This window comes from Theropithecus gelada, chromosome 13 (genome assembly GCF_003255815.1).
Source record: "Theropithecus gelada isolate Dixy chromosome 13, Tgel_1.0, whole genome shotgun sequence".
NCBI lineage: Eukaryota > Metazoa > Chordata > Mammalia > Primates > Cercopithecidae > Theropithecus > Theropithecus gelada.
Window position 1 is genome coordinate 56,113,787 of NC_037681.1, and position 144,179 is coordinate 56,257,965.

Consider the following 144,179-nt stretch of genomic DNA (forward strand, 5'->3'; position numbering starts at 1 on the left):
TTTGTGGTGGAATAGAACTCTTTTGTGTATAGGTACCACATTTTCTTTATTCATTCATCTGTTGATGGACACTTAGGTTGCTATGGAATCTTGGCTATCGTGAATAGCACTGCAATAAACATGAGAATGCAGATAGCTCTTTGATACCCTGATTTCCTTTCTTTCGGGCATATACCCAGCGGTGCGATTGCTGGATCATAAGGTTGGTATCTCTATTTTTAGATTTTTCAGGAACCTCCATACTGTTCTCCATAGTATCTGTACCAAATCACATTCCCATTAACAGTGTACCAGGGCCGGGCGCGGTGGCTCAAGCCTGTAATCCCAGCACTTTGGGAGGCCGAGACGGGCGGATCACGAGGTCAGGAGATCGAGACCATCCTGGCTGACACGGTGAAACCCCGTCTCTACTAAAAAAATACAAAAAACTAGCCGGGCGAGGTGGCAGGCGCCTGTAGTCCCAGCTACTCGGGAGGCTGAGGCAGGAGAATGGCGTGAACCCGGGAGGCGGAGCTTGCAGTGAGCTGAGATCCGGCCACTGCACTCCAGCCTGGGCGACAGAGCGAGACTCTGTCTGAAAAAAAAAAAAAAACAGTGTACCAGGGTTCGCTTTTCTCCACATCCTCACCACCATTTGTTACTGCTGGTCTTTTGGATAAAAGCCATTGTAACTGGGGTGAAATGACATCTCATTGTAATTTTGATTTGCATTTCTTGGATGATCAATGATGTTGAGCACCTTTTCATGTGCCTGTTTGCCGCTTGTATGTCTTCTTTGAGAAATGTCTATTCAGAACTGTAGCCCATTTTTTAATCAAATAGTTAGAATTTTTCCCATTGAGCTGTTTGAGCTCCTGATATACTCAGGTTATTAATCCGTCAGATGGATAGTTTGCATATATTTTCTCCCATTATGTGGGCTGTCTCTTCACTTTCTTGTTTCCTTTGCTGTGCAGAAACTGTTTAAACTGATGTGATCTCATTTGTCTATTTTTGCTTTGGTTGCCTATGCTTGTGGGTATTACTTCAGAAATCTTTGCCCAGACCAACATCTTAGACAGTTTCCCCAAAGTTTTCCTTTAGTAGTTTCATAGCTTCAGGTATTAGGTGTAAGTCTTTAATCCATTTTGATTTGATTTTTGCATATGGTGAGAGATAGGAGTCTAGTCTCATTCTTCTGAATATCAATACCCAGTTTTCCCAGCGCCAATTATTGAAGAGACTGTTCTTTCCCCAATATATGTTCTTGGCACTGTTGCCAAAACTACACTCACTATAGGTGTATGGAATTGTTTCTGGATTCTCTATTCTCTTCTATTTGTCTATGTGTCTGTTTCCATTTCAGTACCATGCTGTTTGGGTAACTATAGCTCAGTGTATAATTTGAATTCAAGTAATGCGATACCTCCAGTTTTGTTCTTTTTGCACAGGATGGCTTTGGCTATTGTGAGTCTTTTATAATTCCATAGAAATTTTAGGATTGTTTCTTCTATTTCTGTGAATGTCATTGGTATTTGGTAGGGATTGCATTAAATCTGTAGATAGCTTTGAGAAGTATGGACATTTTACCAATATTGATTCTTCCAATCCATAAACATGGATTATCTTTCCATTTTTCGGTGTCCCTTTCAATTTCTTTAATCAGTGTTTTATAGTTTTTATTGTAGGATCTTTCACTTCTTTGGTTAAGATAATTCCTAGGTATTTTATTTTATTTGTAGCTACTCAAAGTGACACTACCTTTTTAATTTTTTCAGAATGTTCACTGTCGGCATATAGAAATGCTACTAATTTTTGTGTGTGGACTTTTATACCTTTCAAGTTTACTGTATTTGTTTATCAGTTCTAATAGTTTTTTTGTGGATTCTTTAGGTTTTTCCAAATAGAAGATCTTTTCATCAGCAAACAAGGATAATTTGACTTCTACCTTTCCACTGTGGATGCCCTTTATTTCTTTATCTTTTCCAATAGCTTTAGAGAGGACTTCGTGGAATAACAGGGTGACAGTAGGTATACTAGTCCTCTTCCAGATTTTAGAGTAAATGTTTCAGTTTTCTCCCATTCAATATAATAGTAGCTGTGGGTCTGTCATATATTCCTTTTATTATGCTAAGGTGTGCTCCTTCTGTACCTAGTTTTTTGGGGGTTTTATCATGAAGGGATGTTGAATTTTATCAAGTGCTTTTCAGTATTAATTATAATGATCATATGACTTTTGTCCTTTATTCTTTTAGCATGATGTATTACATTGATTGATTCACATGTGTTGAATCATGCTTGTATCCCTGAGATAAATTCCACTTAGTCACTATCAATGATCTTTTTAATGTATTGTTGAGTACAGTCAGGTAATAGTTTGTTGAGAATTTTTGTATAAATATTCATCAGAGTTATTGGTCTATGTTTTTTTTTTTTTTTTTAATGCGTCTTTATCTGGTTTTGGTATCAGGGTAATACTGGACCCATATAATGAGTTTGTAAGTATTTTTTGCAATAGCTTGAGTATGATTTGTGTTTGTCCTTCTTTAAGTGTTTGTTAGAATTCAGCAATAAAGCTATTGAGTGCTAGACTTTTCTTAACTGACAGCCTTTTCAATATGGCTTCTATCTCATTACTTGTTATTGGTCTGTTAAGATTTTGGCTTTCTTCCTGGTTCAATCTTGGTAGGTTTTATGTGTCTAGGAATTTATGTATTTTCTCTAGATTTTCCAATTTATTGACCTATAGTTGCTCACAGTAATCTTTCATGAGCCTTTGAATTTCTGTGGTATCAATTGTAATGTCTCTTTTCATCTCTGACTTTATTTGGGTCTTTTCTCTTTTTTCCTTCATTACTCTGATGAAAGATTTGTCAATTTTGTTTGTTTTTTTAAAAAAAAAAACTTTTTGTTTCACATTTTTGTATTGTTTTCTTCATTTCAAATCTGTTTATTTCTGCTTAGACCTTTATTATTTATTTTCTTCTACTAATTTTAGGTCCAGCTTGCTCTTGCTTTTCTAGTTCTAGTTCTGATGTATCCTTGGGTTATTTATTTGAAGTTTTGTGTGTGTGTGTGTGTGCGTGTTTTTAAAATGTAGGCATTTATGGCTATAAATTTCCCTGTTGGGACTGCTATTCCTGTATCCCATAGGTTTTGGTATGTCGTGTTTTCATTATTATTTGTTTCAAAGAACTTTTCAGTTTCTTTCTTAATTTCTTTATTGACCCACTGGTCATACCAGAGCGTATTATTTAATTTCCATGTGTTTATATAGCTTCCAACATTCCTCTTCTTATTGATTTCTAGTTTTATTCCATTGTGGTCAGAGAAGATACTTGCTATTATTTCAATTATTTTTAATGTTTTAAGACTCGTTTTGTGATCTAACATAACCTATCCTTGAGACAGGTGCTGAAACATAGAATGTGTATTCTGCATCTTTTGGATGAAATGTTGTGTAAGTATCTGTCAGGTGCTTTTGTTTCATAGTGCGGGTTCAGTCTTATGTTTCTTTGTTGATTTCATATCTGGGGGATCTGTCCAATGCTCAAAGTAGACTGTTGAAGTCTCCAGCCATTGTTTTATTAAAGTCTGTCTTCCTCTTTAGTATTAGTAAATATTATTAAATAAATAATATTTGCTTTATATATCTGGGTGCTCCAGTGTTGGGTGAATATATATTTACAATCATTGTATCCTCTTGCTGAATTGTCCCTTTTGTCATTATTTCATGACCTTCTTTGCCCTTTCTTTCAGTTTTTGTCTTGAAATCTATTTTGTGTGATATAAGTCTAGCTATTCTCATTCTTTTTTGATTTCTGTTGGCAAGGAATATCTTTTTCCATTGCTTGGTTTTCATTCTATGTGTATCTTTATAGGTGAAGTGTGTTTTTTCAAGTTTATTTGAAACCCCAGCCCACAGTGGTGAGGCTTGTTGAGAAACTCAAGTTCTAACCACTGGGATGATAGATTCCCCTCTAGCTAAGTCTGGTCTAAATGCTCCCTCCATGTTCAGGCACTGGCTGAGCCCAGCAAAGCTTTGCTGTCAGCTGTGACAAGGCAGCACTGAGTTCAATATAAAGTCCCCTAGTCACTTTGCTCTCCCTTCCCCATGTGCACATTCTTTCTCTGCACCGCATGGCTGCTGTCAGGAGATGGGGGAAGAGTGGCATCAGTGATTCAAGACTGTGTCTGCACTCTTCAAAGCCTCTTTCCCTGATATGAAGTTAAAACCAGGTACTATTATTGCTCATCTGATTTTTGGTTCTTGTGATGGTGCTTTTCTGTCTGGAGTAAGTTGTTAAAATTTGATGTTTTTGTTATGAAGTAGGGTGGGGATATGAATGCTGTAGGCTTCTATTCTGCCATCTTGCACTGCCCCTCCAGCTTTACTTCTTTCTTTACAATTTATACCTATAATTGTTTTCTATTTTCTATTTGAATATTTCCAACACAATGTTGAGTAATAGTTCCTATACAATATTAAGAAAAGTGGAATAATGGACGTCTTAATTGCATTTCCAATTTTATCATTAAAGCCTCGAATGTGTCCCCATTAAGTAAGAAACTGCCCTTAGGACCACAATTCATATATTTTATAATGTTACTGAATTATCTATTCATTTTTACTGTTAGCATACATAGGTCTCAAAATGTGTATTATTTATCTACACCTAAAGAGATTATCTTAAATTTTTTTCTTATACTATTAATATGACACATTATCTTGATGGTTTTCCTGATACTGAACTATCCTTGTATTACAAGAATTAACCCCACTAACTCATTATGTATTATGTTTAATGTGTCATGGGATTCTGTTTGTTAATATTTTGCATATTTATTATTTTATCAATATCCATAATAAATGAAATTTATCTGCAGTCTTTTTTTATAGTGTGATTTTTGTCAGGTTTTGAAATTAAAGTTTCATTAACATCATAGTAAGAAATAAGATGTTTTTCTTCTTTTCCTATTTTTGGTATTTTAAAATTAGTATTGGTTGTATTTGTTGGCAGAAATCCCTTTTGAAACTTCCTAGAAATGATACATTTAAGAGATAATACTTTAAATTCTATATCTTCTAAGGCAAATGTCTTTCTAAATTTTTTATCTCTACTAGTGTCACTTAGGTAGTATTTTTTTTCCAGAAAATTGCTTGCTTCTTTTAGCTTTTCAAAATAGTTTACTTACAGAGAATTGTGACAGTCATATATTTTGAAATAATATTTAGATTTGTGCCATAACTTTTCTTTTGATTATATTATTATGATGTTTTCTGCTTTATTAATTCAATATTTGATATAGTTTGAGTATTTGTCCCTGCCCAAATCTCATGCTGAGTTTGAATCCCCGATCTTGGAAGTGGGGCCTCATGCAAAGTGTTTGGATTATGGGAGCAGATCCCTCATGAATGGCTTAAGCCATTCATGAACCCCTTGGTGATAAGTGACTTCTCACTCTGAGTTCACACAAGATCTGATTACTTAAAAGTGTGTGACATCTCCCCTTCCCACTATCTCACTCTTGCCTCTGCTTTTGCCATGGAAGTCTACTGTTTCCCTTTGCCTTTTGCCATGATTGAATGCTTCCTGAGGTCTCACCAGAAGCTGAGCAGATGCCAGCACCTTGCTTCCCATAAAGCCTGCAGAACCATGAGCCAATTAAACCTTTTTTCTTAATAAATTATCCAGTCTCAGGCATTTCTTTGTAGCAATGCAAGAATGGCCTAATACAAAACCTATATCTGATTGAAAAAGTTAATAAACTAGAAAACATTCTAACCACATAATTATGAGAAAAGACATGGCAAAAATCTAAAGACTATTTCAAAATGTATAACTATATTACACAATCCTATGCAAAACTTATTTGTTCTACTGAGCTTTTTGGTGTGCTTGTTTTTATATAAATACTGTTTGTACATTCCATTTTTCCTTGTTTTGTTTTGTAATCTTTTGTTATTTTGCTTTTTAGATTCAGTGCTTAGGCATTTATTTTTATCATTTTATATTTTTATTTAACATTTTTAATGTTATAATTGATTTATTCCCTAATTGATTTATTTATGTTATATGGTTTATCATACATTCCTTTTTGTCATTATTTTCTAAAACATTTAAAAATTTTTTTGCCAAATTTTCTTTTAATCCAAAAGTTGGTTGAAAATAATTATCTAACTTTAGAGAATTAAAAGTGACTTTTAAATTACTTTAAAACTAACTAATAATTTTGTTCTACTGTGCTTAGAGATGTTGCTTATATTACTTTTCTATTTTGCATTTTATGAAGCCTCTCTTGATGCTTAAGACATAGTCAACTTTTATGACTATTATCTACTTAATAAGCAGAGGAGGTATGCTAAATATTATGTTTATCTACTTGACTTTCATGTGTTAAATGTACTGCTACTATCAGTGAGCCATTTTCTCTCATTACATCTCTCTAACTCCTTAAGGAAGTTTTTCCATTTTATAGAATGCATAAATAGTAGTAACTATTGTACCTTTATTGTGGTTTTTAGTCAATTACATGTATTAAGTGTACTTCTACTATTAGAGTGCCATTTTCTCTTTCTCATCACATCTCTGTAACTAAGAAAGTTTCTCCTTTTTTACAGGATGCATAAATACTAGTAACTATTACACCTTTATTGTGTTTTTTAGTCAATTACATCTATTAAGTGTACTTCTACTATTAGTGTATGATTTCTCTTTCTCGTCACATCTCTGTAACTACTTGAAGAAAGGTTTTCCTTTTTTACAGGATGCATAATACTAGTAACCATTATACCTTTTTTGTGTTTTTAGTCAATTACAATATAAAGTTCTGTTTCTTTTTTTTAATTTTTTGTTCTGAATTCCACAATGTCTAATATCAAATTTGTGATGATTGGTTTTTTTTAATTGAATTTGCTTGGTATATCTTTGTCTATCTTTTTACCTTTAATATTTCCAAACCTCCTCATTTTAGCATAATTTTTCTAAACCCAAGTGATTTATTATGTACCTTGCAAAATCTATAGTTTTGTATTTAAATTTGTCAATCAACTTAAAGTTTGGCTTTCCCTTTTAATAGGTGAGTTAAATTTATTTATATATACATTGATATGATTGATATATTTAGCTCAGTTCTGGTATATCTGTTTGATATGCATATATACAGATTTTTTTTCTATAAATGTATTACTTTATTTGACCTCTTATTATTTTGGCACATCTTTTGTTATTTAAATGGGCTATTTAATAATTTTAGAAATATATTTTTTAAATATTGTATTTTTGTTCTAATGATTACCTTTGTATACTCTTATTATAATATCATTAGTCACCTCTTTTTGTTCATCCTATCTCTTGGCTCCCTGCATTAAGCAACATTAAAATTAGGTAAAAATCTCTATTTTCCCTTTCCCTTCCTTCTCATTTAAGACCAAATCAATGAGTAAGCTGATTCTACTTGCCATATAATCTCCCATTTTCTCCTCATTTAAAAAAGCATATTTTGTATGTATGTTATCTGAGCATATATTTTTGTGTATCTCAAATTATTGTATTTGATATTATACAAATACAATATGTGTTTGTATAATACATGAATATGTGTATTCATATTATACAATATATATTCTACAGTATATATGTTACATATCATTACAAACTATCTTCCTATATTCATTATTTTATTTTATTTCTAAGAAAAAGTGTATATTGACAGTTTAACAGCTGTCCTTATGCTTATACTTCTCCAGTCTGGCGGGTGTCTAATGTTTATTTGTTAGAAGTAGATTCCTTAGTATGGGCTTATGAGAAAAATATTCCCTAATTTATTTCATATTTATTGCACGTCTTGCACCTCTTTATATTTAAAAGTCATTTTTTTGTGGCTATCTCAATATCTTACTCTGTTGTCTTCTGGCAAAATGGTTGCTTTTAAAAAAATCTGATGTGAATCTGATTGTCCCTTTCTTTACAAATGATTTGGTCCATTTTGTCTATATATTTTTAAAAGTCACAATTTTCCTGGTGTTGGCTGTTCTGAATACACCCATTCAGTGAGACTTTTCAAAAAGTAAGTTCAAGTCTTCTTTATATAAGTTTATTTATCAAATTATAATATTTAATATTTTTATGTGTTACCAGGGTTTTGATTTTCTATTTAGGGATATATTTCACATATGTTGGATTAGATAGATAGATATGGATATAGATGGATATAGATGAAAATACAGACATAGATATATAGATAAATTATCTTTCCCTCTTTCTGTAAAATGCTTTTATCTAATTCTTTTTGATTAAGTAAAAAGAAATTTATTCTTTTTCATCTTCTATTTATCTTGTGATATTATATTTGTTCTAGTGTTTTTCTTAGCTTAGTCTTTATTTCAAAGCAAATTATCTTTGATTTTAATTCTATCCCGGGTTCTATCAGCTCTCTTCACAAGTCTTTTTATGTCCCATCGTGTCATTTTAGAATTTGTTTAACTATGAATTATGCCCTTTTTTCATTATATCCATCATTACCTTAAATTTCATATCATTTTTGAATAACTGTATTAACATTTTCTTCTGCTTGGAGGCATGTTGTTCTTTCGCACTTTCACTGTCTATAAAACCAGTTTTATTCTCATTATTATTGTTTTAAATAATAATTTTTTTGTAAAACTTAACCATAATCTTACGTTGCTTGATTTCAGCTGAAATGTTTTGTCCTCTTACAGGAGAGGGAGGTTTAAGATAGATTTTATATCTCTTTATATCTCTTCTGATTGCTCTCCTGATACTATCATTAAGCAATCAACAATTACGCCTTTAAATTCTGAGACTTCCTTATCTTTCTTCTATACACCCTCTTTTATTTGGCTATCTTTCTGCACATGAAATCTCTGTCCTATTCAATTTAGATTCTACTCTTTGCAGTTCCTCCCCAATCTGTGACATTATCCTGGTAGTAAGGTTACATCTTTTATTTCCAAAATTAATTGGAACCATCCTACCTGGCTTTGTCCAACCTTTTCCTCCTCTCTTTATTCCCACCTGTAAATTGGGGCCTGCAACAACTGCAGAGTTCGCTAGTCTCATATTGATTCACTCACACTTTCTACATTGAGAGAGAACCCCTCAGTTTGGGGAAGAGTATTTCTTGTGATTTTGTGTTAGATTGTCTGTCTCTCAAGGTCATCAAAGTTTACTTTGCTTTTCTTACTTCCTGATATATAATTATTTATACAATTGCATTTTATTGCTATTGGTGGTTTGGGACTGTCCAATATTATTTTGGAGTTTACTTTGTCACTTAATTTTGTCATGAATGGTATCAATGCAATTACATTTTTTGATTACTGTTGATTCTGTTTTTTTCTGTTATAAACTAAAGTGCTATATTTTGGAGGATGAGGAAAGAAATCAGGTAAATTTAAAAACTTCACTACTTCTGACACATTCTTGCTATGAAGTTCTTCTACTTAAATTTAAATTAAAAGCATTAGACCATACACACACAGAAAATTAGAATATTTCTTGTTCTAACAATTTAAAGCAAATTTTACTATGTTTCACATTTCAGTGGGCTCTAAAAAACAGAATACTAGGAAATGGCAAGCATGTGAAGCTGAGAAATATGTGTTGAAATTGGCCAACAAAAATAGCTAATAACCATATATATAGATGCTCAGCATTATTAGTCAGCAGGGAAATGTAAGTTAAAACAGTGAAGGTGCTGGGCACGGTGGCTCATGCCTGTAATCTCACCATTTTGGGAGGTCGAAGCGGGCAGATACCTGAGGTCAGGAATTTGAGGCCAGCCTGCCAAACATGGTGAAACCCGTCTCTACTAGAAATACAAAAATTAGCTAGGCTTAGTGGTGGGTACCTATAATCCCAGCTACTTGGGAGACTGAGGCAGGAGAATTGCTTGAATCCGGGAGGTGGAGGTTGCAGTGAGCTGAGACTGCGCCATTGCACTCCAGCCTGGGCAACAAGAGCAAAACTCCATCAAACAGACACACACACACACACACACACACACACACACACACAACAAATTCAAATTTCAGTCAAAGGCACAAATTTTCCCTCCAAAAAGCTCTGAAACAAGCTATTCTTGCACCATGCTAAATTCAAAATTTCCATTTAACTAAATAACCTTAAATGTACATGCTAATTGGAATAATTGTTTCACTTCCAATCCATTAAATGCCATTAAATCTATTTCCCTCATCCTAAATATAGAGACCCAAATACACTGATGTCTTTCTTTAAGTGAAAATGTTTCTCTTCATTCACTTTCTATAGTGAAGTAAATACAATCAGAAAACAAATTTTTCTTAACTGTTCAGCTTCACACTTACTATTATTAAAAAAATAAAGTCTCTCAAGAATTCAAATGTATTAGCTTGTTTTTGAATTTTCATTCTACTTTTCTCCAAAAATTTTCTTATGCTGTCCGCACTAGCCTCTTAGTGACAGTAGCTACTGAACGCTGGATGATAAGACTTGCAAGGGCAAAAGAGGAACGTGGCCTAACAAGCCAAAATGTGTACTTTTGAGATGTAAACTCTTTTCAGGGAACATGATCAATTCATATTTTTTTATCATTAAATTTAGGTTTTACCATTAAAATTTAGGTTGAAAGCATCATGGCCGTAAAAAAATATAGCTCCTACTGGCTCTCAGAATAGGCCTTTTTTTAAAAAAAAAAATTAAAGGCACAGGTACTAAGGAGCATTTACTGTAAGTATATTTAAGTCTTGGCCATCTATTTCTAAGGATTGCATTTGTTCTAACATATCATTATAACATGTTTAATGCTAAGGTTGATAATATTCCCAACTCAATTGCAGTTTTCCAATACAGTTCTTATTTTTCGTTATGGAAAATACTTCCATTTTATTTCAACAATCCAGAAAACCTTTATTCACTAATTAACTTTTTTTCTTTTGCTTAAACATTTTATGCTTTATCCTGTTAGCATTGTCACAAATGAACTATTGTCCAACATACCTAAATTAGACATTTTACATATTTGGCTACATCTCTTTCCCATTCCCTTTCTTGAATCCTTTGCCAAAACCTTTGCATCATTTCATGATTTTGAACACACTGTCTTCTTCCTTTTCCCCTGCAGACTGTGCTTTGCAAGAGACATTTTATTTCTTCTCCAGAGCTTCTCTGCAAATAACTGTTCTTTTCAATTCCCAAGTTTGTACTGATTGGAGAATCAAAATTTTTGCTCTCCTTAGTCCAACATGTTTCTGAATGTAAGTGTCACCAGCCTCCTCACAAAAGCTCCCTACCTTAATATGTGAGCCTGATTTGTTGGCAGGTCTCTTTCGACCTTCATGATTGCTCAAGGTAATAAAATAATTAATTTGTCAATAGCTTTCTATTTTCCAATTGCCTTATGTAAAAATAAAAAATCTTTTCAAGCACATTACTTATACAACCAAAATGATATTATTTTTTAAAATTTATTATCACCTACTTCATCATGTTTGATTCACATTTGAACTTGCAGAATATTTTGGAAAATGACATGAAGTCTTTCAGAAGTACAGAGCATCAGGCTATCACTGAAACAAAAGGATTAATTCATCATTGGGATATTAAAGCTATTTAAATATCCATGGTAAGCAATGTATTTTAGAATGACAGACGGACAATAAATAGTTTAGTATTAACCTCCTTAAATTATCCAAATGTCTTTCTGAGAATCTTGCTTAATTATTGAGTTCCAATATCACTCCATCATTTCATAAAACAAATAATCATTGCAGGATTTGGGGCTCAGTATTTTACTGTGAAAGAATTTGTGAGTTTTCTTTCAATATTGCATTTCTCTTTTCGTCATTGTTCTATATCTACTTTTATTCTTCTTCTGCCTCCCTATATGATTGCACATCAAACAATTTAGCAGCGCTAAGGATTCTATCACACAGTTTTCTTTCTCACTGATTACTAAAGACATTGAATAGATTAGGTTTCACACGAATCCTTCTGATATCATCCTAAACACTTCCACTGGTCCCCACAGTTCAGTCAGCATGCAGTGCAGATGAGCCTAACTCCGTTCTGTTTGTTAATGAAAACAAAACACGGCAGTCAACTGAGAGCAGAGGGAGGTAGAAAGTTTTCTGTAAGGAGGGGAATAGAGGCAAGCAAATAATCTGAAGATAGAAATATGCTGTGCTGGAATATGATTGCTTCTGATGCATTTGCCAAACTACAGCTCCCAAATGCCATGACCTACTCAACATACTGACACAGAAAACTTTATTGCTGAGATTCTTTTTTCTTACACCTATTCTAAAATATTTTGAGTCTTGAAAATATTTACCTGATAGATTTTGTTGTTGTTATTGAGATCAGTGATCAGCTGACTCTAGGAATACACTAATTTTTAAAATTCTGTTCATTTTTATTCTTTGATCCAAATAATTGGTTGACTACATTAAATGATTATTGTGTTTTGTTATTTTCCACTGATGGATAATTGAGTTGAATTGATTTGAACCATTTTTCTTCTCATCCTCTCTCCTATAGATGCCACATGATTGCCCCCTTCTATTTCTTTCCCAGTGGATGGACAGTCGGCTTTTCCCTTTGAAGTCCATTTAACTTTGTTTTTGTTTGGGACCAGCCTAAGACAGAGATGACTGGCTCTAAATTTTTTTATTGTTGTTTGAAGCAAAATCTTCAAAAAGAATCAGGGCTGCCAATTCTTCAGTGCTATGACAGGTTTAGGCATATTAACCGTTCCAACATCACAACAACTTGTTGCATGTATATGCGTGTTCAACAGCCAGTTGGGAATGAAATTACCGTTTGTGCATATTCGTGTTACCTAACATGGTTAATGTCAGGATCTGACCTTTTGCTAGACCATTTGCCTGTCAGGTTGCAGAATTACTGACTATATTTGAAGAATGTGAACAGAATAAGATGCCAGCCTTTATTCCTAGGCAGTCGATCTAACAAGGGGATTAGCAACATACTTTTCCTGAGGGTATGACTGAACAGTATTATGCAGTAATGTCCCAGGAATTACAAAAGCAAAAATAGAATGAGATTATAAATGAGAAAGGTTAGAAAGTGAGAGATGCAAAAGAAAACTGCCACTGTTGGCAAATGATTATATTACACAATAATTGCATCAGATGTTCCTTAGTTCCTTACTCTAACTACAGATACATTCTCATTGCTGTTGAACATAGGCTATTTAAGCCTATTCTATATTACCGGAACTTAGAGGTGGGTTATTTTGTCACAAAATGTAGACCTATCAACTGATTTTATCAGAAAACTTCTATGAGTTTTAAAAGAATGTTGTTATAAAATAAGCTATTTGCTGCCCCGCATCTCTATCATGAACTAAGACAGTGTAAAGGTGAAAGAACAAAGAATTTTAAATCAGAAAACAATATGCCAATTACTAACTATGAGCAATTTTTTTTTCTTTTTTTGAGATGGAGTCTCAGTCTGTCACCCACGCTGGAGTGCAGTGGTGGGATCTCAGTTCGCTGCAACCTCTTCTGCCCAGGTTCAAGTGAGTTTCCTGCCTCAGCCTCCTGAGTAGCTGGGATTACAGGTGCCTGCCACCGTGCCTGGCTAATCTTTGTAGTTTTAGTGGAGATGTGGTTTCACCATCTTGGCCAGGATTGTCTTGAATTCCTGACCTCATGATTTACCCACCTCAGCCTCCCAAAGTGCTGGGATTACAGGCATGAGTCAATGCGCCTGGCCAACTGTTAGCAATTTAATTAACCTCTCTAAGCCTCAGTTTACTCAGTTATGCATCTGTAAACTAGAAATGATATTAATGCCTTTCATAGTTATTTGCAACACACAATTAACAATTATTATTTATAATAATATTATTGATATTGTTATGCCTAACAGAAAAAAATTCTAGAGCAAAATAAATGAAAAAAAATTTTGTCCATATTCTTTTTTTAATCTTCTATGTATTTTCTATTTCACAGACTTTCACTCTATTTTCTGTTATTTCCTTCATTTCATTTGTATTTAATTTGCTGGTTTTTTCCTGGATTTATATTCTTAAAGTAAGTATATTCTTAAAGTAAGAATCCAAATCTATAAACTTACCTCTATGCATTGCCATAGCTATATTTCACAATTTTGATATGTTGTTTTTATTTTGTTTTAGTAAAACTATTTTCTAATTTTACTTGTAATTCCTAATTTATCCTGTTTTATACTTGCCAGTACATTTTTACGTCCAAATATTTTGAGATTTTCGGCATATTATATTTTAACAATTTGGAAATTAATTCTATTGAGGGCTATTAATAATAATAAAACATACTCTATACTTGTATTTTCTTTAAAGTTATTAAGATGACTTCTGTGGCTCAGATTATGAACTATTATGATGAAAGTTCATGTGTATTTGGAAAGAATGGGTAATCTTCTGTGGCTCGGTAAGATATTCTATGAATTTCAGTAGGTCAAGTAGTTTCATAGCATTGTTCAGGATTTTCACACTTCTATTGATTTTCTGTGTACTTATTATTTCAATTACTAAGAAGCAAGTGTAAAAATATCTAGATAAAGGAATGGTTTTATGTAACACTTCTTTCTGCTGTATTGGTTTTTGCTTTATTGATTTAGGAGCTTGGCTCTAATGTATGTCCACATTTTGGATTTTTGTTTCTTTAATGAATTAAACCAATTACTGTGAAGTCTGGTCTATTTAATAAGTCAACCTTAATTCTAGTAAGTAAACTTAGGTAGATCCAATAAAAATTCTGAGGATGTGACCAGGATCACCTCTCATGTGATACATTGTATTCTAATTTTTCTTAGCCTCTCTGTCCTTATGAGACTGCCAAAATCTCTGTTCAGATTCTCAATCTCTCAGGAACTGCTTATACTTTAAAATTAACAATTGCTATGGGGGAAAAAAAGTGGAAAAAATTTAAGCCCCTATCTAGTGGCTTTCTCCTTTTACAGATCTTTGCCATGGGAATCTCTTTGCCCTTGTACTTCTCTCATGTCTTTAAATAGATATTTTGACATATCTAATGATTTTTATTACATAATTAACCATTACCAGAATTGATACTCATGTTTTATTTCATCTGTTACAAAATTTTCAAATTTGACAAAATACTACTGTTATCTATTTTGCATGTGAAACAAGAGTTATATAATATTATTTCTACATTCTCTAGACTTATAAAATTTGGTCTTAATTGCCTAGACATTCCTGTGAACCGATGATAGATTACATGATATGATTAGAAGAGAAATGTAAATTCCAACGGCTCAGCCATTTTCAATATTCTAAAAGATACGAATCTAGTTTTCATCTACATTTTAAAAACGCAATTGAAGGCCGGGCGTGGTGACTCACGCCTGTAATCCCAGCACTGTGGGAGGCCAAGGCGGGTGGATCACGAGGTCAGGAGATGGAGACCATCCTGTCTAACACAGTGAAACCCTGTCTCTACTAAAAATACGAAAATTAGCCGGGGGCGGTGGCGGGCGCCTATAGTCCCAGCTACTAGGGAGGCTGAAGCAGGAGAATGGCGTGAACCCGGGAGGTGGAGCATGCAGTGAGCAGAGATCCACTGCACTCCAGCCTGGACGACAAAGCGAGACTCTGTCTCAAATAAATAAATAAATAAATAAATGCGATCGAAGTAAGATACAGTGAGAAAATTTGTTTCTGTGTTTGTGCGTGTGCCTGAATACTTGTGTATTTAGATAAGATATGGAACTCTTTTTGCTTCACACTTAATGCACTACATGTGAGTGAAGTGTTTAGTTAATCTCAGATTTAATCAACGTTAAATGCAAAGTGTTCCTGGTTTAAAAATTTGTGATAATGCATGATAAATTCTCTAGTTCTTTGGACCATTACTTCATAGTAAGTTTGATGTAGAGCATCTTCTCCATTTGCATGTACTCAAATCAATACATGTTTAATTTTAATTAAAAAGAGATATATAGAGTCATAGTTTTCAGACGACATGCATATTATAATACCTGCCTAATGCAAGATGAGGTATGTTCTCCACCAAAAAATAAAGATTATTCTTTTTTTGAAAAAAGGCACTAAACCATTTTATTGTGGTAAAATTGAACATCAATCAATTTTCCTCCACTTTTAAGTTATTAAATAAATAAAATGCTCTGCATTGATCAGAATAAACAATTTATGTTTATGCTTCCTTATTTTATATAGTATATATAATAATAGTATGTCCCAATAGCAATTATTTGTTTTAATACAAATACATGGAAATATTTAATAAATAGATACAAAGTATCATCTATCTTATTAAATAGGTTTACTTTTTTCTGGGACATTACAAACAAAATATCTGTATCTATTTAAAGTATACCATTTTGTAAATGCTGACATGTGTATATACCCTGATACCATCATCACAAGCAATAGGATGGACACACTTATCTCCACCAATACACTTTTCATACCCGTTTGTAGTTATTACACCCTGCTCCTCAGTACACAATTAGTTTTCAGGCAACAATTGATTTATTTCTATCACTATATATTTGAAGTATCTAGACCCTAAACTAAAAGAATTAAACAGCACATACTCTGTTATTGTCTGGCTTATTTCATTCAGCATATTCATTCAGAGTCTTAATATAATTGTGTAGGTAGATGGCATATATCTTTTAATTAATAATATTCCATTGTATGTATATACCATGATGTGTTTGCCCATCTATTGATGAACATTTGGAAGGTTTTCAATTCATTCTTACTAAAAATATAATAGGTGTTGTAGCCTTTTATTTCTTTTCACAAATACAAAAGAGTAGGGTATCTGGTACTTTGGAAATATGCATATAACATTTTTAAGAAACAGCCAAATTGTTTTCCAAAGTAGATAAATCATTTTGCATTCCCAACATGTTAGAATGAAAGTTTTAGGTGTTCCACATCCTTGACAGCACTTGTATTTTCAATAGCTTTTTATCCTATAGGTGTATGGTGTTACCTCCTCTTGGTTTTTATTTGCATTTCCCTAATTGTTCAGGATGCTGGACAACTTTTCATATGACTTCTCTTACATTCTTTGGTGAAGTGTCTGCTATTTGCCTATTTTTAATTGAGTTTAATTTTTAATTGAGTTGGGTGTTCACTATGTATTATGAATAAGAACCTTCTGCCTGATATGTGAATTGCAAAAATTTAATACTAGTTCATGAGTTATCTTTTCATTTTTTTTCTTTTCTTTTCTTTTTGATACTGAGTCTCACTCTGTCACCCAGGCTGGAGTCCAGTGGCACAATGTCAGCTCACTGCAAACTTTGCCTCCCAGGTTCAAGGGATTCTCCTGCCTCAGCTTCCCAAGTAGCTGGGATTACAGATGCCTGCCACCATACCCAGCTAATTTTTGAATTTTTAGTAGAGACGGGGTTTCACCATGTTGGCCAGGCTGGTCTCGAACTCCTGACGTCACGTGATCCACCTACCTCAGCCTTCCAAAATGGTAGGATTACACGCACGAGCCATCATATCCAGCCTTCATTTACTTAATAGTGTCTTTCATAGAGTGCTTTTAAAATTTAAAAAAGTCCAATTTATCCCTTTTTTATAGATCATGTTTTTGGCATCATATAAAATAACCCATTGACTAACACAAGGTCATGAAGACTACTTTCTCCTACATTTGCTCCTAAAAGTTTATGTGTTACATTTAACATTTCAATATATTATCCATTTTGAATTCATTTTTATATAAAGTATGAGCTTTAAGTGAGGGTTTATTTAATTTAATTTTGTTTGCATATCAATATACAATTGTACAGCATCATTTGTTGAAAAGACTGTCCTTTCTTCATTGAATTGCCCTCGCACCTCTGTCAAAAATCAGTTGCCTACATTTCTATAGGTATATTTCTGGAGTCCCTACTCTACTCCATTGATCTGTATATCTATCATTCTCCCAATAGCACACTGTATTGATTATAACTTTACATTATAATTTTATTACAATAACTTTATGTTGTTATAATTGGGTTATGATTTCTCAAATGTTATGCTTCTTTTTAAAATTGTTTGGATACTCATGTCATTAAAAATATTTTATCGGTACTAAAAATTAGTCATTATTGAATTTATCAGTGTATTCAGAATTACCAACAATGGGCAAACAAATTAACTTTAAGCTAAAAAACTGAGCTACAATTATGCTTAAGTTCTAATGTAGCAACAATTGAGTAAACCATCCTGCCTTCCAAGCAACTGTTAGTTGAAAGTAACAGTGGAAGAACTCAGCAAAAAGTCAGCTAGAAAATGTGAAATACAAAAGAAAAAAATTGTAGAATAGAAATTGAAAAGTAGCTCCTGGAGCAATATAAGGTATAAAGTTTAAAGGCCAAAGTGTTATCATTAAAATAATCCTTATTTTTAGGTTGCCTTCATTGAACTATATTTGTACACAATAATCTATAACCATTTTAATTGCATGGTTTGATGAGTTTTGACACGAAGAATATTATGAAATTACTGCCACCATCAAGCTATAAGATCTTCTTTACCTCCAGAAGGCTACCCTGTGACTCTTCAGACAATCCACATCACCAACCCTGAATCTTTGCATCCAGTAATTTGCTATCTATCACTACAGATTGAACTTGCCTATTCTAGAGTATCATATGAATGCTATTACATGACTTGCACTCTTCTGTGTCTGACTTCTTTAGCACAGCATAAAGTTCCATAGGTTCATTCACATCATCGAATGCATCAGTAGCTCATTCCTATTTAATTCTGATTTGTATGGATAAACACCTGATTATTCATGCACTTAATGACAGATATTTTCTACTACATCTATTGGATTTCTATCCACTTATATTTGAGTCTTCTGAGTTCTTTATATATTCTGGATACAAATCCTTTGTGAGGTATAAGAATATTTTCTTCCAGCTTCTGGCTTGCTTTTTCATTTACTTAGTAATGTCTTTTCCTCATGATTTTTGTGTCATATCCAAAACTGTACAAACTGGCTACATTTATCCTATGTTTTCTCCTAAGTGTATTTAGTTTAGCTTTCATGTTGAGGTTTAATGTTTATTTCAAGTTAATTCTTGTATGATGTAAGGTAAAGACTGAAGTTTTTTCCTGCATGATTATAGAATTGCTCCAGCACCGTTTGAAAAAAAAAAAAAAGATGTTTATTCCCTCATTAAATTGTCCTGTTATTTGGTCAAATATCAGTTTGCCTTTCATAGATAATATCTGGCTTCCTTATTCTTTTTCATTTATCTAAATGCATATTCTTTTACTAATATTATACTATTGTAATTTCTCTTGTTTTATAGTGTATCTTGAAATTAGGTACCGCTGGGCCAGTGACTTATTTTTGTAAATAATATTCTTTTGTTGAAAATAGGCTTCCCCTTTTGTTTATTTTTTTTCTATGGCTGCTTTCCAGATAAAACAGAAGAACTGAATAGTTACAGCAAAGACTCACTATGGCTCTCAAAGTTTAAAGTACATACTATCTGACATTTATGAAAAGTTTGCTAGCCCCTGCTCTATTAAATGCTGAGTTTTAAATAGATTTTCAGTAAGTTATATTTACTCAATAATATTGCTGTTGAATTTTGTAGTTAATTCAATTAAGAAAAAAGATAAAATTTAAATTAATTAAAATAAAAAATGTATTTTCCTAGCTAATATAGAATATATTAATAAGGGCAGAGGAAAATTAAAATCAACCAAAAAATATCACAATTTTCAAATGAACATATGAAAAAGTCAAATAAATGGTAACAAAAATAATTGTTGTAGCACGCACTATATATTAACAAACCAAATCATTGTATTGCCCAATGCACTGAGATTTTGGTAAAACTGGTATAATAACTGATAGCTTGTGGCAACCCAAATTGATTCAACTTTCTTGAATGCAATTTTTAAAAACATTTAAGGTGCATAATATTGATCAAGTCATTTGATTCAGTAGTCTCACTGTTAGAAATGTGTTTCTAAAAATTCCACATCTATGACACTACTGCCACATTGTTTATAAAAGTTAAAGGTTAATGACAAACTGAATGTCCAGAGATAGAGGAATATTTATTCAATAGGATGGTATAATTCCATAATAGTGAGCATTGTCAGTACTGTGAGCATTGTCAGTAATAGTGAGCATTGTCAGTACTGTAAATAGGTTTCTATTTACAGTGTAATATAATTATTTAGAAATTTTTTAAAAAGCTTTCTTGACTGTATTTTAAAACCACAGTTCAATCTACAACGGACCTCAAATCCTCAGCAGTCTTTGAAATTAGTCTTGGCTCTCACTTTAGTGCAAAATTGCAATGGTTCCAAATACTTGCAATACTTTGACAGCAATTTTTTTCCAACTTTCCTGTCTTCCACCTTTAGAATCAGCTGCACCAGCACCCTCCCAGAGGAAGCTGTCTTTCTTCTGAATCTTCAAAGCCAAAATCTTCACACATTAGGTCCTCTTTGCAGACATCACGCCATTACCACTCTAACCTTTTGCTTTATTTCTATGTCTTACATTATATATTACATGTGTTAAAGAAAATAAAGCCCATTTAGCAACATATGTTGCATGTTTTTCTCATGAGTTCAGATATTTTTACTTAGAAGATTGGTATTTTGATTAAAAATGATATTATCTCCTTTACCTCACAGGACTTACTACAATGATGGTAAATGAATAAAAAGGCATAAGTTCAGAAAAATACGAAAAATAAAAAAGGGCCACCTCAGGCAAGAAATTTAATTTTTCCTCCAAAGTTTAAGACATAGATGAATAAATATTGATCAGAAAAATGTATAGAAAAACAACTACTCAGAACACCACAAAGAAGACAGCAACCAAGGCATTTTCAGGTCTCTCTCGTCGTACCTTGGAAAGATTTGGAACTTGGAAATACACACGCTAGGAATGCAGGAAGGAAAGATGATGCTAAAAACAGGAGAATTTATTGACGATCTTTAGTGGAACTTTTATTTTTCCTCCATCATGAGAAAAAACAAAGCTACAGTTTAGTGTTTACACTGAAGGTTAAAAGAGAAAAAAGTATTCTTTTTACAAACAAAGAGACTACTTCCTGGCAAAGAATTAGGACAGATAATGTAGGCATTGGTACCCAAGATGCTTGGGAAGCATTCAAGCAACCTCATACCTCAGGATATTGACCAGTCAAAAGAAATTCATGTACATACTTCTCAGGGTTGTTCATTTATTGACATATCCCTAAGGATGAAAAAAAATATACAAATTAATCTGATTAAATCCTAAGTATGAAGGAGCAGGTGCAAAATTAAAAACAAAAAGAAAACACTTAGATAATAAATGAAAAAAGAGGAAAATAGATAAACAATAATTTGTATGAAAATACTTTTAAAATATTAATACATTTTTATAGATGAAGTATTTAATGCAGTCATAAAATAACAACATAGAGATACAGAAAAAGAGAAAGCAGGAAAGAGTTCTATGTAACTAAAGTTATAGTACAAAAATAATATTCTTAGGAATTGTCCAATGATCAAGTTAAAGAAAAATATTTCAGAATACAGAACAAAAATAAGAAAAAAAATTCAAGAAAATGTAATTCAGTGGGTACAGTGATTGATCTTTGAAATTCCAGAAAGAATGTAGATAAATAATTAATATTCTCAAAATCATAACAATAATAGGAAAAAGTGACTCAAAGCTAAAGTTAAACAGGATTCTTCTCATTAAAAGGACCCAACAGTAACTATCAAATGAAATGACCTTCAGTCAGCTCACTTAACAACCTCAATGTGAAATTTCTAAATCCAAATAAATACAAAGACCTAAAATCTACAGAATGGCAGGAAAATTCCCACCTATCAAAAAAAAAAACTACAAAAAGCAATCAGACTGGCAGCATATATCTCAGTAACAATATTGTTTACGGGAAGGCAATAAAGAAATACTTTCAAAGGTTCATCGAAAATTTCCTTGAGTTCTATATTCACCCTTGCAATCAATTAAAGGTAAATGTAGTTATTTTAAATATCAGAAATCAGAAGATTTAACTTCCAACACATCTTCTCTTGGGAAATCATTTGATGTATTGGAATAAAACAAAGATGACTATAGAGACTTATAATTCAGAAAATAGGTGAACAGAAAGTCACAAGTTTGCAGAAGACAGGAAACATTTAATTTAGAGAGACAAGGCATATGATATGGTTTGGCTCTGAGTCCTCACCTAAATTTTAACTCAAATCGTAATCCCCACGTGTGGAGGGAGGGACCTGTAATCCCCACGTGTCGAGGCAGGGAAGTGATTGGATCATGGGAGTGATGGATCATGGGAGTCGTTTCCCTCATGCTGTTCTTGCCAGAGTGAGTGAGTTCTCACAGATCTGTTGTGTTTATAAGGGGCTCTCCCCACTTCGCTCTTACTTCACTATCTCTTTCCTCCTGCCTTGTGAAGAAGGTTCCTGCTCCCTCTTCTGCCATGATTGTAAGTTTCCTGAGGGCTCCCCAGCTGTGCCGAACTGCGGGTCAATTAGACCTCTTTTGACTCACAGTCTTGGGTATTTCTTTATAGCAGTATGAGAATGAACTAATACAGCAGAGAATTTCGAAGAAAATTCTCCAAAAAAAATTAAAATAAAATAAATAAGAGGGCAATAGATGGGATGATAAAATATCTTGTAAATTAAAGTATATGATTAATAGTTTGTAAAAATTTAGATTATGATGAAGATATATAAAAGTAAGAATAATTTTAAAAAATAAGAAAGACTTCCAGAAAGCTCAAAAAAATAGTTAAAGGTTGGGCAAGAAAATCATACTCTTAAGTATAGAGCAAATGGGCCAAATAGTAACAGTGACTATCAAGGAGAAGAATGGAATGGGATCCAAGCAAAGCTGTAGTAGATTAAAAACTGGAAGCTCTCAGGGATATGGAGGAGAAGATATGTTTCTTTTAAGAAGAATAAAGGGTGGATCAGAAAGTCTTAGAAAAATTTAACATAAAACTAATAATATACATGAAAAGCAAGGCATAATATGGCTGGAAGTAGCATAATAAAGTGCAAGAAAAAAGATTGATATTAATATTTTTCTCGGAATGGCACAAAAGCTTACTGTGGAAAAAGAAAAGAAAATATAATAACAGAAAGCTACTTGAGATTTTCAGTAAATAATAGTTACACTATCATCACTATGTAAATGCATTTTACTGGAGTGTTTCGGGGCAGAGGAAGAATTAATCTAGAGCTAAAGATTTGATGCCTAAATTATAGTTATGGCATAGCAAGTAAATACAATCAACCTTGACAATGTAAAAGTTGAAGTACAAATGACACCAACTGGGAGCTGAGGGTGGGAGGAAAGCTGGGGAACCAAATTGGAAAGGATATGAGAGTATAAACAACAAAATTCTCATTTATAGCAAGGAGTATATAGATGACTTTATAAGTTCATAAATCAAGAAGAAGCAAAGTAAGCATATGATTTAAAATATAGATGTAAAGCAAAAAGTGTTTTTCATTATATGGCCTGTTCCATTTGATTTTTGAACTATGTTTGTGTGTGTATATATCTATATGTATGTATATATAGTCATATATAATTATACACATATAAATTTGATAAAAATTTTTAAAAACTCAAGTACTATGTTATATAATCTAAAATAGTTTGGTGCTTTCTTGTGTTTGATTTTCACATGTTTTGACCACAAGTTATTCCTAGCTGATAGCAATTGTAAGACATCATCAACTGTAAAATGCATCTGAATTTCAGAGATATTTAAATTTGAAAATAAATATAAGTGCTTTAGAATCAGTGCAATTGGATAGATCAAATTTAGTTCAGATAGATGTCCCTACTTACAAGAAAATGTAACAGAAACAACTGCAAGGTTTAACAACCAATAGTGAAAAACAATGGTTCATTTCAGAGAATGGCAGGTCAGCATGTTATCAGAGCTGCAATGGGTGATAGCTCATCAATATATGACCTTAACTCTGGACAGTAATACACAAATATTGTTGATGAAAAAAGCCTCATTCTGTAAAGTGTTGCTGTAAGAAATCTATACATATTGTATGGTTAGTTTACAATTAGGCAATAAAACAAAGGAGCTTAATTATCCATTTACATAAGAGAAAAATTAGTCCCCTATGAGAGCTCCAAATAAAATTATCTGAGATTGACCACTGCATGCCATAAATTTCCAATGAGTAAACTGATTTTGCTATCCTAAATTAAGGTCATAAATATTTGCAAAAGGAAAAATATAAGACATGACAACTCTTCTGCTCATTGCAGTTATTCTCTGATTGACAAAATTTGCCTCAGTAAATCAATTGCAAGATGATCCATGGAGAGCTTATGAAGATGCAATCATTCATTCATTTCTGACAGAAGACCTCAGTAGCCATATGTGTCCAGATGAGAGAAAAAAGTAAGTTCTGAGATGTTTAGGGGAGCATTATTCCAGCACTGAATGTTTTAAAGCATGGTTAGACTATTCTACTGAGTATTTAAAATGTTTTCAAGTGTCTTAATGGTACTTCAGAAACAGCCCAGCCTTGTTCTTCATATCAACAATGGATTACTACATAGACTAGTTCAGCAGTGAGTAGCTGGATTGTTGAAGTTACGTGGTTTTGTAACAGAGGAGAGTTGATTGTTTCTCAGTTTGAGTCATGAATAAAATTAGAAGTTCCATGTACAATAAATTTTTTAAGTCTGCAAAAGTGCATAAAACACATTTGAAATATTTAAGCACTGAGAAAGAGAGAGAGAGAGCAAAAAGGTGGAGTAGGAACCTCCAGTTATTTCCCTGAAGAAACATATATTTGAACAACTATTCACACCAAAAATATTTTCACAAGAGCTATGAAAAGCAGGTAAAAGATCACAGAACCTGACTGTAGTACAATAATAAGAAAAGATACATTGAAGAGGGTAAGAAGGACAGTTTTACATTACCCATGTCACCATTTCCCCTACCATAGGCAATATACACAGAGAGGCATTCCATGTATTTGGGAAAAAGGGAGGAAAGTAAGCACAGGATTTTGCCATGGACTGCAACACTGGGTCTGTCAAAGTAAAACTTGGCACCATATTCCAGGCTGGCACTCACAGAATGAGTCTCAGGTTCTACCCTGGTACCAGGCAAGACCACACAGCCCCAGCCTTCAGGCTTGCATGGCAGAATTGATCTCTAGCCTGCATACTGGCAGGCCTACTTTGGTAGCCTGAGGCTCTGGAAAGCCTTCAGTGTTTATCTTTATTATGTTGAAATTCATTGAGCCTTCTTAAAACAACAATTTTGAAGACTCTGGACAGCTCTCAGTGTCAGGGAACCCAGAATCCTGGCACATTTCAGTACCACACCAGCCAGACCAGTCACAGTGTGTCCCAGATCATTAGCATGCCCCAAGGCCCCAATGCCTGCATCTTCCATGGACTTCTGGCTCAACCCAGTGACATGCCTGCTGCAGAAATTTCACAAAGCCAGTGTGTGAAGACTAAAATAGTACCTAATTCAAATGTGCAAAAATCAATGCTCCATCACAAAAATCAGGGAAACAAGTCATCACCAAAGTGATGTGTCAGTGACTGACACTACAGAAATGGAAATCTATAAACTGCCTGACAATTTAATATAATTGTTTTGAGAAAGGTAAATGAATTTCAAGATAATACAAAGAAATAAATCAACAAAACAAGCAAAACAGCAAGAGACCAGAATGACAAATTTAATAAAAAGATTGAAATAATTTTAAAAGGTAGACAGAAATCATAGAGCTAAAGAGTACAATGAATAAATACAATAAAAAGAATCAATAGCAGAACTGATCAGGAGAAAAAAGGATCTGTGAATTTAAAGACAGATTATTTAAAAATATTCAGCCAAAGAAAAAAAGAAGAAAAAAGTGAAAAAGAACGAAGAAAGCTTATGGGATTTATGAGACAGCAAAAGAGCAAATTTTTGAGTCATAGAAATTTGAGGAGAAAAGAAAAATAAAGGAATAGAAATCTTATTTAAGAAAGAATAGCAGTTCCAGAGACTTGGAGTGGAATAACAATTAAACAAAAATAAAGAAAAATAAATAGTAGTAGAAAACATTCTAAACCCAGAAAAGATGTAAATACCTAGGTATAAGAAGGTCAGATTCCTCAAACAGATTCGATCTAAACAAAACTGCCCTAAGACACTTTAATCAAAATGTCATAAATGTAAGCCAAAGAGAAGATGCTGAAAACAGCAAGAGAAAAGGAACATATATTTTATAAGGGAGTTCCTATACAATAGTAGCAGACATCTCAGAAGAAACCTCACAGGCCAGTAGAAAGAGGGATAATATACATAAAGTGTTAAAGGGAGATTAACTGTGAAACAAGAAAACTGTAACCTGAAAAGCTGTCCTTCAGAAATAAAGAAGTAATAAAGACTTTCCTATACAAACAAAAACTAAGGAAATTTATCACCACTAGATCTGTCTTACAAAAAAATGCTAAAGGGAGGTCTTCAGATTGAAAGAAAAAGATGCTAATGAGCAACACAAAAACATCTGAAAGCCTAAAACTCACTGGTAAATGTAAGTACATGGTTAAATTCATAATACTCTAATACTATTAGGGTGGTAAGTATATCACTTATATCTTTATTATGAAGATTGAAAGACAAAATTAATAAAAATTAAAATACCTACAATAATTTTAAGGGATATGCAATATAAAAAGATTTAAATTGTTACATCAAAAATTCAACATTTGGGATGGGTAGCAGAGTAAAAATGTATAGTTTGTGTGTGTGCGTGCGTGTATGTGTGTGTGATCACTATCAACCTGTTTTTAGCTTAAAACAATCTGATGTAACTATAAATTATTTTTGTTTGCTTCATGATAACCCCAAAGCAACAATCTATAGTAGATCACCAAAACAAAAACCCACAAAGCAAGGTATCAAAACATAAAATTCAAGAAAATCACTTCACCACAAAGGAAGACAGAAAGGAAGAGTGAAAGAACAAAATAAATAATCTTTGAAACAACTGAAAATCACTTAACAAAGTGGCAGTAGGAAGGTTTACTTATTAGTAATTACCTTGAATTTAAATAAATTAACTTTTCCAATCGTAAGACATAGAGTGGCTGAATGTAGTAATACATCTCATTCAATTTCTATTAGATTTACCATTAGGTTTTAGATACATCTTGATGTGATTTGTAAATTGAATATTATAAAGTTTCATTGTCTGTTTTTGCTGGAACACAAAAATACAATTAACTCTTGCATTTTGATATACATCCAGTAACTCACTTCTTAATTCTTATTTATAGATTCTTTTGGATTTTATACATATAAAAACATAGTATATTTGAATAATGATGATTTTACTTCTTTTCCAGTTCTTATTACTTTTAATTCTTTTTGCCATCTTTGCTGCCTACAAACAAGCATCCTTGTCTTACTCCTAATCAAAGAGAGAAAACTTGCAACATTTCACCATTTAATTTTATTTTCATTGTAGTACTTTGCAAAATTCCTTTATCAAATTGAATAATTTCCTTCCAATTTTGACTTTACTAAAATATTTTTCTTTTTAAACTTTGATTTGTCAAATCCCATTTCTGTACCTATTTAATCATATATTCCTTTTTCTTCCTTCTGTTAATGTATGATACTACATGTATTGATTTTAGCATGTTAAACCAAACTTGAATTCCTAGAATGAATCTACTTTGGTTGTATTGTCTTTTTAAATCTATCACTGGACTAGGTGTCTCATATTTGAAGATGTTTTCATCTATGTTCTATGAGTTACATTGGACTACAAATTTTCCCTAATACCCTTACTAAACATGTCAAGATAATATTCAGCTCATAAAACAAATTCAAATAGTTGTCTAATTTATTTATTTTTTAGAGATAAGGTCTCACTCTGTTGTTTAGGTTGGATCACTATGGATAGAAGCTATGATCCCACTAGGGCACTCTAGCTCTGAACTCCTGGACTCAAATGATCCTCCTGCCTAAGACTCCTGAGTAGCTAGAACTACAGGTGTGCACCACCAAGCCTGGTTAATTTATATTTGTTTATTGTAAAGACAGGGCCTAGCTATGTTACCCAGGCTGGTCTAGAACTCCTGGGCTCAAGCAATCCTCCCTCCTTCGCCTTCCAAAGTGTTAGGATTGCAGGAGTGAGCCACCTCCCCTGGCCAGATTTCTTATTATTTGGAATTTACATATAATTAGCTATTTTAACTTTGTTAGGATTCAGCAATAAGTCATCTGCATCTGTACTTTGCGGAAAGTTTTTAACTAGAGATTTAATTTACTTAAAGTTTAAGAGATTACAGTTTTAAAAGAGTTGAGAAGACTACACAGAATTTTAATTTCTTCTCAAATTAGCAATAATTATTATTTTGTAGAAATCTATACGTGTCATCTATAGTGCTAATGTATTGACACAGAAATGTTACAAAAAATATGGTTATATAACCTCATAGTCTTTCTCCAACATCGTTTTTGTAATAATATTATTAATATCAGCAAGGCTTTCAGGATGTTCACTTTTTTTTTCACCTTAATAAATCTACTTTAATTCCAAAAGAAATTAATCCAGATTGGACAGTAATATACAACACAGACTTTTATGTTTCTTTTATAAATATCTAACCTAATTGTCCTTATTTTTATGTGTGTTATAAATAATAATTTTATCTTAGATTTCAGAGTCTTAACAGGATTAAAACATTTTCTTGCAACTACTACTTTATGCGTATGAAGGGTCTGAACTTGTACTGTCCTCCTTTCTTAATAATTACAGTATCCTCTCAAGAAGAATATTTTCATAAGTTATTAATGACATGATTCCATTTTTTAAAATATGGTTTTGGCAAACATGAACATAGAAAATTCTGTTATTCTCTATTGATTCCCATTATATGAGAAAAAAGGATAATGCACAATTCTACAGAAAAAGTAGGTTTATGGGCAGTTCTGATAGCATTTTACATGGTAAAGTATCAAAAGGTCTAATAAGCATCCCCCTTGCTCAGGGGTAAAAGTTATTTCAAAGTATTTCTCTTCTGAATTACTCAGTAATTTCAAGTGGTTTTCAAATTGAGAAGCAGATTATTGGCATCAAGTTCATCAGATTTACATCTGTCGTGAACAGCAACATTATAGAAATCAAGAACATCTCTAACCCTGCACAGCTGGTGACACCTGGAATTAGGGACTACAATGGCCCGTCATCAGCTAAATATGCCAAGAGACTGAACTTCAGATTACCATCTTCCGGGGAGCTGTCCTCTCAATTAACGGGAAGAAACGAACCAAAACCTCTTTATCAGGTTTGAAACGACTCTCTGGAGATCTTCAGGTGATACATGTTTGGCTTTGTAAGGGTAGGGCATGCCAGAGTATTCCTTTTCATCTCTTCTGCTACCTCAGCTACCACTGGCTCTTTCTCTTTCCTGGATCGAGACCAAAACTGCTATCATTTTGACTTCTTGAGATGAACTCCTAAATCATTTATTTTCAGCTATCCTTTTATTAATCATTTAAGACCAAATATCTGTCTAAGCATAACTTTAGGTGGGACCCATATCCTTTGATATGCAGTATTGTATTACTATTTAACCCAAATATTTTCTGGTTTACATTGTGATTTTTTTCTTTGAACCATGAATGTTTTAGAAATGCATAATCTGCAAACTTTTGAAGAGTTTCTAATTAACTTATTGATATTGTCTAATTTAAATTTTTTGTGTTCAGACAACGTGTTCTGTATGATTTCAACCGTTTGAAATGTTTTGTAAGATGTACTTTAAAGCTATTTATATGCCCAATTATGGTAAATATTTCCTATATACCTAATTCAATCTCTAGTTTTTGAGATTCAAAATGTTCATCATACAGGTTCTGAGATTCAACATTTCATATGTGTCAATTAGATTGATTTTGTTAATAATATTGCTTAGCTTTCTATAATTTGGTGATTTTTTTATCCGCATATTTTATCAGTTACTAAGAGAGTAGTATTAAAACATCCCATTATGTTTATGGAATTTTCTATTGCTAATTTGGATTCTGTTAAAATTTGACTTTTGTATTTTGAGGTTAGGTTATAAAGTACGTGCAAATTTAGAATTGTTATGTTTCTCCTGAAAAATAAGTTTATTGTCATTATAAAACATGACAGTTTTATCTCTAACTTTTTGCCCTAAAGTTTACATTGTTTGATATTAAAGCTATGTTCTTCTGGTTAGTGTTTATGTAATAAACTTGTTTCATCTATTCCCTTGAATCTTTTGGTATTATCTTCACAGGCAAGTCGCTGAACTTAAATATATTATTGTTATCTAAACTCCTCCAAAATTTTATGCTGTCGTTGTTATACATTTACAGCATATGTAAAAACACTCTTAAAAACATTAATATTATTGTTTTACATCACCTGTTTTCTCTTAGATATACCACCATATTTACTCTTTCCCTTGCATTTTACTTTTGTCAGGAGAATACCCTTGATATTTCCTGTGGTATAGGCCTTCTGGCAAAAAGTTTTGAGTTCTTGTTTATATGAAATGTCTTTACCCTTATTTCCATCTTCATTTTGAAAATTATATTGCTGTTTTTGGTTTTTGTTGTTTCTGTTGAGAAGTTAGCTTGAGTATAATTTATCTTTCTTTGAAAGTAATTGTTTACCCCTGACTCTTTTAAGATTTTTCTTTCTCATTGGTTTTCATACACAGAACAGAAGATAATGCTCTCCGTATCTGCTAGAGGTTTGTAGTGCTTCATGAATTTGTAGCAGTGATATTGATTATATTGACAACACTTCAGGTATTGTCAATTCATTATACCAACAATACTTCAGGTATTATCTATTTAAACGTCACTCTTGTCTAGTCTCCCTTTTATCTTTCTAGGGTATCAATTGCATGAGTGGTGCAAATTCTCACTGGATCTTCTATGTCTCTTATTCCTTCTTATTTATTTACTTTTTTTTGTTGTTTTTGGTTTTGTTTTGCTTTTTGTAGTACAGGGTGGTCATTTCAGTCCCAGAGAATCTACTCAGTATTCACTACATTATACACACGTTGCCAGAAGCTTTGAAGAGTGGAAAAAAAGCAAAAATCATTACATCGGCCCTTAAGAACTTTTCAATCTCTTGGGAAAAACAAAAATCAAAACAAACAAAAATCGTGGGCTTTCTGAGAAAAGGAGGAATCTATGTTTAAGTGACATTCTGAGTGAGAAAACATTCCAAATTGTATTAAATGATATAATTTGTGTTTCTCTCATCCATCTCGTATTAACCTGCACAGAGATGGAGAATTTAGCCAATCTAGTACTCATTGTGATGTCTATTGACAACCAATCTTGAGGCATTTCTCAAAAAAGTTAGTACTTTAACATTAAAGTGTAATCCAAATCAAAATAGTAAGTAATTTTCGAAGCATTTTTTAATGTCAAAAGGCAGTCTTTTATTGCATTTAGCGAGACTGTTGCTTTTAAAATTGTGTGTTTTCTAATTGAATAAGGTACAATATTTAACTCCATCCTGGCTGGATTCGAATACATTTTAGTAAAATTTTTTGTATAAAGCCTTTTACTTAAAACTTTACCATTTAATGACTCACCTTTACAGAGCACATTACTCTGTTTCATTCCCAATTACAACATTTGGGTAAAGTATAATGCTCTCAATTTTGTGTGACAAACTCCACTCACCTCCTCTTTGGTAGAAGAATATTAGGAACTGAATGCTATCTGAATATTGATCTCAGATCACTCTTTAATATTCAACCTTTTTCATTAATTGTCTTCATCATCCAATCTTGGTTCTACCTTGTTATCAAGGCTATCTCTGCATCAAGAAGAAATTTGTTACCAGCCAAAAACGAGGAGGTTTTAATTCATTGCTTTCTCGCTCTAAACACCTCAGGCATTGCAAAAAATAAAAATAAAAAATAAAAAAAGCTACTGTGGTTCCCAGCCATGCCTTTAGACTTTGCTATAACCGTGTAATCCTTTATGTTCTCTGGGGTGAGAGTGGTGAGCAGAGAATTTATCTTCCTGCACTCTTTCTGCCAGTTAAGTTCCAATGGCAAAAATACTAACACAATGGCAAGAACAAAGAAGAAAAAAATTAATATTGAAACAATATCCTCTCCTTCATTATCATATTTCTGTCACATTTTAACTTTTTGATTAAATTTATAATTATACTTAGTGAGTAGCAAATTTTCTGTATACACTATTACTACAGCTATAACAAGTATTTTAGGCACTTTTATTTTTCAAGGGATAGTGCAAAATATATCTCAGTCAATTTTTTTCATATTCACATTCTTTCCTAATTACTTCCCCTAACCCTAAACTTCTTAAAAACTGTTTTACATTCACCAATATATGTGTATGTCTGATAGGATTTCTCTTCCATGTACAGTTTCTATGACTCAACAAAACAATATGCTAAATTTGAACATGTACCATTTGGAGTCATAGGGGCTTAGGTTTGACTTCCAGCTTTGACATGTGCTTGGTTGGTAGCCCGGAGCTAGTCAGTTTATCCCTGTGGCTTCTATTCTTTCACTTATTAAAAGGGAAAATAGGAGCTTCCTCACAGTGTTGTCCTGGGGACTGGAATTAACATATTTATAATTATTTTTGTAAGACGATAATCAATAATTTTGCCATCAGTAATTATAGAATAATAAGTATTGTTTTGATACGTAGTATCTTTCTTTTGGTTCATACTATACATAAACATACCTTGTTACAGAAAAGAGATTTGTTTTCCTTTTCATCATAAAATGAATAAGAACCAAAATGGAGAACAATTCTTAGGAATTGTTTTACTATAGAAGTACATTCACTATCTCTGATAATTTTTAAAATTAGAATTTGAAAGCAGAATAATAGATAGAAAAATAAGGCCCTAATTATTTTTAATGGAAGGTTCTAGAAGTCAGAAGCATTAGAATTGTCTTCTCCAATCCTACTCCATTTACCACAGATTCGTGGAGCTTTAAATTATAGTTAGAGATCACTTTCATTTTGCTACAATTTTTATATTAGTCTTTTTTTTCCCCCCAAGAAAGATTGTCAGGATAGTATTAGGAAGTAGAAGAAGGTTTTAGTTCAAGAGGAGGCATATTCAAATTATGGGTAAAGTGAAATCTACAATTACTATTTTTGTGATATCCAAAACTGAGGAGTATGTGATATCAAATACTCCTCCAAATCCAAATCCATTATGTTTTGGATATTATGTGATATCCAAAACAACCTCAAGGAGTATGTTTCTAAGAGATGGATCAGTGACAAAATTCAATATAATATCAAGTGTTGAGAAGCAGGAAAATAACTAGCCTATACCCCAAACTTTTAAGCCAAGCCTGGAAAAGCAAGAAAAAGAAAAAGAGAAGAAAATAATACAGAAAGGAAAGAAATTTAAGTAAGCATATTTTTAATTTTCCTGTTTGTTCTAGCCAGAATTTTTCATTGGGGGTATGTCTACCTTTCTGACTGAAAGTAAAATTGACAGAATAGTAAATACAAAGTAAGCCCCTCATTACTTTTAAGAAAAGGTTCTAGAAGGTGTGAGAATTAGGAGTTTTTCTTCCAAACATAATTTTTTTTTTTAACCACAGATTCATATAGCTCAAGATCTCAGAGTACACTTTCCCTTTTGTTATAATAGAACAGGGCTCAGTAACTGCCTTTTATCCACATGATCATTAGCCATGAAATAATATATTCTTACTTTCTAAAGAAGCTAATTCTTAGAGTGATTCAATAACTCTTCAAGAGGTGGCAGAATTTCAATGGCATTCAACTTAACGATTCTTCCTTATCTTTTAAGGTCTTTGGATCTTACCTTATAGGCAACACAGTTCCGAGCCCACTGAGGATCAAACACTTTAAGGTACTTACTCATCTTTTATCCAACTTTTCTACCCCTGCATACATTTGTACCCCACCCCACAGATATGTGCTATTCCAGACTCACAGTATTGTAGTTTTACAATATTATTATACCTTCAATGTGTTTTAAAAGAATGGGTGAATTATAGCATTCTCACACTGCTATAAAGATACTACTCAAGACTTGGTAATTCCCAAAAGAAAGAGGTTTAATAAACTCACACTTCCACATAGCTGGGGAGGCCTCAGGAAACTTACACTTACGGTGGAAGGCAAAGGAGAATCAAGGACCTTCTTCAGGTGGCAGCAGGAAAGAGAAGAGTGTATGTAGGAGGAAATGTCAAATACTAATAAAACTATCAGATCTCCTGAGAACACCCTCGTTATCATGAGAACAACATGGGGGAACCCCCATCCCATGATCCAGTCACCTCCCACCAGGTCTCTTCCTCAACACCTGGAGATTGCAATTCAAGCTGACATTTGGGTGGAGACACGAAGCCAAACCATATCAATGGGTAACATTTATTGAGGTCTTACTCTTTCGCAGTAACTGTGCTAAGAATGTTTTAAGCATTGTTTTACATAAACTCACCAGCAACCTGAAGGGACTGGCAATATTTTAAGATCAGGGATAATCTCTCCAGTGTGACTACCTGTTAAGCAGTTATGAATAGAGCTGCTAGAAAGGATGGAAGTTGCAGCATGATTAGAAGTAAGTTTGCTTAGGGACTCAAGACAAAGATGGATATGTAATGCATGCAGAAAAAGAAGGCTCCAAGTGAAAACAGAGAGTGCTGGCAGAGTGTAGACAGTTATGCATCTTTTTCCAATGCAATATTACACATAGGAAGTAAAAGCCTACAAAATAATAAGAATTTTAAAACCTCAGTCAAAAGAGACTTTTGAAGTTACTTTGTCCAGTATTCCACTTAATATAAAAGCCACCTCTGGGAAAAGGTATAAAGGTAGGTTAATTAGTAGAGTAGAATGATAAAGCTTTAGGTATTAAACTATGGCCCACAACTGCTACTAAAAGCAAATACAACATAAAGAGAGATTGTGAGAGACAGCCAGTGAAGACATTTGCATAACTAAAAGACTATTCAAGGAGGAGCTGTGTCCTTGGTGGTGAGACTCAAGACATGGTCCTTCTGATGATCAGATAATATAAAGTAAACATGGAAGTGAATGGATGCCAGCAGTGTCAGAAGAGGTACCTAAATCAGGGTGTAACTGAAGGACACGCTCTCAGAAGAGATGCTATAGAAATTAGTTGAAAGGCCGGGCGCGGTGGCTCAAGCCTGTAATCCCAGCACTTTGGGAGGGCGAGACGGGCGGATCACGAGGTCAGGAGATCGAGACCATCCTGGCTGACACGGTGAAACCCCGTCTCTACTAAAAAATACAAAAAAACTAGCCGGGCGAGGTGGCGGGCGCCTGTAGTCCCAGCTACTCGGGAGGCTGAGGCAGGAGAATGGCATGAACCCGGGAGGCGGAGCTTGCAGTGAGCCAAGATCACGCCACTGCACTCCAGCCTGGGCAGCAGAGCGAGACTCTGTCTCAAAAAAAAAAAAAAAAAGAAATTAGTTGAAATATAGAAGGGCATTACAAGCTAAAAGAAGTAAGGGCAAAAAAAAAAAAGAGGCAGAAAAAAATGTGAGTATTGTATGGCCAGCACCTTGATAAATGACTAGCCCTTACTCAAAAATTATACAGTGAAGGCACCTCATGATAAGTCTAGCATATTAAATATAAAAACTTGTGTTTTGTCCTGAAGGCAAAGTGGAAATGTGGAAAATTGATTGTAGGGATATTCATTTTAAACCAGAACTAGTTTGAAGTCATTTCAGAAATTCCTATGAGAAATGTTAAAAGTTGGAAACCAGACAGTGGTGGTGAAATACAGAGGATTATTTCATTTGTTAAACTAATAGAGCTGGTGATGTAAGAAGAGTGACATTTCTGTCTTAAACAGCCATGAAAACAGTGGTATTTTTCATGACTCTCAGGTTCTAATTCATTGGTATTAAAAAAAAAAAAAAAAACAAGCACTTAGCAAGGGCTCTGCGTGGAGGGATTCCATAATAGACATGTTAATTTAGCGCAACCTCAAGGAAAGAGATGTCTGAAAGTCAAGTGAATAAACAGCATGGGATTTCCAAAAAGAGAGTTGGGACAAGTTCAGGTTACAATGAAACATTTAGAAGATTGAGCTAGTTACATACACACACACACACACACACACACACACACACACACACACACACAAAATCATACCTTAAACAGTAACAAAATGTGTTTGAGACTGTTTTTAATTCTCATATGGAAAAGATATTCAATGGTAAATCCCATCTTCATTTTCTTTGAGAGAGAAAAGCCATGCCCTGGTTTCCTACATACGGTAGTTGTCCATTTATATCAAGCTATGCTTTTATGCTTTCACTGTAAAGCTATCTTTAGATATATGTAAGGACTTTTATAGGATTTTATTATTCATGTAATATATCCATAATTAAAATTTATAGATAGAAATGAATACATATTCGTTTCTTGCTCCAGAGATCTAAAACTACAGTTTGTTGTGTTTATTGCTGCTTCTGGCAGACTCACAGAAGATGTATATTTATATATGAAACTCATAATAATAGTTGCACTTATTACTGCCATTGGAAACACATTAGGTATAAAATCAGCAAAAAAAAAAAAAAAATGCTGAGCTTTCAGGTTTTTGCAGCAATAAGATGCTTATAGCCAAATTGAAAAGGCTTAACTAAAGAGTTGTGCCTTGCACTGTGAGTTGAAATTCAATAACCTGAGGTTTTTATTGAACCATGAGAAAACAGAGTATCCAAACTTTCATAAAACATGCTTTTTTTGTAAGTCACATATGTTTTTAATCTAGAAACTGTAGCTACTGAATTGTACAATGTGAATTTAATCAGTTGCATATTATTACAAATTAAAAACAATCAATAAATCAAATATAGAGATCAAAGTGAAATCTTCAGCTTGTAACAGCTAATATGTATTTAAATGCTCAGCTTGAAGGTCTTTAAAATTGAAATAGAGACAAAGAGAATATAAGACTTTATTGGGTTTGGCATGAAACCTATACTTTCAACACCAAAAACCAAATATTCATGACATCAGAAAAGTGTTCCAGGTTACAGACAACCTAAGAATCTAAGAGAAAGAAGAGATTAAGAATTTCTAGTTATGATCTGTATGCTATAAACAGATTGAGCTAGGGGGACAGATTATATTTTCATCTCTTTATCCCAGTGCCTGGTACAAAGAGTGCATCACTTAATCAAGAGTGGTTTATAAATACCTGTGGTAGAATAAAGAACATGAAAGAAATACAGAACATTTTAGTTGTCCAGAATACTAACCCAGCAAAATATTGGCAATGATAATGATAATGATAAAATGAAAAATTCCATGTATCTGTTCAACATGTCATCAATACTATAAATGAAGAATCCTCTTCTGCCATAAAAATTCCAGGAAGAGTCATTCTCTATTATGGGATGCTTCCCATCTCTTCTCAAATATATACAATGGAAAGTGATGGGATCTTTTAACATCTGTCCATCTTCATCAAGTTAGAGTCAACTGAGTAAAACAACTAGGCAGACATTATCTCCTTAATTTATTCTTCATTTCTATGATTTCCAAAACTACGTGATTACTATAAAAATGACTTTTCCATAAGGCATGCCAATCTATCAACTATATTGAAATAGCTGTACTCTGTAGCTAAAATTTCTAAGTCCTACGAGGTAATGTTTTCACTTCTCAAAAATCTTCTCAAATTATGAACTTAATGAATGCTGTTTTAGAAAACTGAAAAGACTTTCTTACCTATAAAAGGGGCAGACCAAAAATGCCTGACTTGCCCTCTACAATTTTGAACGTATATTATTTACCTACTAGGAAAACAGAATCCCACTTTATTAATAATATTAGTTAGGAACATATATTTAGGATAACAAATACTATCTCATTCTTTCTTCTGTATTACTAATAACACCTCTCAGGAATCATAATTCTGAGCAGCACAATGTGGTTAAAATAGAAATATGTAAAAGATGGTATGAATTTCAGAATGTAAAGGTCACAATGGGAATTGATGGATTCTGGCAGAGGCATTAGTGTACCCTTAGGTTTGTTTCATTATTTCTTGTACAGATTAAATATCAGACTACATTAGATTAACTAGAACAACCTCTGCTCTTCATAGTAAAATGCCCAGGCTTCAGAATGAAAAATATACCCTCAGGCTAGAAGATAAATCCAACATTTAAGTGTGTAAGTTCAATTTGCATAGAAGCAGACCATTTTGATATGCACCAAGGTAAAGAGTCTTAGGGGTCCAAAATGCACTAGGAAAAGCAAAACATAAGTAATAACTAGAAAAAGAAAATGAACATTGCTAAAGAAATATCAGGAATAACTCCCAATTCTAAGAGTATTATGGTCTACACCTGAAGATGAAACAATAGAAGAATTACTTCCTTATTGTAAGCATAGGGTCATTTGTCAAAGACACAAAAACTGGAAAACTAGGAAATAGTCTAACAATAAGAATCCAGATTAAAATGCTAATAGAGTTACATAATATTATATAAAAAGTATATGAATATATGTTCAAAATCTGATGAAATTACAAAAATAAATTTAAGTACCAAGAGGGGCCAAAACGGCCAATTAGAAGCAGCTGCAGTCCATGGCTCTCACAAAACAGCAAGTGAATTCTATACCTTCAACTGAGGTATCCAGATTCTGACATTGGGACTGACTTAGCACCTGGCTTGACCCATGGAGAGCAAGAAAAGGCAGGGTGGGGCCAGGAGAGGCATGGAGCCAGGGAAGCCCCCACTCCCAACCAGGGGAGGTGGTGAGTGATTGTGTGACCCTTCCCAGGAAACCATGCTTTTCCTATAGATCTTTGCAACCCACAGATCAGGGGATGAGCCCACATCACCAGAGCTTTGGGTCCAAATCACAGAGCTGTGTAGAGTATCAGCAGAGTGGCCACTTGTGTGGGCATGCAGGGAAATCCAGGAGTTTTGCATGCTCCAACCAAGGAATTCTGGCAAAGCGGGAGAGCCCATGGATTCTTCTAGGAAGGAGCTTGAATCGAGGGAGTCAAGTAGCGTCATTCTGCAGGCTCCAGTCCCACAGCACCTCACAAATTAAGACCCACTGGCTTGGAATTCCAGCTGGCCAGGAGCAGAGGGTTGGAGACAGCCTGAGATGGACCGAATTCCAGTGGGAGGGGCAGCTGCCACATTTGCAGTTCAAGTTGGCAGTTCTAGCCTGCTGGCACCAAGGACCAGAGGTATTCCCCTCAAGGCAGCCCAGCTGCTATGCCTGATTGTGGTCAGTCTGCTTCTTTAAGTGGGACCCCAGTACATCCCTCCTCACTGAGTAGGGCCTCCCTAAAGGAATTTCAGCAACTCCAGCCAGAGTTATACAAACAAGACTCTCATCTCTCCCTGGGATGGAGTCCCCAGGGCCAGAGGCAGCTGCTGTCTCCGTGATTCAGCCAACTTAGTATTTCCAGGCTGCTGGCTCTAGAGAGGCTGGGCAGTCAGTGCAGTGCACCTGCTCTGCCAAGGGACAGCCAGACTGCTTCTTTAAGTGAGTCCCTGATCACATTCCTCCTGACTTAGTGGAACCTCCCAACAGGGGTCTCCAGACACCTCGTACAGAAGCATTCAGCTGGCATCAGGTCAGTGCCCTCCTGGGACAGGTCTCCCAGAGGAAAGAGCAGGCTGCCATCTTTGCTTTTTGCAGCCTTCCCCGGTGATACCTCTAGGCATGGGAGGGGCTGAGGTGACTGCATTCTGGAGTGGATGCCCAACTAACTGCAGCAGCCCTATTGAAAGAGTGACCTGACTGTTAAAACAAACCAACAGAAAGCAACAACAACATTAACAAAAAAGACCCCACAAAAACCTTATTCAAAGGTCAGTAACCTCAAAGATTGAAGGTAGATAAGCCCATGAAGGTGAGAAAGAATCAAAGCAAAAACACTGAAAACTCAAAAAGCCAGGTGCCTCTTCTCCTCCAAATGACCTCAACATCTCTCCAGCAAGGGCACAGAACTGGGCTGAGGCTAAGATGACTGAATTGACCAAAGTAGGCTTCAGAAGGTGGGTAATAACAAACTTCACTGAGCTAAAAAAGCATGTTCTAACCCAATGCAAAGAAGCTAAGAATCATGATAGAGGAACTGACAACCAAAATAGCCAGTTTACAGAGGAACATAATTGACCTGATGGAACTGAAAAACACAACATAAGAACTTCACAAGACAATCACAAGTATCAGTAGCAGAATAGACCAAGCAAAGGAAAGAATCTCAGAGCCTACAGATCATCTTTCTGAAATAGACAGGCTGACAAGTATAGAGAAAGAAAGGATGAAGAGGAACAAACAAAACCTCCAAGAAATATGGGAGTATGTAAAAGACTGAACCTATGACTAATTGAGGTACATGAAAAAGATGTGGAGAATGGAAACAAATTGGAAAACATGCTTCAGGATATCATCCAATGGAACTTCACCAATCTAGCAAGACAGGCTAACCTTTGAATTCAGGAAATCCAGAGAACCACAATAAGATCCTCCACTAGAAGATCGGCCCTAAGACACTTAATCATCAGATTCTCCAAGGTCGAAATGAAAGAAAAAATGTTAAGGGCAGCCAGAGAGAAAGGCCAAGTCACCTACAAAGGGAAACCCATCAGACTAACAGCAGACTTCTCAGTGGAATCCCTGCAAACTAGAAGAGATTGGGGTCCAATATTCAACATACTTAAAGAAAAGAATTTCCAACCCAAAATTTCACATCCAGCCAAACTAAGCTTCATAAGCAAAGGAAAAATAAATATGCTTTTTAGACAAGCAAATGCTGAGAAAAAATGTCAGCACCAGGCCTGCCTTGCAAGAGCTCCTGAAGGAAGCACTAAATGTAGAAAGGAACTACAAAAGCACACTGAAGTACACAGAACAGTGACACTCTGAAGTGACCACATAAAGAAGTCTGCAAAATAATGAACTAGCACTATGATGACAGGATCAAATTCACACTTGACGATAGTAACCTTAAGTGTAAATGAGCTAAATGCCCAAATTAAAAGACACAGAATGGCAAGCTAGATAAACAGTCAAGACCCACTGGTATGCTGTCTTTCAGAGACCCCTCTCATGTGCAAAGACACACATAGGCTCAAGATAAATGGATCAAGGAAAATTTACCAAGCAAATGGAAAACAGAGAAAAAGCAATTCTAGTTTTTGACAAAACAGACTTTAAACCACAAAAGATGTTTAAAAAGACAAAGAAGGGCACTACCTAATGTTAAAGGATTCAATTCAACAAGAAGAGCTACTATCCTAAATATATATATGCACCTAATACAGGATCACCCAGATTTGTAAAGCAAGTTCTTAAAGACCATCAAAGAGACTTAAACTCCCACACAATAATACTGGGAGATTTTAACACCCCACTGACATTATTAGACAGATTATTGAGAGAGAAAATTAACGAAGATATTCAGGACCTGAAATCAGCTCTGAATCAAGCAGAATTGTTAGATATCTACAGAATTCTCCACCCAAAAACCAGAGAATATACATTCTTCTCATTGCCACATGGCACTTACTCTAAAATTCATCACATAATTGGAAGTAAATCACTCCTCATCAAATGTAAAAGAACTGAATTTATTAAAAAACAAAAACAGTCTCTCAGACCACGGCATAACCAAATTAGAACTCAAAATTAAGAAACTCACTCAAAACCACACAACTACATGGAAATTGAACAACCTGCTCCTGAGTAACTCCTGGGTAAATAATGAAATGAAGTCAGAAATTAAGAAGTTATTTGAAACTAATGAGAACAAAGGGACAATATATCAGAATCTTTGGGATGCAGCTAAAGCAGGGTTAAGAGGGAAATTTATAGCACTAAATGCCCACATCAAAAAGCTGGAAAGATCTCAAATCAACACCCTAACATCACAACTCAAAGAAGTAGAGAACCAAGAGCAAGCAAACTCCAAAGCTAGCAGAAGAGAAGAAGTAACCAAGATCAGAGCAGAACTGAAGGAGATAGAGACACAAAAAAGCCTTCAAAAAAATCGATACATCCAAGAGCTGGTTTTTTGAAAACATCAATAAAATAGACCATTAGTTAGACTAATAAAGAAGAAAAGAGAAAAGAACCAAATAGACACAATCAGAAATGATCTGTGGGATATAACCCCTTATACCACAGAAATAATAACAACTATCAGACAATACTGTAAACACCTCTATGCATACAAGCTAGAAAATCTATAAGAAAGGAATAAATTCCTGGACACATACACCCTCCCAAGACTAAACAAGGAGAAAACTGAATCGCTAAATAGACCAATAACAAGTTCTGAAATTGAGGCAGCAGTAAATAGCCTAACAACCAAAACAAGTCCAGGACCAGATGGATTTACAACTGAATTCTACCAGAGGTACAAAGAAGCACTGGTACCATTTTTATTGAAATGATTCCAAACAATTGTAAAGGAGGGACTGCTCCCTAACTCATTTTATGAGCCCAGCATCATGCTGATACGAAAACCTAGCAGAGATGCAACAATAAAATAAAACTTCAGGCCAATATCCCTGACGACCATCAATGCAAAAATCCTCAATGAAATACTGGCCAACTGAATCCAGCGGCACATCCAAAAGCTTATCCACCATGATCAAGTTAGTTTCATCCTCGGGCTGCAAGGTTCAACATACGCGAATCAATAAATGTAACCCATCACATAAACAAAAGCAATGACAAAAAACACATGATTATTTCAATAGATGCAGAAATGGCCTTCAATAAAATTCAACATCCTTTTATGTTAAAAACTCTCAATAAACTAGGGATTGAAGGAATATACCCCAAAATAGGAAGAGCCATATATGACAAACCAACAGCCAATATCACACTGAATGGGCAAAAGCTGGAAGCATTCCCCTTGAAAACCAACACAAGACAAGGATGTCCTCTCTCACCACTCCTATTCAACAGAACATTGGAAGTTCTGGCCAGGGAAATCAGGCAAGAGAAAGAAATAAAGCATATTTAAATAGGAAGAGAGGAAGTCAAACTGTCTCTGTTTGCAGATGACATGATCCTATATCTAGAAAACCCATTGTTTCAGCCAAAAAGCTTCTTAAGCTAATAAGCAACTTCAGCAGAATCTCAGGATACAAGATCAATGTGCCAAAATCTCTAGCATTTCTATACACCAGCAACAGGAAAGCTGAGGGCCAAATTATGAATGAACTCCCATTCACAGTTGTTACAAAGAAAACAAAATACCTAGGAATACAGCTAACAAGGGAAGTGAAGGAAATCTTCAAGGAGAGCTACAAACCACTGTTTAAAAAAATCAGAGAGGACACAAACAAATGGAAAAACACTCCATGCTCATGAATAGAAAGAATCAATATCGTGAAAATGGCCATACTGCCCAAAGTAATTTATAGATTCAATGCTATCTCCATTAAACTACCATTGACATTCTTTACAGAATTAGAAAAATCTATTTTAAAATTGGTATGGAACCAAAAAAGAGCTCATATAGCCAAGACAACCCTAAGCAAAAAGAACAAAGCTGGAGGCATCATACTCCCCAACTCAAACTATACTACAAGGCTACAATATCCAAAACAGCAAGGTACTGCTACAAAATAAACACACAGACCAGAAACATGGGACAGAATAGAGAACTCAGATGCACATCTACAGTCATCTGATCTTCGACAGAAAATTGAAACTGGACCCCTTTCTTACACCATATACAAAAATTAACTCAAGATAGATTAAAGACTTAAATATAAAACCCAAAACTATAAAAACTCTAGAAAGAAATCTAGGCAATACCATTCAGGATATAGGCACAGGCAAAGATTTCATGACAAAAACACCAAAAGCAATTGCAACAAAAGCAAAAATTGACAAATGGGATCTAATCAAAGAGCTTCTGCACGGCAAAAGAAACTATCAACAGAGTGAACAGACAACCTACAGAATGAGAGAAAATGTTTGCAATCTATCCATCTGCAAGAGGTCTAATATCCAGAGTCTACAAGAAACTTATACAAATTTACAAGAAAATAAAACAAACACCCCCATTAAAAAGTGGGCAAAGGACATGAACAGACACTCCTCAAAAGAAGACACTAATGTGGCTAACAAACATGTGTAAAAAAATCTCAACATCACTGATCATTAGAGAAATGAAAATCAAAACCACAATAAGATACCATCTCCCGCCAGTCTGAATGGCGATTATTAAAAAGTCAGCACTAGGTGCTGAGAAGGTTGTGGAGAAAAAGGAAGGCTTTTACACTGTTGGTGAGAGTGTAAATTAGTTCAACCATTGTGGAATACAGTGTGGTGACTTCTCAAAGACCTAGAGGCAGAAATACCATTTGACTCAGCAATTTCATTATTGGGTATATACCAAAAGGAATATAAATTCTTCTCTTATTACATGCACATATATGTTCACTGCAGCACTATTCAAATAGCAAAGACATGGAATCAACCCAAATGCTCATCAATGTTAGACTAGATAAAGAAAATGTGGTACATATACACCATGGAATACTATGCAGCCATAAAAAGGAATAAAATCATGTCTTTTGCAGGGACATTGATGGAGCTGGTAGCTGTTATTCTCAGAAAACTAATGCAGGAACAGAAAACCAAACACTGCATGTTCTCACTTATAAGTGGGAGCTGAACCACATGGACACATGGAAGGAAGAACACAAACACTGGGATAAGGTAGGAGGGGAGCCGGGGGAGAGAGAGCATCAGGAAGAATAGCTAATGGACTCTGGGCTTAATACCTGGGTGATGGGTTGATCTGTCCAGCAATCCACCATGGCACATGTTTACCTATGTAACAAACCTGCACATCCTGCATATGTACCCCCAAACTTAAAATGAAAGTTAAAGAAAAAAAAATTAAAATACTCACATAAGCCTAAGAGATATAAATATACCACTCACTGTAATTTATACATTAAGTAGACAAATTAATTAGTAATATATACAGTTGACCCTCGAACAACATGAGAGTTAGGGGCACTGGCCCCTTATGCAGTTGAAAATACACATACAACAAAAATCTAAGATCTGTAGAATCCTTGAAAAAACAACAGTTGACTTTCAGAATGGTAGCATGAGGAGCTCCAAAAACCCATTCCCCAGTAAAATAACCACAACTGGCAAAAATTATTTCCTTTGAAAAACCCTGCTTGAAGTTTCTGGAATTGTCCTGAAGGCTTAGAGCAAATGAAGAAACATTTATTAGAGCAAACCTACTAAATTTCAGTAAGAACAGTGAGAATCTGTGGCACTTATGCCATAACTTGTTCCCTCCCTTCCCCTTTATCAGCTGAGTATAACAGGAGCTTTATTTCAAATGAGTGTAGCCAAAAGACAGGGTCCTCTTTTTGATCACTTAGCTAAGAAGGCAGAGGTTTCACATAAGAAAGTCTAGGAAAAAATATCAGAAGCTATCACTCCCACACAGTGACATATTTGTAAAGTATGGGTGTTACTTGCTCTTTCCCTTCTAAAGCAGTGGTTCAGAGATGTTTTGTGGTAGGGAGGGCAGTTCACATGAATAGAGAACACTGAAGCTCTCCTAAAAGAAAATGACTTTATTTGAAACAGAGTATCAGGAAGTTCAAACCTAAATTAATAAAAAAGAAAAAGACATTTTGATGGTAAGCAATTGAGAGGAGGCTTGGTATCTCTATGACAGCAACAAGCTAAACTATAGGCCAATTAGTTACCCAGAGACAATGAGGGAAAATGACAGCTAAATAGAACTCTTCTGGAAGAAATAAACTTCAAAAACAGGTCTCAATAATGACCCTTGTAAATAAGCCAAGATATACTGAATCAGACTGTAAAATAAGTGAGGACCAAGGACATTTTCAAACACAATCAAGCAATCAACAAGAAGTTAATAGAGCCTAATAGCTGAGTGTGATACTAATAAACAATCTAATTTCTAGAGAAATCAGAGAAAGGCACAAAGAGAGCCCTGCTAAAATCACCATCATTGCAGGTTGACTGCACACGAATGGTCAAAGCTCAGCATGCTAAAAAGTGATATCAAAGACTTCAAACTGCAGCAGACTTGACTAAATTAGTTCAGCCAAGTCGCTAAACACATAAACAGGCAAACAACCAAATGAGTCCCTAAAGGACAGAGAGAATATTGTACAGAATTACTACAATACATCATCTAATACGCGAGTTGACAGGAAAAAACAGACAAAGAAACAGGAAAGTGTGACCAATATAAAAGATAAGCAGGTAATGAAAACTGGCTGTAAGAAAGTCCTGATGTCAAATTTAAGAAGGATGTCAAAGCAGCTGTTACAATATATACAACGAACTAAAGGAAACTTTGCTTGTAAAGTAAAACTATGATGATACTGCCTCGTCAAATATACAAATATATATAAACCAAGAATGTTATATCCAGCAAAGTTATCTCTCAGAAGTGAAGGCGAAATAAAGACTTTTCCAGATAAATAAAAATGGAGCGAATCAAATGGTAGCTGAGTCACTTAACAAGAAATGCTAAAGGAAGTATTTTAGGCTCAAAGCAAGTAGCCTCAGATAATTTTAAAATAAGACAAAAACAAAGAACACCAGAAAAGATAATTACGTAATTATGAGTGACGGTATAAATACATATTTCCTCATTATTCTTTTTTAAGTAAAAATCAGTTGTATAAAACAACATGTATGTAATTGTATTTGGGAGCCTATAATATATACGCTTGTATTGTGCTTAACAATATCAGCACAAAGGAGAAGGACGATAGCCAGAAGACACATCATACCAAAACTTCTGTGACTTCCTGCTGGCAAGGATGAGGGAGAAAAAAAAAATGGGATAAGAAAATGATAAAATATGGTATTTTAGGAGGGCTGGGGGGGATTTTAAGGGATTAGAAAGTGTTTATATTTTATTTGTGTACATTTCAGGGCTACAAGTATAGTATTGTTACAGTGATATACTGCATGGTAGTGAAGCCTGGGCTTATAGAGCAGCCATCACTCAAATAGTATACATTGTTCCCATTCATCCCTTACCTCATTCCCACTGTCCCACCTTTCCTAGTCTCCAATGTCTATTAGTCCACCAGAAATAGTAAATAAGTAGTTTAAGATAAAGAACTACATAATAATATACTTGCTTTGCTTTTTTCTCTTAGGTACTTTAATAGATATAACCTTATATTTAGTTATAAATATAACAATGTATTCCCAGCTTTACAATGTATATAGGTGCAATACATATAACAATAATAGCACAAAAAGAGAAGAAGGAAATAAAACTATACAAATCTAATATTCTTATGTCTCACTGATATACAGTTAGTATTAATCTGAAATAGATCTTGATTAACTAAGATGTATATGGTAAGCACAAAAAGAACCACTAAGGAAATAACTCAAAAAATCTAATGAAAAAAATCACTAATGGATTTAAAATATCATGGTAGAAAATATTCATTAAATACAAAATAAAGCAGAGGAGAAATAGAATAAAAAAATACATTAGATGTATACAAAACCAAACATAAAGTGGAAAATATAGGTTTAACTATATAAATAATTATATCAATAATAATAATAATAATCCCAGCTAATGCCATACTTAATGGACAAAGATCGAATGCATTCCTCTAAAGATCAGAAACAACAAAAGGATGTTCACTCTCTCACTTCTATTTAACATTGTGCCAGAGGTACTACCCATAGCAATTAGGCAAGAAAATTAAATAAAATTCATTCAGATTGAAAAAGAAATAAAATTCTATTTATTCGCAGATGTCATCATCTTGCATTTAAAAAATTATAAAGATCCAACTAAACAAATATAAGAACTAATAAATAAGTCCAGTGAGGTTGCAAGATACAAGATCAATACATAAAAAATAAATTGCGTTTTCATATGTTTGCCGCAAACAATCCAAAATTGAAATAAAGTAAGCCCATTCGTAATTAGCATCAAAAAGAAGAAAAACATAGATATGAATTTACCAAAGTCCATGCAAAAATGTTGCTCTTAAAACTACAAAGGATTGTAGCAAGAAAGTAAAGAAAAACTACATTAATTGAGAGAAATCCTATATTCATGGATGAAATGTTATAAAAATTGTAACATTCCCCCAAATGGATCTACATAGTCAATGAAATCCCTATCAAAATTTCAGCTAAATTCAGTGCAGAAATTGACAATCTTATCCTAATACTCATATAGAAAGTCAAGTGATAGAGCACAGCCACACACATACAAAAAAAGATGAGCAAAAGTAGAGGACTCACACTTAAAGATTTCAAAACTTACTACAAAACTACAGTAATAAAAAAATGTGTACTGGCATAAGGATAAATGTGTGTGTGTGTGTGTGTGTGTGTGTGTGTATTTTAACTAAAAAGGATTAAAATCCCCAAAGTAAACTTTTGCATGTATGGTGAATCAATTTCTGAAAATGGGGCCAAGACAATTGAAAGAAAAAAAGCATAGTCTTTTCAACAAATGGTACTGGGGCATTTGCATAGCCACATGAAAAAGGAAAAAGTTAGACCCATTTCTCACACCAGACACAAAATCTACAAAAATTGGATCACAGACCTAAATATAATAACTAAAATTATAAATGTCCTAGAAGAATAAAAGTATATGTATATAAATATATCTTTATGATTTTTGGTTACATAAAGGTTTTTTAAATACAACACCAAAAGCATAATCAACAAAAGAAAATAGACAAAATTTGGGTTTAAGATTCAATGTGCTTCAAATGATAGTCATTTACAAAGTGAAAAAGCACCACGGAAAGAAAAATATGTATAAATAATATATTTGATAAAGGAAGGACTTGTATTCAGAATGTATGAAAATTATTACAACTCAATAATAAAAAAAAATTTTTTGAAAAATGTGCAAAAAATGTGAATAGACATTCCTCCAAAGAAGACATACAAATGGTCAAATGCACATGACAAGGTGCTCAATATCATTAGACATCAGGGAAATGGAAATTAAAATCATAATCTTATAGTAAATCAAAACCATAATCTTCCCACCCAATAAAATGGCTAGAAAATAAAAAGTGTTAGCGGACAGTAAAAACTGTTGAAAAATTAAAACTCTAGTATAATCCTGTATATAATTAGTATAAACTAAAATCCTGTATATAATTAGTATAAACTAAAATAGTGCAGCCACTTTGGAAAGCAGTCTGTTAATTCCTCAAATGTTATACATGGAGTTATCATATAACCCAACAACTTCACTCCTGCTATATCTCAAGATAAATGAAAATATATTTTCACACAAAAATGTGTGCACAAAAGTTTGTAGCAGCACTGTTTACAATACCAAAAAGTGAAAACAAACCAAATGTCCATGAACTGATAAATGAATGATGTAATATTCATATAATAAAATATATTTTTTAATGTTTTGGTGAGTACATAGTAGGTGTATATATTCATGGGGTCAAGCGATGTCTTGATACAGGCATGCAACATGAAAGAAACACATCATAGAGAATGGGGTATCCATCCTTTCAACCATTTATCCTATGAGTTACAAACAATCTGATTACATTAGCTATTTTGAAATATACAGTTAATTTACTATTGATTATAGTCACCCTGTTGTGCTATCAAATAGAAGGTCTTATTCATTCTTTCTAATTTTTTGTACCCATTTACCATTCCCACTTTCCCACTATCCCCGCAACACCTTTCCCATCCTCTGGTGACCATCCTTCTACTCTCTATGACCATGAGTTCAATTGTTCTGATTTTTAGATTCCACAAATAAGGGAGAATATGCAATATTTGTCTTTCTGTGCCTAGATTCATTCACTTAACATAAGAATCTCTAATTCCATCTGTGTTGTTGCAAATGACTGGATCTCATACTCTTTTATGACTGAATAGTACTCCATTGTGTATGTGTACCAATTTTCTTTATCCATTTATCTGTTGATGGACATTCAGGTTCCTTCCAAATCTTAACCATTGTAAACAGTGCTGCAACAAACACAGAAACGCAGATATCTCTTTGACATACTGATTTCCTTTTTGGGGGTTATATACCGAGCAACAAGATTGCTGAATTGTATGGTAGCTCTGTTTTTAGTTTTTTGAGAAATCTCCTAACTGTTCTCCATAGTGATTGTATTAATTTGCATTCCTGGCAGGGTGCAGTGACTCACGCCAAATCTCAATACTTTGTAAGGTCAAGGCGGGCAAATCACTTGAGCCCAGGAGTTCAAGGCTAGTCTGAGCAACATGGTGAGCACCCATTCCTACAAAAAATAAAAAATAAAGTGTAGTTTACATTCCTACCAACAGTGTACAAGGGTTCACTTTTCTTCACATCCTCATCAGCATTTGCCATTGTCTGTGTTTTGGGTATCAGCCATTTTAACTGGGGTGAGATGATATGTCATTGTAGTTTTGATTTGCATTTCTGTGATGATCAGTAATATTAAGTACTTTTTCCTATGCCTGTTTGCCATTTGTATGTATTCTTTTACGAAATGTCTGTTCAAATCTCTCGCCCATCTTTTGATCAGATTATTAGATTTTTTTCCCTATAGAATTGTTTGAGCTCTTTATGTATTTTGGTTAATTCCTTGTCAGAAGGGTAGTTTTCAAATATTTTCTCCCATTCTGTGGATTGTCTCTTCACTTTGTTGGTTGTATCCTTTGTTGTGCAGAAACTTTTTAACTTATGTGATCTCATTTGTCCATTTTTGTTTTGGTTGCCTGTGCTTATGAGGTATTGCTCAAGAAATTTTTGCCCAGACCAATAACCTGGTTTTTTTTCCCAGTGTTTTCTTGTGATAGTTTCATGGTTTGATGAAGTTTCATTAAATTTAAATCCATTTTGACTTTATTTTTGTATATGGAGAGAGATAGGAGTATAGTTTCATTATTTTGCACATGGATATCCAGTTTTCCTAGCACCATTTATTGGAGAGCCTGTCTTTTCCCCAGTGTAGATTCTTGGCACCTTTGTCAAAAGTGAGTTTATTGTAGGTGGGTGGATTTATTTCTGGGTTCTCTATCTGTTCCATTGGTCTATGTGTCTGTTTTAATGCCAGTACCAGCTGGGCACGGTGGATCATGCCTGTAATCCCAGCACTTTGGGAGGCTGAGGTGGGCAGATCATCTGAGGTCAGCAGTTCAAGACCAGTCTGGTCAACATGGTGAAACCCCCATCTCTAATAAAAATACAAAAATTAGCCAGGCATGGTGACGTGTGCCTATAGTCTTAGCTACTAGGGAGGCTGAGACAGGATGATTTCTTGAACCCAGAGGTTGCAATAAACTGAGATGGCACCACTGCACTCCAGCCTGGGCAACAGAGTGAGACCCTGACTCAAATAATAATAATAATGCCAATACCATTCTGTTTTAGTTACTGTAGCTGTGTAGTATAATTTGAAGTCAGGTAACGTGATTCCTCCAGTTTTGTTCTTTCTGCTTAGGATAACTTTGGGTATTCTGAGTCTTTTGCAGTTCCATATAAATTGTAGGGCTGTTTTTTTTTTTTTTTCTATTTCTGTGAAAAATGTTATTGGTATTTTGATAGGGATTGCATTGAGTGTGTAGATTGCTTTGGGTAGTACAGACATTTTAACACTATTGATTCTTCCAATCCATGAACATGAAGTAGCTTTTCATTTTTTGATTTCTTCTTCAATTTCTTTTATTAGCGTTCTATAGTTTTCGTTATACAAGTCTTTCACGTCTTTGGTTAATTATAGGAATTTAATTTTATTTATGGCAATCGTAAATGAGATTACTTTTTTATTTCTTTTTCACATTGTTCACTGCTGGCATATAGAGATGCTACTGATTTTTATGTGTTGATTTTGTATCCTGAAACTTTACTAAATCTGTTTATTAGTTCTAATAGTGTTCTTGTGGAACCTTTGGATTTTTCCAAATATAAGATTATATCATCAGCAAACAAGAATAATTTGACTTATTTTCCAATTTGAATGTTCTTTATATCTTTCTCGTATCTGATTGCTCTAGCTAGGACTTCCAATACTATGTTGAATAAGAGTGGTAACAGTTGGCATCCTTGTCATGTTCCAGATCTTAGAAGAAACACTTTCAATTTTTTTCCTTATTCAATATGATATTAGCTGTGGGTCTGTCATACATGGCTTTTATTATATTCAGATATGTTCCTTCTATCCTGTTTTTTGAGAATTTTTAGCATAATGTGACATTGAATTTTATCAAATTCTTTTTTAGCATCAATTTAAATAATCATGTTTTTTATTCTTTATTCTGAGGATATGATGTAACACATTGATTTGTGTATGTTGAACCATCCTTATATCCAGTGATAAATACCACTTGGTCCTGATGAATGATCTTTCTAATGTATTGCTAAACTCAATTTACTAATATTTCACTGAGGATTTTGGTGTAAATATTCATCAGAGATATTGGCCTGTAGTTTTCCTTCTTTTTTTTTTTTTTTTATGTATCTCCATCTGGTTTTGATATCACAGTAATACTGGCCTCATAGAATGAGTCTGGAATTATATTCTCTTCTTCTATTTTTTGGAATAGTTTGATCTGAAATGGTATTAGTTCTTTAAATGTTTGGCAGAATTCAGCAGTGAAGCCATCAGGTACCGGGATTTTCTTTACTGGAAGACTTTTTATTAGGGCTTCAATCTCATTACTTGTTATTTATCTGTTCCGGCTTTAGAATTCTTCATGGCTCAATCTTGGTAGGTTGTATGTGTCTAAGAATTTATCAAGAAATTTGTCCATTTCTTCTAGATTTTCCAATATATTGGCATACAGCTACTCATTAGTAGCCACTAATGATCCTTTGAATTTCTGCAGTATCGGTTGTAATATCTCCTATTTCATTCATGATTGTCTTTTTTTTTAATCTTCTCTCTTTTTTTCTTGGTTACTCTGTCTAAACATTTGTCAATTTTGTTTAATTTTCAAAAAATCAATGTTTAGTTTCATTGATCTTTTGTGTTATTTTGATTTCATTAATTTCTGCTCTGATCTTTATTATTTTTTTCTTCTACTAATTTTGGGTTTAGTTTGCTCTTGCTTTTCTAGATGCATCATTAGATTGTTTATTTGAAGATTTTCCTCTGTTCAGATATATGTGCTTTCAGCTATAAACTTTCCTCTTAGTACCGCTTTTGCTGTAACCCATAGGTTTCTGTATGTTGTGTTTCCATTATCATTTCTTTCAAAACATTTGTCAATTTCCTTCTTAATTGCTTCATTGACCCACTAGTCTTTCAGGAACATATTGTTTAATTTCCACGTATTTACATAGTTTTTTAAATTCCTTAATTCCTTAATTAAATTATTAATTTTCAGTTTTATTCCATTGTTGTCAGAGAAGATGCTCAATATTATTTCAATATTTTTGAATGTTTTAAGGCTTGCTTTGTGACCTTCCATATGGTATATCTTTGAGAATGATCCATTTGCTAAGGAAAAGAATGGGTATTCTGCAGTTCTTGGATGAAATGTTCTGCAAATGTCTATTAGATCCCTTTCGTCTATAGTGCAGTTTAAGTCTGATGTTTCTTTGTTGATTTCCTGCCTGGGAAGATCTATCCAATCCTGGAAGTTGGGAGCTGAAGTCTCCAGCTTTTACTGTATTGTTACTATGTCTCTCTTCAGCTCTAATACTTTTCTATTATATATCTGTGTGCTTTAGTGTTGGGTGCATATATATTTAAAATCATTATATTCTCGATATTAGCCCTTTGTCAGATGAGTAGATTGCAAAAATTTTCTCCCATTCTGTAGGTTGCCTGTTCACTCTGATGGTAGTTTCTTTTGCTGTGCAGAAGCTCTTTAGTTTAATTAGATCCCATTTGTCAATTTTAGCTTTTGCTGCCGTTGCTTTTGGTGTTTTAGACATGAAGTCTTTGCCCATGCCTATGTCCTGAATGGTACTACCTAGGTTTTCCTCTAGGATTTTTATGGTATTAGGTCTAACATTTAAGTCTCTAATCCATCTTGAATTAATTTTCGTATAAGGAGTAAGGAAAGGATCCAGTTTCAGCTTTCTACTTATGGCTAGCCAATTTTCCCAGCACCATTTATTAAATAGGGAATCCTTTCCCCATTTCTTGTTTTTCTCAGGTTTGTCAAAGATCAGATGGCTGTAGATGTGTGGTATTATTTCTGAGGACTCTGTTCTGTTCCATTGGTCTATATCTCTGTTTTGGTACCAGTACCATGCTGTTTTGGTTACTGTAGCCTTGTAGTATAGTTTGAAGTCAGGTAGCGTGATGCCTCCAGCTTTCAGTGACAGATTGGATTAAGAAAATGTGGCACATATACACCATGGAATACTATGCAGCCATAAAAAAGGATGAGTTTGCGTCCTTTGTAGGGACATGGATGCAGCTGGAAACCATCATTCTTAGCAAACTATCACAAGAACAGAAAACCAAACACCGCATGTTCTCACTCATAGGTGGGAACTGAACAATGAGATCACTTGGACTCAGGAAGGGGAACATCACACACCGGGGCCTATCATGGGGAGGGGGGAGGGGGGAGGGATTGCATTGGGAGTTATACCTGATGTAAATGACGAGTTGATGGGTGCAGCAGACCAACATGGCACAAGTATACATATGTAACAAACCTGCACGTTATGCACATGTACCCTACAACTTAAAGTATAATAATAAATAAATTTTTAAAAAATAAATTAAAAAATAAATAAATAAAATATTTAAAAAAAAATCATTATATTCTCTTGCTGAATGCACCCCTTTATGGTCATATAGTGACCATCTTTGTCTTTTCTTACAGTTTTTGTCTTGAAAACTAGGCATTTAATTTTATGTGTGGCAATGTTATATAAGTATAATGACGCCTTCTCTTTTTTGTTTTCCATTGGCATGGAATATCTTTTGCCATCCCTTTATTTTCAACCTATATGTGTCTTTATAGGTGAAGTATGTTTCTTCTAGGCAACAGACCAATTGGTCTTGTTTTCTTTATCGATTAAGCCAGTCTATGTCTTTTAATTGGAGAGTTTATGCCATTTGCATTCAATGTTATTACTGGTAAGTAAGAACTTACTCCTGCCATTTTGTTATTCGTTTTCGGGTTGTTTTGTGGTCTTCTCTTCCTTCTTTCATTCCTGTCCTCTAGTCAAGATGATTTTCTCTGGTGGCATGATTTAGTTTCTTGATTTTTATTCTTTGTTTATCCATTGTATGTTTTTCGGTTTGAGGTTACCATGAAGCTTGCAAATAATATCTTAAAACCCATTATTTTAACCTAACAATTTAACAGTATTTTGATAAACAAACAAACAAGCAAGCAAATTATAATAATAATAAAACCTCACCTTAACTTCATCTCCTCACTTTTTAAATTTTTGTTGTTTCTATTTATATCTTATTGTATGGCCTATAGCTTGAAAAGTTGTTGTAGTTATTATTTTTGATTGATTCATCATTTAGTCTTTCTACTTAGGATAAGTTTACATACCACAGTTACAGTGTTATAATGTTCTGCTTTACTGTGTACCTACTATTACCAGTAAGTTTTTTACCCTCAGGTAGTTATTTATTGCTCATTTATGTCCTTTTCTTTTTAGTTGAAGTACTCTCTTTACCATTTCTTGTAGGATGACTCTGGCATTAATGAAGTCCATCAGCTTTTGTTTGTCTGGGAAAATCTTTAATTTGCCTTCGTGTTTGAAGGCTATTTTTACCAGATAAACTATTTTAGGGTAAAAGTTTCCCCCCACTCCCCATCTCTTTAAATATGTCTTGCCATTTTTTCCCGGTCTATAAGGTTTCCACTGAAAAGTCTGCTGCCAGATGTATTGGAGCTCCATTGGATGTTGTTTGTTTCTTTCTCTTGCTGCTTTTAGGAACTTTTCCTTATCCTTGACCTTTGGGAGTTTGACCATTAAATGCCTTGAGGTAATCTTCTTTGTGTTAAATCTGCTTGGTGTTCTATAACCTTCTTATATTCGAATATTGATATCTTTTTCTGGGTTTAGGAAGTTTTCCATTATCATCCCATTGAATAAACTTTCTACATCTATCCCTATCGCTACCTCCTCTTTAACACCAATAACTCTTAGATTTAGTCTTCTGAGGCTATTTTCTAGGTCCTGTAGGTGTATTTCGTTGTTTTCTATTCTTTTCATTTGTTTATTTTGTCTCCTCTGTGTATTTTTAAAGAACCTGTCTTTAAGGTCACTAATTCTTTCTTCTGCTTGATTTATTCTGCTTTTAAAGGACTCTGTTGTATTCTTCAGTATGCTAATTGCATTTTTCACCTTGAGAATTTCTGCTTTTTAATTATTTCTATGTATCAGTTAGATATATCTGATAGAATTCTGAATTCCTTCTCTGTGTTATCTTAAATTTCTTTGATTTTCCTCAACACAGCTATTTTGAATTCTCTGTCTGCAAGGTCACATAAATCTTTTTCTCCAGATTTATAGTGCTTTATTTAGTTCATTTGGAGTAGTCATGTTTCCCTGGATTGTGCTGATGCTAGTAGATGGACTTCGATGTCTCGGCATTGAAGAGTTAGGTATTCATTGTAGTCTTCACAGTTTGGGCTTATTTGTAGCGGTTCTTCCTAGGATGGCTTTCCAGTTACTTAAAAAGGCTTGGGTGTTGTAATCTAAGCTATATCTGCTTGGTGCACCCCCAAGCCCAGTAATGTTGTGATTCTTGCAGTCTCATGGAGGTACTGCTTTGATGGTTTTGGACATGATCAGCGAGAATTCTCTGGGTTACCAGGCAGAGACTCTCGTTCTTTCCCTTACTTTCTTCTAAACATACAGAGTCTCGGTCTCTGTTCCAAGCCATCTAAAGCTGAGGGTGGAGTAACATAGGCACCCCTGTGGTCACCACCACTATGACTGTGCTGGGTGAGACCTGAAGCCAGCACAGCACTGGGTCTTACCCAAGACCGGCTGTAACCACTCCCTGGCTACTGTCTATGTTCACCCAAAACCTTGGGGGTCTACAAATTAGAAGGTGGCAAAGCAACTGGTCTTTGTCCTTCTTTTTAGGGTGGTGAGGTTCCACAGGCCCTGGGTGGGTCTAGAAGTTGTCCGAGAGTGAGAGAGTACAGTCAAAAATGTTAGAAGTATACCTGGTATTCTATTGTATTGTGGCTGAGCTGACCCTCAAACCATAAAAAAGAAGTCCTCACTCTTCTCTTCCCTTTCCAAAGGCAGAGGAGCCTCTCCTCATAGCCACCACCACACCTGGCCACAAGGAGTACTGCCATACTACACCATGAATGTTCCTTTTAGGTCCAATGTCTCTTAAGGCAACTTGTGGTAAATGCTGCCTGGCCAGGGACTCACCTTTCCGGCTATGGGCTCCCATCTAGCCCGTAACAGGTCCAGAAATGTCATCCAAGAATCAAGTTCTGGAATCAGGGACCCCAAGAACCTGCTTGGTGCTCTATGCCCCTGTAACTGTGTTGGTACCTAAGGTACAAGACAAAGTCCCCTTTACTTTTTCCTCTGCTCTTCTCGAGCAGAATGTGTTTTACCCTATAACCACCACAGCTGGTAATGTGCTGAGTCTCCCCTGAAGCCAACAAGTCTCAGAGACTCACTAAGGCCCTCAAGTTTGTACCTTGGTATCATTGCTGGCTATTCAGTGCCCAAGGGCTCTACGGTTAGCAGGTGATAAATGGTAACAGGACTCACTTCTTTCCTTCAAGGCAGCAGTCTCCCTACTGGCCCAGGATGTGTCTAGAAATTTGGCCTGGGAGCTAGGGCCTGGAACATGGGCCTCTTGACTGTGACTGGGGCCCTATCCTGCTGTGGCTGAGCTGCTATCCAAGATGCAAGACAAAGTCCTTCCCCACTCATCCTTCTCCTCTCCTTAAGTGAAAGGAAGGGGTCCTTTTTGGAGTCATAAGCTGTGCAGCATGGGGTTAGGAGAGAGGTGATGCCAGCACTCCCTTGGTTACTCCAACTGGTGTCTCAGTAGGTTGCATGCACCCCTAGTCCACTGTCTTTTGGCCTAGTTCAGCCCTAGGGCTTGACTTGAACTTGCAGTCCTGATGGTCTAGACTGCCTTTCAAGTTTGCTTAGAGACCAAGAGCACATTATCCCTAGGTGGTGAGGTTTGGGGTCACTCAAGTTCAAGTTCAGACCGCTAGGATTGGTGATTCCTCTCTCACTAGGGCTCATTTATAAATGCTCCCTTGTGGGAAGGCATCAGCTGAGTTGGTCCCATTTTCTTTCTGTTCTAACAGGACAGCACTGAATTTACTTCCTCACAACTGCTGTATTCTACCTCCCCCAGTGCCCAGAGATGCTCTCTGCATCATGCTGCTGCCAGGGGTTGGGGAGGGCTGGTGTCGAGGATTCAGGAATATTTTTTCTATCCTTTCAGTGCCTCTTTCAGTGATATGAGGTTAAAACCAGGTACTGTGAGTGCTCACCTGAATTCTGGTTCTTATGAAGGTGGTTTTTTCTGTGTAGATTGTTGTTAACGTAGTGTCCTTACAGGCAGGACGATCAGTGGAGCTTTCTATTTTGCCATCTTGCTCTCCCTTTCTCCATGAAATAATTGATAATAAAAAACACTGATACTGGCATACCTTGCTTTCTTTTGTTTCACTTGGTTGCACTTTACAGATATCATATATATATATATATTTTTTCAAATTACGGGTTTGTGGCAACCCTGCTTTGTACAAGTCTATCTACTGGTACAGTTGTTTCCAACAACATGTGCTCACTTCATGTCTCTGTTTTACACTTTGGTAATTCTCACAATATTTCATACGTTTTCTTTATTATTGTATCTATTATAGTTATCTTGATCAGTGATCTTTGATATTAGTGTTGTAATTGTTTCTTTACCAATTACATGTAATCGATAAAGAGTATTTGTATTTTGAATGTTCAACCAATTGGCCATTCTTCCATCTCTTCCCCTTACCTTGGGCTTCCCTATTCCCTTAGACATAAGAATATTGAAATTAAGCAAATTAATGACTTTGTATTCTTCTACATGCTTACGTGAAGAGTTATATGTGTCTCACTTTAAATTAAAAGCTAGAAATGATTATGCTTAGTGAAGAAGGCATGTCCAAAGATGAGTCAGGCCAAAAGCTAAGCCTCTTGTGCCAGATAGCCAAATAAAGAGGATAAAAAATTGACAAAATGAAGGAATTTTTTTAATGGCATTAAAAGATAACTGTCTTAAAGTACAAAGAGTAGCTATATACTGTTTTTAACATATAAAAAATAAAAGATTTAACATGATAGCACAGAGGACGAAGGAAGAAAATGGAAATATAATGTAGGTCATTCAACTACACATAAACCAATATGACAATATTTCACAACAGACTGATTACATTTATATAGATAAATGATAGATAGATAGATAGATAGATAGATAGATAGAAAGAGAAATGGAACAACTAGAAAAGAGCTAGCAAAGTAGTAACATTTAATTACATTAATAATTATATTTAGTGTGAATGTTCTAAATAGGCCAATTGTGAAATAGTGATTATCTGAAAGAATACAAAAGTAAGATGCCACTACATGTTTTTTCCAAGATACTCAGCTTAATATCAAATAGATTAAAAGTAAAAGAATGGAGAAAGATATGACATGCGAACAGTGAACAAAAGAAGGTTGAGGTAAGAATATTAATGTTAGATAATGTAAAGTAGACTTTATAATAAGGCATATTATCAGGGCTAATTAAGGATATTACAAGGTTGTAAAAGTGAATTCTGTAAGAAGACATAACAATTCTTGATGTGTATACTCAATACATCTTAAAAATAATTGAGGGAGGAAATGACAGAACTAAAAGGAGAAACAAGTAAATCTGTAGTTCAACACTCCACTCTAAGTAATTGATAGAACAAGTAGACAGAAGATCAGTATGAATATAGAAAATCTCAGTAACCCTATCAACCAATAAACCTACTTTAACGTTATAGAACACACTCCCCAACAACAGAAGAATATACATATTTTCAAATGTGCACGTAACATACACTAAGGCCATATTTTGCGCCAGTAAACAAGCCTTAACAAATTTCAAAGAATACAAATCCTATAAGGCATTCTCTGTCTATAATGATAATAAACTAGAAATTAATAACAGCTTGGATACCCCAAATATTTATAAATTAAATTATACATTTGTAAATAACTCATGGCTCAAAGAAGAAGTCAAAATAAATTAAAATATTTTGAGCTTAATAAAAATTTAAATACAACATATCAAAATGTGTAAGATATGGTTAAAATAGTACTTAGATGGAAATTTATAACTGTAAGTATTTATATTAGAGAAGACAAGTCTTAAATCAACAACCTAAGCTTCTCCCTTTAAAAAAAAGCATACAAGGAAAAGAGAAGCAAATACATGATTTTATAGCATATAATTAACAGTTTATATTTCACAGATTGCAGAATTCAAGGTCAATATCCAAAAGTTGATAATATACCTATATATCATGATAAAAAATAGGAATTTAATTTTTAAAACAAATTTATAATAGCACTTAAAAATGAAATAGATATATAGCTAATGAAAAGAGCATCTATACAATGAACACTACACATCATTAATGAAAGAAATCAATTTAGATTTAAATAAAGGAAGAGTTATACTGTCTTTAAAGATTAAAAGACAATATTTTTGAGGTCCTAGTTCTCCATAATTGAGTCTATAGATTTAACACCAATCTTAATCAAAAAGCTAGGAATCTGTTTTTTACATATCAACAAACGGGTTCTAAAATTTCTGTGTATAGGTAAACCAATTAGAATATATTTTAATATAAAATATTATTATATTTATAATGGATTTCAAATTAGATAACCTAATCATTTATTGTATATATTTAAAGACAGTAGAGTTCAGCTGACCCTGAATGTTGAGCTATATATGTAAGTGTACTTGTATACGTTTTTGTATTCATCAATGTATAATTTTACCAAGCTCTAATTCTTGAAAACACTAATTTTCCCAAGGGCAGAAATTTCAGCTATGAATTTCAAATGTGAGATTTGATGTAATACAAAAGGTCAGATGCCACAAAATCAGCATTTTTTTACATTCAAAATTTCAAACACAATTTTCTAGGCTCAGTAAAACACAAAATTGGAGAGGCAGACTGTGTCTCAAACTTCTGCTTGAGATTTATTGTTGTTATTGTTTATTTATATATTTATTCATTTTAATGACATACAGTGGGCCTCAATGCAGGTTACACATCTGCAGGCTCAATCAACCAAGAATTGAAAATGTTAGAAGAAGAAAGAAGAGGAAGAGGAGGAGAGGGAGGAGGAGGAGGTGGTGGCAGCGGCAGCAGCAGTGGCAAAAGAAAGAGGTAACAACTCAATAAAAAATAACACGAATACAAAGTATAGCAACTCTTATATTGTATTAGATATTATAAGTAACCTATAAATGATTTAAAGTAAAGTATAAATGATTTAAAGACATTGTGCATAGGTTGGATGCAACTTCTGTGCCATTTTGTGTAACAGACTCAAGCATCAACAGATTTTGGTATGGTGGGTTGGGGATTGCGGGTTGGATTCTGGAACCAGTCTGCCATGGATAACTGAGAAGAGACTGTATTGGGTTGTGTCCTAGGAAATGCCTGGAATATTCTTTCTTCATCATATTCCTGGAGTTCCTCTGAGTTCTTAAAGAATTGCCTTAACTGGAAGTCTTTTTTGAACTATATTTGTAGTTCAACTGGGATTACTCAATCAGCAAGCTCAAAACAACAAAGGTAGCTTAAAAGGGAGTTTACTATGTTAGACAATACTAATTTCAAAGGTAGATGGTCATTCCAAAATTGGTTCAGGGCTCAAGAGTCTTAAAACTCTGAATTTGTTTCTCTTGTCCCTTGGTTTTTCTTTTAGGATCATATAGATAGCTATAGTAATTCCGCTAACAACTGCAATCCAATCAGATGAAGTGGAATAACATAATTCTGTAATTCTTTATGCCCATCTCATTCTTTTGTCAAGAAGGCAAGTCTTTCTCAGAAACTTCCTTTCAGGTTTCAGTCATAACAGAGTATTTGCCCACTTGCAAAATATAAGGAAAGTGGAATTATTATAGTTATTTACACTAATAATAATTTATTTTGGGGTTTTCTACAGGTCAGTATTCCCTGCAAAGTGACCCATGCCCAAACAAAATTTGGGTTCTGAAAAAAGTAAAAAGAAAAATATAAGGTGGTAGACAACTAGCAGTGATTATCACTTATAAATATCAATTATAATCTTTGATTTTTATATCTTTTCTTTCTTCTTGTCAGTTTGTACACTCTTTAAATCAGGCACCATTTCTTACTGTTTAGGGGCCTGTAATGCCTAGTAAAATGCTTGCCATATAGAAGGTATTCAATACGTATTTATTGACTATTAAATAGATGAATGTGGCTATATTGAAAGTGTGTACATTGTACTTATGTGCAAATCAAAGTAATTTTTATTGTTAAATGAACTTAAGAATCTTTCTTATAAATGTTCATACCAGCTGATATCAAAAAAGAAAAATTATTAAATTTGCAAATTAAAAGTAACAATGTCTTTTGAATAATCATTTTCTTCAGGGATTTTTTTCCACATTCTCCAATCTAACGTGACATCTAGAGGAAATGGGGAAACTCCTGGATACACATCTGGGTTCTTTCTAGTCTCTGTTGTAGGAAGGCTGGTCTTGGCTTATTCTTGGCACCAGCACTTCTCTATTGAGGTAAAATGGATACTTCCACATTCTTTTGGATGATGTGCTATTGACCATTGCCAAAGTCTGTGGCCCTTGCCCTAGATCAGAAAAGATCCTTAGCTCAGTGGTGCCTCATTTTTACCCCAAGTGTCCTCTAATCATCTGGGCCTCTTATCATCCATGCCATCCTATGAGGGAGGCAGAAGCTAGAAACTGCTTCTCCATACCATGCAGCTCTATAAAGTCACTCTGGGTCATCAACTTCTCTCAGCCATTGGTCAGCTACCATATGGGTAACACTGTACTATCACATCATACTGAATGTGAAACTTAGCTAATACATACATATTTTTCCACTTTACATCTCGAGTATCAAGGAATACACACACAACTACACACACACACATACATACACATCACTACCACCGTCAACAACAGCAATACCGATAACAACAACCTAAGATATTCCTGAAGTTTCACAATGGGAGAAAGGAAGGGTACTTGAATAAGTCACCCACGTGCTTGCCTTGGTCAACTCACTCCCTTTTCTGACTGCAAGTTTTTTTCTTTTTTGTTTTTTTATCTGTGATGGAAACTTTTTTTCATTATAATCTAAGTTCTGTACCTATGGCTTATAATAAAACATTATGTTCCATTCCCCAAAATTTGCTCTTAATATTTAAAGGAGATTTTTGAAATTTAGAAGTTTCTCTTAACTTTCAAAAAGCACAGTTTTCTAGGATATATTCCTCCTTTTCCTTTTTGTTTTTTTTCTTTTGAAACAAGAGTCTCACTCTGTCTCCCAGGCCGGAGTGCAGTGGCGCGATTTCAGCTCACTGCAAGCTTTGCCTCCCAGGTTCACACCATTCTCCTGCCCCAGCCTCCTGAGTAGCTGGGACTACAGGCACCCACCACCACGCCCAGCTAATTTTTTGTATTTTTAGTAGAGAATTTTTGTATTTTTGTATTTTTTTTTTTTTTGTATTTTGTATTTTTGTATTTTTAGTAACACAATGAACAGGTTTCATCATGTTAACCAGGATGGTCTCGATCTCCTGACCTTATGAGCTGCCCACCTTGGCCTCCCAAAGTGCTGGGATTATAGGCGTGAGCCACCACGCCCAGCCATATTCCTCCTTTTCTGAAAACATTGAAACTCATTGATTCAGTTAATAAAGAAGAGTAGGGAATCATAATTTTTAAAATAAATGAAAAAATGTATGCTTTAATCTTTTCAAATTTATTGAACTCTCTGCAGAATACATGAATGAAAATTTTACTATATGGTGTGGGGTTAAAAGCTTGAAAAAGATAAAAACACCACCCACAAAGCCATTATAATCCAATAATATAAATAAATATAATATATAATCCAATAAAGGTCAGTTTATAAAGAGTGTTTGGGGAGTTTAGAAAAAGATATTAGTGCCATATTTTTGTTACCTGTTATTGGTACACTGCTCATGAGCTACTGAATCAAGCACCTTGTTCATATTTTGACCATTCAGAGGATAGAGAACATTTTCATAAAGAAAGTAAAATTTGAAGTGGACCCCAAAGTAAAGATGGAGAAAAGTCAATACTTTCTGGTATGGAGGAAAATATAAATAAAAACATCATTGTGGACTTACACATGCATATTTGGGACCAAAAACAAGATAGATGGATTTGATGGAATCATTAGAGCATAAATAGGACAATGTGAAATAACAACAGGATAAGAAGTTGAGGATAAATACAAGAAACTGTTTACAACAGATTTTATAGCCTGGACTTTACAAGCAATAGTAAAGAAATAAAATTTTCTAACAATGTGGTAATTTTCTCAGAGCTGATCCTTAAACATGTTACTCTGATGTTGCAATGAACAATGACTTGGATAAACTTTGAGACTAAAAAGCACTTAGAAGGCAGATTCTGAGTCTAAATTAGAAAAATGCAATGGCATTGGAAGAAAATATTGATATAGGCTGTCGTTGACATAAAATTACCCAGATTTTACCAACCAGAGATGGTAGTGTGGAGTAGGGGACAGATGAGAATGGAGTTAAGGGTGACTCCAATATGTCCAGCCCAAGTAGCTAGAAGTATGATAGAATTTACCTATGAACACAAGTTAAGAAGTTAGATACTTTAGTGGGATCAAAAGTTTACTCTCATATTCATTCATGAATCCAAGAAGGAGATTATAATTTAGAACATACATAAATTCTAATGAAAATATTGTGCAAGAAACAAGAGTGTAAGACAGAATGTGTTCAGCGTTAATGGCAGAGGTCTAAGGAAATTAAGTTAATTCAAATTGTGTCAAATTGTTTTTCCATTTGTTACAAGATTCATAGAGTGGAAAATATAGAAAAGTTATTGGTGATTGAAGTGTCTTTAAGATTTAAGAAAGGAAAGGAAATAGAAATAAGCTCCCAACAACTTTGCCTGCATAATTTTTAGGATTTTTCTCTGGATGCTTCCCTGGAGCTCAGCCCTTTAGTTGATTGGCATAAAAAGAAGGAAAAATAAGGAAACATAAAACATAAAACATTATGTTCCATTTCCCAAAATTTGCTGTTAATATTTAAAGGAGATTTTTGAAATTTAGAAGTTTCTCTCAACTTTCAAACAGCACAGTTTTCTAGGATATATTCCTCCCTTTTTTTTTTTTTTTCCTAAGGAAAGGGGAAATTATGCACTTACAAATGAGCCTTAAATACGAATTGCCTGTAAAAGGCCATTTTTGTTGTGTCTTCAATAGGCTCATAACTTGAAGATGAAATCTGCTTAATTCCGGGGGGGTTCAATAATTCCTCTCATCTCAGGGAACACTACAAGGTCTACCTAAAGGACGTGATCAATAATAAAATGGGCATCTCTCTCTCATGACCTGCTTTGCTTTCTCATCCTCATGATCGAATCTAGTCACCTGAGCCCAACTCTTCTCATTTTTTTTTTACCTATACTTGCTATAACATTCATACATTAGTAAGGCAAGTATTATTTTTGCATTTTTTGACATAATGTTAATTCCTAAATTGGAGTTACCCATGTGACTGTTTGCTTCATCCATTATTTTGTGACTGATCTGGGGACTGCCTGGAAGAATAACTAAACATTGACAATATCACCAACATATATAAATGAATACTAACATTGTATTTTCTGACTACATAGCAGAGGTTTTAAGAAAAGTATATAAATCACCTATTTGTATAACGCAATAATAGGTAACTATCTATTCTATAAATCAGGTTTTTTTCAAGGTAAGAATGTTACTGTAAAGGCATAACCCTATCCATCTGGGAAATTAGAGAACCTTTGGGTCAAAAATTGCTGTGATCTCTGAACACTTAACATGTTCTATTTGGAGAGCAATTTTACCCAAGGAAGGCAAGTCCAGCAGTTTGTTAGGATAGGGACGATTTATGTCATGGTAAACAATAACCTCCATATCTCAATAGCCTAAAAAAGCAGAGGTTTACTTTTCACTCATGTACATTACTTGGTTACTGACTACAATAAGTAGAAATACATTTTTCAACTGATGAAGATTTTTCAAGTAATTCTGAGGTTTAGGTTGGGAAAATCCAGTTCACTATAGGGCACTGGAATGGTTGTATATGTTTCTCATGTCCCTATGATCTATTCTATAACATATAGTGATGATTGAGGAATTATGCTAAGCAGCTTGCAATGTTTCTTGTTTAATGCTTACAATAATGTCCTGAGAAACTATTCAAGTAAAATCATATGGCTTGTCTAATATCTCACTGTGTAAGTGGTAGGTTTGGACTATGAACAATAAGCACAAAGCATGAATGTACATTGATTATCATTCTTATGAGATCATAAATTCATAGGGGCAGATATTGTTACCAGCTGTCTTTGTAATAACTATAGTATCTAACAAAAGAGATCAACAACTAATTTCTGAACAAATAAATTAATGTATAATTAAATAATGTGAAGAACTTTCTATTATTTATAGGATAAATCCTCATAGATAGATAGATAAGCCATAAGATTTTCTCTACAGTTGCAAGGCCCACATATAACAATATAAATATGAATTAAAAACATGGAATGATATTATACATTTTTAAAATGATGGTTTCATTATCTTGGAAAAATTATGCAAAGCACAAATGTTTAACAGCAAAGACCCATGGAAGTAATAACCTAGAAAGAATCACTGACCTTAGACAAGCCGCGAGAAGAGATAATCCTATGGGTTATGCAGTAGCTGCTCTTTAATGAGTAGGCCTGATGAGACAACTCATAAAGCTCTAGCTGTAGACTGAGAAATCTGAAGCCAGAAATAACCTAAGGCACCTTTGGTCCCTATCTGAAGTCTAAAGCTGTCTATTTTTCAATAGCAGAGTGTGTACAAAAAACAAACAAACAAACAAACACCGATAACAAGCTAATTAAGCAAAAGAAGGGATTAATTGAACAGAAATGATCAAAGTAGAGTTTGGCTAAGCTCTTGGTGAAGAAAGGAAAGGAGAGTAGTCATTACTAAGAATAATAATTACCTTGCCTTATATAGCAGAGAGAAAAGAGCAAGTTTGGTGACATGCTATTAAACTTTTAATAATGAGCATAACTTGATTGTATAATATTACCCAGGTAATATTTTAACTTTTTAGGAGCATCTTCAAATATCCCTGGAAAGGTTAGATAAATATTTTCTATATAAAGGATGCTTCTCTAAACCCCAAAAAACACTATACAATACACTAAAATATAAACTTACAACTCTCACTTCAGAGTATGGCTCTGAATTATAACACATTTCTTTGCTGATCACAAGATTCATTAGAATTTATATTAAACATAGAACTATATTAAACATTTAGCTAGAGTACTATATGGAACAATTTCAGCTTCTCTGCCTCCAGCAGCTTAAAGATTCTTCTGTAATCCCATGGTTGATATTTGTTTTGATATGTCCCATTGTGGCCTCCACGATATCCCCCTTTTCTGCATCAATTAAATACAATACAAGCTGAATTCTTACCTAGGCATCACATTATCATATCCAGAGATTAAAGATTTAGGATCTGGGAAACAAAAACTTAATTTTCCTCATAACATTCTTTGGATTATATTCAAAGTCACAAAGATTCGTGCTTGCTGCATTAGCATTTAAATAATTTTTAAGAAATTCTTCACTATCACTATGTCCTTAAATGTCCTTACACCTGTACTAGGTAGTCCAATGAACCCTAGCATATAAAATTGCCTTTCAAAGAAATTATGATTTGTTAGAAAACAAAACTAGCACATGAAAAACAATAACAAGCATTATAATTACAGACAAGCCATTCTTCTTAAGTTGTTGGATAGCAGAGTGGGATAAACATGGGCCAAGGCTGGAAGTCCAGCTCTGCCAGTTACTAACTTCATAACCTTAGACAAAACCCTCAACTTATCTCTGTTTCAGCCTCTGTGTTTTATAAATGAAGACTGTAACTTGTGGTGTTTCCAGTGGTTGCAATAGGGGCCTGTGTGACATCCACAATTGTTCTCTTAGCCTCCTAGAAATTCTGCAAGTTACCTAAGGTACAAATTACAATGACAGTAAAATGACAAGACAGAGAAAATATGAATATGAGAGGCTTTTTAAAGGAAACGTGATAGGTCATGATGACTAAAAAGGGTCTTTGTTTAATAAAAATGTTAGCTTAAAATCAATTACTCAAGGAGAATAGAGACTCATTGACAAAGGCAGAGGAGTTAGGTATAAGGACTGGCAAGTGAAGATTAAGGAAGGAAAAAGTAATGTTCCAGTATGAACTTGTTTAATCTAAATATATTTAATTTAAAATATGACATGAAAGTTTAGGAAGCTATTTACTAAAGGGAGTTAAACCTGTGTATAGCCATTTCTTTGAGATGAAGCAACACCATAATAGAAATTGCCACCATATAACCATTCTTTCTGAAAGTAGAATCGATAGTATATTATTTCCATCTACATCATAGCACATCTCTAGTTAGGTAAGTTCATTTTTCTTATTAAAACTGACATTAATTGTCCTCAACTCAACTTTAGAAACACAATACATTAAGAGAAATAGAATCTAAATATTGTTAAAATACATAAGCCAGCTCTTGCTCATACTCACAAGGTAGTAAATTTTTGTGAAATGCTTTAGCTTCATGGTGGCATATAAAAATAAAAATATACATTATCACTACTGAGTTTGAATGCAACACATTCATTCATTAGAGCTTCATGCCATTATATTCAATCTAGTGTGGGGTACAGGAATACAATATGTAATATTTAATACATGAGATGCAAGGCAGATAAAAGGACTTGAGAAACAACTGGATTCTGCCAGCTAAAATATGCATCCATGCTTTCTGCTTCCTATGTTGGCATTCAAATTATAGTAAGGGCTAAGAAAAAGTTAGTCTTTGATCACCCACCCAAGAACTCATTTTTACTCATAATTACATGTTGGGATGTTGTGAAACTGGAATTTTAGAAATGTCAATACTGCTGCTAATCAAGATGCTGAATTCATATTGATCTACTTAAAATAGAGATTTTTCATAATATGCACACCACTATATGCCCTTTCAGAAACCCATCAAACCATGGTTTTAAAAAACTGAGAGCCAAGTCATATATATTTGTGTGTGTGTGTGTGTGTGTGTATATATAGTATATATCTAATTTTATGCCCTGAGTACCTGATATGGTTTGGTTGTGTCCCTACCCAAATCTCAACTTGAATTGTATCTCCCAGAATTCCCACATGTTGTAGGAGGGACACAAGGGGAGGTAATTGAATTATGGAGACCAGTCTTTCCTGTACTATTCTTGTGATAGTGAATTAAGTCTCAAGAGATCTGATGGGTTTATCAGGGGTTTCCACTTTTGCTTCTTCCTCATTTTCTCTTGTGGCTGCCATGTAAGAAGTGCCTTTCACCTCCCACCATGATTCTGAGGCCTCCCTGGCCATGTGGAAGTGTAAGTCTAGTTAAACCTCTTTTTCTTCCCAGTCTAGAGTATGTCTTTGTCAGTAGAGTGAAAACAGACTAATGTGGTATCTTCTAAATGTAATTATCACCCCCCTCCAGTGACATACAAAATCATATATATTTTTTCATTTTTTAGTGAACTACCTTATCACGAATTGGGAGATGGCATGATTATGGGGAAAAGCTACAGAATTAACTTTAAGATTCTGGATCTCTGTCCTTGATCTGATGCTTATTTCGTCTATTTATTCATAGTCAAAGTTTCTTGGGGCATTAGAAGGGGACAAATATTTGCATCATTCAATTAAAAATGTAGTTAGGGGAGTTCAGGGTCACTCAGGGTCAAAACAGATGCTTTCTGGCCATTTTGATTAGCACTTTGTTTTTAGAACATTGCCTTGAACAAAGTAGCTGTGATTTCAGCCAAATATTTTTTCTGCATGTCTTGAAATAAATTCTCATCTTTCAGCAGTACCTTATGGTTTTCAAACACATTGTTTTATTTGTTCCACAATGCAGCACTAACAGGTAAGAAAGATAATAAATGCTTTCAGTCTTTTGCTTCAGCTGGGGTGTACCTGGTAACAAGTAACTCATCTTCTCTCCTTACATTAGTTTCTTCATTAACAGTGTTTAAACCAACCTGGTAGAAATGCAATAACAGGATACATTAAACTCTGTTTACCATATTGATGTCTTTTTGCCTACACTGCCTCCCACCCCCTCAATCTACTTTGGATTTTTAGAGTCTAATGCATATTTTGTCTGATAAATTTCTTTTCTCCCTTAGCTTCCTAATGATTTTCCTAGAGCTCTATTAGAAAACTGATAAAAAGAGAGGAGATACTATAGCATCCATGCGCATAGAAATGGCAATTCTGCCTTGGGCCACCATAGACAATAGAATTAGGCTAACCCAAAGTTCTATTATCCTCTTGACTCACCTTAAATGTTAGAACTATTGACCCTTTGTTTATTATGAATAAATCTATGCTCATGGCTGCTTTCATTTTCAACATTCTTGATAAAAGCTTTTGTAAACCCTATGATTTAAATCCTAAAAAAGACAAAATAATTTGGTGAAAATATGTGACTTATTCATTATCCAGTAGATAACAAATTAGTATCTTATCTCTACATCCACATAGAATTAGACATAGGAATCTGATATGAAAAGGAACTTCTCTGTGTATTTTTTCATTCACAGAAGTGGCTATCAATCATTCATTATTCAACAAACAAGAATTAAGCTCCTATTATATAAAACACAGCTTGTCTCTTTTTACATTGTCAAATGGGGGAAGAATTATAGGAGTATATATTTGGAAGTGGAAAAATTCCACTTCCAAGGACAAATTAAAAACTACCTGTAATAAAACGTTGTATTGAATATCTTGTTTGTCCCTCCAGACCCACTTTCCACCTTACTTACCCTGCTGTTAGCTTCAGGAAGTTGATCTACATGGGATGCATTCTTGGGCTGCCATCTGGGTTTGACCAATAGGGAGGTTCCCAAGGGCCTGAACAGAGTGAGCTCAGGTGTTTACTTTCCTCCAGTTTTTCTTCTTCCTCTCCCTCCTTTAGCTCCATCTCTCTATTGATGGCTACAGCACCATCATGTGGCTGTCTCCTAAAGCTCTCGATCTGGCAAATTCTTCCTCCCTTTGCTTCTTTATTCATAGAAGAAGAAACTCAGCTCCTGCTATTCCTAGCCCTAAGGCACCACCCTATCCCTTGTTAGCTTCTGTAAACTCTTCTGTGGCAGTTTAAAACATGTGCAAATCTTGTGTCACTTCTCCTATTGATTGGCGATGGGTAGGACACTTCTACTTGAATTTGGGCTGACCTTAGAGACTTGTTCAAAACTTGCTTATAACTAATGAATACGGCAGAACCAGGATTCTGTGGCTTCCAAGGCCATCTCATAAGGACCATTCTACTTCTGCTTTACTTGTTAGGACACTTGCACTTGGAGCCCTACAAGGCCATATAAAAAAACTCCGCTAACCTGTGGAAAGCTCCTGTGATGAAGCCCAGCCAGGCCACATGGAAAGAACACATGTACATGCTCCAGGCAATAGCTCCAGCACAAATGTAAACATGTGAATAAAGATGCCTCCCAATGAAACTAATCCCACCCATCAAGGTTATCTCCCCAGCTTTAAAGCCTCAGACGTCATAGAGCAGAAAAGAATCTCTGTGCCTTTCTCTAATTCCTGACCCACAGAATCCCTGGGTATATAAAATGGTTATTATTTTATGTCACTAAGTTTGGGGTGGTCTGTTACACTGAGATGTGGTTCAGAGCACCTACACATGTCTTTGTAAATAGTCCTTTTATTCAATTCTTCTCTAATTGCCCAATTTGAGTGGACTGCCTATTTGACAGAATCTTGAGGATACAAAAAAATTCCACATGTCATATGAGGGGTATGAACCAACTCCTGTAGGAGTTAGAAGATAATTCACTACTTGGCATAATCAGGAAATTCTCCACATGTCTGATTTTGCAGGTTATCAATAACATCTCTTGAATTTTGCTGAATGAGGAAGTGAGATTTTTACTAGGCCTTGAGAAACAGCTGTGATTAGGATGGGACGATATGAGAAAGCATACAAAGGTAGGCAGAAAGAATAGTAAAATAAACAGCACAATAGCAAGAACCTACACTTAAATAATGAATTTCATAATAGAACAGTCAAGTGGGCATTTAGGCTTCACCCTGCCGCCAGGGTGACTTCTCTACATATTTTTCAGTCATTCCCCTTAGTGCTCAGGTGAAAATGCACAGTTCTTAACATTGCACTCTAAATCCTTCTGGATTTATCTGCCTTTCTGACCTCATCTTTTCTTACCAGGTGTCCCATTCCCAACTGTATTGTAGCCACATTTGCTAACCACAGATTCAGCCTGTATGCCTTTAACATTTTGAGCATGCACCTCTTTTTTTGGCCTAGAATGTTCTACCCCTTCACCTTCTTCCTTCTAACTTGCATTCACCTTTCAAAAACAAAACATGAGTCTTCTTCACTAGTCTTCCGAGACACTTTCGATGTGACCTATTCATTCACCCTAATTGTTTGTATGACTTCGTGTGTTCACCCATATTGTAGCACTTATAATATTGATTTACAAAAGCTTTTGTTTTTTTGGTCTGGCTAGATCATAAACTTCTCAGACATGGACAGGAATTTAGATCTTATTATGCTTGGCAAAATAAATTAATTACTGGGATGAATTAATGGTTGAGTAAATAGTACTCAATTAATGGAGAGTAAATATTAGAGTAGTGAATTGACAGGTTTTGTGCAATAGATTATCTGTCCCCATGACTGGACACTTGTTTCTGTTCACTCCAGTGGACCTGGCACCTAGAAGACCGTCCATGACAAACTTGTTTGTTGAATGAATAAATGTTGCATTAAAGAATGGACAAGAATGAGGCACAGGGTGGAGATTATCATCTTTTTTCACATTGCCAAGAGGCACAGCCATTTAGAATCTTTGCAGCATTGTCAATCCCCAAAACCTTTGGAAAGGAGCAACAGAGTGATATTTCTTCTGCTTTTAGTTCCTGCTTCCCCTCTCATTGGTCAAGTATACAGTCCTCAAGCATTGAGTTTAATTTACACTTTACTCGAGGGCTTGATTTTGTCTGAGATGAGGTTCCTGGTTACCTACCTGAAAATGCTTCTGTTTGAAATACTAATTTTATGAAAAGCTCTGATTAATGAAGTACTTTAGGTGTCTTGCTTTTAAATGCCATTTATACACAGTATTATATGTTATAAAACTTAAATCCAGTGTGATAAGAGCAAGTTAATTGTTTTTAAAAGGAAACTTTAATAGTTTCCATTTAAATTATTCTTGAGTTTACTGCTATTTTGATAGAGCTTTGTAATGTGAAAAGTCAGAAGCTCTTAAGTTTATTTTAAAAGAATTCTAGTTTGAGGAATTATGGACAATAACTTTGAAACACAGTAACAATTCTCCTATATTCCTCAGAGCAATACTTCCAGTTTTCAGCAAACCAGTTTCTCTTCATAAGCCTGGAGGAAAATACCTATCTGATCTTCAGTAAAATTTTACCAGAATCATGATTTTTTAAAATTTTAAGCTAGTTTTATTGTAATTTGAAGTTACTATGGCTGATCAAAGTTATCTAATAATCAAACAATCTCTAATTATTATTGCAAATACATTTCACTTCATATTAGCCAGACTGCTCCATACACAGATAGTATAATGAATGAATTTCCTTGAAGTCTACAGCTCTATTTGGCTTTTCTCTCAATCACTTTTATTTCCTTCCTTGACTGTATTTCAACTGTCCTACAAAATTTCTATTTGAAGCTATAGTTCTTTGAGTTTAAAGTTTGCCTCACGTAGCATCTGTTGATGTTTGATTTATGATTTGTGCATTGTAAACTTCAAGCCATAGAAGATAAGACATTCATTTCCTAGGTCTTCCCAGATAGGTGATTTCGATAAAAATTTCCTTAAAAAATACAGAGAATCCAAAACAAATGAGCTAGCTTGAGATAATGTCTATTATACCTCAGAAGCAATAGTTGCCATTTAAATAATAGCATCTAGCCTGCAAGCTTTAAAATTTTAACAAAGTGCCTGGAATCCACCGGTATGTTTAACTTGCATTTCTCTACACTCTTGAGGCAAATATGTTCCACATGCGAAAATATTTTCTAATGGAAACACCAAAGAAATATTATGTACAGGAAAGTTCATTGGTCTCAGCAAGGATCCCAAAATTGTCCATGTATTCCAAATGTTCTGAAAGCTGATTCTATCCACCTTAGTTCTTCTGTCTTTCAGGGCTATGCAATTGCTTCTAAATAGAGTAACAGATTCTACTTACAAAATAGACTATGGTGCAGGTTATCCCTAAGTGTGTCCTCATGGCAATCAAGATCACATCCATAAGAAAAAAGGAAAAAAAAAAAAAGCAACTACAAGGATTTCAATCAAGTCTGGTCATCAAAACTGAAGCTCAAAGAAAGCTGAGTCAGGAAAGCTAGTTTATGCCTATAAATTGATTTGGTCAAAGACAGTTGAGAAAGAAAAGTCAGTATTGCCTCTCCCACCCCCTAATTATTTGAAAGAATTATATATAAGATAAACTTCAAGTTTTCAGTTTCAATTGAATTCTCATCCCCAGTTAACTACTTCAAAATCTATATTGTGAAGCGTAAGAAGAAACAAATAAAAGGGTCGGTATTACTCAATATAAACTACTGTAAGGAAAACGGATGTGCTGCAGTCTGCCAAGGCAGACATCTGGTACAGCATGACTCAGCAAGTTTGGAGTGCAGGCACACAACTCTGCTCATTATGTAACCACATCATGTGCGGTTTATTAGGTGATCACCCAAATGAGCTTGTGCTTGGCTCGGAGCCACTGTTGTCTGTAAAAGGTATAATTACCCTGCTAATGCTGTACAGATGACTTGCACCTGGGCTTGCTCACGCCTAGGCTTGCTTGTGCCCAAAGAGAGAGTAAAGCCATGTCAAAATATCCCACAAGTGTTTGGCCAGCTAACTGCCACTTGCCCACTGACTCCCCTTGGACCTTAGTTAGAAACTGACAATTGGAATCACAAACAGGATCCTGAACTATGCTGCTCAAATGGGCTCTGGTGGAAACCTGGGCAACAGTACATGGGTGCCCCACAAGCATGGAGAAGGTGCTGAAGCAGCTGGAAGCACAGAGAATCTAGAAGGAGTGAGCTTTTGCCTGCAGAGTTGGATGGGCATTTTTGACTGCACTACAAGAATTACACACCTAGTCCCTGAGGGATGCAGTACAGGTAAGGGCCCTCCAAGCACAGGCGGGCTGCTTGGAGGTCCAGCTACACAGCTCAGAAAAAGGGTTAGAAGTTGCCACAAATGAGGAACTTCAGGCACTCGAAGAGCGACATGTGCACAGATGTGGATAGATTTGATTTTGACCGGGACTGACTAAAAGAAAATCGATAAGCAGCCAAATAACGTTCTCTTAATTTTGTGGAGACAGTTGTCCCTGGAGCAGCACTTCCAGAAAATGCCCAAAAGGGAGAAGGACATTTCTGTGTGACCCAGTCCTGCCTCGGTGCTCCAGGTCAAAGACTATGTCTTGTAGCCAGGTGAGGTTGTAAAACCTTTTGTGTTTGACTAGGGAACTGGCCGAGGTGCCCAGCTTGCAGGGACACTGGACGACCAGAGGCCACATGTGGATTTGGCAATGCACTGGTTCCTGCACCTGGATGTTTCTGAGCAAGGCTGCATAGACGGTTATGAAGACCAGTCAGTCAGTGAAACCTGTATCTTTGTACCTTGGCACTGGCCACTTGGCTCTCTGCTTATGTACTGTGTATGTCTCTCCCATACCTGAATACATTCTGAGGGTGGATATTTTACACAGCTTGGCAGCTATGCTGTGTATTCTCAACATTGCTCTAGAGAGCCAGGAACCATTTGCCTTCGTGGGAAGGCAACAATGGACTTTCAGTGTTACCACAGGGCTATATGCATAGCCCCACCGTATGTCATGGTCTTGGTAATATTATGTTTACCTCTGATTCTCTTGCAGATTTAGGAGCAGCAATGCTCCTCTTGCTTGAGATTGGGATGGTGCAACTGAGACTGCCTTCCTGGCAGCCAAGCGGGCTATTCAGGAGGCACAAGCCCTATGGGTAGTTGACCAGGGGCACCCATTTGAGCTGGTTGTGCATGTGACCACAGATGGTTTCAGTTGGGGCCTGTGGCAGTGCATGGAGTGCTTGAGAATGCCAGTGAGCTTTTGGTCCTAACTATGGAAGGGAGCTGAGCTCCAGTATTTCTTGATAGAGAAACAGTTAGCAGCTGTATATGCGGCCCTTCAGTCTTGTGAGAGTGTAACAGGATGGGCTGCAGTCATCATATGGATGACTTACTTACCTGATAGCAGGATAGGTGCATTCATGGGTATAACCCCCTGGACTGGGATGACATAGACATCCACTCTGGCAAAGTGGGGCACCTACTTGGAGCAGCAGAGTATGATGAGTACAGCCCCTTAGCAGCAGAGTTGCAAGAGGTCTTGGGACCTGTAGTCCTAATGCAAGATAAGGCCACGGGGTCTGAGGTACCCCTAGACCCTGAGCCTTCACCATTTAAGAAAGGGTGCCCTGCCCCCGTCTCCCCTCCCCAGTTCCCAATGGGGCATGATACACAGATGTATCCAAGTAGCCAAGGTGCTACTGCCGTCTGGACTGCTGATGCAGTCCAAACAAATACTGACACCATATGACTTGAAACCAGATGTGGACACAGTAGCCAATGGGTTGAACTTAGAGCGGTGTGTATGGTGATCACCAAGGAGGTGACACCTATGGTGTCAATATGTACCTATGTACACCTATGTACAGTTATGATACACATATGTACCAATAGCTGGGCAGTCTACTGAATCTAACCTTGTGGTTAACTACCTAGAAGTTACAAAAGTGACTAGTTGATCACTGGTCCATGTGGGGACAGGCCATGTGGCAAGACCTATAGGAGGAAGGATGACATCCTCCGACTAGGTATGGGGATGAATGGTAACCTCTTGTTGCCTGTCCCAGCACCCCCAAAGGTAGGGAAAGAAAAACCTGGCTTGATGTATAAAGCAATATTAGGGTAACATCACCATGGGGTGGTTGTGTGCCATAACCTGGAGTTGTTGCTTCCTGTATTACTGCTGTGGCCTCTGGGTCCAGGGTTCTGCCCTGTGGGCATGTCTCCCCACTAGAAAAACTCCCTCAGCCTAGGGAGTGCAATGTAAGGCCTATGTGTCGGACCTGTGTGTCTGGGACCTGTGTGCTCAGAGCCTATGTATAAGACCGATGTGTCGGACCTGTGTGTCCAAGGCCTATGTCTCCCTTGGCCTAGTGGGTGAAGTATAAGAAAAATGGATGTGCTGCGGTCAAGAACAGGCCAAGGCATACATCCAGTCCAGATAACTCAGTGAGTTTGGAGCACAGACGTGCAACTCTGCTCATTATGTAACCACGCCACATGAGACACATTAGGTGATCACCCACGTGAGCGCATGCTTGACTCAGAGCCACTCTTGTCTGTAAAAGGCATATTTACCCTGCTAATGCTGTACATATGGCTCGTGCCTGAGCTTACTCATGCGCAGGCTCACTTGCACCCAGGGAGAGAGTAAAGCCATATTGAAACTATCTACAATCCCTCAAGTGTTTTTTCAGCTACCCACCACTTGCCCACCAACTCCCCTCGGCCTTCAGTTAGAACCTGACAACTACCCTTTAAGAATACATATATATCATTTTTTAAATTTCTGGCACATGTGTACCCTCATGTAAAAATTAACCTTCCTGCTGAAAACAACGATGAACACTACTTTTTTTGAAATTTTTAAAAAATTTTACAAGAATTCAAGAGATGCCCTTGATAGTACAAAAAAAAAAAAAAATGAAAGCAGTAGAGAGTTAAAGAAACTCTAAAGCTTCCTGCTACTTCAAAGGCACCTGATAATCTCTGGTGACCTCTGTGGCATTTTTGACAGCTGCATGTAAAGAGGAAGATAGAGCCTAGGGCCCACCCTTGGAGTGGAGAGTGTTAGATTAAAAGACTTCCAAATAAAGAAGAGCCCCTTGTGCTATATCTTCAGGGGAAAGCACAGTAGTATCTAGGTTCAATCAACCAACCAACCAATAGATAGGTAGGTAGATAAGATAGATAGATATATTAGTAGGTATTTAGTCAGGTATGTGCAGAGCAGGAGAGGGCTCCCCCCAACACACACTCCAGGAGTGCTGGGTGACCATCAGGTGATGGTCAGGCAGTTATTAACTATTTCTCTAAAGTAATAGTTGGTCACAGATGATGCCAGGGAAAGGCAGTCTCCTAATAGATAGGAAACACTTGAAACTAGTAATCAGGAGCTTCCTGATAAGATCTCAGGAGTTGGGCGAGTGGGGAGAAGTAACTTAAGACTCCAGAAGTATGCCAATATACAAAACCCCAAGTCGAAAGGTCAAACCATGTACTTACCTTCCATCTCACTTGCTTGGCCCTCTTCCAAGTGTACTTTTCTTCCTTTTATTCTAAAGCTTACTTTTCTTCCTTTCATTCTGAGGCTTTTTAATAAACTTTCACTCCTGCTCCAGAAGTTGCCCCAGTCTCTCCTTCTTCCTTATGCCTCTCAGTCAAATTCTTTTTCTGAGATGGCAAGAATTGAGGTTGCTGCAGACCTGTATGAATACAGATTTGCTGCCAGTAACAGATAAGATAGATAGATAGATAGATAGATAGATAGATAGATAGATAGATAGATAGATAGATAGATAATAGGTAGATAGATAGAAGTATAAGTATTTTTCTTTTCCTAGACTATGTTAGAAACCATAGCAGAGCTTTTAATACTTTATGTATTTTCTTTTTCTAGCGTATGTTAGAAAGCCAGAGCAGAGTTTTTAATACTTTATGTATGATTTTCTTTTCCTAACCTATGTTAGAAGCCATAGCAGAGTCTTTAACAGTTCTTTACTTCATCATCCAGTGATTTAATTTTAAGAGGAAAATTTTTAAGAGAAGTATGGTAAGAAAATGAAAGGGACAAAGAAGTTGAGCCTGCTTCTTTATACATGAGATATCATTATTGTTTCTTAGAAGGAAAACTGTCATTGCTATAGACTGGAATTTCCTCTCTTTAGAACAAAAGTTTTGGTTCCTTGTGCAGTTATCTATTGCTTTTTAACAACCCCAAAGCTTAGTTGCTGAAACCAAAATTTATTTTACTTAAAAATCTTCAATATGGGCACAGCTATCAGGGATGAGTCATCTCTGCTCCACTTGGCATCTGTTGGCATAGTTCAATGGCTAGGGACTAGAACCACTTGAAGCCTTCATTATTCAAATCTCTGGTGGCTGATGCCAACTGTTGCCTGGGACCTTAGCTGGAGCTAACTGCCGGCACATCAACATGTAAGCTCTCCACGCAGCTTGAGCTTCCTGACAGGTTCATCTAAGGCAAAGTATACTTTGTCTGTTTAACAATATTTTTCCTCTCTCATTTCTTTTTTTAAAATTATTAATTATACTTTAAGTTCTAGGGTGCCTGTGCACAACGTGCAGGTTTTTTACATATGTATACATGTGCCATGTTGGTGTGCTGCACCCATCACCTCGTCATTTACATTCCTCTCTCATTTCTGCATTTCTTAGTTGCTTGCTGAAAGTGTGAGGCAGACAAATATGTTTTTCTATCTAAAAGAGCCTCTTTAGAAGAACTGGTTCAAAGTTATTTTAACTAAAATTCCTAGTAAGAATACTTCCCACAGTGGCAGTAAGTGTGGAAACTGGAGGAACATGGACATGGTGAGGATGTAAGCCTCAGGTCACCCTGTTCCATGGGGTCAAATTTCCCTAGCTCTGCCAGCTTCACTTCATGACATTTCCTCTGCCCTAATTCTTTTGAATTTGAGACCCATTCATGAAATCTCTCCTCTCTCTCCACCTTTTTCTACATTTTCTTCAGTCCAGCTATCAAAACTAGACCAGTGTTACTTTAACCAAAAGGTTTCTATCCAAATAAAGAGCTAAAGTAATTTTCCACTAAAATGTTTTAATCATTGCCTTACAGACTGCACCTAATGAAATCAAACACATCAGACACAGATTTCCCCTGCATAAAGAGAACACACTGGGTATAAAGAATTCCAGCAAAGGTTGTTAAATCAGGCTCCATCTAAACACACGGGGGCCAGCTTTTTCTAGCACTTGGGGTCTAAGAAGCCTGAAAACAGAAGTATGAATTAGATAGAGTTTCTTTTAGCTGATTCCTTACTCCCCCTGTCAGTGGCCTTGTCTGCTTCCAAACATTGAAAGCTTTCTCCTTTGCTTGATTGCTTGAAATGCTCACAGTGAGCCTCACAAGACAATTCCCTCCTTCTGACCCACCAAAACTTTGCATCCAAGTTCTGTTCTCTCAAGCCCTACCCCTCACCTCAACAGCCCAATATATAATTTCATGCTGGGATATTAGTATCTACTTATGGTTAAATTAATTCTTGCCACTCTTAAAATTAGGGTTGCTAAAGTAATACTTGTATTCATATCAGCAGACTGGAGTTTGGAACATTTAGCCAGGAGACTATGCGGCATAGTTCAATCACACTGGGCTAAAAACTATCTGGTCTCTGACAGTAACAGTTATTCTATTCACACTGCTCTGTATTATAGAAAAGTAAATAAGCTGGTTTTCCTGAACACCCTGCTCCATTATTATTGATCCAACATTACTGTAAATCAAACAAATTATTGCTCATTTACATCTCTATTGCAATGACTTTGGCTATACTGTCCTACCAGTATATTCTTGTTGCATTCAGATTGACCTGACATCCCTGCCTAAGCTACTTACTAATCTCTCTGTCTCTATCCTTCCCCATTACACACTGCACTCAACACAGCAGCCAGAGGTTTCCCAGTGAAGGTCAGATTATGTTGCTCCTCTGCTCAAAGCAACACGTTATCTCTCAGATCTATATATATATAGTATATATATTTACTCCTTAAGTTCTAGGGTACATGTGCACAACGTGCAGGTTTGTTACATATGTATACATGTGCTATGTTGGTGTGCCAGTTCAACCATTGTGGAAGACAGTGTGGCGATTCCTCAAGGATCTAGATCTCTCAGATCTTTTGCTCTTGCTCACTCCCCTCTAGATAATCTCTTTAGTTTTTCTGGAACTAACCAGGCACATTCTCACCTCAGAGCTTTTATACTTGCTCTTCACTCATCCTGATTCTCTCTTCCCCAAGATATTATTATTGCTCATTCTTTCTCCATCAACATTTTGATTAAAAGTTGCCTTCTCAGAAAGGTACCAGAATATTCTGCTAAAGTATGTCTAAACACCTAGAGCCCCTCTTTTGCTCTAGTTTTTTCCATAGTTCTTATTTTCTTCTGTTCCTGATTCACTTAATTTCATACATTATTGCTGTTTTAACTGTTAGAATGTAAACTTCACAGAAGCAGAAATTTTTGACAGTTTTGCTCTCTGATGTACCGCCAGCTCCTGTAAAAACTGCCTAGCAAACAATTTATGTTCAATAGATAAATATTAAACGAATAAACATTTTTGGTACTTCCTTTCTCTCATTTTGTATCTTCAGGTTCCATAGGAAAAGCAAAACTTATTGAGGTTCCAAAATTAATGTCAGTTATAAATGTGTTTATGGCCTTTAGTTAGCTTACGTGGTCCAAAGCAACTCTCTGCATCATGTGGTAAGAGATTTGAAAGCACATTCTTCTCTCCCCAGTAACCTTTGCTTACCTAATGCAATATGAACATATTTTCTATTCTGGGCTTACCTAATATGATCACACTATTTCTGGGCACAATGTCTCCTCTCTAACTGCCGATGCAATTTATGAATCTTGCATAGCTCAATGGAGTTGGGTCATGAAAAATTATTTGAAAATAAACATGACTAAATGATTTAGTCCCTTAACATCTTGTTCAAATATTTACTTCATAATATAGTGACGTTATGGAACTGTGACAATGGAGTCACAGATGTGCAAACAAATGTGAATGATAGTATATATTGAAGGATTTTATATATAAAAGTATCTCTAAATTCTTTTAGTATCAGTTCTGTAGCAAAAATCTTTTAGTCATACTGTTCATTGGTTGCTCATTAGGCTCTAAATTCACAAAAGTCAGAGTTTTACATAAACGCACTGAGTTGTATTCAAGAGACTGGAGCAAGCAGAGAAACTAGTATAAAGGCTTTCCAAGGTAAGTCCCACCATGCATTTCTGTCTAGTTACAGAAGGTGCTTTTTAAATTTAGCTGACTACAACGACCACTGTCACAGAGATCAATCTTGCTTAGTACAGACTTTTCAAAAGCATTCTGTCTGGAAATATGCATTGGCTTTACACACACATAACAGAGCTGTGCTTTGCTTTCCAGGCTATTCACACCTTATTCTACTACTGCTTTTTCACAAAAATGGATTAAGAGGGCACAAGTTTATACCTGCGCCAACACATATAAAAGGAAACCAAAGGGGGACTGAAAGCAGACACAAAATATATCCGGTTCTTTTTAGGCATGATGCCCACATTTCAATAGAGCCACTCCTTAAATTCCTTTAGACTTGCACTGAAGATCCCTTCCAGCTCAAATATTCTATGCTTCACTGATTCTTTCAGACCCTTGGGATATTGATGTAAACTAATTTGTATGGCTGAATTAGGATGAGGCTTCTGATGCTTAAACAGTGACAATTTCACCGTGCAAGAAATATAGGGACAAGAAAGCTAGCTTGGTAGGAAAGAGCTTATTCTGTCAGAATTTTCTCTTTAAATCACAGCAGTGACTTTGTTCAGGTCTAAGCAACTCAAATTTTCCCTGAGGCTGCCAGCCCTTCAACATAGGGAAGGCATGGTCCCCAGGAATAGGACAAAAGGTGGAAACAAGTAGCAGGAAAAATAGTAGGAACATGCCAAGGGAGAGAAGAACAAAGGACATTGTTCCACCACTGCACAGATATTAGTATAATCTGCTTCATTGCTTTACCTGGTTGGGTTCAAAGGAAATGCAGTTAATTGAAGAAGGAAATATTGATTTTGGAGTCAGGAAGCCTACATAATGCAATCAACTAGTTTGTGCAGGTGTCTTAATTTCTCTTAGTGTTATTCTCCTTAACTTTAAAATTAAGGAATTTGGCTCTGAAGAGTTAAATGGGTTTGTAACACAGAAGTACCTGGGTTTCCTGGAGGGAAAGAACATCTAGTTCAAAATGTAGCTATTTGGTTGAAATAAAAAAGAATACTTACAAGCATCTGCCACCTATTAGATTCTTGAGTAAGATTTGTTTTAAAACAACAAAGAAATCTTATATGTAATTTGGGGGAGGTGGTCAGAAAGATCAAATAGGAACAAATAAAGATGAGAATTCTAAAAATATTTTTCCTTTACCTTTTCATTGTGTGCGATGCTTTTAGTTCACCCTAAATTATATATATGACACTGAGTGACTTTGCATATATGAAAAACTTTTCTAAATGGTGGCATGTTGGAAGTCCCAGTTGGCAAGAGATTATGAAACAAGAGCAGTTTTTAAAAGGGATAGGGAAAAACAGACAGAAGCAAATGACTGATGTGTTCCAGAAAGGAGCTAAGAGTATAAATTATCAGGCCCAAGGTATGTGGTGCTCTTGATTTCAATCTGAGTCAGTATTCAAGTTCAAGAGATCTGCCCTGAGGAAGCATGGCAGGGCACAGCTCTAGTTGACAGATGTGTTAGGCACAAGTAGAAGTTTGGGCCATTGCGGGCTGTATCATTAGGTGGTTCTAAGAGAGTTATCCAAAGTGGAGGACATTCCTGGGGTCCAAGAACCAGTTCAGGGATTTAGGATCCCTTATAAGGGTCAGGGTCGGGGTCAGGCTCAGCCCCATGCCCCGGCCGAGAACATTACTGGAATGATAATTATATGTCAGAGTCCCAAGTGGAAGTCTAGCCAGGAGATTGGGAAGGACACCCACCCAGAATTTAAAAAGAGCTGCAAATATTCCATCAGTCAAGGCTCTCACTGGTTTAAGGATTAGATAATTTTGAGCCTGCAGGTGGGAGAGTTTTAGAGCCCACAGCTGTGGAAAATGGCACTGGCCCTAATTGGTAACATCTGCAGATGTAGCCAAGCACACACTTTCCCACCAGTTGTAACACATCCCCAACATTCAGCAACTACAAATATTACCCAACTCCCAGAATGCACTCTACCTACAGTAGAATACAGTATGTCAGTGAGCGGGAAATTTACCACTACAAGGACCCAACTGAAGGGGAAACTAAAAGAGGAGGGAAATGCAGAAGGCAAGTTCCAGATACTTTCTCATAAAGTTTGTTCATGCAAATGAGTACCAGGTATATTTCACACTGACTTCACTTGAGTACCTTTCCTTACAAGATTTTCACAAAATTGAAGATGTGGAGGACATTTAGATTCCAAATCCAACCCACAGGCATGTGGTAGAGGGTGGAGGTAGTATTTGATCTTTCAGGCTAAAATGGAAGAACAAGTGCAGATGGAGTGATTTCCTGTGCTAACCAGAAAGCAATAAGCAATGTGGTCTCCAACAGGTCAGGGGCGTGCACTTCACCTATCCCATTAAAAATCCCACACACAGGAGAGGCAGTACCTCAGCAGATACAGGAGCCCTAATTTTATCAACAATAGTCCTCTGACAAAGGGAGTGAGTGATTTTCTTCTAAATGAGAACAGATATTTCACAAGCACAGTTGGAAGAACCTAGCAGTTCAAGCTGGCAGTTTTAAAAATACAAACAATTAAATGTTTGGCTAGAAAATAATTTCAGAAACTTTATTTAGGACCAAGGCCAGCTCTGGTAGTTTGAAACAAACACAGTGTGTTTCATTAAGGGGCTCGGGAAGTAACATAAAATATTTTCCACCAAATTTGCCTCCAGGTAGTTGTACAGAAATTCAGTCAGCAATGTTAGTATAATTTGAGAAGAAATAGCAGGCAGTCCCTTCAGCAATTAAAGACACATCTCAAATGATAAATAAAATGGAGTTAACTCAGCTCTAAAGGTAATCAATCCTGCATGGCACTGAGAATAGAGAAAGTAAAGTAGTAAACGAAATAAACAACACGAATCTTTACATAAAGGAGTTAAGATTCAGTGAGGATGAAGAGTAGGAAAGCCTGTGGAAGAGATGACAAAACAAGCACTCAGCTGAATTCTAAGCAGAATAAATAACTAGAACTCAAATGGGAAACGGTTAACACAATCAATCTGTCTACAAACAGATAACAAAATACTAATGAGATTGATTGTTGCTGTTTCAGAAATGAACCAAGAGAATTTATCCTCAAGAACTTTCAACAGGATCAGACCACCTCTGATACGGTGTTACGCCATCATAACAGAGAGAAGTTCATTCAGCACTCACACGCCAACCTACTCCAAGATCCTGGAAGGGAGTATTCTTACATTTCTCTGACATCCAAACATCATTTACCTTCTAACAGTATGTGAATATAAGACAGTATAGTAAAATGAATATATCGTGGATTTGGTAGCAGAGAATTAAGGCTTAAACCTAATTCTGTAAATTCCAAGGTATATAACCTTGGGCAGATTCCCTCACCCCTCTAGGCTTTCATATATACAGGTATTTTCAAGAGAAGACAAGATCTACTTCATAAGAATGCCTTCAGGATTATATGAGGCAGAGTTGGAAGCTAATGGAATACTCCTTGATTATTGAAAATTCTTGCTAATATATGCAGATCAAAATGTAAATACATATAGATATAATTTTATTCAATTAGTAAATCTGTCCTGATATTGAATTACATTATCTGATTTCATAGATGAAGAAATTGAAGCTGACTCCCTAGAGTCTCCTTTCTCTTTTCAAATGACACCAACCAAATCAGATAAAAACAAATTTGTTCAGGCATAGAGTCATCGATTGTCTGTGTAAGCTTTTTAATTGTCAACAAAGGACCTCAAAACCATTAAGAATTTTGAGGAATGGCGCCTAATGCCCTGAGAGTCTCTTCTTAATACTGTACCAATTTCCAGCTCATCATCATTTTATATTTGCTTCTTTGCTCATGTGTTTCTCCCCTAGGAGTTTGATCAACTTTGCTGTTTTACTGATATGATTAGCTTTACTTATCACTTGCTTCAGTCTGAGAATGAAATAGAAATGGAACTGTATTATTTATCTCCCTATAGAATAATGTTATAGTTTATTTTGAAATATCTAGAAAATCTAGAAAAATAGACAAGGAGCTAACAAACTGTTAGACCCAAAATGTAGGCACAGCACAGATCAAAACAAACACAAATCTATCAGCCATCACTAACACCCTGTGAAATAATGTAATCTTATTTTCAGAGGTATAGAGTTGTCAAAATCCCTTATAGTTGTTAAGAAGGAATCTCCAGTTTTAAGATACTTATCTCTCAGGTTCTTCCTTTTGAGATAGTCATCATAATGTCTATGGAAGTAAAGAAAACAGAGTTGGATGTACTGGCAATATCCTAGAGGAAAACTCAGCTGGCTGACCTGACAAGAATTAAGAGAGTGACGGTAATTTGGGAGAGTCCATATGGTTCATGACTTAGCTGTGATCCATTAACAGTTTTTCCCATCTCAGTTTATTTCTGCCCTGTTTGCTCTGTCTGAAGGGTATTCTCTAGCCAGTTATTAAAATGAATCCACCATACAGTGAAGTAAAGCATCTTTATTTATTACTCCAAGTAAACCAGCATTGCCCAGACTCACCAGAGTTATGTAAACTTCTTGTCACTTTGAGAGCATTAGGCAGAGTAAATCGATGGAAGACAGTGGTCTAGATTCCACATCCACTCAGATATACATGCTTTTGTTGCTTTTTGTTTGGGCTTTGGTTTGTACAGTGTGGTTGTCCCTGAGTATGATCCTCAGGAATCTCTCCTAGAACAGGAACAACAACAACAAAAAAAAAACTCACTGCCTTGTGAGGTGGCTCATGCCTGTAATCCCAGCATTTTGGGAAGCCAAGGTGGGCAGATCATTTGAGGTCGGGAGTTCAAGACCAGCCTGGCCAACATGGTAAAACTCCATCTCTACTAAAAATACAAAAATTAGCCAACATCATGGTAGTGTGCACCCGTAGTCCCAGCTATTTGGCAGGCTGAGGCAGAAGAATCGCTTGAACCTGGGAGGTGGAGGTTACAGTGGGCAGAGATTGGACCACTGCACTCCAGCATGGGAGACAGAGTGAAGTTCCATTAAAAAAAAAAAAAAGAGAGAGAGAGAAAGAAAAGACAACACCTGCAAGGTTTATAGAACTACAGAAACTTGAGCAAATACCAGACCTATCAAATTAGAATCTGTAAGTTACCAAGATCTTAGGAGGTATCTATATGCATTAAAGCTGATAAATGCTATGTTTAAGTCTCAACCTTTAACTTAAGCCAGTTGAGAACCATGCTACCAAGTTAAAATGAGTCAAAAGGGGAAGTGTGAACTGGGAAAATCTGTTAAGTCTGTCCACTATTATGGGATCAAATTATTGGTTGGTGGGAAGTTGAAAAAGGGAAGGAATGCCATTGATACCATTCAGCTTATGCACTATAGTTTTGTATATAGTTCTATTGCAGTCTCAGTGCAAGAGCCTCCTTGATTCCCTTAACTGGGAGGCTCCACAAAGACCAAACCTTGCTGCCTTTTCTGACACTGGATTTTGCCTGTGAGAATAGAGTGGCAGGATTCTCCTGCTGCCACAGAAAGTCCATACTCCTCCTCTTCTCACTACATCAAAAGCCTTGTTCTGATAATTTGCTCCAGGGCAAATCTCTTTATTCTGGCTCCCTTCGTGGATGATTTATCCATCTTACCAGTATGTGACGTGGAGGTCACTAGGCTGACATGAGTTGTAGAGGAATATTCAGGAGAGGTACGTTTGGCTTATAGTTGCCATAGCTGATTCATCAGTTGGGGCTAATAAATGGCCACCCAGGCTGGAATTTAGGTAAGAAATTTGTGGAAAATGGAAGTGACGTATTTTGTGATGGATGCCCTGTATTCACTGCAGCAGGCAGTTAAAATGTGTCCTTTGTCTGAAGGACTGAGCCCTGCAACCTACAGTTGCTAGACCTTTTATCCACCGGCTTCCAGTTACATTTGACAAATGAGAGTCACTGGAAGGGGATTAGATAGGGCAGAGGAAGGGAGAAGCCATAGAATTTCTCTCATGGCTCTACTTTCAGAACTGTCTCTGGCAATGGCTTTATCTCCTTATAGCTGAATTTCACTGGAGTCCTTTCACCGTATTTTCACCTCATGCAAGGGACACTTCCTATCATAATTCCAGCTGTGGCTTAGCAAGGCAACTACCATGGTAATTCCTATTCTTTCCATGTAGCCCTACTCATGGGTTCTGGCAACACTACCTCCTCCCATTGTCCTTCTCCCACAGGGGCTTGGAACAGCATCCAATTTCTGCCCCTTCAGCTCTTCTCAAACCTTTTAAACTTGCTCTTTGTATTTATTTCCTTCTACCGAACAGTTTAGAATGGTTTCCATTTCACTGGCCTCACTCTGATATGCTGAACTCCTATTCTACAAGCTTAAGCATCAGTGGCCTATCTTTGGGAAATCTGTCCCAGTGGGAAATGTCATTGAAATTAACCTTCATGCACAGAATGAGGAACATAGAATTTTGTTTCTAGAAAGAGGTTTCGGAATTGCCCAAGCACATCATTTCAGAAATGAGGAGCTATTTCCCAGACACAATAAGTTCCATGGCCAGTCTTATACAGTTGTTAAATGGGAAAGCCAAGACGAGCTCTGGCCATATTGAGTGTGCTCCCACTGTTCTATATTTCTTCTATGGTATATTTGTTGGCTTCATGAAACCATATGCATGGTTGATACCAAATATTGTATATAGATATATATTGCAGTGCTACTAGCCAAAGTTATATTAGAGGAAATTAATGAGCATGTTCAGAGTTGTGTGCTTTACATATACATACATTTTTACAAAATGTAAAGAAACCTATCAAATATAGTTGAAAGTAACCATGACAACCTAAATTCCTAATATAGGAGATATTTGTTTTTATATGAATAGAGATAAAAGAGACTGAAAAAGAGTTTAAACATTTTTTAAAAAATGACATAAATGGGAAAAAAAGAGCATTAAGACCATAAAATAGCCTGTTGACAATTATTGGTGGGGGATTTCATGGGAAGACAATGACATCAGAGTTAAGTAAACATGGCAAATTAAGAATTTAGAAAAGCAATATGGGATTTACAAGAAAATTATGCAACAAAATTTATTTTAAGGGAAAAACATTGCTGAATAAACACCTTAAGAAGTTAAAGAAAAATAAATGTTTGCATCACTGTATAAGGCACAATCCTGGAGGTGCTGCATAAAATCATCAAACTGAAAGGCTCAATTTAGGGCAGAGATCAATAGACAAGATAAAAGAAAAAAGGAATAAAATTCTTTAAGTGCATTTCTGGCATCTGTGGCAGTTCTGAACAGGTGGTATAATGTTGGAATTAAAAACATAAAATCCAAAATCAAACTATTTGGGCTCAAATATAAGCTCTGCCATTTATGTGTTGTGTATGTTTGTTAGGGTAGCCCAGGATTCAATATAAAAAAAAAAAATAGCAAGGGGGAGTGAGGTGCCACCACTGCCTACATTTTTTGAGTGAGTTCAGCTTGTGCGTGAGTGAATGAGTGAAAAGGAGAGTGTACAGTGGCACTGGGAGGCTGGGCTGAGTGATTACCTGAATCACTCAGGTAATTGAGAGATTACCTGAAGTTGGACTCAAAAGCAAGACCTACTGCTAACTCTGTAATGAAATAAGATATCGAGAAACCATTGATGGTTTTGGGTTAGGTGAAGGTACTTATTCAGATAGTTGAGGCCTGTCCCAGAAAGTCATTGTAGGGTTAACTGCAACAAATTGGTTTACAGCTGACACTGTCTGGAAAGTACCACGTCCTGGCAGGAGGCCAACCAGCACAAAAATAGAGCATTAAACCACTAAAGCTAAGAACCCTAAAGAAGTCCATTGCACTGCCCCCTCCCCCCACCATCTTGACTGGAACAGCTGGTATCCACAGCTTAGAGACCCACAGATGGTTCACATCACGGGACTTTGTCCAGATAACCCCTAGTATCAGCCCAGAGCCAGGTAGACTTGCTGGTGGCTAGGCCCAGAAGAGACAATAATCACTGCAGTTCAGCTCATAGGAAGCCATATCCATAGGAAAACAGGGAGAGAACTTCATCAAGGGAACACCCCATGGGACAAAAGACTCTGAACAACAGCCTTCAACCCTAGGCCCTCCCTCTGACAGATCCTACCCAAATGAGAAGGAACCAGAAGACCAACTCTGGTAATATGGCAAAACAAACCTCTGCAACACCCCCCAAAAATCACACTAGTTCACCAGCAATGGATCCAAACCAAGAAGAAATCCCTGATTTATCTGAAAAGAAATTCAGGAGGGTAGTTATTAAGCTAATCAGGGAGGGACCAGAAAAAGGCAAAGCCCAATGCAAGGAAATCCAAAAAATGATATAAGAAGTGAAAGGAGAAATATTCAAGGAAATAGATAGCTTAAAGAAAAAATAATACAAAATTCAGGAAACTTTGGACACACTTTTCAAAAAGTGAAATGCTTTGTAAAGTCTCAGCAATAGAATCGAACAAGTAGAACAAAGAAATTCAGAGCTCAAAGACACGGTCATTGAATTAACCCAAGCCAACAGAGACAAAGAATGAAGAATAAGAAAATATGAACAAAGCCTCCAAGAAGTCTGGGATTATGTTAAACAATGAAACCTAAGAATAATAGGTGTTTCTGAGGAAGAAGAGAATTCTAAAAGCTTGGAAAACATATTTGGGGGAATAATCAAGGAAAATCTCCCTGGCCTTGCTAGAGACCTAGACCTCCATATAAAAGAAACACAAAGAACGCCTGGGAAATTCATTGCAAAAAGATCTTCATCTAGGCACATTGTCATCAGGTTATCTAAAGTTAAGATGAAGGAAAGAATCTTAAGAGCTGTGAGACAGAAGCGATAAAGGAAACCTATAAAGGTAAGCCTATCAGATTAACACAGATTTCTCAGCAGAAATCCTACAAGATAGAAGGGATTGGGGCCCTATCTGCAGCCTCCTCAAACAAAACAATTATCAGCCAAGAATTCTGTATCCAGTGAAACCGCATATGAAGGAAAGGTTCAGTCTTTTTCAGACAAACAAATGCTGAGAGAATTTGCCATTACCAAGCCACCACTAAAAGCACTACTAAAAGGAGCTCTAAATCTTGAAACAAATCCTGGAAACACATTGAAACAGAACCTCTTTAAAACATAAATAACACAGGACCTATAAAACAAAAACACAAATTAAAAAGCAAAAACAAACAACAAAAAACAAAGTACACAGCCACAAAGAGCAAGGGTACCTCACATTTCAATACACTGAATGTAAATGGCCTAAATGCTCCACTTAAAAGATACAGAATGCAGAATGGATAAGAACTCACCAACTAACTAGCTGCTGCCTTCAGAAGACTTGCTTAACACATAAGGACTCACATAAAGTAAAGGGGCAGAAAAAGGCAAATGGACACTGAAAGCAAGCAGGGGTAGCTATTCCTATATCAGACAAAACAAAGTTTAAAGCAATAACAGTTAAAAGAGACAAAGAGAGACATTATATAATAGTAAAAGGCCTTGTCCAACAGGAAAATATCACAATCCTGAACGTATATGCACCTAACACTGGAGCTCCCAAATGTATAAAACAGTTACTAATAGACCTAAGAAATGAGACAGACAGCAACACAATAATAGTGGGGGACTTCAATACTCCACTGACAGTACTAGACAGGTCACAGACAGAAACTCAACAGAGAAACAATGGATTTAAACTATACCATGGAACAAATGGACTTAACAGATATATACAGAACATTTCTTCCAACAACCACAGAATATACCTTCTATTCAACAGCGCATGGAACTTTCCCCAAGATAGACCATACGATGTGTCATAAAATGAGCCTCAGTACATTTGAGAAAATTGAAATTATATCAAGCACTCTCTCAGACCACAGTGGAATAAAACTGGAAATCAACTCCAAAAGGAACCTTCAACACCATGAAACTACATGGAAATTAAATTACCTGCTCCTGAATGAGCATTGGGTCAAAAATGAAATCAAGATTGAAATTAAAAAATTCTTCAAACTGAACTACAATAATAACACAACCTATCAAAACCACTGGGGCACAGCAAAGGTAGTGATAAGAAGAAAGTTCATGGCCCTAAATGCCTATATCAAAAAGACTGAAAGAGCACAAACTGACATTCTAAGGTCACACCTCAAGGAACTAGAGAAATAAGAAAAAATCAAATCCAAACCCAGCAGAAGAAAGGAAATAACCAAGATCAGAGGAGAACTAAATGAAATGAAACAAAAACAAATGCAAAAGGTAAATGAAACAAAAAACTAGTTCTTTGAAAAGATAAATAAAGTTGATAGACCATTAGCAAGATTAACCAAGAAAAAAGAGAAAATCCAAATAACCTCACTAAGAAATAAAATGAGATATTACAACTGACACCACTGAAATACAAAAGATCATTCAAGGCTACTATGTAAGTCCTGGAAAAATACAACCCTACTAGCTTAAAACAGGAAGAATTAGATACCCTAAACAGACCAATAACAAGCAGCAAGATTGAAATGGTAATTTTTAAATTACCAACAAAAAAAGTCCCGAACCAGAGGGATTCACAGTAGAATTCTACCAGACATTTAAAGAAGAATCGGTATCAATCCAATATTCCACAAGGTAGAGAAAGAAGGAATCGTCCCTAATTCATTCTATGAAGCCAGCATCATCCTAATACCAAAACAACGAAAGGACATAACCAAAAAAGAAAACTACAGACCAATATCTTTGATGAACATAGATGCTAAAATCCTTAACAAAATACTAGCTAACCAAATCCAACAACATATCAAAAAGATAATCCACCATGATCAGGTGGGATTTATACCAAGGATGCAGAAATGGTTTAACATACACAAGTCAATAAATGTAATACACCACATAAACGGAACTAAAAATGAAAATCACATGATTATCTTAATAGATGCAGAAAAAGCATTCAACAAAATCTAGCATCGCTTTATGATTAGAACTCTCAGCAAAATCAGCATACAAGGGACATACCTGAATATAATAAAAGTTATCTATGATGAAACCACAGCCAACATAATACTGAATGGGCAAAAGTTGAAAGCATTCTCTCTGAGTACTGGAACAAAACAAGGATGCCCACTCTCACCACTCCTCTTCAACATAGTACTGGAAGTCCTAGCCAGAGCAATCAGACAAGAGAAAGAAATAAAGGGCATTCAAATCGGTAAAGAGGAAGTCAAACTGTCACTGTTTGCTGACGATATGATTGTTTACCTTGAAGACCCTAAGGACTCCTCCAGAAAGCTCCTTGAACTGATAAAAGAATTCAGCAAAGTTTTCGGATACAAGATTAATGTACACAAGTCAGTATCTCTTCTATACACCAACAGCGACCAAGCAGAGAATCAAATCAAGAATTCTGCCCAATTTAAAATAGCTGCAGGAAAAAACAAAACAAAACAAAACAAAAAAAACTTAGGAATATACCTAACCAAGGAGTTGAAAGACCTCTACAAGGAAAACTAGAAGACACTGCTGAAGAAATCATAGATGACACAAACAAATGGAAACCATCCCATGCTCACGGATGGATAGAATCAATATTGTGAAAATGACCATTCTGTCAAAAGCAATCTACAAATTCAGTGCAATCCCCATCAAAATACCACCATCATTCTTCACAGAATTAGAAAAAAACAATTCTACAATTCATATGGAACCAAAAAAGAGCCTGTATAGTCATAGCAAGACTAAGCAAAAAGAACAAATCTGGAGGCATCACAGTACTTGATTTCAAACTATACTGTAAGGCCATAGTCACCAAAACAGTGTGGTACTAGTATAAAAACAGGTACATAGACCAATGGAACAGAATAGAGAACCCAGAAATAAACCCAAATACTTACAGCCAACCAATCTTTGACAAAGTAAACAACAACACAAAGTGGAGAAAGGACACCCTTTTCAACAAATGGCGCTGAGATAATTGGCTAGCCACATGTAGGAGAATGAAACTGGTTCCTCATCTCTGACCTCATACAAAAATCAACTCAAGATGGGTTAAGAACTTAAACCTAAGACGTGAAACTATAAAAATTCTAGCAGATAAAATTGGAAAAACCCTTCTAGACAGTGGCTTAGGTAAGGATTTCATGACCAAAAACCTAAGAGCAAATGCAATAAAACAAAGATAAATAGCTGGGACCTAATTAACTAAAGAGATTTGCATGGCAAAAGAACAGTCAGCAGAGTAAACAGACAACCCACAGAGTGGGAGAAATCTTCACAATCTATACATCTGACAAAGGACTAATATCCAGAATCTACAATGAACTCAAACAACAAATCAGTAAAAAAAAAAAAAAAAAAAAAACCATCAGAAAGTGATCTATGGACATGAATAGACAATTCTCAAAAGAAGATATACAAATGGCCACCAAACATATGAAAAACAGTGCTCAACATCACTAATGATCAGGGAAATACAAATCAAAACCACAATGCGATACTACTTTACTTCTGCAAGAATGGCCATAATCAAAAAATCAAAAAGCAGTAGATGTTGGTATGGATGCGGTGAACAGAAAACACTTCTGTACTGCTGGTGGGAATGTAGACTAGTACAACTGCTACAGAAAATAGTGTGGAGATTCCTCAAAGAATAAAAGTAGAACTACCATTTGATCCAGCAATCACACTACTGGGAATCTACCCAGAGGAAAAGAAGTCATTATTCGAAAAAGATACTTGCACACGCATGTTTATAGTAGCAAAATTCACAATTGCAAAATCATGGAACCAACCCAAATGCCCATCAATCAGCAAGTGGATAAAAACTCTGGTATATATATATATACTACGGAATACTACTCAGTTATAAAAAGGAATGTATTAACAGCATTTGCAGTGACCTGGATGAGATTGGAGACTATTATGCTAAGTTAAGTAACTCGGGAATGGAAAACCAAACATCGTATGTTCTCACTGATATGTGGAAGCTAAGTTATGAGGACACAAAAGCATAAGAATGATACTATAAACTCTGGAGACTTGGGGGGAGGATGAGAAGGGGTGAGGGATAAAAGACTACAAATATGGTGCAGTATATACTGCTCGGGTGATGGGTGCACCAAGATCTCACAAATCACCACTAAAGAACTTACTCGTGTAATCAAATACCACCTGTACCCCAATAACTTAAGGAAAAAAGAGAATTTAAAAAATTTCCTTTGGAATAAAAAAAATCCAAAAATATATTAAATGTAAAAGCCAGAAGAAATGTATTTCTTGTTTAAACAACAGTCCGAGTTTTGCTGATAAGAGATGGCACAAGAATTGATTATGGTATGTAGCTAGCCATGTTGCGTGACTTAGGCCTAGTTATTTAACTTCTGTGGGCTTCTGGGATTTCCTTCCTTCCTTCTTTTCTTCTTTTCTTCCTTCCTTCCTTCGTTCCTTCCTTCCTTCTTTCCTTTCTTCCTTCCTTCCTCTTTCTTTTCTTTTCTTCCTTCCTTCCTCTTTCTTTTCTTTTCTTTCTTTCTCTTTCTTTCTTTCTTTCTTTCTTTCTTTCTTTCTTTCTTTCTTTCTTTCTTTTTCTTTCTTTCTTTCTTTTTTTCTTTCTCTCTCTCTCTCTCTCTTTCTTTTTCTTTCTTTCTTTCCTTTCTTTCTTTCTTTCAGACAGGGTCTCACTCTGTCACCCAGGCCGCAGTACAGTAGTGTGATCACAGCTCTCTGCAACCTCCTCCTTCCCGGGCTCACGGGATCCTCCCACCTCAGCCTCCCAAGTAGCTGGGACTACAGGCACACACCACCACACCTGGCTAATTTTTTGTATTTTTGATGAAGATGAGGTTTCACCATGTTGCGGAGGCTGGTCTCCAACTCCTGGGCTCAAGCAATCCACCTGCCTTGGTCTCCCAAAGGGATTTTCTATTCTATAATACTTGGATAATAGTAGTGTTCTTGCATGTAAAGTACTTAGAATAGTAGTAAGCACTCAATAAGAATCAGTTGCTATGTTTTTATTAGTTCAGATTGGCTATTTTTGAAGTTCTGCCCAATACTGATGACTCCATCCTTAAAGATTCATTAATGTCTATTATACAAATTGTCTATTATACTAACAGAAATGTCTATTACACAAATTGGGTTGTCCAAGGAGACTGGTTCTTAAATGTCAGTGGGCATCTGAATCACCTGGAGGTTATAAAAACCCATATTGCTGGACCCCACCTGGAAGGCTTCTGATTCAGTAAGTATAAGGAGACTGAGAATTTGTAGTTCTGACAAGTCCCAGGGGATGCTGATGCTTATGGTCTGAGGACCACACTTTGAGAACCACCATCTTTGTCTAGGACAAGAGACTGAAAAAGCCTAACCTTGCAAAGACTGACCCTGTTTTGACCATATCTAATCCTGTTTTGACCATATCTAATCAAGTCTATCCTTGTAATACACCAACTTGTCTTAGCCCTGCTTCCTCTTTGCACAGAGGCTTATAGAATCAGCATATACCTTCCCATCTCCCTTTTTTTCTCTTCCTTTGGCACCTTAAAGTTCTACCAGAGAAGCAAAATCTGCCTCCTGGTAACTTAGTAGTATATCAAACAATATTTATTTTCTGTGGGCTGCAAATCACAATATACACATTTTCAAAAATCTGTGAGCAATTATCCATATTGTAAGGAGTTGTTTTAATATGCTATCTCATATTGCTCAGTATATATTTGGGAACCTCCCCAACCCTCACTTTGTAGGTGCTTATGGAATGCAAACTAACTTTGATATTTGCTATGAAAATCAGCTATAATAAGAATATCTCAGTGGACATTAAAGAAGGGATTGTGTACTTTCTGCCCCCGATTGCTTCAAAGACAAACTCCAAAGTATTTAAATCTCAGGTGGCAAAATAATGGCCAATCTGAAACTAGATGGCAGATGTGGTGTTTCACCAGCATATTATTTGAAAAGGTTTTGTATTTGAATGTTTAGCAGGGTATGACTGCTCCCAGTTAGACCATGTCCTTATCACTCTCTATCATATTACAGCTTGCTCACTGTACTGTCCTGCCACTTAAATATATTTGAACCTGTAACTTTTGCTTTGATGACTTTGCTCTCATGACTCTTAAAATCTGCATTTGTAATTCTTCACTCTCCTTGCTTCCAACTTCCCATAAGACTTCCGTTGTTCACCTAAATTTGCTTACTTATTAACAGGCAAATATAAAATTTGCTTCAGCAAATTTGCACTTCTAACACAGCCTTTGCTGGCTCCAACCACCTCTATCTTCATCTATAAAATGGAAATAATAATAAAATCCTTTAGGTCTTTCAGACAAGATGATAGTCTAAACAGACATATGTACCTCCCCATCGGGTTAAAAATACATAGTACTTTTTGATGAAAAACAACATTTTAAAATCTGAAAGAAAAGCCGATATCCAAAAAAAGGAAATGTTCTATAGCAAATGTCATAAAAGAGAAAAATCATAAAAAATGATAAGATAAAGTCCCCATCTCCCACAGAGGCACCAGGATCATATACATACCTTATAGGCTAGATTTTTAATGTTTGAGCAGACAGAAGTTACAGTCAGAAGGCTAAGAACAACAACAACAACAAATTTCCAAGTCTGTGACCAGGAACCAAAAAATCTGCATCCAAAAGACCAGAGTTTTGTTAAGCATGAGCCAGTCTATCGTGGCTGTGAATAGAACTGAGGCCCAGATTCAGCGCCAAATACAGGCAAGGTAAGAAAAGTGAGATACTCGGGAGGCCGAGGCAGGACAATCACTTGAACCCAGGAGGCAGAAGTTGCAGTGAGCCGAGACTGTGCTGCTACACACAAGCCTGAGCAACAGAGCGAGACTCTGTCTCAAGGAAAATAAATTTTAAAAAATATTAAAACATTTCTTTAAAAGGAAAGAAGAGAATTCATAAAATAAGGATAAAACATTATGGGGAACTAACAGACTAATTTTTTTAGAAAATTGTATAAATAAACAAATATAAACAAAATCTAGTCTTTACTTTTTTAAAAACATTCAACAGATGCTTAGATGGAAAACTGATGCAGTTGAAAGAAAATGTAACTGGGAGCGATGGCTCATGCTTGTAATCGTATCACTTTGGGAGGCCAAGGTGGGTGGATGACTTGAGGTCAGGAGTTAAAGCCCAGCCTGACCAACATGGTGAAACCCTGTCTCTACTAAAAATACAAAAAGTTGCCTGGCATGGTGGTGCACACCTGTAGTCACAGGTACTCAGGAGACTGAGGCAGGAGAATCGCTTGAACCCAGGAAGCGGAGGTTGCAGTGAGCTGAGATCGCACCACTGCACTCCAGCCTGGACAACAGAGAGAGACTCTATCTCAAAAAAAGGAAATATATAAATTTGAAAATACCTGGCAAAACCATCCAGAATATAACAGAAAGAAATGAGATGAAAAATATGCAAGGGAAGTTAAATTGACATGAATGATAATAAAAAATTAAGAAATGAAGTGATAACTTTGCTTAAATCTGAAGAGGTAAGTCAGCCTTATGCATCTGTGCCGTATTTCTCAATTACACTATTAGTGAATATTTGATGAGCATTGTCCCATGCCGGGTAAAGAAGAAAAACAATAGTCTCTTGACTTCAAAAGCATTAAAATAGCCAGCAGAACAATAGTGATGGTAGCAATGATTATATTAAAATTGTAACTTATAGGCTGACATTAAGGAAATTACTGAAGAAAGAATAGAGGTAGTAATTAACTTTGGATTTTAAAAAAGAAGTATTCCAAATTTTACATTGGTTTGGCTAAATTTTCTTCACCCATCCATTGCATTTGTCTTCTGCCTCTAGCCTAGCAAGTTATGGTGCCTCACCTTTGTATTCATCTTATGCCACTTGTTTTATTACTTAAAAGAGCTTCTTTCAGCCAAACCATAAGATTCTATTTTTTTCAAAACCGATGTTTCTTACCTCTGTCCATCTTCATCAGAACCACCCGAGATAATTATTAAAATGCCCTCCTCAAACATAATGAATCACATTCTGGGGGTGAGTTCCAGAAATTTGCATTATTAACAACCCACCTACAGATCTATACACACATTAGATCTGATGAAACAAAGGTCCTCGAAACTTCCCTCTGAAAATAGGTCTTCCTAGCTCCACCCATTCTAAATTATTCCAGTGACCTGCAGATTATTAATTATTCACTGTCTGGAACAGCATTCATTTCCTCAGAATTGCCTAAAGATACCTAATACAATGCTTTACAAACAGGAAGGATCACTACCAATTTACCTTGCTTTCTCAGAATGTGGAACATTCGCCCAATCCCCAAAGAATCTACAATGGCTAACTTTGGATCTTCCTTCCCAGATCCTATTGATTCTGTTAAGATTTTCCTTTCCTCTGTGAATTTCAAGATAAGGAGCCAAAGAAGATACAGGATATGTATCTAGTAAGGAGTGTTGTTACTCTGCTTAATCTCTCTTTAAATACTTAGGCTTAGGATGTTAGTTATAACAAAGAAAAATAACACAATTGGTAACTGAATGATAATAGATTATTTTAAATATCATACCTCTTAGAGCTGATTTGTACTTCAAGACCCTAATAGCCACTTGATTAGGTTCCTCCATTTGTTTGTCCATGCTGGGACACATGTCATCATGCTCATGAACCAGAACAAAACTGTCTGTGGCCTTTACCAATCAGGGAGATGAAAGTGCAGAACTACAGCAGAGGCAAAAGCCCTGCTGTGCATAATGAACCTGTGAAATTACAACTCTTCTCTCTAGATACTCTACCTGCCTCCCCATCACAAAGGGCTGCTCATTCTCTCTCCTCCCTGACTTCCCTGCCTTTGCTGATGAGTATCTCTGCTCTTGCCCTTTCCAAACTTCTGTTGCCTCTACAGATTTTAGGAGACAAGGATATCTATAAAGTTGTAATAATGCCAATTACAAGTACACACCAAAGGAAAACCAAGAAACAAAATTAAACACGGCATTCTTTACTGGACTCGGCCCTGACAGTCTCCTCTTTTCCCACACAGTCTACAACATTCTATAGTGACTAAGCCAGAATTCAGTTTAACAAAATTATGCTTAAGACCCTGAGACTATGCTATAAATAAGGGAATAGGGAAGAGCAGTAGGTTGTGAGAGAAATTTCAATTCAGCTAAAGTTCAGCAACTTTCTGTACTTTCTAATTTTCATTTTTTATCTGTAAAATAGGGACATACACAGTGTAATACAAATGTGGGGGTTATGTGTTAACTGTAAAGCATTATAATGCATTATGCATGAAAGAGCGGTCTATTGCCTACAAGAAGCTTCTTTAAAAGTGTCCATTAAATAAAGAAGTAGCATGAGAATATAGAACATTAAATAAACTTAGAAATTAAATTGTGAGGTAGCAAGAGAAAATAGAACATATCTTAGTCTGTCTAGGTTGCCGATATAGTTCGGATATTTGTCCATGCCTAATTCTCATGTTGGAATGTAATCCCCAATGTCAGAGTTAGGGCTTGGTGGGAGGTGTTTAGGTCATGGAGGCAGATGATCAATGGCTTGCTGCTGTCCTCATGGTAGTGAGTTCTCATGAGATTTGTTTGTTTGAAGTGTGTGGCACCTCCCCAACTCACTCTTTCTCCTACTTCTGCTATGTGAGATGCCTGCTCCTGCTTTGCCTGCCACCATGAGTAAAACTTCCTAAGGCATCCCGGAAGCTTAGCAGATGCCAACGCTATGCTTCTTGTACAGCCTGCAGAACTGTGAGCCAATTAAACCTCTTTTCTTTTAAATTATCCAGTCTCAGACTTTTTTTTATAGCAATGCAAGAGTGGCCTAACACAATTACAAACTACCGTAGACTGGACTGGGTGGTTTAAACAACAGAAACTTATTTTCTCACAGTTCTGGAGGCTGGAAATCTGAGACCAGGGTGCCAGTATGGTCAGATTTTAGTGATGTTCCTCTCCCTGGCTTGCAGATGGCTGCCTTCTCATCATGTTCTCACATATTGGAAAGACTGAGAGCAAGTTCTCTGGTGTCTCTTCTTATATGGTCCTATTTTATCATGAGGGCCATCCCTCATGACCTCATCTAAATCTAGTTATATCCCAAAGGCCCCATCTCTAAATACCACCACATTGGAGATTAGGACTTCAACGTATGCATTTGGGATGGACACAAGTATGCACTCCAAAGCAGACACCACCATTGCCCATCTCCCGTTTGACTGCCAACTCTTGATATTGACGTTAGATACTTTTATACTGAAACTAGAAATAAAGCTGCTCAAGACGGCATATTGGAGAAACCTGAAAACCTTCCTTAAATCATATTCCTCTTTGTAGTATAGTATAACTCTCCTAGACTTAGGAGTATGTACTGTTAATATCTGTAATACACAGGAGCTGATGAGATATGCCTTCACTATGGGTCCAGGGTCAACCATAAGAGGGGGTTATGTGTCATACTATTGCTGAATGACTTCAGTTAACATTGGAAACAAATCCTGTAAAAATAAAATCAGTTCTTCTATCCTCAGTTTATATAACCCAAATGCAGTGTTGGGGCTACTAGGGCTGAAACTAGAGTGCTTCCTCATCTCATCTCGCCAGAACAGCCTCAAGTAAGATGTAGTGGGTTGAATTCTATCTCCCCAAATTGATATGTTGAAGTCTCTAACCCCACTACCTAAAAACTACCTAGTTGAGGTTGTACTGGAGTGGAATGGGGCCCTAATCCAATATGACTGGCGTATTATAAAAGACGGCCATGTGAACACAGAGACACACGTGGAGAACGCCATATGAAGACAGGCATTTGGAGTGATGAATCTCAAGCCAAGGAATACCAAAGTTTCCTGGCAAACCACTGGAAGCTAGGAAGAGGCAAGGAAAAACTCCCCTACAGGTTTTAAAGCATGGCACTGCCAAGATCTTGATTTTTGAACTTCTAACCTCCATAACGGTGAGACAACAAATCTCTGTTTTAAGCCACTCACTTTGTGGTAGTTAGTACAGCCCTAGGAAATGATGCCATATGGTAGCGTGTCATAGGAGCTAAAGTAAGCAGAAGGCTCCCTGCCTTATACTGAGTAATATACCTATTATAAGACTGTCAAAACTAACTTCACTTCTACCTTAGGATGTCTTGGGTACAAAGCAATACTGAAGACAAAGGGACATGGCTCAGGATTCTTCCAGTGGACTCTGGGCTTTTGCCTTTGGGAAAGGAAAGCTTTCAGGTGATCTGAAGGAGAGATCTCAGTATAGGAAGTTTGCTCACTGGCGCAGACTCCTTCCACTCTTGAGATTCCCTGATTCTCAGAAATGGGTAGTTTCAGGCCAGGCGCGGTAGCTCACGCCTATAATCCCAGCACGTTGGGAGGCCGAGGCAGGCAGATCACAAGGTCAGGAGTTCGAGACCAGCCTGACCACCATGGTGAAACACCATCTGTACTAAAAATACAAAAATTAGCCGGGTGTGGTGGCACGCAGCTGTAATCCCAGCTACTCAGGAGGCTGAGGCAAGAGAATTGCTTGAACCCGGGAGGTGGAGGTTGCAGTGAGCCGAGATCATGCCATTGCACTCCATCCTGGATGACAGAGTGAGACTCCGTCTCAAAACAAACAAACAAACAAACAAAAAAGAAACGGGTAGTTTTATGGAACACTTCTCTCCTCTGTCTCTGGTCTGATGAAAAGTTCTGATTGTTCTGAATGCGCTGAAGAATTCCTCTAACTACTGCAGCTAGTGACTATGGAAGGTGGAGGGATATGAGCTGATTTAGCTACACAGAACATCAGGATTTATCTAACAGAAAACTGCGGTCCTCTGTAGGGCCTCTCTCAGCCTGGACACACCTACTGCCCTTTCCTCTACTGCCAGGCATTGCCTCCTCCCATGAGAAAGCCTGGAAAGGCAGTTCAATGAGCCTCTCTCCTCAGCTCTGGTTTATATTTATGTTACCCTACTTTTCCGATTCCCATGAATTCTCCAGCCCCCTTCCCTGAAACCTCAGACTGACTTTGGTCTTGCCACCTACTCTTTCTTGCTTGGCAGCTCTATTCCAGTTTTCCGATCCCTGCCTACTCTGTGCTGTGGATGTGGACTCCTCTGCTAGAGCTGTTTATTCAGCTTCTCTCTCCGACAGCTGAGTCCTACCAGTCTAATCTCCTCTGCTCAGATGGTTCTAGGTCTTGCCATTGGCTTCTTAAGCTGTGTTTTCCAGGTCCTCTTCTTCATTCCCTTAAGCCAACACGAAAAATGCATCCACATTCTTCTTTTAGAAATGCCCACAGAAGGTGGTGGTGTTTACCTCTTCAGAACTAGAATAGCTGACTTCTGGCTAGAATGTGCAGAAGCATAGTCTATTGCAGGCAGTCACCTTGTCCCTGAGACAGCTATCTAGAAATGTAGTTGGGCATAAAGGCAGAGTAGAGCTCTCCCTTTGTTTATGAAATACAAAAAATATGAGGCACGCTTCCGACCAAACCTTACATGTTTTGCACCAGCCCCAGACAAAGGAGAATGTCCCTTGAGTGGTTATATGTATGTATATGAAGAGGGCTAAATAAAAATATGGCCCTTGCTAAAATATGTACTTATTAATTTTTCCACCCCTCCCTGTTACTTACTCATTTCACTGCCACTCCCTGCTATACTCAAATGACAACTTAATGGAGAGAGTTTTAATAGATTGTCTTGGAAAGACAACAAAATGGCTAACTCATTCACCAATTGCTAGAGACTGAATGGGTCCACCCAAAATTTATATGCTGAAGTTCCAATGCCAAATGTGAGATATCTGGAGGTGGAATATTCAGGAGGCAGTTAGCCTTACAGGAGGTCAAGAGATGAGAGCGCCTATGATGGGATGACTGTCCTTTCAAGAAGAAGAGACTAGAATTTATTATATTCTGCCATATGAGAATTCATCAAGAAGGCAGCCACCCACAAGCTAAAAAGAGGTCCTTCACTAAACCCTGACCCTGCTGGCACTTTATTTTGAACTTTCTAGTCTCCAGACTGTGAGAAATAAATGTGTGTTATTTAGGACCCCTAGTCTATGGTATTTTGTTTGAGCAATCTGAAGTATCACTGATGATTTTATAGAAAATACATTTACAAAAACCTATTTTTTCCTAAAAAGCAGAGTAAAGAGGGAGTGATACAGATAACTAAGAAGATTGTGTGAATGGTAGAGCTGATAATCCTATTAATAAACCATTGGACTGATAAACTGCTGCTATGATCAGGAAGCATGATTCTGCACTCTGAACATGAAGACACTGAGAATGTGTGAGAGGCTGAGAGAGAACAGATGCCACAAAGACAATGGGAAGACAAAGAAATTTTGGATACACAACAGTTTCCCTAGTGAAGTCATTTCTCATAGTGGTTTGCACTATCCTAGAGGGGAGAAGAAACTTTGCTTCTCCCCTCTAGGATAGAATCAACCCAGGTGTTTTATAGCCCAGCTGGCTGGGTAAGGGCAGGCAGACTCAGACAGCCAAGGACTTCTCAACATTTGATTTGTGGCTGTAAGTCTAGCTCGCTCGTGAGATTAAGTGTGAGGATCCAAAAAGATGCAATCACAAAAAAAAAAAAAAAAAAAAGAAAGAAAGAAAAAAAGACAGATTTAAAGGTTTCTTCATCACTTGCTATTCTGATTTAAAAGTTCATACTTTATCCAAAAGTAATTTTGTTTCCAGAAGTTTGAAGTAAATTTGAATGAAAATTACTCTTTTTAAATGTTCCTCGGTTCCATTCACTCTCTTTAGTTATGTAGCTGAATATTTGTTTTGTAATCATTTATCACTTTAATAGGAAAGGCCTGAAGGGGAAAAAAAGGAGTGCTTGTTAGGATATATTTTATTTATTGTAAGAGGTTCTAGCCCCTCAGTCCCAGAAATTGTCTCTTTAGCTCATTCTCCTAAGTCATACTTAATTTACTTCAGAAGCAATGCATATTTTGTGTCACATAGTCTATTTAGCAGAGCTGGGTTGTTTATTACCCAAACTATTTATTCTGTGATATATACTCATGCACAAAATTTGAAGGACTCCTCTTATTGCATAGTGTTCTCTATTCCATCTGTCATTCATAATAAATTTCTTAAAAATCAAATATAATTTAGATGTTTATTTTTAAAGAATTATTTTATATCCAAATGAAGATAAATATAAATGTACTAATACAATTTGCCAATTTATTTGATTAAAAAGTTACTAGTTTTTCAAGCATGTGATTTCACTGAGTTTTTGTTATGCACCTTTTAATAGGTATTACACAGGTCAAGAAATGAGGCTGTAGATTGTATAACACCAAAAATTACATTGGCATTTAGGCTACAACATATATTTCTCTATCTTCTCCCTAGCTTTTAGAATCTTCGATTCTTGGGTTTCCACACTGGGCTAGGCTGTGATAGTGTTCTCCAGTGGGTTACAAACACTAGTCCATTAAGAATTATGTGTGGATTGATGTAATTAGTGGAATCTTAGAAGTTGTGATCTTAGAGACATACCAAGTCATGGGAAATACACAGAATCCAATTGTAAATCTCTTTCTTTTTTTAAATTTATTTTTAATTGCATATAAAAATTCCATCTATTTATCTCATGCAAGTTCTTATTTTGAAATATGCAACATTATGAAAACACTAAATCAAGCTAATTAATATATGCATTATTTCACAGATCTATCCTTTCTTCTGTGGTGAGAACACTTAAAATCTACTCTCAGCAACTGTCAAGAACAAAATACATTCTTATTAACTATAGTCATCATGTTATACAATAAATCTCTTGAACTCATTCCTCCTCTCTATCTAGCTGAAATGTTATATCCTTTGTCCAACAGCTCCCAACTTTTCCCTGCCAACCACCACAGCCCTTGGAGGTGACCATTCTACTTTCTACTACAAGTTCAACTTTTTATTATAGATTTCACACTTGAGTGAGATCATGCAGTGTTTATCTTTCTGTGCTTGGCTTATGTCACTTAAGATACTGTCTTCTGGGTTCATCCATGTTGTTGAAAATAACAGAATCTTCTTTTTTAAGGCTAAACAGTATTTCATTGTATGTGTGTGTTTGTGTATATATAAAATATTTTGTTGTATAAAATACTATATACTATATAAATACAAAATACGATATTTATATATGTATTTATTGATACCTATTTATACATATATACATATATATTTATCCATATATGGTATATATGTATATATAGTATAAATATAATATATACACATATATAGTATAAATATACAATATATTTATACATATATATATTTATTTGTAGTTATATAAATACTATATTTATACACATATGTATAAATTTATTTGTTTATACATATATGTATATATTTTATGCATTTATTTTCATATACTTATATATACATTTATATGTACATTATATATACATATTATATATTTATATTTCCATTTTTATGTATGCATATTATATATACACATTTATATACTTATATACATATATACATTATTTATATACACTTGTATATTTATACATTTATATATTTGTTTATACATATATGTATATATATATGAATATATACATATATGTATAAATATATAAATGTATAAAATACAATGTATAAATATACATATAAATATATGTATAAATATAGCATTTTTATTGTATTTATATAGTATATATTTATATATGTATAAATATAGTATGTAATACTATACACACACACACACCACATTTCCTTCATTGATTCAGCCATTGATGGACACTCAGGTTGATTCCAGATCTTGGCCACTGTGAATAATGGTTGTCAGGCCTCTGAGCCCAAGCCAAGCCATAGCATCCCCTGTGACTTGCACGTATACACCCAGATGGCCTGAAGTAAGAATCACAAAAGAAATGAAAATGCCCTGCCCCTCCTTAACTGATGACATTCCACCACAAAAGAAGTGGAAATAGCCGGTCCTTGCCTTAAGTGATGACATTACCTTGTGAAAGTCCTTTTCCTGGCTCATCCTGGCTCAAGAAGCTCCCCCACTGAGCACCTTGTGACCCCCACTTCTGCCCGCCAGAGAACAACCCCCCTTTGACTGTAATTTTCCTTTACCTACCCAAATCCTATAAAACAGCCCCACCCTTATCTCCCTTCGCTGACTCTCTTTTCAGACTTAGCCCGCCTGCACCCAGGTGACTAAAAAGCTTTATGGCTCACACAAAGCCTGTCTGGTGGTCTCTTCACAGGGACGCGCATGACAATGGTAATTGCAGGTCTTTTTAATATCCACAAAACAGCGATGGCTAGGCAGAGAGGAAGAACATAAAAATAATCCCTTATTCAATTAATCAGTGAAAGATTGTTAAAGGAAGTTATCTACAAGCTCTTTGAGATTTTGCAGACTCAAATCAGAAAAAAAAATGGTAATCTACAACTTAAAACTAACAGAAACCAATTGAATTTGAAGAGTTTATGTAACTGAGTACCCCCATTTTTCTAAAAAAGAATGAGTTACTGTTTTTTATTTTCTCTACTTTTCCCTTTTCTTTTTCCTCCTGTTCCCCACTTCCTACTTAGCCCTTTAGAAATTATAACCTTTTACCTCCCCTTCACCAGACACCTCCCATAGGGTACATTCGTCTGACTATATGCTTTGAAGCTCCAGAGCAGAACTCCCTCCCACCAAGAGACTGCCTCAAGAGATAACAGTTTGTTTACAACCCAAAGTATGTCTGCTACGAAACTCTCACTCATCAGGAGGTTGCCCCAAGAAACAGTAGCCAATCTACAACCCGGAGTATGCTCTCTCTGAAACTCTCCCACCTGGAGAGTTTTCAGCTGCTTTTACGACGTAGTCCTGCCCACGAAGGTACAGCAGTCACCAGCTTGACCATCTGGAAGATAAGGCAGCAAAGCTAGCACAGGGACCCTCCACCTGCTCACTTCCTTCCCTGTGTGCCATTCATGACAAGCCCCCTTCAAAAGCACCTGCTTTCTGCTCCAAAGGGAAGGTGGTACCATTTAGGCAGAAAGCCTGTACTTCTTCTCCTGAGCTAGCTTTGGAATAAAAAGTCACTTTCTCTACACCAGACTTCACTCTTGTTAATTGAACTCTGCAAGTGGCCAGCAACTGAATCTGTGTTTCAGTTACAATTAGACTAAAAATTGCTGTTATAAAAGCAGCAAGAAGCCAGAATATATGTTTTCTCAGTGGTAGAAGGTGAAAAACCTTAGGCCAAGAAGCTATCCCAGTTCTTGTGGGATGATAACCACAACTTACCTGGAATAGTAAAGCTATATTCACAGTGGAAAAGTGTTTTTCAATGCTGGTAATACTTAGAAATATAGATGATTAAATTTACTTTGTACTTTGGAAGCCTTTGTAAAGTCAGGAGATGACAGAATGTACGCATATTTTAAGAAGTTTAAAAATTTTTTAATAGAGAATTGTAAATGAAACTGATTATTTAAATAAGTTTACTCATTTCAATTTCAGTTTATTCAATGTTATTAACCCCCGCATAGTGATCCTTAAAGTTTACTAGATTTATAAATGGTATAATAAAATTGACATGCCGAATTTAAGGGCTTAAAGGAAATTAAGCTTTAAACTATCACATTAATAAACTGAATTCTAATGTAAAGTCTCAAGGAGCAATTTTTTTTTTTTTCTGCTTACAGAAGCTTCTCCCTCAACCCATGAGTGAAAAATAAGAAAAAAACACTAATGTATGGCATTCTCATCAGCAAAATACCTGCCTGTTCCATACTGAGTAAATAACCAGTCAGCCCTGGCTGAATATCCATTGTCTACAGGGCCACTGGGAGCCAGCAGTAGCCAGTCGCCTTGCCAACTTTTGTTCTCTCTCAGCAGGAAGAAAAGAGACAAAGCAGCTACTCCTTGACTTTTCTTGGTTCAAAAAGAATACTTGAATTATAACAGAAACGGGTGAGTGAGAGTGAATTTCAGTATTTTCACTGTGAAAGACAAAATACACAGACAATTAAAGAGATTATTTTGTTCAGCTCTTGCATTAGGGGGAGAACATTCATTAATGAGGAATGTGTCAAAGACGGGAGAGAGAGAACCTAGGGTTTTATAAAACAAGAGAGTAGTTGAAGAAGGGTGCAAATAGATAACACCTGGCAATATGCTAGGTCATCACAGGGGTCTTAGTTATCAACCGAGCCATTTCTCAGAACAGAAAAGCAGGGGATTAATTTTTCAACCATCCTTGCTTTCTAGGAGCACAGGACTCAGATAAAGTTTACCATTGCTATTGAAGGACATCAATATATTTTACCCCAAAGTATATTTTTTGAAATATTTTAAGATGGCTGCCACAGGGCCAGCAGACCGAAATTGTCCTGCAAAACTGTCTTCTGTGGAAGAAATTTGTATATGTAGATAATCTTCATTAATGCGGTTAGGCATTCCCTTTCTAGGTCTTTCCCACATCCAGGAGAAATTAACTGAAAGTGACACCTTTTGAAGTCTGAAAAGACACATTTACCATCTATTATCTCTGAGGGCTATTACCAGTGAGGCTTTGTCTACATAACAAGGCCACTTGTGGTAACCTGTCATGCCACTAAGACCTGTTTTTGGCCATGCTCTTAAGGGAGGAGACCACCCCTCATATTGCCTTATGCCCAATTTCTGCCTCGAAAGAAAGAAGTAAAAACTAAAAGGCAGAAATGAAATCCACAGGCAGACAGCCCAGTGCCGCGCCCTGGGCCTGGTAGTTAAAGATCGACCCCTGACCTAATTGGTTCTGTTATCTATAGATTACAGACATTGTATAGAAATGTACTGTGAAAATCCCTATCTTGTTTTGTTCCGATCTAATTACCGATGCACACAGCCCCCAGTCATGTACCTCCTGCTTGCTCAATCAATCACGACCCTCTCACACGCACCCCCTTAGAGTTGTGAGCCCTTAAAAGGGACAGGAATTGCTCACTCGGGGAGCTCGGCTCTTGAGACGGAAGTCTTGCCGATGCCCCCGGCCGAATAAACTCTTTCCTTCTTTATTTCGGTGTCTGAGGAGTTTTGTCTGTGGCTTGTCCTGCTACACTCTGAGCCCACATTCTTTCTGTACCCTATTGGAGGTTTGAGTCTTCATTCTGAAGGATCCCAGAATGAAATAAATGTGTATGCCTTTTCTCGTATTTATTTGCATTTGTGAGTCGATTCTTTTTTCCAGCAAACTTTCAGAGGGCCCTTGGCCCCTACGTTATCATAAATAGACCCACCTGCAATTAGATTTTCAACAATGTATGTGACTTTAAAAATTAGTGTCCTGGAGAAAACTGAACATTTGGTTTTCACTTTCTTTTCTTTCTTTCTTCTGTGAATCCCAAAAATCTGAGACAGGTCTCAGTTAATTTAGAAAGTTTATTTTGCCAAGATTGAGGACTCGTACCCATGACACAGCCTCAGGAGGTTCTAATGACATGTGCCCAAGGTAGTGAGAGCACAGTTTGGTTTTACACATTTTAGGGAGACATGAGACATCAATCAACATATGTAAGATAAACATTGGTTCTGTCTGGAAAGGCAAGACAACTCAAAGCAAAGGCGGGAAGACTTGAAGCAGGGAGGGGGCTTGGAGGCCATAGGTAGGTAAGAGAAAAACGGTTGCAGTCTTTTGAGTTTCTGATTAGCCTCTCCAAAGGAGGCAACCAGATATGCATTTATCTCAGTGAACAGAGGGGTGACCTTCAATAGAATGGAAGGCAGGTTGGCCCTAAGCAGTTCCCCGCTTGACTTTCCCTTTAGCTTTGTGATTTGGGAGCCCCAATATTTATTTTCCTTTCACACTTCTTTACTTTATTTCTTTTTTTCCTTCCTTCCTTTCTTCTTTCCTTTATTCCTTCTTTTTATTTATGTTACTATTAAATATATCAACTTAAAATACTTATAGCACAAAAACACATACAAAACAAAATTTCATGTAAGTGTTCGGCATTGGGAATTAACAATGTATGTTCTTTCATCAAAAACACTGTCCTTTACTCTGAGATTATGTCGTCTCTTTTTTCTTAAGATTTTCTTTCATTTATAAAATGATGGTGATGCATGATCCATTTTTGTGTGTCATTTCTTTTTAAAGTAAAAAGGTTAATAACCATATGTTTATCCTCCTAACTTTTGGTTAATCAATATAGTCATTTGAATCAAACCATATGGGAGATATTTTTCTGTAAAGTAATGCAGTAGAAGGTGCAACCTGAACATTTCTCAAGAATCCTTTCTGTAGTGCTCTTTCATCATGCAAATATCCCAGGAGAATTAATAGGTTATCATTAACAGCTCAGTATAGAAAAGTTTTCCCCTCAACTTCCAACTGGGACGACCTGGGGCAGTTAGAGATTACAGAATGGTTTAGAGAGCAGAGGGAGAGAAAGAGAAGGACCACCTCAGGAGGAGATGGAAGGGCACTCATAGGAACATGGATGCAGCTGGAAACCATCATTCTCAGCAAACTATCGCAAGAACAGAAAACCAAACACTGCATGTTCTCACTCATAGGTGGGAATTGAACAATGAGAACACTTGGACACAAGAAGGGGAACATCACACACCGGGGCCTGTTGTGGGGTGGGGGGAGGAGGAGGGATAGCATTAGGAGATATATCTAATGTAAATGATGAGTTAATGGGTGCAGCACACCAACATGGCACATGTATATGTATGTAACAAACCTGCACGTTGTGCACATGTACCCTAGAACATAAAGTATATATATAAAAAAAAGAAGACACTTGACTTGCATTACAGCTTTCTCAAAGGCCACATTTAGACACTGCTTAGCTACACTTTAACATTTTTAATCTTTTGTTCCTATATGCACATAAAACAAACAATATAATTATTCAAGCTCATTATCTATTCTTACGAGTACAGGCATGAAAGTTGAAGAATCCAACATAAGAAAATCAGTTAAGTCAAAAAAGTCAGAGCAGGGGTTCAGTCAAGAGTGTGGATTAAATCAGAAGTGGCCAGAATCTGGCAGGAGGAAGATTTACTTGGAGCAGTCTTCCTCTTCCTCATTCAAGCAAGGTTAAGTGCATACCATCAGCCATGGCTAGTTACAAGTAGCTGATTTCAAGTATATTCACGGTGAGCAAAAGGCAGGCCCTTACATTAGCACTAAAAGAAATATAGATCAGAAGTCAGAGTCAGGTAGATGAAACACAAAAGAAGTGCATGGGGATACAAAGTTGGAAAGCCACTTCCCATGTGAAATGCACAGAATAAAAGAGACTTTATGAAGATCTAAAGAAGGAAACCAAGAAATGCACTCACGCCTAATAAAATGAATAGGAAATCTAGTTAAGTGTAGCACATGGCCTGATTATTAAAACCATCTTAACAGTCAGAATAAGACAGGTCTCCAAGAAGAATCTCTATTTTTCCCATTGGGAGCTAAGTTATTTCTGCAAACCTAGAGTGGGGCAAGCGCTTTAAGTAAAGGTGGCTCAAGTCAAAGGGAATAGAGGAAATTGTCACAGAAATAAACAAGTGGGTGCAAAATCAGAACCATGTGGCAGTTTATTTGGGCACCTTTAACTGGGATCTAGAGAAGATAACTAGGAAAGCTTTGAAGGTCATTAATCAGAGATAAAATATTATTCTGCATTACTCAAGTCACAAATTACATAATTCCAATCCAAGAAAGGAATTACGCTCAAAATGTAGAAAAATCTGAGACTGGGGTAGGAAAGAAGATGAAGCTTCTAAATGAAATGGAGAGACATGATACAGTGTGAGGATTCCCTAATTACTCCCAGGTCCTAAGCTACATTCGACGAAAGAAAATGTTACTAAAAGTAAGCAATATAATATTTTAGAGATATCCTATTTCCTAATCATATTAACCAAATGGTCAAGCTAAGCTTAAGAGTATCTATATTTTTTCCATTGGGAGCCAAACTATGTTTAGAAAACACTATTCTATAACAAGATGTAAGTGAAAAATAACACGGTTGGCTACAGTTATGGATATAGCTTTTTCCACATGTATTTTATATTTCCCAGGGTATTTTAAAGAAGTTCTTCAGGTATTAAAATTTTCCTTGTAACTCCCGAAAGATAAATACACTCTTAAGCTGATTGAACTGAGCAGGCCCCAGAAGCTCTAAATATGCCTATCAACCCCTTTAAGCAAATATTATCTGCTCTGAAGCTATACTTTAAACACACAAGTTTGGCTTTTTAGTATATTGCAACATTATATGCTACACACAGCAAAGTATTAAGAATTGCCTTTCCCTCCCCACAAGAAGAATGGAGGAGAAATAACATTTGTCGAATATCTAATACATAATAGGGTGTTAAGGCACTTCTACCTGTAATGTCTACATTTGTTTGTCATGTCTCATTTAAACCTCATTTAATTCTAGATGAATTTCTCATGTATTTTCCATTAGGTACTTCTACATGTATCTCATTTATTTCTCATAAGAGTCTGTAGGTCAAATGTTTTTATTCCAATTTATAGATGAGAAAATTGAGGGTCATAACAAGTCATAAATCACAGTTAACGAGGACCAGGGAGGAAACACTTTAGCCTAGACTTGCTGAACCTAAGAAAATCTGTTTTTCTAACATTTCACTGTTTTTTAGGAATCAACTCTCCAAAGCAGGCATTTGCACATAATGGCCACTATGAATATGAGGTAGTTTTTGGTGTCACCGTGATAGTTGATATCAGTAAAGCCATCAGAAAATTATATAATAGAAATGACCTTAATTTTTGGTGCCTTCTCAATTCCATTTCTTCCTTCTGTGATCTTGTGACATAATAATAAATACGTTTTTGACCTTTATCCCCAGTTCCTGGCACAGGATTATGTCTCTGCTCGTAAAACCCTTGTAACTTCCTGAATGATAGGGATGAGAGGAGCATTATAAGCCCCTTTCAACCATACCTGAGTTTATGCTAATGAGATGACTATAGGAAGATGGAAGCAGGTTGTCAGAGGAAACAACCATGTGATTTCAGGGTCGAAATTTTCAGCCCCACCTTCCCTCTTGGGGAGGAAGAGAGGAGTTGGAGATTGACTTTAATCATCAGCGCCCAACGATTTAATCAAGCATAGCTATGTAATAAAGCCTTCATAAAAACTTTTTTAAAAAGGGTTACAGAGAGCTTCTGGGTTGATGAACACATGGAGGTTCTGGGAAGATGATGTACCTGGAGGGCATGGACACTCCCTGCCCCTGCCCCTGCCCCTGCCCCTGCCCCATACCTTGCCCTATGTACCTCTTCATCTGGTTGTTTCTCCTTATCCTTTGTAATATCCTTTATACCAAACCAGTAAATAGAAGTAAGTGATTCCCTGAGTTTTTTGAGCCACGATAGCAAATGATCAAATCAAAGGAGGCAGTCTTGGGACCCCCGATTGAAGCTGGTAGATCCGAAGTTCCAGAGGCCAGACTGGAATTTAAATGGGGCAGTTTTGTGGGACTGAGCCTTAACCTGTGGAGTCTGAACTAACGCTGAGCAGTTAGGGCCAGAATTAAGTTGAATGGTAGCACATTCACTCACTATTCGCCGAGAGTTGAATTGATTGGTTGGCGGGGGGTGGGGGCGGGGGGAGCGGGGAACCAACACATTTGGTGTCAGAAGTGTTGTCTGTGTCAGTTTTTTTTTCTTTTACCTTCCTTCCCCAGCTCACAAATTTCCCCCTCCATGATGCATTTCCTGAATTTCCCTGCCTGCCTCCCCAACACTGCTCTCCACTATACTCACATCTGTGTATAATGATATATGTCTATAAGTCACATCCAGTATATGAGTTGGAATTAGGTTTGGTTGCATATAACAAGAAATCTGGGCCAGGTACAGTGGCTCACGCCTGTAATCCCAGCACTTTCGGAGTCTGAAGCAGGCAGATCACTTAAGGTCAGGAGTTCAAGACCAGCCTGGCCAATACGGCAAAACCCTACCTCTACTAACACTACAAAAATTAGCCAGGTGCAGTGGTGGGCACCTGTAATCCCAGATACTTGGGAGGCTGAAGCAGGAGAATTGCTTGAGCCCCAGAGATGGAGGTTGCAGTGAGCTGAGATCTTGCCACTGCACTCTAGCCTGGGTGCAAGACTGAAAAGAAAGAAAGAAGAGAGAGAGAGAGAGAGAGAGAAAAAAAAAAACAACAAATGCAAATACTACGCTTACATAAGACAGAGGTTTATCTAAATATCATATTAAACAAGGCCAGAGGTGGGGCTTCCAGGACTAGTATAGCAGCTTTACAACACGACCCATCTACCCAGCTTCTTCCACAGTTCTCTACCATCCCTAGCATGTGGATCCCATCCTCAAATATGCCACGTTGTTTAACTTGCTAGCAAGAACACAGATTAACATGGTCAGATTTCCAGTTAAATGTAAGGCTCATATAAAGAAGTATTCCCAGAAATTCCTCCTGAAAACTTTTTCTTATACCTCTGTATTAGGTCCCTAAGGCTTCTGTAATAACATGTAAAAACTAGTTTTTAAAAAATAACAGAAATCTATTTTCCCACAGTGATGGAGGCTGGAAGGTCAAAATCAAGGTGTCAGCAGAGCTATGCTCCCTCTGAGATCCTAGGTGGAATCCCTCCTTTCCTCCTTTGAGGGCCACTGTCAGCAGCTCAATGCTCTACGTTCCTTCCTTGCAGCTGCATCACGAAGATCACTGCCTCTATCATTACATAGTGTTCTTTCTTTGTGTCTTCACATGGCATTTTCTGTGTCTCATCTCCTCTTGTTATAAAAACAGCAGCTATTGGATTGAGCTCCCGCACTCCAAAATGACCTTATTTTATTACAACTGCAAAGACCTTATTTCCAAACAAGGTCACATTCCAAAGTACTAGAGTTAAGGAATTCAGCATATTCTTTTGAGGAACACAAGTCAACTCATAAGAACCTCGCTAGGCAGGATTAGTTGCACGACTGTAACAATCTGCAATCAAGAGGGGAAATGTCATCTTTAGCTAGATACATTGCCATCCCAAATTAACCTGGTGCTATTACTAAGGGAGAAGAGAATAGATATTGATTGCCTGTCTTAACAAATAGTATTTGTCATTGAGCAAGCACATAGAAACACCCAGCACAGTGCGTAGCATATAATAGACCCTCACTAAATACCTTTTTAATGGACAAGTGAATGAGTGTTCTAGAATTATGTTGATAAGAACAGAGCACAACGTAATGGGATAAATTTATAAAGTACAATACCCTGTAAAGTACCATCTCAAAATTGAAAATGCAGACTTTATCTAGAGAAGATATTCTTTATAAACCTTAGAAGCACTATAACAATCTGGAATAAAGAGCCTGTCAAATTCCGACCCCATTTGCCCAGAAACTGAAAACACTATAAGCCATGATGAAGGAGTCAGAGGGCTTTCTGCCCATACACTACCAATAGGCATTAAACCTTAGCAGGTGGTTGGGCTTGTCCAGATGAACACACAAGGACCAAAAGTAAAGGTTTCAAGCAGGAGACCCAGGAGACAAATGCAACTTGAGGAGGTCCTTGGTGTGCTCCAATGTTTTTGTTCATGTTTTTAATTTATTGCCTACTTTTAAACATGGTGAGATTTCAGATAGAAATACAAATTTCCAATTTAAACCCTGAGGATCTGGTAATATTTAACTTACATAAAAACATAGCAATTATAGGCTGAGTCTGAGTAGGGGATGTCTACTTCAGATGGGGAAAGCATTTCCTGTTTTTTTTAATAGCCCCTCTCACAAATGTATGCCTTTTTCTTGAACTCTGAAGGCATTTGACTAAAGTCATCTAGAATATTCAATGTAGGTGATTTGCATATATGAAAATGTCATCAACTTTAAAGTATTAGTAGTCATTAGGAGATAAACCACTGCAGCTATGGTTATTTAATATTATTAATTATATTTTTACATAAAAGATATAAGTAATACATTTGCTCAGGGTTCTTTCCCACCAGACTGTTGACAGTAGAAAAATATGCCTTTCTTCTCATCTCATATTTTGGTGCCATGAACTAGTAAGTTGACCAATGAACAAAGGGAAATGAATGTGTTAAATCTAAATAAACCACACATAAATATATCTATTGACCAAGTCGTTGAAAAAATACTTATTGAACGTACTTCCCAGGATTATTCATGATGTTGGATTTTAGCAGTGAAAAAAAGAGACCCAAATCTCTGCCTTCGTAGATTTTGTTGTCTAGTGTTTGTGTTTAGGGAAAGCAAGGAAACAAATAGGTAATAAACAATTAATAACATAATAGATCAAATCATGATGACTGGTTTTAAGAAAAATAAAGCAAAAAAGGGGAAGAGGGAAATCTGGGTCAAGATCATTTAAAATAAGGTAGTCAGGAAAAGTGTTACTTAGAAGACAACACTGGAAGATATTGAGGAAATAAGCCATGTTAATTCCTTTAAAAAAAGAACCTTCCAAACAGGGTAAAACAAGGACAAGGGGCTTGAGACTATGTAAGCATGACTGATGTGTTCAATGGATGGAAAAGAAGGCAGTGTGTCTGGATGAATGAGCTAGAGAGACAGTAGTGGAAGGCGAGGCCAGGGATGTTGTGGGAGGGTGAATCATGTAGGCTCCTATATGCCATTTTAAGTACCCGAGCTTTATTCCGAGGGGGATGGAAGCCAAGAAATATTTAGAACAGACATGTGGTATCATCTGATATTGTATTTTGAAGGGATAATTTTGGCTGCTATGTTGAATTAGACTGTAGGAAGGAAAGAGGAGAAAACAAAACAATTACTTGAGAATTTCCAGCCAAGAGAGAATATTGATTTGGGCCAAACTAAAATCAATGGAAATGATGAAGAATCCTTAGATTTAGAATGTATTTTAAGGTAGGATTTGATCATAGATATGGTCAAGGTTTTTAGATTTGAGAATTTAGAGGGTAAATTAGTCATTCACTAAGATGGAGAGGACTAAAACAATTCCATTTGGAGGGGGGTGAGCAGATGTGTATTATTCAGGGTTCTCCAGAGAAACCAAATCAATAGAACATAGATATAGGTATATGCACAGATTTATTATAAGGCATTTGCTCAAGCAATTATGAAGGGCAATAAGTCCCACCATCTGGTGTCTGCAAGCCGGAAACCCAGGAAAGCCAATGGTGTTGTTGAAAGGCCTGAGAGCTAGAGAGCCAATGGTGGAGATTCCTGTTTGGGTCTGAAGGCCTGAGAACTACAAGTGTTGAGGGGAGAAGATTGATGTCTCAGCTCACGGATTTAGGCAGAGGGCCAATGCAATCTTTTTCTGCATTTTTGTTCTATTTAGTTGCTCAACAGATTGGATGAAGGCCACCACCCACATTTGGAAAGATCATTGTTTTACTTTGCCTCCCAGTTCAGATGCTAATCTCTTTCAGAAACACCCCCCAAACACAAGCAAAAATAATATTTAACCAACTGTCAAGTGGTTCATGGCCCAGTCAAGTTGACATATAAAACTAACCATCAAAGATGGTAAATCAAAATTTTACTTTAGGACACAACGTTTCAGATGCTTATCAGATAATCGAATGGGCTAAAGATAAATTTGGGGATTCTACTATTTAAGGATGTTAATTAAAACCATGAGGCTGGATGGTATTACCAAGGGAGTGTATGAAAAAGAAGAGTAGAGTTCTGAGGACTGAATATTCCAACTCAGTATTCCAATATTTAGAGTTTGAGAGGATAGGTAAGAAGAAGTAAAGGGTAATTCAGTGAGTTAAGAGTGACCCGAAGTGTGTGGTTGTCCAGAAACAAAGTGTGAAAGATACATCAAGGAAGAAGGTTGACATTTGGGTCAAGTGCAGCTGATGTGTCAAGAAAAATCAAGACTTGGAACTGATTATTCAGTTTAATAAAGAAAAGGGATTTGGTTCCTCAAAAAGAACAGCTTTGATAAAGTAGTAGGTGGAAGAAAACTTTGACCGAGGAGTGTTCCAGACAAAAGCTGGACATAATCAGAGGCAGCAGGTATGGACAATGATTCAACTATTATTCTCTAAAAGGTGACAAAGAAATGAAAAGTCACCAGGAGAGAATGCAGGGCATTTTGTTTTTCATTTTGTTTGTTTAAAGATGGGAGAAATTGCAAAGATTTATAAATCAACTAGTACGATCTAGTAGAAAGAGGAAAACTTTTGTATCAGGAGAGCAGGAAGAAAATATTTAGATGGATGTCTTCAGCCAGGGAGGTGTGAGGAGAGTAGATCAATTACACAAATGGACATTTCATCCTTACTAGATGCACAGTTGGTCCAACCATGGAGGTAAAAAGCATAATATATGGGTGCAGATATAGGTATTATAGATAGATGCAGTGATGAGAGCTTATAGACATTGTTTGCAAATTTTCATTATTTTCTCAGTGTAGTAGAGGGAGAGATAATTGGTTAAGGATGAGGATGGAAGAACTAGAAGTTTAGAAAAGAGAGAAGTATTGAACACTTGTATATGAGAGTGATAGTCAATAAACCAGGGCAAAAGAAGAGAATGGCTCTGAAGTACTGAGGGCTCCCTCGAGATTAAAGGTCATAAATGTAAAGTGAGACCAGTCAGCCTGGTTTTACATATGTTGCTCCAACTGCATTTTCTGTGTAGGTGCAGGGACAGTGAAGGTGGAGAGTCATATTTAAACTCTCCTGTTTCCTGGAAAGTATAAGATGAGATGAGTAAGAAAGTGGAGAATATGTGTAAAAGGAAATATTTGATGCCACATGACAGAATCTAACCTGAGTAAGAAAGCATCTACAGATGTGAGAGGATGGTGAACGAGGGTAAAAAAGTGGCAGAATCCATAGATTATACCAATGTGCTCAAAGACTTGTTGAATTGGAGATACTAGGAAATATGAGATGAAAAGACATGGACAGATATTTTTCTTTTTGCTTTTGAGACAGAGTCTTGCTCAGTCGCCAGGCTGGAGTGAAGACAGTGGCACGATCATGGCTTACTGCAGACTAGACCTCCTGGGCTCAAATGATCCTCCTGCCTCACCCTCGTAAGTAGCTTGAACTACAGGCATGTGCCACCATGCCTAGGAGTTTTTACTTTTTGTAGAGACAGAGTGTCACTCTGTTGGTTAGGCTGTTCTCGAACTTCCAGGCTTAAGCAACCCTCACACCTTGGCCTCTCAAAATGCTAGAATTACAGGTGCAAGCCATCACACCCAGCCATATGTAGAGATGTTTGATAAGCAGATGCTTAAAATTAAGGCTATAAATATGTTGCCTTTTGGTAATGATGCGAACTATGTTATGGCCACAGAAGTGAACGACTGTGCTAAAGTGAAGGATGTCATCATGGGAGCAAAGTTAGGCAAATAATTTTGTGACTAGGTTATTTGAAGGTTTAGTGAAATGAGTATTGAAATCAGCAAGGACCATAACTGAGTAGGACAAATATTGGGGTCAGTGGGTGACTACAAATAACACGGTGAAACCCCGTCTCTACTAAAAAATACAAAAAAAAAAAAAAAAAAAAAAAAAAAAAAAAAAAAAAAAAAAAAAAAGGTGTGGTTTATGGTATATTTATATCACATGATATTAAAAATTGAGAGGTTACAGAGAGAAGGGAGGAAAGGGGGCCTGGATGCAGCTATAGCGGGCCTTTGCATCTACCCCATCCCAAGGCCAGTTTTATAAGATGTGGGAGAAAGAAAACAGCCATCACCTGAGTCAGGAGAATAGCATGAACCCAGGAGGCGAAGCTTGTAGTAAGCAGAGATCATGCCCCTGCACTCCAGCCTGGGCGACAGAGCGAGACTGTCTCCAAAAAAAAAAAAAAAAAAAAAGAAAGAAAGAAAGAAAACAGCCATCACTAGAGAGGACAACAGGGAAAACAGTAAAACTATGGAAAAAGTGAAGAAAGCAGTCAGAAATGAACTTGAAGATATAAGAGATAAACTCAATATAACTCTTAGAAGGTCTTATAAGAATTCTGGAAGGCAAGGTGAAAGGTAACAGTGGGGTGGAGTGAGACAAAGGGAGAAACCTTGAGTTTGACAGCTCAGGGTATGAAACCTGATAGTCCCGTGGCAATGTACACAAACAGAGATAAAAGAAAAAAATGGATCAATCTAGACATGTCTGGGATTTGGGTTGGGGGGAGTAAGGCACTGACTTCAGTGGTAATATTTAAAGTAGTGCCAACATTTAAAATCCATGATAAACAAATGACCATGAGCAAGCGATGAGTTTCTGGGGAAAAAAAAAAAAAAAAAAACTTATCAGAATTTTAAGTAAAAGCAGAATCAGTATTACTAATTTTTCCTTTTGTCCCAGACTCCAATGGGCATGGGCATGGCACTGTTATTAATCCATAGATTTTTGCAATAATTCTGATTTTTAAAAACATTGCACTAAAATAATACTGATCTTGGTTGCTAAGATTGACAAGTGCCTCCTTAAGCTTTTAACCCTGAGGTCAGTGCCTCAGTGGTCTGATTCTGTCCTTCCCTGGGGGTAGAAAATGTGGGGAAGACCTGTGAGTGCTTTATGAGTAAGGACTAGCAGAGTATGCTGAGTCCTGGAGTTCTGCTAAACATGTTGTGGTGATCGTTGATCTTGGCTTGGAATCCTCAGATCTTTCTCTCGATTCTAGACCACGAAAGGTCAAGAACCCATCCCATCGTCACTGCAAATTCATTTATCTTTTTAGTAATCAAGCTCTGAGACCTGGATTCAGAGGACCTGATGTATTTGGTGTGCCCCGAAGAACTAGATGCTGCTTGATTGTGCAGAGAAAGAGGGAAAAGAGCATGGGCGATGGCCAAAATCTATGCCACTGTTTTTCTTAAATGTGAGTCATTGCTTATAAGAAGGACTAGAAGCGTTCTTAGGAAAATGTAATTGCAAATGTGTTCATCTCAAACTTGACTTGTCCAAATTTGATCTTCTCATTTCCCATCCTCAGCACAAACTCGGGCTCCTGCAGTCTTCCTCATCTTCGTAAATAGCAACTCCATCCTGTAAGTTCCTTAGGACACACTCTGCATTGTACTGTTTCTCCAGGGTCTATGTGGTGATTAAGATGTAACAGGTAAACAAATGAATAAAACATGTACTATGAACAAGATAGTGTTATTTATCTGTGACAGAAATAACACACGATTAAGACATGAATGCTGTCATGGGAAAGCTTATAATTGAGTAGTTGATAAGAAAAGGCATAGAATCTGTCTCCATCTCATTCCAAAAAGATATCAATCACTCTAAACAGACTGATGCAATAAAACTAGTTTTAAAAACTTGGTGAAGATTGGGAGATGCTGAAGTAAAATGAGGGAAAATAAAATAAAGTTAGGAGTATACCAAAGTATACTAAAGGTCGAGAAGCTTTTTTAGAGATAAGTGGCAAATTTGACTCTGAACTTGCTGATAGCATAAAGTGAAAAGTATATTCAAACATTCAGTTTATCAGTCTCCTAAGAATTTAAAATAGTAATGAATAGTAATAACCTTTCTTTAAAGAAGAAAATCTGCTCTTGACAGTGAGGCCTGAGGGAATTTTGTCCCATGGGACCTTATAAAGGGGGAAAGTTTGACTGTAATAAATCAACTTTTCAACATTCCTGAAGTACCACTTAGCAATGTTTCAGAGGTCTAGTCTAGGAAGTTCCATGATGAAGGACAATAACTCACAAAACTACAACTCAATGAAAGCCAAAACATTGTGTCCCAAGACTATAATGATTTAATATCCTAAATTACACCAAGATTGAAATTTAAAGTAGCTAGAACAGCAACAGCTTTCTCCTTTTGAAGATTTAGAAAACATTGTTGAAACCCAGTATTTCACAAATAAATTAACCCTGAAAATTTTTCAAACACTGATATGGTTAGGCTTTGTGTCCCTGCCCAAACCTCGTCTTGCATTGTAATTCCCAGGTGTTTAGGGAGAGACCTGGTGGGAAGTGATCGGATTATGGGGGCGATTTTCCCCATGCTGTTCTCATGATAGTGAATTCTCACAAGATCTGACAGTATTGTAAATGGCAGTTTTTCCTGGGTTGACATATGCTCTCTCTCGCCTGCCACCACGTAAGACGTGTCTGCTTCCTTCCACCATAATTTTAAGTTTCCTGCAATTGTAAGTTTCCTGAGGCCTTGCGGAACTTTAAATCAATTAAACCTCTTTTCTTAGTAAATTACCCAGTCTCAGGTGTTTCTTTATAGCAGTGTGAGAATGGACTAATACAAACACCCTAACTCTTACCTTTATTTTTATTCTTTGTGGGTATACCATGATTCAGGGAACCTAGTTTGTTCTAAAGCTATAGACAACACATACACACATACGCACACACAAACACATAAACACACATACATAAACACACACATTATATAAACTTATATTTTATATATACATATAAAATACAATAGAGAATTGTGCAGACAACCTTCCACAAATATTCTTCTGACAATTATTCTCTAGACAACTTTTAGAACAATTTTCTTACAACCAATCTTTTATAAATATTTGGGATATTATAATCTAAAAAATATTTGGACTACCGTATTCTGTATACTAATTTAATACAAATACTTTTATTTAACAGGAAGTCAAGCTGGGGATAGAGTCAATAGCATCTTATGACCAGTTGAAGAATATAACCAGGATTTATGCATACACAAATAGTCACCCCACTTCATAATAATTAAAATATGTTGCATTAGATGTGCTATCTTCAAGACTAAAAGACTTTTCACAAAAGTATAACTTTAAAAATAGTCTTATATAGATGATCGCCATGTTATAATAGTTTGGCATAATTTTTCAACTTTACAATGTTGCAAATGCAATATGCATTCAGTAGAAACTATACTTTAAATTTTGATTCAAAATTTTTATATGTCTATTATAAAATAGGCTTTGTGTTAGATGATTTTGCTGACTGTAGGCTAATCTAAGTGTTCTGAGCACATGTAAGATAGGCTAGGCTGAGTTATAATGTTCAGTTGCTTAGGTGTATTAAGTGCATTTGCAACTTAGAAAATTTTCAGCTTACAATGAGTTTATCCAATCCAATCTCACATCAAGGAGCACCTATAGTTGGCTTTCAAAAAAGAAATCTTTATGAATATACTGATCTCTTTTAGAGTTTGGTTATTTTTATTTTCTAAGATATAAATTAACAATTTTAATGCACTTAGTAACAAGGTGATCTCCAACAGCTGAATAAACAAGTAAGCTAGTTAAATAACTCAAAGAATCCAAAACCTATAAGTTTCAACTCACAATTTGACTGTCAAGCAGCAAGTAATAATCTCTACTCATCAAAAACAAAGAAAAAGAAATGCTTACTTCATTCACTCTTCTGTCCATATGACAGGTTAGATGAATGTAAAATAGATATGAATGAGGTGGGAATAGTTCATGATCTCTTTACTGAAACATCAAAGAGGTGAGAGCAGACAAGTTAGTACTTTCCATTGTACACTTGCTCTTCCTACACAAAATTAAACATTTAACACCATTAACCTGTACCACCTGCCTCAACTCTTGCCACCTCTTTCAGCTCTTGCCACTTCCTAAGACGCTGCTTCTAAAACACAACACAGCAGCTTTTCCTTTCACTCATCTCTTCTAGACTCTGATGTATTTTTGAGCCATGACACAGGGTTGGAACTAGCGTTATGCAACTACTACCACTAAAATTTTCCTGAAATCCATGTTAAGAATGCAAGAAAGAGTTGGAGAAATTTGTAATGATTGTGACTGATGTTAACAATTGATGCTCTGAGCTTAATATTCAAAACCCTGAAAATAAAGGTGAATTTATTGAAAAGATATTCAATCTGCTTCTAAAAAAATTCTTTGTTTCTACTCAACATGCCAAACCAGTCATTTAAGAGTGCTCATTAAAAGTGCTTGACATATAGCCTAGGTCTCATCAAATCATTCTTGGGAGTTTACCACAACGAGCAAAATACCTTCATATTTGTGTGCATTGTGAGAATTGCTAGTGATCTGAAGAGGTATTTGAGGAGAGTTTGCAACCATAGGGTCTATAATCTATGGTCCTCATTTCCTCCTTCCTTATCTAGCTTCCATGCACTGTTTTATGGCAGCAATGTTTTCCGTGCTTACAGGTCTCCTCCCTATCATTAGCCTTTTGCTACCAGATCCCCTTTATTCTTCTACTTATTCATAAACCATGAGTCCCTCTCTTCACAAGCCTTCAGTCAGAGCACTAAAAAGTACTTTTCAATACTCTCCCTAACCATTCTATAGTTCATCGTTAAGTTTAAAAATAGTCATAGTGGAAGTATAACTTTTAAATTGCTCCTCCTTCTCAAGAGTTTGTTGTCATTGTTTCCCACTGCTTCTCATTTAAAGATATTAATCACAAGAAGAGCAATAGAAATGTAAATTGTTATGACAGTTGCATTGCCAGAGGATACTCATTCTTACAAAACTTGAATTATGCCAGGTACCCACTAATTTAAATTATATCCTTTTTTTATCATAATTAAAATGTTCATGTGGCTTAGACACAGGAATGAATCATATGATGTACCTTTCTTGCTTATCGGAAAGAAACAATAATAATTAAAGAATGCCTTCAGCATTTTGCATGACAGGTATTTCTAAATTTATGAACGTAAAATAATGATCTCCCTTTTGGGCAAGATCACACTTTGCTATTGTGGTAATAATAAAAGCAGTGATGAATATCAAAATAAGAGAAAGCCTTCCTAATGGTTCAAAAAAGTTTTCCAACAATTTCTACCATGCTAGGAGGAGCACAGCATATGAAAAAATATATTTAAGTGGAACCTAATCATCCGTGAGAACCAAGATAAAGTACTGAAGATAGGTAGAGCAAAAGAATTCAGACTTATTCAAGGAAGATGCTCCAAGGTTTGGACTGACAATATGAAGGCACTAAGGGGAGATATGAAATAGTCTTCTCAAAGCAGAAACTTCAGAAAGGGAGCTATAATTGTTCAGAATTTCTTTCATCATGCCAAGATGCCCTGTATTCATGTCTTTTTAAACAATATTGAAACTTTGGCTGAATGCTGAGAGAGACTAGACCCCCATAAAAAGCCACATACTCTGCATGAAGGGTTCAACTGAAAAGAACACTGAAAAAGGCAAGAGTATCGCTGTGTCAGATTTAAAGGGGAAAGCAACACATCAGCTGGCAGCATAGATCCATTGGGAAACGTCTTTCTTAGCCTCAAAACCCATGAACAATTACAAAAAAAGCCCAAGCATGTGACTTCCCTCTTCTCCTGCAGCCTTGCCCTTGCAATGGTGCAGGGTGGCCCCTGCGAAGAGTGAATTCACACAGTCTAAAATGATAATGGGGAAAATAATGCTACCCTTCACACACGTCTGAAAGTTCATCTTCCTCCTCAACACCATCCTGGCACAAGCTGGGGCCAAGAGCTGTTCATTCTATTCATTTTTTTCCCTTTAACAAAGAAGCAACATTCTCTGAGTACAGAGGACAGAGGAATTCCTTGGCCCTTTTATCCTTTCTTTTTCTGTTGGAGCCTGAGTTCTTGTTTATAAGCTTACATTTATAAGCTCAGCTCCAAAAACGGGTTTCTTTCAGGTATTTGGCAGACTGCTTTCCTTTAATCTTTCACTTTTTTAGAGTCATTTCAAAAGCAGCAGAAAGAAAAGTCAAAGGCAGTTGAAAAGAGGCTGCTATTCCACTAGCTGGAGATATCTTCATGTTTTCTGAAAAACACAGACATGGGTGGTTTCCTGTGAATAGTTCAACAGAAGAAAAAGCAGGCTCTTTCTTCTCAGCTCATCTCCACAACACACCCATCACAGACGTCAGTGAATCAAGTCATCTAACCTCACATGATGTAGATTCTTCTCCTTTTCATTCTGTAAGTACAAAATGTTTTTTTCTCAACCAAATTTATCCAACAGAGCACAGGTCCAGTCTGCACCTAGAGGCCTTAGGAAATCTATAAGGAATGAGGCTGTAATACATAATTTATTTGGTCCTCTAAGGTTATGTTTACAGGGTAGATAGAAGACCATTACAGTAAGACTATCCATTCACTGTCTCATGATGAATCAGATTTTGATGCTTAGAAAAATACAATCATATCATAGAGGATACAGAAGAATTGAAGAAAACTGATCACTGAAGTCTTGCAAATTTACAAAGATGACACACCCCGTAAAAAACTTGGCAATAACTGTGAAAGATACCGTTTAAAAAATAACTATTTCAGATGAAATCGTTTACTGCTTGCCTTAAGACAAATTTTCTAAGTAAGACATTTTCCAAATGGAGAATGCAATAGTGGCAGTGACATTGTTTGCAAATCATTGTAATGTGATTCTATAGGCATATTATCACATTCTACAGCAATTTCCAAATGTACCCAACAATAGATTAAAATATGACAAGAAACAGAACTGCAATGATAATAGAGTAAAAAATATATAAATAGAACTTAATACAGATTGTGCATAATTTAAGTAGATATAGATGTGTAGATCTATTATTCTGAGTTTAAATTTGAATATGCTATCTTTAGTCTTAGTCTTTACACATATTGGATGCATTACTTAGTTGTAATACTGAAGATATTACTATACATATGTAATGGATTTTTCTGTTAGAGTTGATGTAACATGACCAGTTCCATATCTAGAGCTCCTGTAATAATCACTTCTATCTCATCTTCAAAATTATTTCTCTTCTGAGAAAATAAGGGCTCTTTAGATCAGGGGCTGACTCTCAGTTAAATGAGTCCGTATAACACTTCCTACACTTTAGAAAATGTTTCTCCAATCACCTACCCACACACCACCAAGCACAAACATTATGATAAAATTCATGTGCAAGCCTCTATCAATCAGTTTTTAAGCCATAATATGTCCAATAAAAGTTAATCGATTCTAGGTCTAAGATATTAGTAGGTTTCTTTTGCTTTCCATGAGGGACAGCAAGACATGGGACTAAGGAGTCAGTGTTGTGGCAGTCTGTGGCGGTAATTGACTATACGTGATAAATCAGATGGTCACATTGCTGCCATGTGACAGACATTGTCTACTGCCTATTCAACTTTCCTCCTCATTTTTCCTTCTAACTGAACCCCATTTTCGTTACTTTCTTTCAAATAACCATGATTTTCAGGGAGCTGCTTTCAACAATTATTGGAGAAGAGTGAATCTGTTTACCTGTCTAAGCCTATTGCAGAGGTCTCATTCCTTTTCCTGAGAAATGGGTTCAGGCATGAGCATAGGATAAAATTTTGTGATTTTGTTTTCTCTTTTCACTATCTGTGGATGCTAATTTCTATCTGTGATGCCTGGGAATTTGATAGCCCAGGAAGGTTTTCAAGGAATGGTTGCATTCCTTGAAATGGAAATCAAAGGTATGACAGTCTCCCTAAGACAACATATCCAGAAAAGGGTTTCTTATATTTCGACAATTAATAAAGACAAAAGGAAGAAAGCAGCTTCAAGTTTATAATAGTAAGAGAAAGAGAACAAGCCAACAGATACCACCTCCAGCAAATCTTTTGCTTTGACTGCAGTTCACTTAGCTGTGTCTTTGGTATTTTCCTCAACGTAAACCAGAGCTAGGAAGAAAAGTAATTTTGAACAACTGAATTCATTTTGGTGCAGAAAAGTACTACACTACTTAGAATGCCAAATCTAATGAACAAATTATGTCTCCTACAATGACATGTTAGGGAGGACTCTGAGGCCTAGCCACTGCTCGTTTGAAAGATTGGTGCTTAGGGATGGATGTCTGCCTGGAGCCCAGTGTTGAAGAATGAGCTTGCATGCCAAGTATTTGTCATCTTTAGTTTTGTTGATTTAATTAAACTGTGTAATATATGTATATTGGACGTCTGTTCAATCCAAAAGTGTCTGGTAACAACAATTAATATTTTCATGTTAAACTTCTGCTCATTATTTATTTATATAATCAGTAAATATGTTGGAAGGGAGAATGAACAACCAATTCTTTATAATTACATTATAATTATAAGTGTGCATCCACACACTTTTAATTTTCTCAAACAAAATATCAAATATAAAACAGAAAAAGCCCACACAAAATTGCTCCATTTGGAGAAGGGATCTGCTCCCTGCCAGCCACTCCTTTAGACTCCCCACGGAGAAAGTGCTCACAACACGTGTGTCAGATCTCAGCTCCTCCACAGGGATGCCTGTCATCTTCAACAAGTTGTTCAACTTCTCTGGACTCAATTGTTCCATCGGTAGAAGGTAGGATTTATAACCTCATTATTTTCACAGACAAATTGTGAGCATAAATTACGTAACAGATTTCATCTCCCAAGTTCCTAAGTTGTTTCTCTGCTATTGTTTGGTGCCAACTCAACGTTTTTTAAATCATCTCAAAGGGTCTTAAAATGTATGAAATAAATTTCAAATAACTAACACATTTAGGTACCTGCAGCCCTTTCTCAAGATGGTTGAAGACTGTTAATGTTATTAACCTTTTATAAAGCCTGACTCAGAGACCTAGGAAAAACGGATGCCCTGTCTCTAGAAAGTGTCTCATCCTACATGGAATTCTATTATTTTAGCCTCATTCCTTCTGATCAAGGCCTATATTGCCTTCAAATATGAAAAACCAAATGAAAATATTGCAAGGGAGAGTAAATAGAATCATAATTACCGAAAATTTAACTCAGGCACTTTCTAGGAAGACTTTTTGTTCCAGAATATGGAAGTAAACCTAAGGGTACCATATGCCTAATAATAAAATAATAATGCCACTGAGATAAATCAAACAGGAAGAGGATAAATCAAGCATCAAAGAAGCTTTTGTCTACCACTACTGATGATATTCATTTCTTGTGATAATAATACCTTACATTTGCATTTTGCTTGGTAGTTTACAAAACCATAATATCTCATATGTTGCACTGACTCAGTCCCTGTAATATCCATGTGAAATATTTAGATAAACCTCTACAAATTATTTTTCCTACAATAGTTAAGTAAAGTGAATCTAAGAAAACTCTGAGTAAACTGCCTAATTTCAAAAGTTAGTAAGTAGTAAAAATATAATCTGGGTAGAGAACCTAGGCCTTTTATGCTCTTTTAGGTATATCTGCCTTCTCATTTTGCATGTCACAAAAGCCAACCTTGAGTGAAACAAACACATGAGGTATCTCAACCCTAATCACCAGAAACAGGAGCCCAATAAACTCTTTGAAGGATAGAAGGATATACCACTTAGCACTACATTTACCTTTAAGTTTGCAATTCATTAAACTGTTCCCTAGTGGCCTTTAGAAAGTTAATGTAGCATGTTTATTCCATAGTGCCAGGGTAGGTCTCTCTCAAAGGAGAATTGAGTTCTTTAAAAAAAACAAAAACAAACAAAAATAAAACCCTAAACACAAAGGGTAAGTATTACTACTTGCCCTTTAGGTACAAGGAGTTTCAACACTGCCATTAAATGACAAAGGAAACATTGCTACCAACATTTGACAGAATACCATATTTATCAACAGTGAAAATCACTTTATAAACAAGCAGTTATAGCCCTGTAACATGGGGTGAAAATTTATCTCTAACTTCAACATAGTATTTTTATTCCCCAAGTTGAAAAGCTGCTACAAGAAAAAGACAATGGACATATTTGATTAGCTGACACTACTGAAAATGACAGAGAAAACATGAAAATGAATAAACAGTGTGCATCTTTCAACAGCATTTCTGAAGATGTGACCTTGTGAATCAAATCCAGTTTACTCAAGGGCACTATTAAAAATGTTTACCATGTTGCTTCCGTTTTCAGTCCAGGAAGTAGTTTACCTAAGGGCTACATTCACTCATATTCAGTTTGCTTTATTAATTCTGCTTGATTTGTGCTCTTATTCTTTGTTATTCTGGCTTAGCATTGTGAGATTTCCGAAGTACTGTGTTAGGGCTATCAAGAGTGTTGTCTCAATAACTCTTATACATCATTACAATATGGGGAAAAAGATAATGTACTCCACTGAGTTTTTGAAACAAAGATATTTCTGTTCTTAAAGCCACAGAATATTTTTAAAAACTTCTTTTTTTTTTTTTTTTTTTTTTTTTTTGAGACGGAGTCTGGCTCTGTCACCCAGGCTGGAGTGCAATGACCGGATCTCAACTCACTGCAAGCTCCGCCTCCCAGGCGCCATGGCTCAAGCCTGTAATCCCAGCACTTTGGGAGGCCGACAAGGGCGGATCACGAGGTCAGGAGATCGAGACCATCCTGGCTAAAAAACTTCTTAAATATTATGACGATTATCTAAACTCATCCCAGATAGCTGAGTAGGCAACTATCCTTGCAATCTGACTTCAGGGATCCAACCGCAGCAGGGTAATTCCCTGACCCCTTCACGGGACTCAGGGCAGGGGTTCCCTGTTTACTCAGCCCGCTGCTCTCAACTCCTCGCCGGAGGGAGCATGTGAACGAACAAGGCAGGGAACCAGGCAGGAACTGGAGTACATGAGTGCTGCAACCAGCTGACCACTTCACCACCAGCAAAAGGGAGCTCCGCTCACTTGGGCCTGCTATGTTTCATCCCTCATGGGAGAGATCGCATAGGTGAGCAGGTTCAGGAGCCGGGGTGAGCGCTTTTAGGTGCCCGCAGGAGCAAACTCTGTGCACATCCTGCAGCAGCGTCTAGCAGGGGGTGCCTGCAATGTCTGAAGCCCCGGAGGCCGTGTTACAGTGTTCTTATAGCTCTGCCATCCACGGATGGCTTAAATGTTAACAGGTCAGTGGACCCACGGCTGCTTTCCACCAGCGAGGGTAAAGGGCCTGTACGACAGCCTTTTGTATCCGCACTCGTGGCTCCCGAGCTCTTGTCCATTGTCCACGAAAATAAGCTGAGGTCACATGAACAAATTGAAGGATGGTAAATGCGGAAGATTTTATTGCCAATGAAAGTGGTTCTCAGTGGCAAGGAGAGCTGAAAAGGGGACGGGGGAGGAGGTGGGTAAATCTTCTCCTGAAGTCCTACCATCTCCAGGTGTATTATTCTCCAAAGTTATGCCGTCGAGCTGTCCCTCTGAAGTCAAGCCGCTTGTCTCTGTCATCTTGCCGTAGTCTCCGATGTCCAGCTGCTTCTCTCTGCCAGCTGAGTCTGGGGTCTTTATAGGCACATGATGGGGCAGGGCAGGGCCATGGGTGGTCTAGGAAAAGGCAACATTTGAGCAGGGAAACAGGGATAGAAGTTCTCACTTTGGGCTGCAGTCTCAGGCTTTTTGGCTTGAGGATGGGCTTCCCGCCAGGGATCCGCCACTTTTCTGCCTAGAATTTCTCTGCTTCCTGTAACTATCACAACCATCAACTTCCTGCTCCTTTCAGAATAACTTGTCCTTGTCCTCACTGGTACATGGAATTTAACATTTACAGCTTCTTTTAGCTAAATATTATTGTCATTTAATCAAACATTTCTTAAAAAGTAGATATTTAATTGTACCCTAGTGTAACCAAAGACATTATTGAACTCTTTGTGTAAATATGCCTTTCCTGCAGAGAAGCAACATTAGATGCCTAGATGGAGTGAAAATGTTTTACCTATCAAAAAAGATACAAAAAATCATAAATGTTACATTTTTCAGTAAGTTTACAAAGTTAAATGCCATATGGTCCAAACCATAGCAACTTTATATACGGAGAAATTCCTTCAGCTACTTTCCTCTAAAAATGATGTGAGTGTGGTATACACTAATAATGTCCTATAGATACCCAGGTACATTAACAAATTCAAATGCACGAAGAGACCAGAAAAATGTGAGCTAACTCATATGAGGAGGGACTTTGAAACAAGTGTTCGGTTCTGGTCATCTTTGTTTTTAAAATTTTCTTTTGAGATAATGTCAGACTCATAGTACAGTTGAAAAAAATAGCACAGAGGGTTCCTGTATACCATTTGCCCAATTTCCCCTATGTTAACATCTTATATACTCATAGATGATTAATCACATCTATGAAGGTAACCTTGATATAATTGCAACCAAAGTATAGAATTCATTCTGATTTCACCAGTTTTTCCATCAATGTAATTTTTCTGTTCGAGAATCTAATCGAGGCTCCTATGTCGCACGCAGTTGTCAAGTCCCCTCAGTTTCCTCCAATCTGTGAGAGTTCCTCAGTCTTTGTCTTTCATGACGTTGATACTTTTATAGGATACTGGTTACATATTTTGTAGAATTTCCCTTTATTTGGATTAATCTAATGTTTTCTTATAATAAATCAACATTATGAAAAAGAATTCCACAGGGCAGTGTAACCTTTTCAGTACATTATGTCAGGGGGTAAATGATGTTGATATGTATTTTTATTGATGTTAACGTTGATCACCTAGCTTAGGGTAGTGTCTTTCAGAATTCTCCATTGTACAGTTACTACGTTTTGCTTTGAAATTTATAAACATTTGAGGGGAGATACTTTGAGGATATCCAGATGTCTTCCACTTAAACGTTTACCCAATAATTTTGACATCCATTAGTGGAACTTAACTGTGGCAATTATTACTTGGGTGTTTTAATAATTATTTTCTATTTTCTTCATTCCTTTACATTTATGAATTGTAATTCTTCGGTAAGAAAGCGCTGTTACTTCTCCCCCGTTTCTTTAATGTGTTATTTACTTGTATTGATATTGATTCATGAATATTTATTTATTTGGGTTACACTACAACACTACAATACTATTATTTTGTTTAGATTGAGCAAAATTTCTATTATTTTTATGAAGTCTAATTTAACTTTTTAAAAATGTAATTATTACTCTCTGTGTGGACTCTAAGAAATCTTTACTTAGTCCCAAGGATGGTTGGGAAAATATTCTCGTATGCTTTGTTTTTTGTTTTTGTTTTTGTTTTGTTTTGTTTTGTGTTGTTTTTGAGACTCTACAGGGTCTCCCTCTGTTGCCCAGGCTGAAGTGTAGTGGCATGATCTCGGCTCATTGCAATCTCTGCCTCCAGGGTTCAAGCCATTCTCATGCCTCAGCCTCCCGAAGTAGCTGGGATTAAAGGCATGTGTCACTACGCCTGACTAATTTTTGTAAGTTTAGTAGAGACCATTTTGGCCAGGCCAGTCTCTAACTCCTGACCTCAAGTGATCCACCTGCCTCAGCCTCTCAAAGTGCTGGGATTACAGGTATGAGCCATTGCCTATGTTTTCTTTTAGAGCCATTATAGTTTTGTTTTTGTTTTTGTTTTTTTTTAATATTGGAATTTTTTAACAGCAGTTTTAAATTCACAGAAAAATTGAGAGGAAAATACAGAGATATCCCATATGCTCCCTGCCTCCACATAGGAATAGCCTCTCCCATTAATGTCTTTCACTAGTTTTGTTACAATTGATAGACCTATACTGACACATCCTTATCACCCAAAGTCCATAGTTTACATTAGGGTTCACTCTTGGAATTGTACATTTTATGGGTTTGGGCAAATATATAATGATATGTATCTACCATTATAGTACCAGATGAGTTTCAACATCCTCTGTGCTCCAACTATTCATCTTCCTTCCCTACCTGTGGCAACCACTGATCTTTGTACTCTCTCCATAGTTTTGCGGAATGTCATGTTGTTGAAGACATACAGACGTAGCCTTTTCAGATTGACTTCTTTCACTTAGGTAATGGGCATTTAAGTTTCCCCATGTCTTTTTATTATTATTATTATTATTATTATTATATAGTGCATTTCTTCATAGCACTGAATAAATTCCATTATCTGTATATACCACAGTTCATCTACCCATTCACCAACTGAAGGGCATTTTGGTTTATTCTAAGTTTTGGCAATTGTGAATATAGCTGCCGTTAACACCCATGTGCAGGATTTTGTGTGAACATAAATTTTCAATTCTTTTTAGTAAATATCAAGGAATGTAATTCCTGAGATTGTATGGTAGAAATATATTTAGTTTTATAAGAAACCATCAAACTGTCTTCCAAAGTGGCTATACCATTTTGAATTCTCACTAGCAATGCAAAAGAGTTCCTGTTGCTCCACATCCTCGCCAGCATTGGTGTTGGCAGTGTTCTAGATATTGGCCATTCTAATAGGCATTTACTGGTGTCTCATTGCAGTTTTAATTTGTATTTTCCTGATATGTTTCCCACACATCACAGTTTTAATGTGTATTTCTCATAGGTTGTGGAGTGTCTTTTCATATAAGTATTGCCATCCATATATCTTCTTTAGTGAAGGGTCTGTTAAGGTATTTGGCCCAATTTTTAATCAGGTTGCTTGAGTTTGTTGTTGTTGTTGTTGAATTTTTAAGAGTTCTTTGTATATTTTGGATAACAGACCTTTAACATATGTCTTTTGCAAATATTTTCTCCAAGTCTATGGCTTGTCTTTTTATTCTCTTAATAATTCATAGATTGTGCCTCCAAAATCATATCTAAAAAGTCATCACTAAACCCAAGGTCATGTAGCATTTTTCTTATGTTAATGTCTAGGAGTTTTGTGTTTTACATTTAGGTTTGTGATTCATTTTTAGTTAATTTTTGTGAATTTCACATGGACATCTGAAGCATTAGAGTTTTAACTTGAATGTTTCAGTGTATGATGCAATCCAAATTGATTAAGAATTTTTTATTTCTAATTATTATGGATACATACTGGTTGTACATATTTATATAGTACACATGATATTTTGATACAAGGATACAATGTGTAGTAATCAAATCAGGGTAACTGGTAATTCCATTACCTCAAGGATTTATCAGATAATTTATTTGTGTTAGGAACATTCCAAATCCACTCTTTTAGTTATTTTAAAATACACAATAAATTATTGTTAGCTGTAGTTGCCTTCTTGTGCTACATAACACTAGATCTTACTTTTTCTTTTGTATCCATTAACTAGTTTTTCTTTTTTCATTGTTTTTCTCTCTTTCTTTCTTTTTTCTTTTTTTTTTTTTTGTGTGAAGACAGAGTCTCACTCTATCACCCAGGCTGGAATGCAGTGGCACAATCTCAGCTCACTGCAACCTCCACCTCCCAGGTTCAAGCAATTCTCCTGTCGCAGTCTCCCAAGTAGCTGGGATTACAGGTGCATGATGCCATGCCTGTAGTTTAGTATAGATTTTTTTGTAGTTTAGTATAGATGGGGTTTCACCTTGTTGCCCAGGCTGGTCTCAAACTCCCGAGCTCAGGCAATTGGCCCGCCTAGGTCTCCCAAAGTCCTGGGATTACAGCATGAGCCACTGCGCCCAGCCAACCTTTTTTTCTTAACCTCCTATCCCAGTACCCTTCCTAGCCTGTGGTAACCATCATTTTACTCTCTATCTCCATAGTTGAATTTTTTTTTTCAGCTCCCATACGTTAAGGGGAACATGCAATATTTGTATTTCTATGCCTGGCTTGATTTCTGTGTATTATATGAACTTGAGGTATATTTTATTGTTGTTTGGTTTTTGTCCTCTATCCAATTGATACAGCAAAAAAAGTTACTACTTTTGCTGAAGAAAAAAAATTTCTCCTTTAAATTGCTTTGCTACTTTTACAAACAATTATTTGAATTGTTACTAGTAGGTCAATTTCTTGACTTTCAAATTTGTATTTTTATCTATTTGCTTAACATGAATTATTTGGAAGTATTGTGTTTAATTTTGGAATATTTGGGCAAGTTTATCAAGTCTTTATTGCTGTTGATTTCTAGTTTAGAGGCAGAGAATTTATTTATGGGCAGATAACTTACTTTGTACTATTTTTGAGTCTTTAAAATATATTAAGTCTTTTCACATGGTCCAGGATGTGGTCTATTTTTATGAAAATTCCATATTTACTAAAGAAGAATGTGTACTTTGTTGTTTTAGATTGTAGTATTCTGCTGTCAGTTAGATTAATTGGATTGATAGTGTTAATCAACTCTTCTATACACAAACCGATCTTTGTGAAGTCATCCTATTAACTACTGAGAGTTTTAAAAAATCTCCAAATATGATTGCAAATTTATATTTTTTTCCCTTTGGTTCAGACAATTATTATTTATTTATTTATTTATTTATTTTGAGATGGAGTCTCCCTCTGTCTTCCAGGCTAAAGTGCAGTGACACGATCTCAGCTCACTGCAGTCTATGCCTTCCAGGTTCAAGCGATTCTCCTGCCTCAGACTCCCGAGTAGCTGGGATTACAGGTGTGTGCCACCACGCCCGGCTTATTTTTGTATTTTTAGTAGAGACGGGATTTCACCATGTTGGCCATGTTGGTCTCTAACTCCTGACCTCAGGTGATCCACCTGCCTCAGCCTCCCAAAGTGCTGGGATTACAGGGGCAAGCCACTGCACTTGGCCAGTTCTGACAATTTTTGATTAACAAATTTTGAATCTTTTATGTTTGATTCATAACAAATGTAAGATTAATATGTTTTCTTGAGTATTTGGCCCTTTTATAGTGACACAATTGCATTTGCTTTCTAATGCCCAGTCTCAGCAAGGAATGCATATGTGTCTGTCCTTTAACTAACACCCTGGCTGTGTCTCTGTATCTTTGTCTTTAAAGTATTTCTTGCAAACAACATTTAAGATTATTCTTACTTTTTAGAAATCCTACCAGATAATCTCAATCATTTATTTGGGTTCTTTATGTATATTTAATCTAACTATTGAGATGTCTGTGTTTAAGTCTATGATCTTGATATTTATTATGTATCTTGGAGCTCTCTGTTCCTTTATTCTTCCTTCCATGCCTGTTTTGGGGAGTGCTGTAGGAGGCACTGAATTAAGTGTCTTCTAATATCCCATTTTATGTCCTCTATTGACGTTTTAAATATGACTTGTTTTTATTTTTGGTGTTTACTGGACAGATTACAATATCCATCTTTTAACTTTCAGTTTACCTTTAAAAATCTTGTCTTTCATCATTAAATCTACGAGATCAATATTTTTAGCTCCTAATATGAGGGAGACCATATGATATTTGTCTTTCTGTGAGGCCAGAAAGGGTGGAGGGAGGGAAGAAGAGAAATTGATTAGTAGGTACAAAAATACAGCTGATAGAACAAATAAGTTCTAGTGTTGACAGTAGTTCCACTATAGTTAACAAGAAATGATAATATAATTCAAAACAGCTAGTAAAGATTTGAAATGTTCCCAACACAAAGAAATGATAAATGTTTGAGGTGATGGGTATCCCAGTTACCCTGAGTTGCTCATTGCACATTGCATGCTTGTATCAAAATATCACATGTACCCCATAACTATGTACAACTTTATGTATCAATTTTTAGAATACGGAAGAAAAAGTATGTCTTTGCACATGCCCAAATAGCTTTATATTTGCACACTCGGTTCCCTTTTCTTGGAATGTTCTTTCCACAGACATTTTCAAGACTCTTCTCACTTTCTTCAGATCACTGCTCAGAAATCATTTACTCAGAAAAGCCTTCCATGTCTCTTGTACACAAAATTATAACCCACCTCTCTGAACTCACTATCTTCTGTACCTTGCTTTATCTTTCAACATAACATGTTTATATTTAAGGATATTTGATTAATCATCAGGACTGATTTCTTAAGGGGGTTTAATGTGTTCAATTTGAGTTTATCTAAATTAGCCATTACAAGTCAACATGACTGTTGATTTTTAACACATTTCTAAATACTATTTCAAAATCTGTAAGTTGAATTCAAAGGCTTAATACATGTTTCATTTTATAAATTCACTACTTATTTAAAAGTCAACTAACTGTATATAATTATTTAAATGTCCAAAATCCTCTCTTAGATCTTCTTTGACATCCCTCATCCTTCACATTTCCACTTAAAATTAACTTCTTTGGCATATATTTTTTAATCCCTTAAGTCTGAGTTAAGGCTTCTTGTATATGCCTCTAGAATACCCTTTTCTAAGAATATTTATCCCACAGTACTGTTATTAGCAATTTGTCTCCCAGTACCTAGCACAGTTTCTAGTACACAGCAGGCACTCAAGAAATATCTGTGGCAAGAAAGAGCAAGGATGGAAGGAAGAGGAGTGGGAAAGATGGAGAAAGACAGGGTGGGGGAAGGAAGGAAGGAGCCCTTCTCTACTTTTGGGTAATACACTTTCAAATATCCTGCATTATTTTTAACCTCTCCAAGATATCAAAATTTTCACAGTGAAATATATTAAAATATAAGCACCTTTTCAATTCAGTTACACCTCATAAAATTTAAGCTTTGCATTCAAGTTTAAGAAAAAGAGAAAAAAAAAATCATTCTTCCTGGCTGTCAAGCAATTCTTAAGCAAACTCCTATTGGTTTACTAAGGCTACATCCAGGTTGAAAGAATTTTCAGAATATGAGATTCTGTTACTTTTGTATGTTCCATATAGGCCTAAGTACAATATACACTATTATGAAATATTAAACAAAACACCACTCTTTCTTGACTTCAAATTTTTTATTTTGTTGCTTGGTTACTTTGTTCTCAAATTTTCAACTCATCCTTGTCTCTTGAAGCAGAAATTTTAAGGACAGGAGAGGTTTGAGAACTGCTTCAGTTCTGCAGTCTATCCAAGTCTTTCAGAAGGCCCTTCAAGATACTTACATGTGCAAAAGCAGACTATCTTTTTACCTCTCTAGCATTTCACACCAGTCCTCCTCTCTTTCTCCTATCCTTTGTGCCAGTACCATTCTGTTCATCTTTTTTTAAATATATCATAATCACTAATGCCTTCACATCTGCTATGCCTGTGTTTTGAACGTCCTCCCTCACTTATACTTCTTTTATCTCAACTCTCCACATGAGAATCAATCATCCTTTCCTCTGTGTTCCAAAAGTCTAAACCACATCACTATGTCTACTATATGTTATTTGTGATAAACATAAATACAATTATACCTAGCGAAAAGAATGTTTCCCGCCATACTATTGTTTTAGAACTACGCTGTGTTTGTTATAAATTAATATGCAAGCTCATTTCAGATAGAAAGGCAAAGCTTGAGGAGCCTGGGCATGAGCAGAAAAATTACACAATCTTTTCTGCAGAAGAAAAAATAATTTGCTGGTTTTTTCTCTGGGATAGGAAGGAGCAGGGCAAGAGACAAAGGAAATGGTGATGGATGATGAAAAGCTCACGATTTAAAATGTGATTCCACCATGTGTTGCTACATAACTACATTATAAATCCATGAAATGTTTGCATGACAGATATTTTGTGAAACAATGGTGAACTCTGGAATTTTCCACTATCTAAATTATAAATTCACGAAATATTTGCATAACGGAGATTTTGTGAAACAATGGTGAACTTTAGAATTTTCCACTCAGGTGACAGAAGTAAAATTATGACAGAAAGGATAGAAGCAATTAGGGAATAACTAAGAAAAAGTATATAAAAATTAAAGTAGTAAAGTTTGGGGGATTTGAAGCAATTTTATACAAACTTCTAACAGCCTGTGATCACTCAAGTTTCATTTTAGGTTCCCTGTCTTAGACCTTACGATCTAGCATGTATTAGCGAGCTACCACTTGTATGTAATCATCTACTCTCAAATGCAATCAAGGTTGTGGATGTTCTTTCCTTGACTCCAAACTGTTGAAAAAATTGTATAAGGATATAGAGCAGCCTGACCAGGCGTAAGTCCTGATTGCTCTTGGAATACATTTCAAAGTAGAAACACAGTTTTGGAAATTATGCTTACCCTGTTGCATGGTGTCAAGCTAGGCACATAGAAAGTGGCATGTGAACTTGGTAGACTGAGTAATTCTAAGTAATTCCCACATCAGTTGCTGACTGCAAGTTGCTTTCAACACAGCTTAATTGACACACCATGTTTCAAGAAGATTGAAGAAATATTTCCTAGAAGAGGGATAAAAGTTTGTTGCAAATGCATTTAAACTGTTAAGTTTCTCTCCTGTTTTCCCTATTGAGAGAGAAATCCCCAGCACTTAGACTGCTACTATATCATTGCTTATCACGCAGGTATTGGAATCCCTAAACAAGGCTATAGCTACTTTAAATAACGGACATTTGGGCCGGGTGCGGTAGCTCATGCCTGTAATCCCAGAACTTTGGGAGGCCGAGGCAGATGGATCACCTGAGGTCAGGAGTTCAAGACCAGCCTGACTAACATGGTGAAATCCCTGTTTCTACGAAAAATCCAAAAAATTATCCAGGCATGGTGGCGGGCACCTGTAATCCCAGCTACTCAGGAGGCTGAGGCAGGAGAATTGCTTGAACCCAGGAGGCAGAGGTTGCAGTGAGCCAAGGTCACACCATTGTACTCCAGCTTGGCCAACAAGAACAAAACTCTGTCTCAAAAAAAAAAAAAAAAAAAAGGACATTTTAAAGCAACATATACTTAGAGGATGCAGAGGAGAATCTGGTGTTGTAGACAGAACAAACCCCTGAAAAGTTGCAATATAGCCACTGGTCTTGAGAATGAAGAAGTGATAGCAATTAACAGAAAACTGGGAAGATACAGCATATAGTCCCAAAGCCACCAGTAGAAATACTGTGCAAACAAAATATCTTATAATGCTAAAATGGGTGTTCAGGAAAGTAGAGAAATTCCAGGATTGAAGGTCAAATTTCATACTACCATCAGTAAGAGAATAGACCAGAAACATTTAAAGACATATGGGTCTTTTTAAGTAAGCCATTCAGCAAAATACTTGGAAGTCATTTTGAAAAATTAGTCCCAGAGAGCAATTTATAGTAATTCTTTAATAGAAAAATCATGGACAACATGAGCAGGTTTAGAGGCCACAAATTCTTAGAATTAGTGACTGTAATTCAGAAAAATTAGAATGATGTGGCATTAGCTATTCTATGGGACTAAGAAAAAGGTCAGTTTGCCAAACTGAACATGTGGGGAATTTTAACTGAGGCAAGTATGGTGCAGCTGCTAAAAGGTGAGCTTAAGCTAGTCCTTCATCCTTAGTAAGATGGCATAGCAGTCATGAGTAGTACATAGTGAGTACTTCCCTCCTTTGTCTCTTCTTAGCACATGGTAATATTGCTGTCCTCCATCTCCTTTGCTGTTTGACATTGCCTCCTAACTTGCTTCAACTAATAAAATTTAGAGTAGAAATGATGGAGACACTTACAAGTCAAAGACATTCAGAATCAGTACATAAGTTGTCATTCCCGTTTCCCACTGCTGCAGTAAATCAAGAAAGCACATGTCAACATGAAGTCATGGAATCAACCTAAATGCTCATCAGTGATAGACTGGATAAAGAAAATGTGGTATATTTATATACAATACATAAAATACATATACCATGGAATGCTCTGCATGGAATGCTCTGCAGCCACAGAAAAGGACAAGAACATGTCCCTTGCAGGGATATAGATGGAGCTGAAGGTCATTCTCCCTAGCAAACTAATACAGGAACAGTGATATATAAGTCCATTTTCATACTGCTGTGAAGAAATACCTGAGACTGGGTAATTTATAAAGAAAAAGAGGTTTAATGGACTTACAGTTCCACATAGCTAGGGAGGCCTAACAATCATGGCAGAAGGCAAGAGAGGAGCAAAGGCACGTACTTCATGGTGGTGGGCAAGAGAGTATATGCAGGGGAACTGCCCTTTATAATACCATCAGATCTCGTGAGACTTATTCACCATCATGAAAACAGCACAGAAAAAAAAAAACTGCTCCCATGATTAAATTACCTCCCACTGGGTCCCTCCCACAACCCATGGGGATTATGGGAACTACAATTCAAGACGATATTTGGGTGGGGACATAGCCAGACAATATCAAACAGAAAAGCAAATACCACATGTTCCTACTTGTAAGTGGAGCTAAATGATGAGAACACATGGAGACATAGAGGGGAACAACATACGTGGAGGACTTTCTGAGGGAGCAAGGTGGGAGAAAGGAGATCAGGAAAAATAACTAATAGGTACTAGGCTTAATCCCTGGGTGACGAAATAATCTTTCCAAAAATCCCCATGACACAAGTTTACCTATGTAACAAAACTGCACTTGTGCCCCTGAAATTAAAAAGCTTTAAACAAAAGATAAAGTCTCCATCAGCCTCAGTCTCTGGTTGTCCTCAATGAACATAGACATATAATATGATTGAAAACTAAACCTACATTTTTGTAAGCTCTGTTAGACACACCCCAAGGTGACACTCAGCACTGTGGACCTCCTGGTGTTTATGATTTTCCATAATGTCTCTCCCCTTGAATGTGGATGGAATTTGCTTCTATGATTTGCTTATAATCAATACAATTTGGTAAAGATAATGGGAGGAGGTCATTTCTGTGATTATGTTACAACATGTATATAACTCTGTCTTGCTATCAAATGCACCAGAGACTTCCTTCCCTGACCTTGAAGAAGTAAGCTGCCATGAAATAAGGGTCTGTGCTGGAGAAGCCTGTTGGCAATTATTGGAGACAGCATGTAGGGACTAAGAGTGGCCTCAAGCTTAAAACCAAAGCCTAAGTTCCACAGGCACAATGAGATAAACATTGCCAACAAAACTGGGGAGCTGGGGCCAGGCACAGTGGTTCACGTCTGTAATCCCAGCCCTTTGGGAGGCTGAGGTGGGTGGATCACTTGAGGTCTGGAGTTAGAGACTGGCCTGGCCAAAATGGTGAAGCCCCATCTCTACTAAAATTACAAAAATTAGCCAGGCATGGTGTC